The 121,896-nt window shown below is 35.4% G+C and overlaps 1 protein-coding gene and 1 long non-coding RNA gene across 3 annotated transcripts; one reads left to right on the forward strand and one right to left on the reverse strand.

The window, feature by feature from the left end:
* The first annotated feature begins 4,263 nt into the window (after positions 1–4,263).
* LOC122453880 lies at positions 4,264–19,465 on the forward strand. Its single transcript, XR_006273207.1, has 3 exons — positions 4,264–4,290; positions 4,507–4,511; positions 19,360–19,465. It is a non-coding gene; the product is annotated as an uncharacterized LOC122453880 (long non-coding RNA).
* On the reverse strand, positions 5,913–121,435 carry SCN3A (sodium voltage-gated channel alpha subunit 3). Of its 2 annotated transcripts, XM_043488186.1 has the most exons (28): positions 121,238–121,435; positions 101,702–101,896; positions 91,840–92,153; positions 84,516–84,634; positions 82,935–83,024; positions 78,559–78,687; positions 77,799–77,890; positions 76,706–76,978; positions 76,444–76,507; positions 71,136–71,277; positions 69,867–70,073; positions 61,920–62,210; positions 56,889–57,233; positions 55,726–55,858; positions 54,174–54,412; positions 47,420–47,593; positions 46,005–46,361; positions 43,757–44,227; positions 32,795–32,915; positions 31,514–31,668; positions 30,577–30,750; positions 17,621–17,743; positions 15,080–15,352; positions 14,181–14,234; positions 13,022–13,159; positions 11,677–11,781; positions 10,046–10,316; positions 5,913–9,158 (listed from the first exon to the last, which is right to left on the reverse strand). In XM_043488186.1, exons 3-28 carry the CDS (start codon positions 92,101–92,103, stop codon positions 7,963–7,965), a joined length of 6,000 nt encoding a protein of 1,999 aa, XP_043344121.1. In that variant the 5' UTR covers positions 92,104–92,153; positions 101,702–101,896; positions 121,238–121,435; the 3' UTR covers positions 5,913–7,962. The 2 variants fall into 2 exon arrangements, with proteins under 2 accessions (XP_043344121.1, XP_043344122.1); XM_043488187.1 differs by lacking the exon at positions 56,889–57,233.
* Between the last annotated feature and the right edge of the window lie 461 nt (positions 121,436–121,896).

The raw sequence follows: 121,896 nt of genomic DNA on the forward strand, positions 1-121,896 counted from the left end.
AGAGGGGGTCCTGTTTCTTAAAGTGCTCCTGGAACATGGCCGCGGGAGAGACGGAGTTGTGGCTCAAATGCCACACCCCCACATATCTTTCTGATATTTAGTAGATTTTCTGGAAGGAATGTTTCTTCATTTGCTGTGTGCCATGAGGACAGTTTCCAGAGACCTTAAATAATTGGTTTAATAATTTTGACCACTTAAATAGTTGTTTTGCTGGTGAGTTTCTTACTTATGCTAGAAGATTCGCCTATTTTACATTTATAATAGATTGCTAGATTTAGTTTTTATGTGTGTGTGTGTATATATATATTTCACGTATGTGAAGAGTAAAATTGGTCAGTAATTTTTCCTTATGTTACTGTCCTTGTTTAGGTTTGGTATCAAGGTTTAGTTTAGCTTATAGGATGGTTTGGGAATGTTTCTTCTTTTTCTGATCTGTAGAAAAGCTTGTATATGCCTGTCTTTTCCATGAAATTTGCTTGAAATTTGAAACCAAGTGTGTTTAGTCTCTCTTTGTATGGGGATGTGTAATTTTAACCATTGATTATGTTTCTTTTTTTAAAAGCTATTGATTAAACTTCTTAAAGGTTATAATTTTTCAAAAATTTTTATAATTCAAAAATTTTAACAATTTGTAAACATTATTTTATTGTTAGTGTTGGTGTGCTGTTTTTCTCAGAATGTATTCATTCTATTTTTCAAAAATGTTGAAAAAAAGCAGTTTGTTGTATCCTCTATTATTATTTCTATCTTGGCAGTACCTGTAATTTTTTCCATATGTTGTTTACTTTTTTGATCAGTCTTGTGAGAGTCATTAAGTTTAAGACACAAATTTGTCTTTATTCTATCACTTTAAAAATATTTCATTAGGTTTTCTTCTCTATCTTCCTGCTATTTACCTGTCTTCTTACTTCTAGCTTCCTTGGAATTATTCTCTTGTTTTTAAATTACTCCTGAACTCACTAAGTTTTAGCCATTTTATTTTCTAGTAAGAAGATTTCTGGCTGTAAATTTAAATTTATCTGCCTTTGACTACTACTTTAGCTTCATCTCACAGTTTCTAGTGTGGTATTTTTATATTATCAAACTATTTATAATTTCTATTTTTTTTTTAATCCTTAAGCTATGAATAAGTATATTTTTGTATTTGATGATTTTTATTGATCTCCAAGGTTCTTGACATTCTCCTCTATAATTTCTAATGTACTGGATTAGATTTCTATGTTAGATAATTGTATTTTCAATTATCAAGTCTTCTTTTGGTTTATCTTATTGCTTCTAATTTTCTTTCAATATTTCCTATCTGTTCATTCATTATAAGCATATGTTCTTTTTTTAATCAATTAATTTATTTTAATTGGAGATAAGCGTATGTTCTTTTACAGACCCAAATACAACTATATGACTGCTTCAGAATTTTTACCTGTTAAGTCCAACACCTGGGCTTCCATTGTATGCCTTTTATTTTGAGTGTTGTGAAAGATATCTTGCAGATTCTCTGGCTTCTATTCTGTTCCTCTGAAGAGTATACAATGAGTTCAGCTCCAGACTCATCTTCCCTGCAGTGAGCAACAACTGAAAACCCTGAATGTTTAAGACTTAGCATGACTGCTTTAAATCTGTCACACATGGGCAAATTTAAGGGATCAGCCAGATTTATATGGTTCTGTCACTTTCCAGCTGCTGTGGTTGTTTCAAACTCTGTGCTCTCAACTTGGAAGACTGTAAATTTCTCTCTGAAGTTCAGCTCCCTCTTTCACTCTGTAGCTGTGTTTTCTCATTGTTTTGTTATTTCTCTAGTGTGAGTTCATGTTTCTGGGACTTTGTGGGAAATCATTGAGGCCTGACCTGAGGTCAGGTCTTTTTAGAAAAGATTTCAGTTAGTTTCTACGAGGATCTTGGGACACCAGCAACTTGTGTCTGCTTTAAATTGAGTATTTGCCTTGCCTTTTGTACTAGGCACATGGTATAGGTTTGGATCATAAATACAGGTGAATTCTGGGTTTATAACTGTGCATCGTTAGAGAGACTTTTTTTCTGTAAAGCAGAGTTAAGAGCAGACAGAAACATTTGCTTGCTAAGGTTTTCTTTTGATCTGTGTTTACAAGGTTGATTTTTAAAAATGCTTTCATTAAGTGTGTAACTTTTTGTGGGTCTTGAATTTATTCAGGATCTCTAATCCACATTGGATCCAGATCTTTGTTTTCTGTTGCCTGTAACAGGCACTTAAAACCAAACTATAGGTCACCGGGATCAATAGAAGCCCACAGAATAGCCGCTGACTTAAGTGCTAGCTTACCTTTCACTATCACCTGTAAGGAATTTCCCTTGTTTTCTGGTAAAATTTTTATTACCTGTTTCTAGATGTTTTGTGACGGAAGGGTTTTAGGGTAATTGTCCCATTGTGTGCTGGAAGTATACATTCACCAAGCAAAATCCTAGTTATCAGTGTATTATCAGAGTACTTAAGAGTTATTCAAGTGAAGAATATATGCATGCTTAAGGTAGTGAAATAAAACCTGACTACAATTTTATTCATGCAACATATTTCTAACTGAGAACCACTAAAGAAATCTCTTCTTTCACTGACAGAATTAATGGAAATGAAAAATTTTTTTGTTTTAATAGTTTTTGTTAGGCAATTGGCATTACTTGTAAGCTATAGTTAAAAGATATATTTGTATATCTTGTAATTAATTGTGACAGTGGTTTATCTGAATTTAGATGATGATAAATTTGAGAGTCATTCTCAATAAGGACTGAAAGAAAATTTACTGGTGTTACTGTTTGGCACTTAAGTTTTTTTGTATGTTCCTGTAAGAATCAATTCTAGTAATATATGTGAAAACTGATAGTCACATATCTTTTAGTCATTGCTGATAAAGGGTAAAAGGGTGAGAAAATTAATGAAATGTGTCCCATACCTTGGATGTACTGCAGTCTATTAGAAAAGATAAGTGCAAAGGAGGTAATATAGCACAGTATGGTTTCATGCCATCCTAGATGTACATTAGGAAGTCTGAGGAGAAAGGTTTTAGGGCAGTCTGAGGAAACTTCATAAAAGATGATGATATTTGAGCCAGTTTTTGGAAGATGCAGATGACACCACCCTTATGGCAGAAAGTGAAGAGGAACTGAAGAGCCTCTTGATGAAAGTGAAAGAGGAGAGTGAAAAAACTGGCTTAAAATTCAACATTCCAAAAACGATGATCATGGCATCCAGTCCCATCACTTCATGGCAAATAGATGGGGAGACAATGGAAACAGTGACAGACTTTATTTTCTTGGGCTCCAGAATCACTGCAGATGGTGACTGCAGCTATGAAATTAAAAGACTCTTGCTCCTTGGAAGAAAAGTTATGACCAACCTAGATAGCATATTAAAAAGCAGAGACATTACTGTACAGACTAAGGGCCATCTAGTCAAAGTTATGGTTTTTACAGTAATCATGAAAGGATGTGAGAGTTGGACCATAAAGAAAGCTGAGTGCTGAAGAATTGATGCTTTTGAACTGTGGAGTTGGAGAAGACTCTTGAGAGTCCCTTGGACTGCAAGGAGATCCAACCAGTCCATCCTAAAGGAAATCAGTCCTGAATATTCATTGGAATGACTGATGCTGAAGCTGGAGCTCCAATACTTTGACCAATTGATGTGAAGAACTGACTCATTGGAAAAGACCCTGATGCTGGGAAAGATTGAATGCAGGAGGAGAAGGGACAACAGAGAATGAGATGGTTGGATGCCATCACCGACTCAATGGACCTGAGTGTGAGCAAGCTCCGAGAGTTGGTGATGGACAGGGAGGCCTGGCGTGCTGTGATTCATGGGGTCACAAAGAGTCGGACACTACTGAGCGACTGAACTGAACTGAACTGAGGGAATATAAGACATAAGCCCAACTTCTTGAAGTTTTGTGGCAAATAGTAATGACAAAGAAGTAGTTGTCATTATTTGTAGTTCAAGACAGTTTTACGTACAACTAATGATACCTTTGTTTTAATCTCTTATGTTATATATCAGATGTTGTCTTTTAGAAATATGTAACACTATAGGAAAGAAATAATAGTCATGCTTTCAAATTATTTAAAACATTCTTCACCTTTGTCGTATAAAAATCTTTGAGGCCAAGGAGGCTTCTTCATTAATGGGGCTAAAGTCAAGGTGAAATGTTGTGTTTTTATTTATTTTTAAAACATTTTTGGCCATACCCCATGACATGTGATCTTGACCAGGGATCACTCCCTTGCCCCTGTATTGGAAGATAAAGTTTTAACCACTGGACCACCAGGGAAGTCCCTTGTGTTTCTATTTAAAGTTGTATGAGTAATCATTTAAATGGTGTATTGACAATATACATTTTTCATTAAAATTACTCATATAAAGGAAATTACTCATTTTGAGTAGGCAATTTGATTTTGAACATAAAGCTGTAGCATTAAAGTACTACTAGAGACAACATCCCTAATCCAGCATCCCCTTTAAAATATAGGGGGAATCTGAGGGGCCAGAATTGGTTTTCCTAGATTACACTGCTAGTTTTATACAGAACTGATACTAAATGTCAAGTGTCAGAACTTTGGATCCATTTTTTTTTGTTTTACATTTTCCATGTCCACAAAAAATGGTTAGCAAAGACATTCTTTTCTTTTTTTTTTTTAACAAGGACATTCTTTATGATTACTACTAGTAGTTCTGAAATTTACAAGAATGATTTTTGATATTTTATTGTATTCTAGTTATTTGAAAATTAGTAAAATGCATAAGTTTATATAGCCATTATCTTTTAGCTATAGTATTTGAAATGTAGAATGCAGAATACTCATTTTTCTCTCCACACAAATGGTTTTTCTTTACTAAAGGATCACTTATTGGTGATTTAGTGTCATTTATTGGTGATTTAGTATCACTATTGGTGAATTTAAGTTTCTTTAATTTCTTGGTATTGTTATTTCTGTGTCCAACTTGATTAATTCTGTTTTTAACAAAATTATATCATGAAGTTTAATAATAAGAGGATTTTTCTTGTGAAAATAGTTATTTCAGAAATCTGTCAAATTACATTAGCAACCCTAAATTCTGAACGTTTTCAGAATATCCTTTAGCTAGGTATATTTTTTAAAAATATATATTTTTTACAACTGAAGACTCTTCTGACCATAAGATCATTTAGATATAATACATATCAATAGATATACTTGGCCAATAATCATATAATGGGGTACATAAAAAGGTTAAGGACTTTGCATAGTAACACTTGACTTCTCTGTGGTGTTGGCAAAATTTGAAAATTGACTTGAACAGAAAGAAGCCAGTGTATTCCAACTAAGTCACCTTATTCCATCTACATTGGAGAAATTGTAAAATGCATATATGGTTCAATTCATCAAAAATATAAGCGTTACAAATGGAGTTTTCCATTGAGAATAAATATTTCATTTTGGCCTGACATAAATCCAAGGGACCCTGAAAAAAAAAGATTAATATAATTTCTCAGTCACTACATCATTAATATTTTATGTGTAAATAGAAATTCATAAAATGAATTTAAGTGACAAATTATGCACTATAACATTTATTTACTACCAAGAAATTTGGAGATTACATAGTGAGGAGTTGAGATTAAAATGTTTACAACCAAGAGAATTAATTGAAATTGATAACTGTTGTAGATGGCTACCATTATTGCTGTTAAACTTGCAAGTTGGAATAGGTGGGCTTGATCTTTTGCACACAGAAAAGTTCATAAAAACTTCTTTTAATTGACTTTATAGTATTTCTTGGTAAATCGTGCAGTAGGTGGTTATAAAATTCATGTGAACTTTTATGTATACAAATGTCAGATCACGTACAGGTTTCATTAATTATATATAGTTTAAACTTCCAACAATAAAAACAGAAGCCAAAAAATTAAATACAATAAAAAATGAAATATTTATTCATTTGGCTCAATAATGACATAGCTCACCATTCTTTTTAATAATAGCAATTCCCTGCATGCAGTTCATCAATACACTACAAGTAAATAGTTGTGTAAAAGGAATTAACATTACTCTTGGTTTGTGCAAAAACAAAAATTTATATCATGTTAAGTAATTGCACAACTTTGCCACTATGTTCATGGCTAAAAGGGACGTAGCCCAAGTTATATCTCTGATAGCTTTAGTGCAGCAGGAATTAAAAAAATAAGACTAGTCTGCATAAGCAAATACTACAAAAGTTGAGTTAAAAAAAAAACCTTCCATGAATAAAGGGTTATATTGAGGCAACCATAGTTGGTAGAAAATGACCTAGGTTTGAATATTTGACCAATGTATATCCTACTGGAATGATAGAAAATATATTATAATAAAGAAATCCACAAAACCCATTGTCTAACTTTTAGGAAATTATCCATTGAAAAGTCTAATGGATTCAAAAGTTTGGAGTTGTGATTAAAAATAAAAAGCAAAAGCATAAAGTAAAATAAATTGCCATGTCATCAACTTGAAAATAATTATCTTATGTATAAAATGCAGCAAATAAAATTGATCATATTTTTACATTATTTATATTTAAACAAGTTTTGGACATATTTTTAGCAAAATACGAAGTATATGTTTTGACAGTAGGCAGTATGCAGTGTGGTTCCTTGAATCTAGAGAGACACCATATGACACTCGAATTAAAAATGGAAAAGGAAAAGTGCTTTTAAATAACTGCAAGCTATTCTGCTTGACTTACTAGACATAGAGCAGGTTGAAATCACTCTACTACCAGCATGTGACTTCTAACCAAGACTTGTGAAGAATGGATTGTGTAAAATAGAGCAGCATAGGCAATTAACATGCATTAGTGATAGTCTTCAAACTATTTATGTTTAATGAATGGTGCAGGATACATCCCTGTTGGAAGCTTGCAAAAGACACATATACTGTGGTACATATTTGATTTAATAGGAGTTGTTTATCAGGAGAGATATATATGTATATATGTGTGTGTGTGTGTATATATATATATATATCTGCAAATATGCGCCCACAGGATAAAATAACTATTTACATAACAGAGGGTGTGTTTAATTGACATAAAATGTCAGCTTTGCTGAGAGCAGAAGATGGCAAAGCAATACTGCAGCAGAAAGTGGAACAACTATTCTAAAGTGATGCTTTAGATATACTTTTCTAGAACAGATTTATTAGATTACTTTTTTGGGGAAAGCATTTAACCAAAATTAAATATAGTGCTCTGGAACTTAGAATAAAATTTGCACTTGCTGAAACAGAATACTTTGCATAAAAATAATCCTTTAAAAATTAGAGGAGACTTTACAGGCACATAACTGTTTAGATATAAACAAATGTAGACTAAAACACTTTCAAAATTAAAGCCGTCTAGAAAATGGAAGTACCTGATAGTGTTAGAATTTATTTCTGGTTTTGAGCAAGAATTTCATCTCTTGGGCAAAGCTCTTGTCTGATTCGAGAAACTTATGGAGTAGGAACACAGGGCTCTTATATTCTTTTTTCTCAACCTAAAGCTCATTTACAAAAATAGTGACGTAGTATTATGAATAAACTATGAATTAGCGACCAGGGAAATCCACTAGAACAAATTTTGTAAAAATATGGCAGATGTGGAAGTTAAAAATAGAGTAGATGCAAGTACTGTACTAAAAGTGTTTGGTGTGGTTACAATGATCACTTTGCACAACTATCCCTATGGTCTAGGTAGCCATTGAATTTCTCCTCAGCAGTGTCAGCTGGTAAAGATAACAGTAACCTCCTGTCAGTGTTGATACCCTGACTCACAGAGCTGTAGTGATGGAGAGGTCACTGTCTTGTTATAGGCACTGACCATGAGTATTTGTTAAAACAGTCAGTTTGGCATAGACCTCCTCTGGGAGTTCAGTTGACACATAAACTTTACCTTCTTAGGCTGTAAACAATTGATCACAAAGATAATTCTTTGTTTCTTTTTTTTTTTTTTTACTTTTGATTTTCCCTGATCTCTTTCCCTTTGCTTTCTTTTTCTGGTTTGTCTTTCTCAAATTTTTCTTTGTCTGGCTTTGTTACACTATCATAGGAAGGAGGAGAGGTGGTAGAGGAACTCCCATCTGTTTTTTCTGGGGTGGAGTTCCCGTTTAATTTGTCAATAATCATGTCATCTTTTATAGGTAAGTCAATCCTCCCTTTGATCGCCTCTTTGTTATACTCATTCACTACCTTCTTTAACCTTTGCTTTAAAAGATAACACCTGAAATTACGCTGAATGATAGCCGCAGACACCTCCTCTTGTTTGCGTTTCAGAGTGGTTGTGATGGGCTCATAGGAGACTTTGGAGGGGTTTGATGCCATGAACCGATCTTCCATCTGGATTCGAAGGGCATCCATCTCTCCACTCTCACCCAAAACACGCTTTGTAAAGGCAAATAAGATGTCGAGGCAGTGGATCCTGTCCCCACTGACCATGGGCAGGTCCATGGCAATGAGCTGGACTTTGTTTGGTTTTGCTATGAGAAGAGGAGGATCTAGGGCCGCTGCAAAATCAGAGAGCTTGGAGAACTCTATGAACTGGGTGGCGTCAGGATCAAATTTCTCCCAAACCTCGTAGAACATCTCAAAGTCATCTTCACTCAGGGGCTCTGCGCTTTCTTCAGTAGCAACACTGAAGTTCTCCAGGATGACAGCGATGTACATGTTCACCACGACCAGAAATGATATGATGATGTAACTGACGAAAAAGAAAATCCCAACAGACGGGTTTCCACAGTCTCCCTTAACTGAGCTGCCAGGGTGAATTGTGTCAGGGTCACAGTCTGGTGGTGCACTGTTGAGGATAGGTGCTAGCAATCCATCCCAGCCAGCAGAGGTGGTAATCTGGAACAGGCAGATCATGCTGTTGCCAAAGGTCTCAAAGTTGAACATGTCATCAATTCCAGCTTCTTTTTTAACATAGGCGAAGTTGGACATTCCAAAGATGGCATAGATGAACATGACCAGGAACAGCAGGAGGCCAATGTTAAACAGCGCAGGAAGGGACATCATCAAAGCAAAGAGCAGTGTACGGATCCCCTTAGCCCCTTTGATCAGACGCAGGATTCGGCCAATCCTGGCAAGACGGATCACTCGGAACAAGGTAGGGGACACAAAATATTTCTCTATCAGCTCAGCCAGAAACATACCTATGGAAAAATACAGAAAACCGCTAAACAGTGAGTATATATTCATAGGCTTATATGAATGCTTTTTCTTTGTGAGGTTATTGAAAACAACAAATTTGTCATGAGTATAAATCTTTACTATTTGGATCCACTTCCTAACATTACCAATGAAAGAGTATAGAGTTTTATTTAATAATTCTATAATGTCATAAACCGATATGAACCCTTGCAAAATCCTATAAATTAAATAATCTCGTATGGAGATTTCGTATGGAATATTCATATTGGAATATTTTATGGAATATTAAGTATGGAATTTTCGTATGGAATATTCGTACGGAATTTTAAGATTGCTGCTACTGCTAAGTCACTTCAGTCGTGTCCGACTCTGTGTGACCCCATAGAGGGCAGCCCACCAGGCTCCCCCATCCCTGGGATTCTCCAGGCAATACTGGAGTGGGCTGCCATTTCCTTCTCCAATACATGAAAGTGAAAAATGAAAGTGAAGTTGCTTGGTTGTGTCCAACTCTTGGCGACCCCATGGACTGCAGCCTACCAGACGCTTCCATCCATGGGATTTTCCAGTCAAGTGTACTGGAGTGGGGTGCCATTGCCTTCTCTAATTTTAAGATTACATACTCCCAATTACATACTCCCAATTACTAAGAATAGTTATCCTCATATATGAAATGTTTCAACAGCAAACAAAGACTGTTTCTTAAATCTTCAAATATATTGCTTTCTTTTTGAATACTGTCATTTTTCAATTAGTGGAAAATGACCAAGAGTGCTGAACTTTAGATCTGTACGCATGATAATTCTCAGATCTAATTTCCATGTTACACAGGTGGTAGGCTCTGGGGGATTTTTTCAACAACTATACTTCTCGGTAAATAAACCATTCTTACCTACGATGGAAAGTATCACTACCACAAAATCAAAGATGTTCCAACCTATGGTGAAGTAGTAGTATCTGAGAGATATCAATTTCAGCACAAATTCTCCAGTGAACAGGATAATGAACACAAGGTTGATTCGGGACAAAACTAGAGTCATATATTTGCTCTGGTCATCAGTTTCTACCATCATGGTGACCATATTGAGACAGATAAGGATCATGATACTGATATCAAAAACTTGTCTGGTTACAAAATCAAAGACCATTCCTTGGAATTTGTTCTAGAAAGAGAGAGAAAACGAGAAGGTTAATATGCATATTTCATAAATAATGATCCATAAAATTGCAGATGAAGTCTTTCTGTATATGGCCCACCGGATGTGTACCCTTCTCACACTACCTGAAACAAATCTGTTAAAAAAAGAGAAGGAAATGAAAAATGTCGTATGACAAAAGCAAAGCATAATTGTTTTATTTAGATTCTATGGGAAGACAAAGCTGAATGTCATAAATTGGTGGCAACTGGCTGATAATGTGCATGGGCTTTGCTTGATTTTACTAACTGGTAATTTTTACAAAAAATATAACAACTAGCAATGAAGATTTACAAAGTAGGTTAATGTAGACAGACTTTTAAATGGATGAATGCGCCAGTTGATTTATCAACACTTTAGGAATTTTGAATTATGTCTTATTTCTGTCTGTCCATGACCCAAAATATCAGTCATTTTTTTATTTAATTCTACTTCTTCTAACAATAATACTTAAATGACATTCAGTAAAGTAGGTTTATGTCCTTTTGTGTATCCTGCCCTACTTCTTCCCTCCCCTGCCTTCCCTCCTGCCCCACCCCCGCCAACCCTGCCCAGACTGCACCCTCTTAAAAATTATGCAAAGTGAAGTCATTTATAAGATTCATGAGACTTTGTCAAGTCCTAGTTCAGCAATTATAGGTTTTGTGACTTTGGGTACAATATATACCTTCTTTGGGTCTTAGTTTCCTGTTCCTTACCCATCTAAGAGGATAAATAATTTAGAATACAACTCTGTGGACATAACACACCATCTTTATGTCTTTGCACTATAATGAAGCTCTACAGGGTATGCATTCTAGATAAATCATTCGTGTGTGTGTGTGTGTGTGTGTGTGTGTATGCTGAAACCAATACTATTTTGATGACACCCTTTCCTTTCTAAGTAGGTGAAAAATTGTTTTCTGTTCATAACAATGGAGAGAACAAATGGCACAGAGGGAGGCCATGGGTGTTGAATGGGAGGTTTTAAGTTCATCTGCTTAAAAGGACAAGAGGGGGCCCATGTGACAGATCAGAGAAGGAGAGAAGGGTGCACTCTTGGCAGCAGTAGGTGGCAGCAGGAGCATGAGCTTGCTTTGGGAGCAGTTACTGGGAACTCTCACTTGGAACTTTTCAACTGACAAGTAAAGAACACTGCCTCATTTTTAGGAACTTAGTAATTCATGGAGTGTAGTAATTGCAAATTGTGTTATACAATATGTACTTTACAATTAGATCACAGTATATATATTGGTGATATCACCTAATATGTTCTGAACCAGCACTGCCCAGTTTCATCATATGGAAATAGGGCTTTGGAATGTTCAAGGAGATGAGTAATTCTTACTGCAGGCCGAGGTATGGGTTTCTGAGGTTTCTTAGACCCAAGTTTCTTCATTGCGTTGTAGTATTTTTTCTGTTCCTCTGTCATAAAGATGTCTTGACCTCCAAAGTAAAGACATAGTAGAAAACTGGTTACAATCCAGCCTGTATTACAGCAATACTTTTACAAAAATAATTCTGAGTCATCCCTTTAATCCTTCTTTTCAATTTTTAAATGGATCTTACCCTACTTCATATAGATATATCCTGCTTTTTGGTTTTATGTGAAATTCTGAGTACCTTAACATTATGTAAAACCCATAATCACATAAAACTGTGATTAGTACAGGATTCTAATTTGATAATATTATGTTTAGAAGGAGGCTCAGGGGTCTCAAATATGTTTTCATTAAGGAAAAAATTCTTAGTTCATTTCAGTGTTGACAGCTTTATTTTTTTATTCAACACTTTTTGAGCACTTGCTGTGTGTAAGACAATGTACCCAGTATCAGAATTACATAGATTTACATCTACATGTATCTATATGCATCTATATATAAACAGATAAAACAACCCATCACTGCAGAGATAACAATAAACTCCAGGATTCAGAAACAGGCTTTATATAGGGGAGCGGTTCAGATGTTAAACAATCTGCCTGCAATGCAGGAGACCCAGGTTCAATCCCTGGGTTGGGAAGATTCCCCTGGAGAAGAGAATGGCTGCCCACCCCAGCATTCTTGGCTGGGAGATCCCATGGACAGAGGAGCCTGGCGGACTACAGTCCATAGTGTTGCAGAGTTGAACACAACTGAGCTAGTAACACGCTTAAGCTAGACCTTAAGCTAGAGTATGATTAAGGGTTTGTTGGACAAAGCATTTTAGGGGGAAAAAAAATATGCTGTGTAAAGTGACAGGGAAAAGAGCATACCTTGTTCAGAAAAGGGCAGAAAATCCATGTAGCTGTGTGTGTAGCAGTGATAGTGTTAATGGTGGGTGGGTGGTTATTGAGGAGGAGGGAAGTGAATATAGAAAGTGTGTAGGAGAAGATGAAGCTGGAAGACTGGGTGGAGATAATTCCTGAAAGGCTCTGTAAGCAAGGGTAAAGCATTGAGGCCCACTGGATGTTTTGAGGCAATATGGTCATATTTCTAAGTCAGAATGACACTATAGCAGATCTGCAGAGGATGAACCTGGAGAGGAGCCACCAGTTAGAGGCTGGAATCCTCTGCAGTTGAACTGACCACATAGTGAATGAAAAAGAATATAAAAATGACCTAAGTTGGTCATGACTCTGAGTGTCCTGGTTATTGGGATGTAAAAAAACAAAATCTCAGAATGGAGAAAGGTGAGAGCTGAGGAATACTTATCTTCTTTTTCTGTTGGTTGAAGTTATCTATGATGACACCAATGAATAGATTCAGAGTGAAGAATGACCCAAAGATGATAAAGATGACAAAGTATAAGTACATATACAGATTTTCTTCATATACAGGCTGAAGTTTAACCTAAATAATATTGAAAATATTAAATAACATTTAAAAACACAATAAATACTTGGGCTAAACTAAAAATTTGGTGAGTGTTGTTACTTTCTATAGACTTATTTTTTGCCTTGACCTGAGATATTGTTCTGCAAAAGCAGTTCTTTCTTTCAAATTAGCATGACCTAGTATAATCTGCCTGCAATGCAGGAGACCCAGACTCCATCTCTGCATCAGGAGGATTTCCTGAAGAAGGGAATGGCTATCCACTCCATTATTCTTGCCTGGAGAATTCCAAGGAGTGAGGAGTCTGGTGGGCTCTAGTCCATGGGGTCGCAAACAGTCAGACATGACTGAGTGACAAACACTACTAGTATATTGAAAGTTTGTAATTTTTATGATTGTTCTTAAATCTGTTTTTCCATTGGGGCTTACCTGTACATATTCTTTAGAGTGAATAACAGTGGTATAAACAAGGCAAACATTTTGAACCTACTGTTTGTCTTACTATATTTTTTTTTTTTCTGCAGTATTTTCAACTTGGGTTTGGAGTTGAAACCCAAGATAACTCCTTATCTTGGAGATAAGGCTTTAATAACAGAACATCGACTTCTAAGAGGAAAATTCGGCATAAACAGATGTGTGCTGAGGAACTATTTTTATTTCTGTTTTCTAAATTGAGTTTCCCTGAAACTTGCTTACTTTTATCATGATATTTTTGGAAGCCGCTTCACGGACTCTGATTTATCATACTCTCCAGGGATGGGGGAGACTAGTTCCTTCCCGACTGAGCAGTTTTCCCAACCTTAAGAGTCTCATTTACTGGACTGACCTGACTGACCTGTTATTAGATATATAACAGACATATATTAACCAATGTATCATTTACATGGAAGTGAACTGGCTTAAAAAGAGAATCTCTACATGCAGTTGTAAATGTTCTGATGGCTTCTAATATAATATTCTGGGCCTTTCAGTTAAATTATCACAAATGTTCACTATGGAAAAATCTAGTAACTATAAATAGTATTTGAGTGATACTTACATCTCGTGAATCAACAGCTGCATACATAATGTCCATCCAGCCTTTAAATGTGGCCTGTTAAACAACATATATTTGAATTCTGCATAAAAACCTAATCCAACAGTATGCATTTTACCATATGAAAATATGATAGTTATTAAAAATAATTTTTTGTATAATATTTTGAAATACTTTACAAAGAGGCTGGAATCCTCTGCAGTTGAAATTTCAATGAAACTGAAATTGAATAGGATTTTATTTCAAAACTGGAACTCGTTTTGTCTTGGAAGGTATTCTATTTTTTTCTGCGCTAACATTTAACTAGATGAATCTCAGTCTCAAATCACTTTCAGAAGCTAAGCTCTATCATTCAAACCTCTGGTGTGTTTAAGCACTCGACTGTTTTGGTTAATTTCTTGATTAGTTAATATATTGTGAATTAAGTCAAAATCATTAAATATTACACATTTTTGAAATCTATGCCAAAAGATTTGCATTTCCATACCTAATAGATCTAAACCCTGATGATGTTGATACTTAATTATCTGGCTAATAATCTATACATTTAATTAATTACTACTATATATATTACTATTTTAATACACAAAATTGCTTCTTTGGCAATTACTGGTACAGAAAACTAAAAATGGTAATAGCGCTATAACAGTAATAGAATAAGAAAAAACAGGAAGCAGAAATATGAAATCATATTAAAACACTAACAACTGAACACGGGGGGAAATGCATTAAAATCACTGCAAGATATCTTCTTTACAGTCAAGTCAAGCTGATAGTACAGCTATTAGAGTACAGCTGTTATCATCAGCTACTTTTGTGCTGTCAGATATTAATCACTCAGAGAACATCAGAGAAATGATTTACTTGAAATCTTTTTCAAAACTCATACAGTAGGTACTTACCACTTGAAGCAGTGCAAGATAGCCAGCTCCAACATTATCAAAATTTACTTTCACATTTTTCCACCGAGCTTTCTTGCCAAGAGCCTGACAGTCACTCAAATTGTTAACTTCACTAACATCAAACATGTTACCCGTTGTCGTGTTTACACAGTGGTAGAACTTGCCAGCAAACAAATTCACACCCATAATGCTAAAGATCAGCCAGAAGATGAGACAAACCAACAGCACATTCATGATAGAGGGAATTGCTCCAACAAGAGCATTCACAACGACCTAGAAGAGGAGATAAGGATAAGGCAGCTTACAAATTGTTAAAATGGAAACCATTTCTTCGATTACATAGTTAACATAAAATGGGTGTTTAATGAGTTAAATAAAAATCTCGGTGGACAAGTTGTTTCTTCCGATATTTTCTAGAACATATTCAGTAAGGGAAAACAGACAGTGACACAACTAAAAAGCTAAAGGATTTAAGGAAAGCAAAATATTCCAAAGTATGAAAAGAAATAAACAAAAACCTGATAGAGTAAGATGGAGTCAGAAAATGTTTGTATGCTGGGGAAAAAAAGAAAAAAAATGTATTAAATACCAACAGAAGAAGTAATCATCATTCAGCAATTCATTTTAATTTTCAAAGGTATTAATGAGTAATTGGTGGTTTGAAAACATGGTTAAACAAGCCCACTACAAAGAAACAAAGTAATGATAATGCCTTAAATCTATGTCCCCAGATCAAGCTAATTTTTGATGATGATGAAGAATAGTATTAGGAATTTGCAAGGTCATTTTTTCCCCTACTAATTCCTAATTTTTTAAAAAGTAAATTAAGATGGGAAATAAGATGGAATTTATCTCTGGACATAAAAGTACTGAACGTATTCCCGTTATTATTGTTCCAAATCTCTTAAAGGTTTACTTCGGGGCACTCGTTACTTTACCAACCCAGGCCAACCTATTTGATGAAGGAGAAGTTCCATCACCTTTCCTCTAATTAAATTCAGAAGAGATTAATATGTATTTTCAAATCTCTAGCAGTTTGTATGTTTTCTTATCTAATTAACCTGTTTTATCTAATTAATTAAAATTGGGACTATTTTGTTAAGCACTTATAAGTGAAACTATTGTTTTAAAATGCTGAAACATTATTTTAGAAATCAACACCAAAGAATTATAAATTAATATCAAAACTTGAAATCCAAAATTGTAAAAACTTCATATGCTAGTTGAATCTTATTTCTTATAGAAATTGTCATGTATATTATACCAAAACAGTTTTTTTGCTCTAAAATTTGTGTAAAATGACCTCCCATAAATTTTCTTATCAAGTAAGTGCACGGTACCTTTTACCATATTTTATACCTAGAATATTAATTCTGTCATATTATGAGAATTAAAAATGTTAATGTAGAATAGTTTTCAGATTAGAGCAAATTTGGAAGTTTTTAATTTTATTCAGTTGCTGTCTGCCCTCAAAAATGAATTATTGATATGAAGCCATGCAATCAAATGAAGGCTTAAATGTCAGTAATACTAAAAGATTGGTATGGAAAAAGCTTGAAATTATATAATAATTTTTAAAAATTTTATCTTGTGTGTTTATTTCTCAAGTAACAGTGAAGTAAAATTATAATGTAACACTAAGTATTTCCTTGTTTACAGTGCATCTGGAGAGTGGTTTCATTCTTCCTGGTGAGTGAATCTCAAAATCAAGGCTGAAGTGTTTTTACTGCTTCAACAAACCACCTCCTAACATAAAAGCCCTATGGCCTAGAAGAAATTCAATATCCATGTGCATTTGCAAGCTGGATTAAACAAAGCTGGCCTTAGTCCTAACTAGTATTTTGAGGGGTGTGGCAAGTAGATGTTAATATTGTGTACTTTATGTTTAGATGCATTAAATGTACACTAAGGAAGAGAGATGGAGAGGCAACTACAAGTGCTAATGGAAAAAGTGAACCTCATTCAGAATGCTCACTTAAAAGGGAGATCTGTAAAACAAACCCCAGGGGTTGCCTGCAATGCTTAGTTAATTATCCTAACCCCTACTTTGGTTGCTTAAGATATGCAGATTTTGTTAGAGGCTACAATTTAGTGTTGTTTTCTTGCACAACTTTTTATTACCAATATTAATGGAAGAAGTAGAGCACACAAAAATTTCATTACTAGTTATTTTTAAGAAATCAAACTACCTATTGAAAGGAAGAATATCTCCTCCTAGGATGAATGTCAGTAGTAAACAGTCATTATAAAATGTATAAGCAGTGAAAAGAAATAAATGGCAACATAGAGTTTGTAGTTGTGTGGAAACATCCTTGATCTGTTACCAGGAGACCTGGATTCTAGTTTTAGTACTGCCGCAATAATTTTTTTGAGGGCCTGTTTTAGTTTCAGGAGGCTAGGCGTAGTGATTTTTAGGATTTCCGCTTTGAAATTGTATAATTCTATGAAAAAAGTGTCAGAAGAGTGTGGCACCCCTCTGTATCTAAATCATTACCTACATTTAATTTTGATATGAATCATCAGAGCTTTTATTCTTCTTACCCTCATGCCTTCAAACCGGGATAAAGCTCTCAGAGGTCTTAAAGCTCTTAATGTCCGTAGGGATTTGATGGCACCAAGTTCTGAGTAGCCAAGAGCATTGGCTACCAAGCTAACCAAAGAAACCTGAAGAAGAAACAAATATCAGTCAGTCCACCAGGAAAGAAACGATTGACTAAAGGCATGAGATGTAATATCTCTTCTTTAATGCCAATCAAACAAAGCTTTAGACATCCCTTGGCAGCCTTCATTTTCTGCATAGTAGTGTGCTCATTTTACCTTTCCAGTCTCATATTAATTGCTTTTCTCACCAGTGAAACTGGAGTCCTTGCCCATTTATGTAGACATCCATAAGGCCCTCCAGTTAGATATTTTACCCATGGAGCCCTTTTCAGCCCAGACGTGGACCACTGATGATTTGAGATTTAATTCAAAAGTCATATCCTTCATAGACCTGTGTTTAACATCATTGATTAATAATCATACTTCATCTCCAAGTTTTTCAGTATCTTGGTTATGTGTATTGCAGGTGCTGACCATACTTCCAGGTCACATTAACTTTTTATGGACTGAAATGAAACATTCATCTTTTAATGTTTCTAATAATACCTGGTTGAATATGCTTTAGTCAGTATATATTAGATAAATAAGCAAAGAAGAAAATATTACCTGCAAAACATTTTATCAGACTACATAGTTTCATAACAATGAAAAATTTTTTAATCTAAACTATTGGACTTATGATTTAGAATACAACACCTCTCATTCAGAGTGATGATATATCTTTCTGATATTTACATAAATGTTAAGTTTTACTTAAATATATGAAAGATTAAAGAAGACATGTCTTTTTTAGGAGGAAGAAGCACTATTTGCTTTGATTTTCTTTTAATAGGCTGGCTTAGTCGTTTAGTCATGTCTGACTCTTTGCGACCCCATGGACTATAGCCTGCCAGGCTTCTCTGTCCATGGGGATTCTCTAGGCAAGAATACTAGAGTGGATTGCCATGCCCTACTCCAGGGAAGCCAGCATTTATTGAGTGTTGAACATTTACTATATGTTAGGTTCTGTTCTGATGGTCTTACACGTATAAATCTCAAGAAGTAGGTTGTATTACTTTTGCCTTTTCATTGATAAAGAAGTTGAGTTTCTCCCACACCTCTCCTCTTCAAAAAAATAAAAAGATGTACAGGTAGAAAGAGATGAAGTTAGAACCCAAATGATTGGACTTCAAAACCGCAGCTTAACCTTTTCCCTCCATTACCAGAAATTCATTCTTAATCTGAACCACAAAACTCAAGAAATGACTTGAATGATTATCTTCTCATATCTTGTAAGGATTATATAAAGCTAGTCCTTTTCTTGATGCATAGGAGAGAGGATAATTTAGACATCCACTGGATGGCCTCAGGGCCATGGTGTAAAGGTGACACCAAAACCAGAACTGAGACTTTAAGGCAGATGGAGCCACTATCCCCTTATTAGTATTGAACAGAAAAATAAATGACTTGAATGTTAGACTTGACTAGTGGCAGTATAATTTATTGAGCTATTAATTTCTGTCTAGTGTTCACTGCTACAGAAAACTGGGAAGATGGAGAAGGTTATTATTAGAGAACACACAGGCTTCTACATTCTGGACTCATTTGCCTCAGGAAGCATTCACAACTTCTTTAAGTTTCTGCAGCTGCTTCTGAAGACTTATCTTCCCAACCAGGTCCTGAGACCTGGGCATTTAAAGGGAAAGTCAAAGTGTCAGTTGCTTAGTCTTATCCGACTCTTTACGACCCCATGGACTATAGCCTGCTAGGCTCCTGTGTCCATGGAATTCTCCAGGCAAGAATACTACCATTTCCTTCTCTAGGGGATCTTCCTGACCCAGGGATTGAACCCAGGTCTCTTGCATTGGAGGCAGATTCTTTACCATCTTAGCCACCAGGGAAGCCCCATTTAAAGGGAAGTGGCAGGAAATTTCTCAAGACTGTGAAGTAAGGAAGCTCATGCTTTAAAAGGAAAAGAAAGACAATGGCTAGAGCCAGGAGATTCTAGAAGGACAGCAAGTTGTGGCTTCAGAGCTGAGAGGCACCACTTGCGTATAACTACCCCATCACACTGGGGTGGCTCTGTGTATTGCTAGAGAAGCTGAACACTAGTGAACCCCCCTTTTTTATGCACCTTATGTCATTTTGTGTAGAACAAAAACTCGTTTTATTGCATTAATTATTGTGAAAAACTTAATATGGTTTAAACTCAATTTTGAAGTTAATTTTAAAGATTTGAAATATTCTTAAAGTTGGAAGATGATGCCTAATATTGGTGCCTGTGTGCATGCTCAGTCATGTCCAGCTCTCTGCAGCTCCATGGACTGTAGCCCACTGGGCTCCTCAGTTGCTAAGGTGCTGTAAAACTTACAGTGATCTTTTCCATTCTTGAGCTGTGTCTCAGAGTAGTCAAATGATTAGTCCAAGAAAAGGTGGCAAGGGACAAGAACATAACTGGAATTTCTGTTTTCAGGTCCAGTGTGTTTCCCACCTCAGCAACTTCATACCCGACCTTTCAATACAGTGTTTTAGTCTCTTATGCTCAACACAAAAGGCATTCTTACTAAGGTATCCTGAGTGTAACAGAACCTCTTTACCAAAAACTGAATTTTTAATACAAATTTACATGACTCTAGGTACCTTACTGTCCACAAAATATATGAAACTGTCTGTGCTAGAGGCTTCAGGGGGTGGTTTAGTTGTCAGTCACACCTTCCACATTCCAGTGGCAGTTGAGACTGAGAACAAAAGTAATAATGCAGGAAGGAGTTGATGGTTCTGAAGACATTGGAAGTCCTGTGATTGTTTAATGAATCAAGTGATATGACATTATTTCCCTTAAAAATGGCTAAAGATAATTTTTTTAACTTCAGTAAAAGCAGTTAAAAGATTAAAACCATAGGATCACCTCCATACATTGAGATGATACATTTCAGTGCAAAAGCTTGCTTGATTTTTAATTGAGAAATTTAGAAGTGTTTCTATTAAAACCAGAAATGAAAGAAAAAAAATGCCAGCTACAAACATTATTTTTTCCCCAACATTATTATTAAACACTCTGTAAAAAGAAATAAGGGCTAAAACAATTAGAAAAGTAGAAGTCATTATTTACATATATGTTAATGTTGACCTAAAAACTCAGAATAAAATGAAAACTATTATAAACAATAATATAATTATTTTAGGTTATGATTGATATATTTTTATATTAATTTTTTAAAGTTTATATGTGTCTTTTGAAACTGCACAAACTTTAAAATATTATAAAGAAAAAACAGTATAAGAATAATCTAAAATATTATTGTTTTAAGAAGAGCAATCAGAAAGGACAAATTCCACCCAATATTAAAGCTAACTATAGGATCTTCAATAATTAAAGGTGTCATATAAATAAACAAAAAAGTGAATGAAACAAATCTAAATTGGACCCAAGGCATACTGGCATACCAAGTTTTAGCATATAGAAAATGGTAGTATTTTAAGTGAGAGGTGAAATAAACAAGGGGGACATTTTGAAATGTTTTAAAATGTTGAAATCATTTTGAGGACAATAGAATTGGAGCTTTACGTCACACCTTACACCAAAATAAGTTCTAGATTGATCAAAAATTAAAACATAAAAATGAATAAAGAAACAAAACTGAAAAAAATTGAGAGAAAAAGCATGAGAAAATGTTTTAATAATCTTAAAGCAAATGGTCTTTATAAGCATAAGAAAAGCCAAAAAGGGGGGAAAAAAAGGCTGATATATTTGACTAAATCAATATGAAAAATTTTTTACATGACAAAAAAGCTCAAAAGACAAAAGCCCAAGTCGGCAAAATAGTCATACCACATGTGACAAAGTAGTAAACTTCCTTTAAAAGAAGTCCTACTAATCAGTAACAAAAAGGTCATTAACCGTAACATGCAAATTCCCTCTAAACTTTCATTTTAATATATTTGTTTGACCAGCACATGTATTTATTATACTCCTTATTGAAATTCAACTAGAAGAAAAGCAAAAGAATACACAAAGAATGCACAAAGGGATGAAAAGGAAGAAGGTTTTAAAAAGTTCTGGAGTTTAAAAAAAAATTAAGTGCACTGGAATGATCCCTTTCTCCACAGAGCAAAAGCAGCAGCAGAGACACAAGTGCTTGCAGAAGTAAGTCAGATTTTTCTAGTGGGCTCTGAAAAGGTTCTGGACCTGGAGGCACCATGTTCTCCTAAAACAGGGGGTAATGCGTGGCACTGAGAACGGAACTGATTCAAAGTCTCTACATAGGGAAGCTGGGCATTCTTGACTGCCTTCATCCACTTCTCCCCAGCTCTGCTAGAGAGCAGAATGGAGTAATACTCCTTTGTGGCTTACAAAGTAAAATCTGTATTTGCTACAGAGGTCAGAACATAGCAACAATGATCTGCACTGTGGTTGGGTTTCCCTGTTAGACCACAAAAGCCTCTTTAATACATCATACGATGGAGGGTTTTCCATTAATACTGTCATAGGGTTTAAACAGCCTGTGGACTAATTCAGTATTTCTGAGAGCAGGCACCTAAAGTTTCAGATTGCTAGGTGCATATCTCCTCCCTTTCAGCCCAGAACAGTCCTGTTTATTGTCAGATACACAGCTTCTAAAAAGGGCTCAGGTGATGGTGAGGGACAGGTACAAAGTGTCCACGGAAGTGATGGCAGAGGGCTCTTGGTAAAGATGGGAGATTGGGGATAGTGGAGAGGGCGGGATCTTTAGCTGCAATGGGTAATGTCTATAGTAGGAATGGAGTGAAGACCATCCAGTGTCTGAGAAATGAAGAGTAGTTCGTACGCATCATCAGTCAGGAATGAGAGTCCTTACACTTTTATATAAGGGGTGTTTGAAACTCAGGGTTGCTTTTTACTTTTGACATTTTTCTACTTTTATCGTAGGTTTTTGCAGTTTGTTTATTTGTCTATAGCTTTTTACGTGACTCGGAAATTCAGAGGAGGGTATGGCAACCCACTCCAGTATTCTTTTCTGGAGAATCCCCATGGACAGAGGAGCCTGGTGGGCCACAGTCCATGGGATTGCAAAGAGTCAAACATGACTGAGCGACTGCTGCTGCTAAGTCGCTTCAGTCGTGTCCGACTCTGTGCGATCCCATAGACGGCAGCCCACCAGGCTCCCCCGTCCCTGGGATTCTCCAGGCAAGAATACTGGAGTGGGTTGCCATTTCCTTCTCCAATGCATGAAAGTGAAAAGTGAAAGTGAAGTTGCTCAGTCGTGTCCGACTCTTAGCGACCCCATGGACTGCAGCCTACCAGGCTCCTCCGTCCATGGGATTTTCCAGGCAAGAGTACTGGAGTGGGGTGCCATTGCCTTCTCCTGACTGAGCGACTAAGCACAGGAAATTTACAGTGCTCACCAGACATGTAAAGGCATCTCAGTAATTATGGTTTTGTTTATGGCAGAGGGAAACTGGAGATAACCTTAGTGCTCATTCCTGGAGAACGGATGAGTAAATTCTGGTGGCACATCACTGAACTGCACTATGGAATATAGATACCATGGGTTCCATAGGAATTTCATTTAAATATTCCAGGCACCATTTATTTTAATAAAATGAGGATTTTGAGTCAGGTGACTTCTAAGTTTGCTTTCTTGCCTGGAATTCTATGATTCAGTAATTTCAAGATGATTAAAGCAATATAACACAATATGTTATTCATGTTGGAAAGATAAATCACAGTAACTTTACTAATGGATATATCATCTTTAATCAAGTACTCACTCTGCTGGGAAAATACTTGAGTGCTGGTCTGATTGATAGCATGATTACTTATGGGGTATGTATTAATAATTGGGAATCTATCCTTAGGTTTAATTATCATTATTTTCTAGGAAAATAAGAATTGTTTTTGACATTTTACATAACGAACATATGTTATTGGGTTGGCCAAAAAGTTCATTCGGATTTTTCTATACAGAAAAATCCGAATGAACTTTCTGATTGGACTTTTCGGCCAACCCAATATATAATAAGTTAATAGGTAAGGAATTATTCCGTATCTCAATTTCTTCATCTATAAAATCGAGATCACAATGGTGGATGCCTCAGTGGTGGTTGTGATGGCTAAATGAATTAAGGCAAAGATTAGTCATTATTAATATTGTACGTGAGAACCCTTATCTGCCTTCATTTTCATGCTCAGAATCTTAGCAGTGATGAGGTGGTATAATCTCTCACGGGAATGCTTTTAGAAAAAGAAAGAGCCATGTGCATCTTTCTAGGAAGCCATTGCTTGGTCCAACTAGTCATTGTGGTGTTGGTATGGTGTTGAAAAGAAGGGTTCAGACCTCCAATTCATTTTCCAGTTGGTATTCTGGAGTAGAGTTTGCTGACTGACTGTGAAGGGTAAAAGAGAGGGAGAGGCTGAAGATAGGACATTTAGCTTAGCTTCATAAAAACACTACTACCAGAGTAAACAGGACATTCAGGAAGAAATGCATGATTGTAGGGTAAAAGTAATGAATGTACTGTCAGGAGGAGTATCAGTAGGTATTATCTGGGAGGCAATTAGAATTGTGAATGGGGTTTAAGGAAAGACCAGAATTGTGCTAAAACTCAGTCTTTTAAAAAATGGAACACAGAATTTATGCTGTTAATAGGATTATTTCTTTAAACCTAGCCAGCGAAAAATTTTTCTTATTAATACATTGATAATGGTAAATGAATTAGACACTTCCCAAAAAGGAGCAAAGTGAGTAATTCCTACTAGGAGGCATTTGTAGAAAAAGCCAAAGCACATACAAGACTGTTTACATAGAACTATGTCTGAGAGACCAGAAATTGATATGAAATGACAGTAACTTATAGCTATCCAGTTCTTTTATCTCAAAGTTCTTTTAATTTAATCAAATCTTTCCACAAGAGCTGCAGGTAAAATTCATGGTGGGTATGTATTGATAAGACATCTTATTGTTTTCATTCACCATTGCCAAAGGCAGCCATCTTCAGAGTGTAATGTGCAAAATTTTTGACTAGTGCGAACTTTTCGACCTTTAAATTTATCTGGGCGCTGTTGCCAAACACAGAACAAAGAAGGAGCACAGTGCTAGATAGAGGTATCTCTGTTACCTATAGCTGTGTGACATCTCTAAATTTCATTTTATAAACCTCATTTTATTAATAGCAAAGTAGAGGTAATATTAAGAATTATATCACAGGATTGTTGAGGATTAATAATATATTACTAAAAAGAGATACTGACAATGAGATTTGTAATGTAGGGAGTTAGGAGGCAGGGTCATTAGAGCCAGACTCCATGGTTACAAAACCAGCTTAGCCTCTTTCTCAGTAGCGTTAGTCACTTAGTCGTGTCCAACTCTTGTAGCTGTGGCCACGTGGATGTAGCCCGTGGACTGTAACCCACCAGGCTCTTCTGTCCACTTCAGACAAGAATACTGGAGTGGGTAGCCATTCCCTTCTCCAGGGGATCTTCCTGATCCAGGAATCAAACCTGGGTCTCCTGCATTGCAGGCAGTTTCTTTACCATCTGAGCCACTGAGCCTCATTCTTATTTATTGTGTTTACAACAACAACCTTTCTTTGCCTTAGTTTCCTCATCTGCAAAATGAGACTAATTATGGTTTCTAACTTACAGAGTTTTGAAGATTAGGTGAATTAACATATATAAAGTGATTTTAGCAACAGTTGTACACAATAAGCATTAAATCAGAGTTACCAATTTTCTCTATTATTAGGTAAGGCTCTTAATCAGTGCTATTCCCACAGGAATGGCTAGGCATCTTATTGTGGCTACTAACAGCAGTAACAATTCTGGCTTCATTATTGAGGGTGCTGAGATGTCAAGAATAAATGTTAAGAACTAAGGCGAGGGTTACCAGATTCTAGATGTTGATGACAATTGAAAATACACGTTAGAATCAGAAAATGTCCCTGTTCTGTTTTTGTTCACTTCATCAGAGCAGCTGACGAGGATTCTAAGGAGCACTTGAGCAAGCAGGATGTCTGAGTAGCAGATACCAAGCATCCATTTCAGCCACATCAGCAACCTGTGCTGTCTGTAAAGTGGAAATCACTTGTGGGCAATTAATATTTTATGATAGTCGAATCTTTACCTGGAGTGTGTTTTGGACACTTAACAGCTTAGAATAATTTAGAACCAAATTTGAAGTTGTCATGATAGATGCCCAGTATATTTTCTTAGGGATGAAATTTATGCAATAATCTGTAAGGAGTATAAGAATGTGATTTTTTCCCCCATAAACTATGATCAATTTAATACATGTTCAGTTCATTCTGTGGATAATAATAGCATCTAAAATATAGCTTGTATAGTTACAATACAGGATAGTTTGGTTTTCATATGAAGATAGTATCTTTTGGCCTTTGGATAGGAGAAAAAAGTTATACAGAATCAAAAAAAAAAGTTATACAGAATCAGAAAAAGTGGTCTATCGAGTATGGCATTCTGGCAAAGGAAGATATGGTTTAAGTTGTCCGACTTGATTCCAACCAGAATTATCATACTTGCTGTCTCTGTCTCCTCGCCTCCATTCTTTCCTCAAATTTCCCAATGTTTCTAGTACTTTATTCCCATCACTTCCATGAGACATCTCTTAACCATGACACCAATGACGTCCATTCTGCCAAATCTAATGTCATTTCTCAGTACTCATGTCACTTGCCTTCCTCACAGCCTCTGACTAAATTGATCCTCTGGACTTCTATGATACCATGTATATTCTGTTTTCCTTTTTCTTCTAATTGCTACTTCTCAATCTAGTTTACTGGTTCCTTGTTTTTTGTGTGACTTCCAAAAGTTGAAGTGTCCCTAGAGTTTGGTCTGAACTCTTGTGTTTGTCATGTTGCATTCTCTGTCTAGGTGAGCTAATCCAGTTGATTCATAACTTCAAAAACCATCTATTTCCTGATGACTTCTCAATTCATAATCAGGTGTTAACTTCTCTTCAGAACCCAAGACTTGTGTAAACCTCACCATATACTCTTGAATGTCTAATTGGCATCTCAAACTTAGTGCATCCCTCTTCCATCTACCATCTGCTTGCCCTGTCAAGCCTGTTTTCTGATCTTCCTGATTCCAGTTAATGGTTTCATCTTCCACCCATTTGTTAAGATTGAAAAAAATCTTTTTCAAATCTCCTTTTTCTTCATACTAACATCCAGTTCACCAGTAAGTGTTAACCACCTTAGTCTAAGATATAATCTTCTTTCCTAGACCGTTAACACAGTTCCCTCATTGGCCTCCCTGGTTTGACTTTTTCGCAGTTCCCTCTTCATAGCCAGATGTGATCATTTAAGAACAGTAGAACAGATCCATGCTCACCGCCCCTGGCTTGCGTTTCTCATTGTAACTGTAATCAGTATACATTAAATTACATTCTCGGCCTTTTGGCTGTGATGTAGTATTGGAGCTTCACAGGTGGCACAGTGGTAAAGAATCCATCTGCCAGGAAGGAGGCACAAAAGACACAGGTTCGATCCCTGGGTTGGGAAGATCCCCTGGAGTAGGAAAAGGCAACCTACTTCAGTATTCTTGCCTGAAAAATTCCATGAGCAGAGGAGCCAGTGGGCTACAATTCATGGGGCTGCAAAGAGTCGGACACGACTAAGTGACCAAGCACACATTAAATAATAGTAAAGCATGAACTTCTTACCATGACCCTTGGGTACCTTTCTGAATTCAGCATCTATTACTATTGCCTGTGTTTCATCACACACAAGCACAACAGTTTTCTTTCTGTCTCTTGAGTGTCCTTGGCTTATACTTCAGGACCTTGAGATTGCTTTTTTCTGTTCCCTCAGGTATTCAAATGACTGGGCCATTGTTATAGACAATGTCCATGTCCCCCCCAAATGCATATGTTGAAACCTAATTTGGAGAGTCTTTGGAGGGGATTAGGTCATGAAGGCAGAGCCCTCATGGGTGGGATGAGTCCCTTTACTTATAAAAGACACCCCAGAGAGCGTGTTTGCCCCTTCCTCCATGTGAAGACACAGTGAGAAGACTGCTGCCTATGAATCACAAAGTCAGCTCTCACCAGACACCGAATCTGCTGGTGCTTTTTTTCTGGGGCTTTGCAGCCTCCAGAACGGTGAGAAATAATTCTGCTGTTTGTAAGTCACTACATCTATGATATTCTGTTGAGTGTGTATGTATGCTCAGTCATGTCCAACTCTTTGTGACCCCATGAACTGTAACCCATCAGGTTTCTTTGTCCATGGAATTTTCCAAGCAAGAATCCTGGAGTGGGTTGCCATTTCCTATTTTAGGGGATCTTCCCAACCCAGGGATCAAAACTATGTCTCCTGGATTTCAGGCAGATTCTTACTACTGCACCACCAGGGAAGCCATGATACTCTGTTACAGCAGACCAAATGGACTAAGACACTCTTTCTTATTTATCTTCCCAAAAAGACACCTTCCATAGACACTCTGGCTAGTACTCTCCTCCAGCTCCCATTCTGTAATCCTTCTCTATCTCATTACCCTGTTTACTTTTATAGCAGTGATCATCTGCTTTTATCTTATTTTTGGATTTTATGTGTTTACATCTTTACTGTCTATTTCACTTTCTTCTAGAATGTTAAATCCTGTAGATCTAATAGAGCTTGATTTGTCTTATTCATATCTCCTTTATTTAAAATAGCTTGTGGACCAGTGTTCGGAATTTTTATTAGATAAATGAATGAATGTTAATGGAATGTTAATGAATGCATACTACCTTTACTTGGAGGTAGGGAATTGAAGAGATTACATTTGTACATAGATAAATTTCTCAAAGTTTAAAAGCCTGTTTCTTCTAGTTTGAAGTTACTTCACATATACTTCAGTTTTGGGAGTTTTGCTTTGTTTCCTATTGAGCCTTCTATGACTGTTAGAGCATTATACCTGATGGACTGTGAACTGTTCTAAGCATGTTTTACTTGTACTTTCAAAACTATTTTAACTCTACATTTACTTTAGCTTACTGGGTCCAGTGGTCTGAGATTAAGTTATTAGTTGAGGTTACATTAATTCATGCATTTTAGTCCCTTCTTCAGGAAAAAGAAGAAAATAGATTCATTTACTCTAACATAACTTACCCAGAGGTACCCAGTTCCATTCTACTATTAATAATTTAAATGTACTAAAAGGGAAGTAACTTGGGGGGCACCATTCTTTGACATTATTCACTAGATAATTAAGTGTCTGTATTAGGTTTCTAAGGATTCAAATATGATACAAGACTTTGATAGATTTTTGCATTATATTTACTCTTTCCATATGAAGGAAATACGTGGAAATAAAGTACAGTGTAATGAGTATTTCAGTGAATATAAATTTTTCAGTAAATGGAAATATTTCAGGAAATTTGAGTATTTTCTGGAGAAGTTCTGTCACATTTGTAAGTGATCTTCATACATGACAAATTTTTTTTTTGGAACCAGAGAAGATTCTTATATATTTTGTGTTCCATCATTTCAGGGAAAAGCTGGAGATTATAAATGCTGAGTTCCAAAGCCAGTATGAAGATATAAATATAACATTTGTACTAGTTAGATGAGAAATCTACAGGGCAAAGCGCTGAATTGAGAATTAGGAAATTAAGGCACTAATCTCAACTTCGTTACTAAGTAGTTGTGCTGTTTTAGGAGAATTCTTTAAACTGAGGCTTTGATTTACAATAAACTGTTTAGAAAACTATGTAAATAAAGTCTAGATACTCTTTAAGGTCCATTCCAGCTGCAAAATACAAAAATATTAAACTTCCCTGTTTGGAAACTTTTCAGGACAACACTGAGATTCTTCTCTATTATTCATTAAAGACCAGACATGAAAAATTGGAAGTCATTTCTGATTTATTAATAGTGACTTCACTGCAGATTTCTTCTCAACTCAAAGGGTTGAACATGCATTTTGGTTATAGAACTGTGAGTGTATATGTGGGGAGCAAGGGGAGTAGCATTTAGATAGACCCACACTTGCCAAAGATGATAAAAAGAATGAGTAAACAGATACAGCAATCATTGATTCACAGTGACAAGTGTTAGAACTAAAAATAAGGTGCTTTATGATCATTGGGAAACAGCTAGAGATAGTGCTTAAAGCACCTTTTTGGGGGTCAGGAGGGAGACTGAGAAGCCTTGTGCAGTGGAATATCACAGACTACAAAAGACCAGCTGACTGTAATTTTGCCCCAATGCCTCTCCATTGCTACAGTAAGAAAGTAGGCTGTAAGTCAGACAGGTCTCATTATTGATAGAGTTCCCACGACTACTCACTTCATGGTAATCCGATTCAGAACAGGACTTCTACACCTAACTCTTTGCCTGGTAAATATTCCATTAGCTACTGGGATATTTAACTACCTATGTAAGAATGGAAATACATTTTATTGTCTCTGTGGACTTGTGGCTGAATGAATACAGTAAATAGGTTATTTTAACCTACTTATTAAACCTATTTAACTTATTTATTAAACCATTATTCAGCAACATGCATTCTAGTAAGGGATTAAAATGCAATCCTGACAGTTTCCTGGCCCCAAAGCTGTCTTGATTTTACCACCTAGAGAAACTTTTTTTTTTCAATTGAGCTTTTAATGAGCTATACCTCTCAACTAACAGATTGTTATATATTCCTTACCTTGAGACCCTTAACTTTCACAAAAAGAAGAGCTGTCTGCTTGTGGTATAGAACAACTCTGTGTTTTCTCTTACCACTGTCCACATTGTTAGGACCTCTTCTACTGCTTTCCCATAAGACTTTCCTCATTTTTGTATTTATTGTAGTTTTTAAAAGGTAGTTGCATAATTGTGTAGAATTAGTGCAACTAGGTTCTAATTAAAGTCAAGGTTTTAATTATAGAAATAAATGTCAAACTTGCCTTTTTAAAAATAATTTTTAAAAAATCACTTGGGATACTTACATCGACGATCAAGAAATCTAGCCAGCACCAGGCATTAGTGAAATATGTCTGAAATCCATAAGCTACCCATTTGAGAAGCATTTCCAGGATGAATATGTAAGTGAAGACCTTGTCGGCATATTCTAGCATGGTTTTAATAGTCTTTCGCTGTTCAATGTATATGTCTTCAAAAGCCTGTGAATCAAGAATGCTTTTATTTTTCTTTAATGGCTTGCCTGCACCAAATACTTGATAAAATTACAAGTAGTATACTTGGCACAAAGCACTAATTTGGTAAATATTGGCTAATATTAGATTGACATGGAACCAGACAAAATCTAAACACTGAAGCTAATGGAAAATATTGGCAAGGAATTGTCAATATCTTTACTGATTTAGTATATGCTTTCTTCCCTGCCTCTCACCCCATAATCTCTATCTCAATTACTACTACAAAGACATGCTTTTAGAGAAGCAATGTACACTCAGAAAATAACTAGAAGTTCTGTTAATGAGGGATAGACTTGGCCTATTCTAACCTTACTTTTCACTGATGCTGTGAAAAATCTGGCTCATTTTGAGAGAATAAATTAATTAGACATAAAAAAAAAATCCACCATTAGTCCATAAATGTTACTATGACTGTTAGGGAGAACTGGATGGGATTTGAAATGGTAGGTAATGTAGTTACAGAACATCCCTGTAAATGGTTGCCTCAGTGAGGAAAACGTCTGTTAGAAAAACACAGAAAAACACCAGATGAGAAATTCCATCTGGCTGTTCATGGTTCTGATTTGTTCCTTACTAAATTTTGTATAGTTAAACCCTGGCTGCCAAGCTCTGCAGGGTGTAGATGTACCTCTTGTTTTGCTCCTTAAACTAAGGGTATGCTTCTGGTATTTTTTGAGTAAAGCTATTTCACTAGAACCTGATTCTTGCCAATATGTATCATACTCACCAAAGCACCACTACTGAGAAGGATCATGAAGACAATGAAAGTCTCAAACCAGTTGTGTTCAACAATGCTGTAGCAGGTTTTCCGAAGGTTCCACCAGATTTTCCCTTTGCCTTCTTCTATACTTACTTGACAGAATGGAAACTTTTTAATACATCCTAAAAGATAGCATACATTGTAATAAATTAGAAAAATATAATACTGTCTTCTGTAGGAAGAAATTAACTTTGCTGCTCCCCCCCATCCTAGTCTCATATCATCATTTTATATAGTAACTGGCTACTTAATTCCATAGTTATTTTCAGCATCCCTCCTGTGTAGTGAATCATTCTCAGGCTTGCATATCAGCCAGCTACCTAGAATTCAAGGAATTACTTTACCGAGAGTTACTTGAGTATAAACAGTTCCATTCTTGAACACTGCATAGGATCTCTCTTTGCCTCAAGGCCAATCATAGATAAGGACACCGCTGAGGTTTGGGGAAAAACTACATGTTCAAATTGTTTATTCATTTTTTGATGTGATCCTGGATTTTTACTCACTTCTTTTCACGCGGAAAATCCCTCTGTCTTCCTGGGTATCATTCCTCTGTCAGTTTTTCCAAGCTATTTATTTTCAACCTCAGAGCTTTTCTTAGTCACACCTATGACTCATCCTGTCAGTCAGTATCTCTCTTCCTCTGTCCTCCCCCTCTTAGCTTTCATGTTATTTCTAACTTCCATCCACTCTTAGGCTCTAACTGTCTGAGTTACTACTTATGGGATTCAGTCCAATCACATTGAATCAGCAAATCTTTATTGATTTGTGTGCTGGACACTGGTCTCTGTGAGAATGACTTGGTCTCCCTGCCAAGGCTCTGCAGTGTCTCTATCCCCCAACAGCTCTGGTCACAGCACAAATTAACCACATTTGAAACTGTAAGAGATGAGGTATAGTTATTGCAGCATCTATAAATCAAATCACAACATTGCCAGTGAAGTCTGAAGGGATTGCTTTATCAATAATGAGAAGATGTTCCAGAATACCATTTATCTCCTAGGGTTCACTTCTCCACATTCTGGGGAATGAAAAAAAGGACATGTCAAATTACCTTATTGTCCAGGTACAGTAACTGCTATAGTATAATCAGGAAATACAGATAAATGCACTTTTTGGAAGAAAAGAGCAAAACAAAGATAAATATGCCTTCACTATTTCTTTGAAATATTTCGTTCAAGTGAGGTATATTTAGTCTCTGTAAGGAAAGAGGGGAGATAGCATTTAACCATATTAGAGCTTGTTTACCTTCAGTAAAACAAGCTTCTGGTTTAAGGTCCTCCTCGGGTTCAATTTCAGCTTGTTCACCTTCTCGAGGTGGAGCAACATCAACTGTACTTCCTTCAGATGAGCTGGTTGCATTTAATTTCTGGAAACAAAACCCCATTGCAAAGATGTGATTTTTCTTCCCTTTTATTCCATCAGTTTGAAAATGCTCTGACATGGTGTGAAAAAAATGGTGGTAGTGATAGTATTGGCTCTCTTAACAGTACTGATAATTTTGTACTCATAATTTAACATAAAATCCTATTATTCAAAACAATGTAACTACAAACTTGATTCAGACGGAAAATGGTTAGAGAGCATTCAGTGTGGGTGATTTGGAAAGGAGCGATTATATTGATTACTTGTTCATGATCTCTGTTTGTCTATGGATGCCATGTGAAAATAATTTAATACATTAACACTCAGGCCAAATTGAGAATAGTTTGATAAGTTTGGTATATTGACATTCACAACTGATTATATTAATTAAAGTGCTTCAAGTCAAATTGTTATTTCCACTCTTCCAATGGAAATTTTCAGAGGGCAAAGAACATTACCAGTTGTCTATAACTACAGTCCATGTTTCTATAATTTTAGAAAGGAAGAGCGGCAGATTAACATTAGTCACAGTCATTATATTTCAACTTTGTGCTATATTTTTCTCTGGCTTACATAATTTTCTTCTTACTTTACAAGCTGAAAAATGATGGATCTCTCTCTTTTTTTGAACTGCTTAAATGAATTCAGTACTTGCCAAAGAATTCTAAATGAAATGGAAATTTCTTCATGAATGACACTGCTCAGAATCTGTATAGACTTTCACTAGGAGCATATTCTGAATTCAACATGTGATCAGGCTGTGAATTTTTCCTTTAAATAAATCATTGTGACATGCAACATGGCTAGGAAGAGCCACTTTAGTGTTGCAAGAATAAATATCTTATAAGAATTCTAATACCACTTGGAAAGACAATATGGATGTGGAATTCTTTATGAAAAGTGATGCAAAGATGTGACATATAGCACAACCAGGCAATGTAAAGCTTTTAGAATGAAAGAACATGGATATGTTAATGGTTTCAAAGGCCCCATTGACTTTAGTAACTGAGAGGTAGGGTCACTCTGCCCTAGCCCTCTGAAAGAGTTAAACATGTTACTGAAAAATACCAGAATGACTACCTAAACATAGGTTATCTTGGAGTATATCTGACTCAAAATTCTTAGCTGTTTGAAATCACCATGCAAATGTTTGTTTAATACTTTATAATGTAAACACTGAAGAGGAATATCCAGGTGATACTTTCAGTGGTATTACTTGGAGGATGAGGTTAACTATGTCCAGTTAAATATATTATGAAAGTTACCCTAAGTCAAGATATAATTCTATAATAAAATATCTCCATGTCCAAAGTATGCTAAGGAGAGAATAAGCCATCAATTATGGCTGATGGTTCTTAGGATCATTATAGTAAAAAAGTTTTACCATTAAAATCCTCTACTTTTTGTAGAGGTGAAAGGTCAAGATGTATTTTCTTCCCTCAGAATTTTTCTGCTTCTTACAGCCAGTATGTCTTTATTTTTGTAAGAAAATCCCAGGAAAGCTACTGCTGAATAGAATTGCAGTAGCTTCTGGTAAATCCAAGAAAATACTAAATAACTCTTCTCTTTCAGTTTTACTGATTTATAGATTGGACACTATAACCTTTCATGAGTGGCAGCAATAATATCCACTGTATAAGTAAAACCAATAAGAAACCAAATTATTTTGAGGTTAGTTATCAAAAGCTTAAAGTTTCTTCTCCCTCTTGGCCAACCCAAGCTGAAGTATTTATTCTGAGCCCGGTCATGATCCCCTCTCCATGAAGCTTTTCTTTATTATGATTTCTCCATGTTAAATTTTATATAACATTTTGTCCATAATATTGTTTGCTTTGACCAAATATTCTCATAAATATATATGTGTATTTTATATATATACATAAATTGTATAATTATGTACATATATACACATATATATTAGAATATACACACATACACACATATATATATACACCAAAAGATCCAAGCATAGAATAGACACTAAATAGGCTGAATTTATGAAAAATGAATAAATGAATGAGTGAATGCATTTTGTTATTACTCTTATAGAGAGAATTATAGTGTTTAGATAATTTGATCTCTTCATTTTGATACACAACTCAGTTGTGGCCTTTACAGAAGATTTAATTTTATTAGAAAATGCATTTTCTTAATGAATAAAAATTATTTAATTAATGATATTTTAGTGATAAAAGCATGTTTCCAAAATGCTTCTCTAAAATATTGGCAGACATTCAATAAAGAAATCTGAAGGAAGAAAGTAATAAGCATATATGTATATACACAGAAATACACATATACTTTTCCATTTGAAAACTTTAGAAAATATACTCACCCTTCACTTCTTATTTTACCACTGTTAGTACAGTTGTGAAATGTTCAATTTTTTGCATTATAATTCTCTGTCATATATTATACAAGAGTCTTATATTTAAATACAATTTACTTATTTAAAGCAAATCCTTCACAGCACAAGTAATGGTAGCCGTTAATCTGAATGACAGTTCTGCTGTTTACCAAATATTGACCTCTGGCTGTATCTTTGTTGTTGGTATTGTCTTTAGATTGTGAACTTTTGTGAATGTGGTTAATGTATGTTTGAATATAAATAATTTCAATTTTCTAAATGTGTGTGGCGGTTATGTACACGGTAAAGCAGAGAGGGTCAGGGTGTGAGCTAGTTTACTTCTGTCTGCCTGGCATTATGAAGCATAGTATGTCTTTTGGAAACAGACAAGGACTAAACAATAACAACAAATTCTGTTCTCAAATGAGCAAAACCCATTTTACATGAAGAATTGCTTCACTGTTATCCAGGAGTTTGTCTGAGTATAAGTATTAACTCATCAATCTTATGCTCTGGAAAACTCCTTAAGGAATGTTCAGAGACTTGATGCACCAAAGCTTAAAAAATAGTTGGCAGGCTAGTGTACTTGTCCCTAAAAAGTCCTTTGTGGAAGGCTCCTTTTCTGTGGAAATTGACATAAAGCTGATCTTGATAGTTGTAGAGTCAGGCTTTTTCATGGTGTAGTCTCCCTAGGCCCCATTTTTATCATAAGAAAGTACATACACTTTATCCTATGAAGTTATAAAAATACTGTATCAGCTATATAAACATTTTAAAGTTGTGAATTTATCTACATTTATAAATTAAAACTTAGACTGTGTTCTTATTAAGTTGCAACAACTTACCAATTAAGATATACTGCCTGATAAGTGTTAGTCACTGGAAACATACAGAATTTTACTCCTGTATTTTTAAATTTTAAAATTTATATCCTAGAAAACTACTTAAGCATTTAAAATTCTATACATGGATATGATACTATCTTCACAATCTAAACATTTCTAATTAAATTCAACACTTTGGCATTCATACTCTGATAGAGAGTAATTTGTGATACATTTTATCATAGCCATACCAAAATGACTTCCAAATTTACTTAAAAGCATGTAACTAGTTTAAAAGCAGGTGACTAATGATAAATACAAAGTATAACTTACTTTCTTTAAATTGCCATAGCTGTGATACTACAATGATTAAAAAAAAAAACAAAAAAACCAAAGAAACCTGAAATGAAGTTTTCCACATTAAGGAACTTGGTGACTATACTAAATAACTAAAATTAATACTTGTTCTAAAGTAGTCAGAAAAATGTAATGAGGTATATAGGCATAACAGTAGAAAGCTTCCATATAAAGCCACATAGTACAAGCTCATCACTTGTTTTCTTGTACTATTTTCTCCCTACCCGTCCAATATCTTATGACACTTAAGGTAGACTCTTCCATCCCTTGTAGAAACTACTGAGTCTACAGAGGGATGATGGCTTATGCTCTACAAATGCACACTGGGAAGCAGGTTTGAAGATGCAACATTCTCCAGGCCCAATTCAGCCACAGAAAACATGCCTGGCTGGAGCAGAAGCCTGGCGCAATGCTGTGGAAGCTGCACACGGATCCAAGAACCATGTTCTCAGAGACATGGTACCTGAATGTCAAGTTTTCAGGGTTAGCTGCAAATACAACTCAGGAAATGACAGAATCAGCCCCCAGAACGGCCATTTCCCCTCTGATAACATGAACTTATTTAGAAATTCCCCCTTATGGCAAATATGGCTCTCAATTTTTATCCAATTAAATAGTGAAATTTAACTTTCAGAAATAGAAGAGAATGTTAGCAACTGGCCTACTTCCACCGAAATGCGCTCACATTTCATTTATTTTCAATCAGCTATCAAATGTTTGACTCTCACAAATTGCTGTATGATTCAAAAGGCAAAAATAAAAGATTCAGCCGTTACAGATTGCCTTTAAAATCTAGCCATTTCTTTCAAAACTTCTGGGTTTCGTCTTGCAAGTAGAAGCAATCTTTTGGTTATACAATCTCTCAGGGCCTTAGTCTGATCTTTTGGATATGCATATCCATATCTTGACTTGGGATATCTCACTTGAAGAACAGGTAGCCACACAGTGAGGCCATGAGGCTGCTATTCCAAGGCATGAAGAACATGACTAACACCAACAACTCTTTCTTTTTTCACTGAATAGTGAAAAATGTAAACCAACTCTCTTTGGTTTGACCTCAGCATATTTTGTGCAACAACCCTGATGCTCCTTTTATTTTGAAAGAGCCTTGCTAAGAGCACAATATAGGAAATTGAAATTAATTATATGGTGGTTGAAGGGTAAGGCAGAGGGGCATCCAGCAGGCAAAGGAAAAGATGGTTTATCTTAGGGAGATATACAAAAATTTCCATCTAAACTTGCCCTACTTTTTATTTTAGCAGAAATAAACTGAAGCACCAAAATCGTTCCCCGAATGTCGGGATAGGTTTGAAATGTCTCACATTCAATTTCACAAAGAACATTTGGAAGGCACTGAGAACCTAACAGAAATGGGAAGCTAGAGGTTTTCTCCCATCGTGCTCCAGATTCTGAAAACGGAGCACAGGGCCTTTTCCAGACGGGTACGTACGTGCTTGGGACCTTCGGTCAAGCATCACTTTCAAAGTTTCCATAATGGCTTTGGAAAAGAGGGAATCTTTACAAGCATTGTGTAAAAGGTAATTTTCCAATACCATTTAATTCTGCCCTGCTTGTGAAGAAAAATAATCAGATTTTCTTTAATGACTAATAATATATTGTTTTACTCCTAAAACTAAAAAGTTGTTGCTAAATAAAATTACATAAATCACCAGGGACCATATTTTTTTCTATTTTTTATTAATAATTTAATGTCTGAATGTTTTGCATTTTGCAATTAATTCTCAGTTATTCCTAAAGAAGAAGAGAGTACGGAGACAAACCACAAGATCTAGTTAGATTTTTTTTTTTCCCACCAAAAGCCTTGAAAACTGCTAATCCTCATGAACTTTTCACTTTTGCTTTTCAATTTCCTTTCAAGAACACTCACTATGGCTGATATTCCAGTAACAGGAAAAGTTGAGTCAAGAGAATTACCTAAAGATTTATTTCATCCACAAACCTACAGTAATTTCTGGAAATATCCTTTACTCTTTGTAAAACTATAGTTAATAATTAATAATAATCAAAAGTAGTCTCCTTTTTGCCTGCTCAGTTTTGGGTTGAACATATAGGGAGAAATTAATGTAGATCAGGGAAAAAAACATAACGGGTACACTGAACCAATTACTTAATGATCATGATGCGGTGCATTTTTCCTAGCCTGTATCATGTTGCTTTTCATTTTTTAATTACTTTATAATGATTGCTTAGGGTTCTGCAGACACATGACTTAACAACTTTTCCAAACTACATGAAAATACAAGATATGTGGTGCCCAAATGTATACAGACTATGGCCCTTCATATCCAAAAATTCATGATCACCTTATTCATTTTTTTTTTTTAACAGAGCCTTCCCCCAAAACATGAAAGCAAACATTTCCATCTGGAGCACACGAATTGGATGGGTTGAAAATTATATTCACAGATCTGAATATAATGATCTGAAAATGGCAATACTATTTAAAAAAAAAAACCTGCGAGCCTCATTTTGGTAATACAATTTACTTATAAGGGCTGAATCAACAACAGCAAAAAGTTGTGGTCTTATTCTAATGAAACAAAAGCAGAAAAAGAGTGCATGCTCTCAAATTGAACTTTAAACATTTCTATCATTTTAAAATAGATATAAATCCTACAGAGCATGCAATTATTGCTTTTAAAAGCCTAAAAAGACTAAACTGGAGAGTCATTAGCAGAATCAGATGTGGTGTTGGGACTGCCCGTCTCGCCTGACCATGCTGTGATGTGTAACACGATTCAGCAGACAGCAGCTGGGCACGTCTAGCACTTCCTTGCCATGGCAGGGGAAGGAACACAGCTGAGTAGCATGCAGGCCAGTCAAAATTTATTTAGAAAGTGATTGTACATGTACAACTTGCTTGGGTAACCTGGGTAAAAGTGGTGACACGAGCCTCTGGCTGGTTTAAAAACACCAGAGTTTCATTCTTGATGGCTCCAGCTTGATTTTACCCCTGTGAGAAGTAAGAATGGTAAGCAGTGAAGGTCACAGGATGATATTCCTAGATTGTGCTATGGAATTCAACTTCAAATATGATTCTTAAGAGCATTTATTCTATATCCTTCCCCTAGGAAGACAATGAAACCTTTTAAGAACTAAATTGTAAAAATCCATAGTTACATAAACATGTCAAGAAATTATGTTTATGTGAACTGTAAAAATATAAAAGCAAAATTCTATATTAAATCTTGTCACAAGACAGGTATAATTCCAAGTTTGCCAAAATAAAAAGATCACTATTTTGAAATCCATGCCTTCAATTTCCTTAAATTTTTTTCATGCAAAGCTTTATGTTTATTTCTATACCAGTCTGTTTATGCTAGTGGTCCATAGAAAGATACACATATATAAAATTTATATTATGTAATATAATAGCAATTCATATTTTTTATTTTTAAAAATTTCTAGAGATCATTTCCCCTCAATTATGGTATAGCTGCATATACTTTATTATGAAAATGAGTGGAAGTAATAGAGTTTTTAAGTACTATCTAAATTAATGATTAATTTACTGCCTCTTCTTAAAGCACAAATAATGTTGCAAAAATTTTTTTCTTTTCTTTTTTCCTTTCTTTTGAAATACATCATTCTGTTAGGTTTAACTTGTATGATTTTTCACTTTGTCGGCAAAAAGATGTTTTGTGTCCCCCAAAGCACAGCCCAATGTGCTTTTTCTACTTGTGTTCAAAAAACTAATAAGTGTAAACCAAAATGCTATTTTATGGACACATTATTTTTAATTTGTGTGTGTATGTATGAGTGTGTATGTGCTATAGCTATTAAAAAAGAACAACCCAGCCAACATAAATATAAATCTGACTTGTGACCTGTGTTCAATGACAGTAGTTTTCAGAGATTTCAGATCAAAACTGAAATTTGCTGGAATTTATCTAAATTTGTTCTATAATGCTGATTTTTGCTTTTGTTTTTAAAAACAGTGTACAGTTGACCCTTGAACAATGCAGGTTTGACCTACTCAGGTGCACTTACACATAGGGTCTTCAGTTGGCTGAATTTGCTGAAGTGGAATTGCAGTTACAAAACCATGTACATGGAGTGAAAGTCGCTTTGTGTCCTACTCTTGCGACCCCTACAGCCCTTGGAATTGTCCAGGCCAGAGTACTGGAGTGGGTAGCCTTTCGCTTCTCCAGGGAATCTTCCCAACCCTGGGATCGAACTCAGGTCTCCTGCATTGCAGGCGGATCCATTACCAGCTGAGCTACAGGGGAAGCCCAAGAATACCGGTGTGGGTAGCCTATCCCTTCTCCAGTGGATCTTCTCAACTCAGGAATCAAACTGGGGTCTCCTGCATTGCAGCTGGATTCTTTACCAACTGAGCAATCAGGGAAGCCCTTGTATATGGAAGGTTAACTGTAAATTGTACTGAGATTTTCAACTGGGTGTAGGGTTGACACCCCTAACTCTTGTGTTGTTCAGTGGCCAACTGTACTTTTAAACTTTGTGTGAGCATACGTGAGGCTTGCCCTATTATTTTTAAAGGTTTTTCTGGTACTATTTAAAAAATTCATCCACATAAAACTTATGCTTGAATTTAATTTTACTGTGCAAAATAACTTGAAGTTTTATCCTAACTTTATAGAAGTATTTGATTTTATATTAATTTGCAAGTATTTTCCCTCTATTATATCTGTATATTTTAAACAATTTAATTTGGTAACTGGATTCTGTCTACCCAAAGCTAGCTAAGAAGAGGACAGATGATTATTTTAAAAATTCACCCAAAAAAGAAATTTTATTCCGATAATAAAATGTTTTCAATGGCTTGAAAATAAAGATATATTTCCTTGTCCCAAGTTTATGATTTTTTAGCTATTAAAAAGATATGCTAATAAGGTAGTAGTCTTCTAAAGCAGTCATTTGAAATATCTGTGGACATCATAGTTTTTGAAGTATTCTGGAAACCAACTTTTTGGTAGAAAGAAATTAACATATATCATTTCCAAGAGTGCAGTGAGATGAAACCTACAATATTAATGTAGCAAAAGTTTCTCAACCTCTTTGGCTTTTCTATCTCTTCTTGACCCCAAGCTAGTCTTGTCCCTAGTCTTCCCTTGTTTTCTCTTTGCAGTTACTTCTGTGGTGAACTCCTTTGTTTTTAAGGAATCAGATAATGATGAAATCTGTGTTATTATATCTATTTTTAAACCCTGACTGCTCATCCAGGCTGTGGTTCCCACTGTATCCCACTTCTAATTCAGTATATCCCAGTTGAATTCCTTCTTTTCCCATAAACCTGGTAACCTAAAAGATCATTTCAGACAGTTACATTACCATTTTTCCAATTTCTCAGACTCTTTACTAGGTTTGTCAAATTGCCAGTTAGTTCATCTGCCATACTTATTACCATAGTCCATATTTCTATCACCTCATTATTCAGATGATTGTTACCTCATTATTCCTCAAGATAACCCTTGTTCCTCACTCTAAAGTGCTTTACTCATTACTATGGAATAAATTTTCCTAAAACATCAGTTTCCTATTGCTTTTCACCTGCTTCAGAACAGATAGCTCCTTATTGATCATGTAGCCAATTCCAAACTCTGTGACTGATTTTCAAGACTGTATTATCTGAAACTACCTTACTCACTCACTCATATTTTTCCACTTTCTCAACCAATATATTTTTCATACTGATTATTTCACTGCTGCACCTAACTACCAAGCTCACTCTAACTCTGGCTTTTGTTTAGTAGTTTTCTGCCTTGGCTTTCTGTTTATGTATTTGACCCACATTTCAAGGCCTACTTCAATTTTATCTCTTCATTTAGCAATTTGCTATGTTCTTGCTGTTCTCAATACCCATAGTCTTTATAGTCTTATAGTCAGTCCTTTAGGATTAAACTTTTTAATAGGCCTTTAATGATTTTGTGAGTTAGCATTAGCTTCCTTGGAGATTTTGAGAATTCCCTGAAGAGGGTTATATTATGAATCTCTCCTTTATCTCTTCCTTTACTCTTACTGCCCAGCAGAGTGCTGAGTTCACAAAAGTACTCAATAAATGTTTGTTAACTAATTGATGATTTTCTTAAGTAAATCTTTGTCCAGTGATGGAAAATGAAATTAGAATTGAATTCTTATCTTACCAGAAAGAGCAACACATAAATTAGAATTGAACTCATTAAGCAGACGTTGAATGGAATTTCAGAGAAAGGATATTATACCTCATTTTGTATGTATTTTTACCTTTTTTGAAATATTTCCAAATTTACTATTATAATATATCTCAGAAGCTCTGAAATGCCTGAAAAAAAGGCATGTGCATTGTGACACTGTCAGCTACTTATACAAAATCTGTTGCCACTGTTATTAAAAAAAGAAGGTTCCAAACCATGCAAATATGCTCACAGAATCAGACGTCATTTGTCTGATTCCTATGGTGTCACCATTTGTACTTTCAAGTTAAAACCTGTCTTTATAACTCTGTGCTAGACTTAACTTCCTACTAGCATATCAGAACTCTATAAATAAGTAATAGTAAAAAATTTAATCCTGCTCTCCACAACACAGAATTGGAGAATTAATAGCCTTGAACTACTGTCATAGACTCCTGTGAATTCTAATCCTGCAAGATCAACATTGCCTTTCCTTTTTCCTTTTCTTTTAAATAAGTAGTAATATGACAGTAAGAATAGCTTTTCAGTCTACAGTTCAGCTGTAATCCTTAAGTGGAGTTTTTCCAAATAGTTCTTGGTATTTTCTAGGTTAATCTGGAAGACCTTATAAATATGTTCTTCCTTGACTGGGCCAAAATGTAATCATTACTACTCTTATTTTCCTAATATGTATACAATTTTCATAAATGAATAACACTCTTATCAGTAGTCAATAAAAGGTTCAGAGGTGAACTAAACTGCACAAAACAGTCACATTAAAATATCATAGCAAAACTTAATGTATTATAGAAAGTAAAGAGATGACACTTTCACAATGATCAGTAAAATATGGTTTGTTTATTTTTCTAAAGAGCATAATGTAGTGTATAGAAGAATGTGTTAAATAAAATCTCCTTTTTGGAAGGCCATATTTTTTAATCAGACTTAAAAATATCAAGAAGATGAATATACTGACTATTCAGAATGATGATTTCCTATGAAAAGTTGGAATTTCAGTGGAAGGAATTCCCAAAGAAGAATATCTGATAGTATTCCAACATTACTATATATATGGCTTTTAATATACTTTTTAATAATGTCTGTAAACACAATAAAAATTCTTAGTAACTGTGGTACATGGTTTTTATAAGGAATGCAAGAAAAACTTTAAAATCATTCTTACCTCTTTGCTTTCTTCTAGTTCTGACTCACTGCTGAACTCCTCAGTATTTAAATTTTCAAAGTCAGACTCTCCAACAGCAATTGGCACCGTTACAGTGAGGCTGGGATTGTTTATGAATGACATATAATCGTTTTCATCAATTACATATTTTTCAGCACTGCTTCCAGTACCTACACCACTGGTGGTTCCATTCCCATCTTTAAGATAATTAAGCTCTTTGCTTATTTCAATTCCAGTATTATTAGACACACAGCTGTCTATTTTGTTGCCTTCATGGATTTCTATAACTTTTGGCTTTCTGAAAAACGTTTTTTGGAAACACTCCCGTATCTTATTTTTCACATAATCAATTCCCTTTTGCATCCTTCCTACTGCAATCTGGAGATTGTTCATTTCATTATCATCATCAGTAGCAGCAAGATTGTCTGAGCTAAATGAACTCAACAATAAGGCCAGAAAGAGGTTCAGAACCTAAAAGAAAAAAAGAAAATTTTGCTGTATTAATATTGAAATATGTATAAACATAATAGTTTAAGCAGAGGAATCACAGCTCTTTGCTAAAATTAATTCAACAAATGCTTCTTGACTGTTTGCTATATTTCAGACACCTTGTCTTAGTCACACGCTATTTAAAGAATCTGGTATCTTCTACCTGCTCAAAGGGCAAAATGGTAAAACAAACGATTTTCCTTTCAAACAGAGGACAATCAGGAAACTGGAGCTTCTGAGATTTAAATTGTGTCTACTTACGGTTGCTAGTGAAAAGACAAAATCCCATTTTTGTGGTTTTGGCCAAAGAGGAAAAATGGGATATTTTCATTTTAGTCATTTTACCAGTTTGTCTAGGGAATGTCTAGCGTTGTGTGTGTAAATAATGAATTTATTTATTAAATAACCTGATGGATTGTATTAAAATAATATACTTGAAATGTAAATTCCAATGGCCAAAAACTTTTAGAGCAACCTAAAGGCAGATTACATAAGGTTTAACACATTTCCCATCAATATACTTTGAAGTATATGTGTCCAAATAGTTCAACAGATGGAGAAAAGTCTAAAATTATTCCAGGGTTTAGGCTAGACCCATATAATGTAAATTACTTTTCTTTTGCCTTTTTTTTGCAGAAAATGTGGTGAAATCTCAGCATATCATTGGGATACTTGAAGGAAAATATTATTCAATTAATTGGCAAAATATGATTAATGCAGGAATAATTCATTGTAACTGATGCAAAAAAAATTTATAGGAATATTTTTAGCTTGAAATGTAGTTACTGAATTTCAAAAAATGTTACATGGTAGGAAGACACAAACTTAGCCAGAACCCCAGTTTATTTCCTTATTTTTGTATAAGATTTGTTCTGAATCTAGAACTTCCTTATTTACAATTCTGAAAAAAGTTGCATGTCTACATATATCCCACAAACCATTTTTTAAGAAATCTCATTTGATATGTACTTCTCAAAGGAAAGGTTCAGAATGATGACATAAAGAAATACTCTGACAGTGCATAATTGAAAAATGTAAGCATTAAAACACATAAACATACAAATTGTGTTTCTATATTAGTGCTTTTAAGTCAGACCTGAAAGTAAGCCTTTTAAATCTGGTCAATGTTTATATATGTGTATAACTGAAACTACAATAATTTATTTTCCTTTAATAAAATAAATTCTGGAAAAATATATTTAGTCCCCTTCCAATTTTTTTGGATAATTACAATACAGAGCTAAAATTTCATTGAAATTTGTCTTTAAAATTTGGTGATATGCAACATATGCCTCTGAGTAAACAAACAATATGAACTATGTATGTGTAAAGAACAATTTCAACACAGAATAGTCTTTTTTTCAGTGTAGAATTACTGGAGATCATTATCTTCTCAAAATAATAATAGAATAAAAAATAATTCAAGCCATAAAAATAAAATTAGGACAAATTAGCTTCGATGCTAAAAACATTTCTTTGAAGAAGGAAAACTAATATTTTTGTCCCAAGACTCACAGATATGTATACCTCATGTAATCCTCACATAAACCACAAGATTTCAGTTTTGTTATTCCAGTTTCATAGCTGGGAATTTGAGCTTGAGGGAGGTTAAGTAACTTGTCCCTGCTCAGAGTCCTCGTACTGGGATTTGAGTCTACGTTGTTGATAGTAAAACCAGATATGTCTGTTGCATCAGGCCCCCTTCCCACCTACTATCTGATCTTGTTCTTAATTATGAGTGTTTGTAATACATACGTACCACAAGATTTCCAATGACCATGACCAGCATGAAAACAATAAGGCACATAGTTTGACCAGCGACCTCCATGCAGTCCCACATGGTCTCTATCCACTCTCCACACAGCACCCGGAACACAATCAGGAAGGAGTGGAAGAAGTCATTCATGTGCCAGCGCGGGAGTTCACAATCACTAGAAATCTTGCAGACACATTCTTTATAGCTCTTCCCAAAGAGCTGCATGCCGACCACGGCGAAAATAAAGACGATGATGGCCAACACCAAGGTGAGGTTACCCAGAGCTCCCACTGAATTACCGATGATCTTAATTAGCATATTCAGGGTCGGCCAGGATTTTGCCAACTTGAACACTCGAAGCTGTAGTCAAGTGAAAATGTACTCTTAGTACATCACAGTACATCTTAGTAATCACAACACAATTTTAAAAGTTAGACATCATTTTATCAGTATGTTACACTATAGACCCACCTTTGAGGAATATAAAATTTCAAAGCCTACTAATTCAAATCCATAAAAAAAGTTAATTGGAATTGTAAATCAAATCATAATATGATTTAAATGCAAAAATAAGAGAGAAAATATTTCAGAAATGATAAAACATTTCTGATTTATCAGCAGATATGTCCATAAAAACAAATTAATATTTTAATTACAGACATTTGTGAATTTAGCAAACTAATGTCACCTCTGATTATACTTTAGAGAGTAAAAAGAAGTATTAAAAGTATGAGTTATATATTTTAATTATTAATGTATTATTTAATGTATTAATATTTTACATTTAAAATATGAAAGTAAATGAACTAATTTTGGTAAACATAAAAAGTTTAGTTCAGTTGCTCAGTCATGTCCGACTCTTTGCGACCCCATGGGCTGCAGAACAAGACCCAGTTTCCCCCTGTCAGGCTCTCCCATCAGGAAGCTTCCATAAGCCTCTTATCCTTCTCTTATCAGAGGGCAGACAGAATGAAAGCCACAATCATAGAAAACTAACCATAGAAAAGCTTGTATCAATTTTAAAAATACACATTTTACTTAATTTCCTATAAAAGTTTGCATATTTTTAAATAATTTTTTTTGCCAAATTCAGCAATTTATTATACCATTTTCTAAAATGCTAATGGGAACACATTTTCTTCTATGTTCCTTTACTAATATAAGTTGATAAAAAGATTAATTGGGTGTAAGCTTTTTATTTGCATTTCTTTATAGACTTTAAAGCAAAATATTTTTAATGCATTTAAAACATAATTTTAGAAGCACATGTGTATTTTAAAATGTGTTTTACACAGCTAATAATTATGAAGTGTTTCAACCATTTTTCATCATTCTTGAAAAACAATCACACTGATTCATTTTTTAAATAAGTGTTTTGCCAATGAAAGATAGAATGTAAACATAGTCTAAGCAGATACCAGTCTGAATGATCTCAGTACAGACAGTCCTTCCACATTTGCCAGGCCAAGCTCCATCAAACTAAGGCTGACAATAATTCCATCAAAGATATTCCAGCCCTCTTGGAAATAATAATATGGATCCATGGCGATGATCTTGAGGACCATTTCTGCTGTGAAGATCCCAGTGAAGACCTAAAGTAACATAGAGAGCAGTACTTCACAAGCATTGACAAACTTTTAACACTGAGAATTTGTAAAGAATATTAAACTGTTATGAGTAAAAATATCTAAAATTTAAAGTGAAGAAATGTGACAAAAGAATGTACAAGTTTAGCATTTTTTTTCTTCTGGGGAATATTTTAAGTGGGTTTGTGTTATCTAATGAATCGGCTAGATTTCCAAGACGATGCTGAATTTATAACATTTCGTTGTCCATATTTGAAATCTGAGATTAAATAATTAGTACTGATAGTTATTATTAATAGCTACTTATAGCTATTTTGTACCCTATGCTTCTACCATAATCACAACCAATTTTTCAAAAATATGCCAGTAAGAACAAATCTATGTATTATTGGAAATCACTCAAAAATTACTTCAAATCAGGAAAAACCATATTTTGTTCTTGATTTTTATGTTGTTTTATTCATGGGACACCATTCTTATTTCTATAATTTCATAAACATTACTGAAATAAGAATGAGTTTGCCACAAATATTTCTATAATAATTATCTCTGGATTCGTGCCTCAGAATTAAGATTAATTGATAAATAGAGCAAGGAACTGCAGATTTAATTGAAAGCAGTAGGAGAACATTTTCAGTATGCATACACCAACAATTAGGATTAATAAATTATTTGAGAGGCTGGATGAATGTCTATTTGAAAATGGTTTTGTTTTTTAACTCAAAACCACAGGCTAAGACACCCAAGGACATGAAGAGCTATGAAATTACTCTTGGAAAAATTCTTTTAAAGCAATTATCTTAATTAACTATAGATAAAAGCTGCATATTATGACTAAAGCAATCCACTTAGCAAGGTAAATCAGCCTTTACCTTGAATGAACTTTATCAAAATAACAGTATCAAGATTATTTGGTTTCCTAAAATATTAACTTAAGGAAATCTTGATCCACTCTTACAAATGTGTAAATGCAGCTAATATCTCATTTCCCCAATCACAGAAAAACCTAAGGGAAATACCCATCCCAGAAAAAAATAGCTTAACTTCAGTTATCATTCATTCATTCTAATAGAAGTAAAACATAATTCAAGTAAGCTTAGTGCATGAAAATCCAGATATGTGGTATAATGCACATTAAAAGTGTTTTTTTTTTCTCTTTTATTTTATATAAGAACTCCCCCTGGAGTATTTTTTCCCTGGTTAACGTTAAATAAATTCTGAAGTTTTAGGAGCAGCTACTATCTAAATAAACAGCCTAATTATAGAAATATATTAGTTAAATTCAGTTAGAAACAATCCAGGTAAATATCTCTTACTGTAGAAAATCATAAAGGTGAACTTTTTAGTTCTTCTGAAATGACATGAGGATGTCCTGCATTTTAAAAACCCTTAAATTTCAATTCCTTTTAAATTTATAAAAGGAATGTCTTAAATTTATATTCCTATAAGTTTATAATCATGAAGTTTATAGCATGAAACTTCTATTTAAAAACATTTTAATTACAGTTTGCAGTTTAATGTCATAGCCTTTTATCTCTTTAAATGGTTTCAATTTAGGCCCTAAAAGTCATTGATAATTGTTTTTGTTACATTTCAATCTAGTTCAGCATTGTCAGTGGTTAGGAGAAGACTAAGACAGTTAGTAAAATCATCAAATATTTATTGTTTGGACTTAAGCTCATTATATCTTGTCTTCTGTTGAAACTTTGTTTTTCTAAAGTTTGGATTACATGCTTCTGTAGACATTCATTCATTCATAAAAAATTGCTAATTACTTACTAGACATTGTTTTAGGCTTTGAAAATAAATACAGTGCTAATTAGGACATACAAGTTGAAATTGCAAACCCAATTCATCTAGGCTGATAAATTTCTTATGGACAATACATGTATAGGTTTCCTAAGCAGCTTCTTTAATAAGGAGACAATTAATAATAAACAGGACAATTAATAAAAGTGTAAGCACTAAAGATAGGGATGAGGATCAGCCTGAGAGTCTGGACCAAGGGTAAATAAATTGTGAGCATTTTGGGTTGTTTTGAAGGACACTAAGTTTGGATGATCAAATGTTAGGGGTTAAGGCCTCAATTCAGGGATAGGAACATTTCCTTACTGAGTATTTACTTAGGAAAGTTCTGTTGATACATACATTAAAAAGATAGAAATGTTCATTCTAAAGGCTGAAGCTTGAATATTGGTCAGTTTGCTCCACAGGATCTCTACTTGTCCAGACTGACATTCCATTCTTTGTAGTGAATTTGACATACCTGTAGCCTCCTTTCATTCCATTACTATTAGCTTCTTGTTTTAATACTTCTAGTTTTATCATACCCATGCCTTTTGGATTTGTACCTTTAAATATTTGTTGTTCATTCTTTTTTGGAGGATGAAATTGAAATATATTTAAAGGAAAATGATGGGAAATCAGTCAACATTTATGATTTTCTTTTCTCTCATATGTCAAATGAGGATATTGAGATGATTCATCAGGTCTGTGTTTAACATTCTTCTATTTCTATCAGTATATTTTTGCTTAGCAAATTTTATTAGAAATTGTGGTGTACCCATAATTATTGTTACATAACAATTTTATTAGTAGTGGTTAGTAAGGGACAATAATCAATTTTCTCTTATACTAGGAAAGGAATTAGGTAGCCAAATAGCACTTCTTCATTGATGCAAGAGGCTTCATAGGTGATTTCTTGAATTTGGCTTCTAATGATTTTATCTTTCAATAAACAAAGCCATTTATTTTCCTTCAAAGAATTATGTTCCTTTTCTAAGATTTTTGTATTCATTATCCTAAACCACACCATTTAATTAAAATAATTTGCTAATCATGTTTCTTTAGGCTTTTATTTGAAAATAGCCTATAAAATCCTTACAACAGGTATCAGTTTCTAAGTTCCCATCTGGGTCTAGCAGAATAGAGGAATATCATGAATCTTTAATCTCTAGTTGTGAGAGTTGCAGTAAGAAAAACAAATAGAGCAGGAGCTATGGATCTCTATTGATATTCCGTGAAGACAAAGTTACAGGTTAGTTGGAAATGTTTATATGATGAAGGGATTATGTAACCTACTATGTTTGATGGAAGATTTTTTGCTTATAGAATCAGTAAAATGAGTGCATGTGTTTAATAGTCGTTAAAACAAACAAACAAAGAAACACAAAGGCAAAACACAATCTTCGAGAAACTCAATAGAGATTTGAGGTCTCTTGAAACTTACATTTGATCAGTGCAATCAACAGGGAAATGATAGAATTTTTATATGCTTCAGCAGAAGGAGGATACAAAAAAGCACGTTTATCTAAGTAAAGACTAAAAGTGCCACAACTCTTTTATGGCACATTCTTTTGTTATTAATTCAACCAGAAACTCAATTTCCTTATTTATAAGGCAGTATGGAATCATTTGAAGAGTAATAAACTAGTCCAGAGAAATTTTAAATTGACTTTAATAAGAAAACTATAAAGTCTTCACAAAATATGCAATGCAACACCCATCTATGGTATATAACATAGATCTAAAGTCAGCTAAGTACCCATAATATAAGCAATATTTCTCTCTCACACAGAGAGAAAGAGAATATTAATGAGCTTTTAGCTAGTAGTAACAGTCAGTTTACACATTCGCCTGTTCTTATGGTTACAAATAGTTAAGTGTTTCCTGTCACCTGTGCTCTCTATGTTCATGAGTCTTGTTTCCCTAACACTAAACTCAGCTGACCCATGGTTCTGCTACAGTCAACCACTGATCAGTTTTTCACCTCACTTCTCTACCTCATTATCTCCAGTGATACTCAAAGTGACAGCTTTTAGCATGAGGAGAGACTTGAAAAGCCGTCTAGTCCCAATACATTGTACTCATGAGAAAACAATATTTGTGACTTTTTCAAGATCAGATATTTAGCACAGACAACTGGACTTGGACCCAAATTTGGTGTTTTAGTCTAATGCTTTTCCGTCTGATCATCCTATAATCCAACATCTCTTATCCTGTGCTTCCGCACTCCATTGCTTCAACATCAAAATTCTTTAAGACCTCAATTTCCTGCATCACTCTGACAAATTTCCCAAACTGTTCCTAACAGTTCAACTTCCCTAACTGTCCTGGGAAAAATACAGAGCTAGAACAGAACTGTTTTCCATCAGTATTTCAAAGAAAGGTTAATAGAGTACGTAAGAGGAAGGAAGCTGTTTATTGAGCACGTGCTAGATGCCAGGCAAAGTGTTGTGTTTTCACATTATCTCATTATACCTTCACAACAACTCTGGGAGATAAGTATTATTATATCCGTTTCAATAATAGAAAACAAAGACTCAAAATTTTTTATCATACTTGTCCAGATGCTACATTATTTGTAAGGTCAAACCCAGTTCTACCTGATTCCAAAGCCCATGTTCTTTTATGGGTAGGAAACAACCAGTTGGTTATTTATCAAGTTACAACCATATAAACACTCTGAGAGATATAAAAGAAAAGTAGGATGTGATCTCTGTCATGGAGTAACATGTAGTGGAATTGAAAAACAAGAATTATGATGCAACAAGAAAATGTTTAATGTTCAACCATGTTCTATTCACAGAAATGCATTAGGAGTTAAGAACAGTGTGCTCGGTACGGACTGAGAGTCAGATTAGCGGAGAGATGAAGCTGTGGTTGGACCTTAAAGAATATGAAGAACTGAGATGAAGTGATTTGAGTCAGGATACTTTAAATATGAATATTGAGAACGGTGAACTACTTTCCCATATACAAACATATAAACATTTGTGGGTTATAGCGTCAAGGCTGTTCTCAGAAGACTGGTGGTGACTGGTTAGGAAACAGAGGAAAATAAGATGGTGTGGGAAGGATGGGATTAGAGGGGGAGTGTTAAAAACCAGGTAAGATTGTTGAACCACAAATATAGACAATAGACACTTTGGCAAGGTGAAAGCCAAACTGAGTGTAGAGTACTAGAAATACAATTTTAATGGTAGCTATAGAGGTAAAAAAATTGATACCTAGAAAAAGGAAACAATGGGTCTTGATATAAAATTGTATATAAGAAATAAAAGGTTTCTATTTTGAAGCTGGAAGCCTCTTCGAAACTGAAAGGCTACTACTAGAGGTAATACAAAACTAACTTGAAATTTTTAGGGCTTTCAATAAACTGTGAGAAAGATCATCTTTCAGATGTTTAAAGATCCGGGGTCAATAATCTATAATTGCTGGAAATACAGAAATAGAACACAACTTATAAGAGTAGATAATACCTAAAATTGTTGAGTACATACAAATATTGAGTGAAAAACATAGCCTTAATAGGCAAAAGTAGAGAAGTCCAGAAAAGGAAGCAGAAATATAGAGTGACTGGAAAGATGAAGGAGCCAATCAGTCAAAAAAAAAAAAAAATCACAGGTGTCAAAGATGAAGAAAGTCTCAAAAATCTGATGTGTGTTATACTGAGTCAACTAATACATGAAGGTGAGGTCACTTATTGAAGTAGACACTTAGATAGTTGTTTGCCCAGTATACCCTTTCTTCTTTCTGTTGGGAATTAATCCTCCACCTGTGTAATTCCTCAGAACTGTAATTTTCACATGAATCTACCTTCACGAATGTTGGTTAAACCAGAGATGAGCATCTGATCCAAGCTATGCTAAACAGAGTCCTATCACGAGAGTCTTTAAACTGGAACTGGAAAAGAGATTCAGTGTTTTTCCATTGCAGAGGTTACAAGATTTAGAACCAACAAGGTATGGGTGATCATATTTCCTGACCTACAGACAAAAGATGCAATGAATGCCTGGGCTGCATCCAATCCCTTGGTTAAAGCATTTCCTGAAGCCCAGTTGCAAAATTATCCTCATATGGTTTGGTAATTCATCTTTTTCTTTCCATTTCATGAGACAGTCTTTTTATCTTCCTCTTAAGCTATTGAACTCTGTTTCTATCTTGTGCCGGAAATAGAGGTCTTGGTTAATAAACTATGTAAATTCTTTTTTTACTTGTTCATCCATTTCAGTTTCTTCATGTAGAAGGAGGAAATGTAAATGTCGGCATACACACATACAGTTGTCTACCCAAGTAACATGAACCAGAGTGTGGCTAAATTAACAAATGCATTTTTATCAACTATTTCTTCTCTGTGTGAATTCTACTGAAGCATTTTATTAGGTAGTTCAATTTGAAACAACTATGCCCTCGTTTGCACAGAAATCAATCTTTATGTATTCCCTTCAAAGAACTCTTTTTTCATAAGCTGTGTGTGTTAAAACTGCATGCTTATGGAGCCAGAATTAGACCTCATGATTTCTGTTTTTTCCCAGCAAGATTGACAGTAAAGATTTTAACAAGTTTACAAAGGGTAAAACACCATGATCAATCAGCACAGATGTTGGTCTCAATAGTCAGTATTCATACCAGTTGAATTCTAGACCTTATCCCTGAGAATCCCTTCAATATTCCTCTAGATATTTCTTCCTGTGAGGAAAGAGGGTATAGTTTGGGGGGGTCTGCATAGCACAAATGGATTTCTTCTTTGGTCTATCTGCTCTATTTCTGACAAAATAAATAAGTAAACTTCAAATGAACTCACCAGGTTTCCTACAGTCAACACACTGCTGAATTGACCAGTCATTGGGTAGTGCTCCATGGCCATGAAGAGGGTATTTAAGACAATGCAAATAGTGATGGCAAGATCAACAAATGGATCCATAACAATTAAATTCACAAGATGCTTTACTTTTAACCATGCATCACAGCAGTCCCAGATCAAGAACATATTGGCAAATCTATACCAGCATGGTGGACATTTCTGCCTAGATTCTTCAAGTTCTGGGGGAACAATAAAGAATGAGATAGTAAATAACAATGTAAACAAATTACTGTTGTAGATTATACATTATTTGATAAAATTGACACTTTTACTTGGGGACGGAAGTTCATATTAGTTTAACAGACTTGAGAAGACAATTCCATTAAATATTTTCACAAAATATTTATGAAAAATGTCTTTAAGCAGAAAAAAATACTTCAATATTTTGCCTCAATTTAAATAAATTACCTATTAATTAGGTAATGGGTTATTAAATTGCTATATTTTCTTTATCAAAACAGGATTTTAAAGTAAGTTTTAGAGAACTATTAAATGTATCAATTACTGTTTCTTTTGAAAGAGCTTTTTCAGAATACTTTCTAAAGCTGTGATCCTTATTAATATGTGTGACCCTTTCTTCTCTCTGTCTCCACATTAGCACTGATCTTTACACATCGACATGTGGTATGTTTTTCTTTTTAATATAGATTCAGCCCCAAATCTAGTTCTGTTATTCATATTTACTCATTTTTTTCAGAATTCTAGCCTATTAAAAAGGTACTAGTAATTTAATGGGTACTAGTAATTTAATGGGTGAAATATATATGAAATATATGCCCATTTGCATATCAAATATACCAATAGACTAAGGTACAAAATGTAACTGAAGTTTTCTAAAGAATTTATGTTATATATGAATTCTGATTGATTTATAAAATTACAGTACTGATGTAATATTCCTCCAAACTTGAAGAAATGGGGACTTATTTAATGAATGAACAAGGAAGTAATAGTTCTTGTCCATTCCTGTGTGTCAAAATCAACAAATATCTTCATTAAAGGAATGTAATTGTTTCTGTGTATTTGGAAGATGGAGGAAAGATCTTTTCTTAGGGTCCTGTGGAAATGGAACACAGGTTTTGATTTCTCCAATTCAACCCATATGCCTCCTAAACCCATCACCACTTCTGTGCCTGGAGAACAGACTGAAGTTTTACAGATGTTTCTTTGTGCTTCTGCATACAAAACTTAAAAAGAGAAGTTTTTGCTCTAATTGCTTAAGGATAATGTAACATAAGGATAAATCCTCTCTGATGAGCTATCAAGTGGTGAAATAATCACTCGGCAGATGAGAATTGGAATCAAAAAGAAATAGAGACAATATTAGTTTTGTAATCAATGTGATAATAGTATATTCCATGTATTGTCTAATTAGGCCTATTATACAGTTCTGATCTTGGGTAATTGACTTTTGTAATTCCATGGGAATAAGTAATAGTTCTCCAAACTATATAATCATAGAAAGCTGACTATCCCATGGCTGCCTTCTTACCCTCCATCGTGTTAGTCAGGATGCTGGCTATGCTCATGGCTCTTTGCCTTCCGGAGGAATCTTCTAGCATCTCCATTGAAATCTGGTAAGAACTTAGCCTTCTCTTTCTGACTTCCGTTTCAGTGGTGGTACCCTGCAAACCAAATACTGATGGCTCAAACCACCCTTTTCAGTGAGTAATACAACACAACATTAGCATTTCTTTGGAAAGTCATGCTACATGCAGTTTTCCCAAGTAACAATTTTCAAGTAATAATAAAATACTAATTTATTATTAAGTTATAAATATTTAAAAAAAATCACAGGTGATACCCTACAGGGTTAAAACATGAATTTACCAGTTGGGTGCAATTGTATAAGGCAATTATGTTGCAGAAATATTTTAGTTTACCTGTTGGAATTTCCAGAGAAATTTTTCATAAATCACATATTATTTCATTTAATTCAAATGAAGAGTATTTTAGCTTTCTCATTGATTAAAAATCAGATTAATCTTCCCCCAAAACAAATAATAGTATTATGTAATATTAATATTAAGGCTGAATTATTTTCTTTGAGGCTATATTGAAAATATTGACATATATGGGCCGATTTTTTTCTATGCACAAACACAGATGTACAATGAAATGTGTGTGCTTTCCTGAGATTTTTAAAATTATTTCCACGTGCCATCCTATAAGAAATCAAAACATTTTAAAGTCATTTAATAGACACCAGAACATTTTAGAATCACTGTAAAATATTGGCAGTTGTACCAAAACTGCCTGTTATCAATAAATTATTGATCATTAAATTATTTAATTCTAAGTATATGAAATTTCCAGAATATGAATAGATTATTATACAATTCTGGGTGAACAGACATCTGTAATAGGTTGTCACAGTGCCCATTATTCTGTGTTGAATTTGCAGATAGGAGTTTTCACCCCAAACTCTAAAAACCAGGCTCTTTCAACCTAAAGCATTTGACAGTTCATGGTCCCATACAGTTGAGTTGGTTCTCAAGATTCTATTGTCTTTTTCATTCAGTAAAATCATATGTTATTTTTAAGGACTTTCATTTTGGGGAAGTAGGATAGTATGACAGGCTAAACCACCCAGGCCTTGATCATGTCCAATTGGTGTATAATGTCAGTAGTAGCTGATTTATCATCTGTTATCACCTCTGGCGGATGTCCAGTAGGTGAGGTTAGAGCCGATGGTCCACCCACCAAGGAAACCACACCATTGCAATCCACAGTGCTGTGCATCTTCCCATTGGCCGGAAGCCCTGGCACCATCCTGGATGACATACTGGCCTGACTAACGTTACTGTTGCGTCGCTCTCCGTGTCTGTGCGGCACAAACAGTGAGTCTCTCCTGCTCTCGCTGTCTTCAAATGTACTGTGTTCATCGTCAGCAAAGTCATTTTCAGAACCGATATCCTTTGCCCGACCTCTGAAGCTGAAAATACTTGTTTTGCTATTGCGTCGTGGGGAAAACAGGGAACCACGGATACTTAAGAGAGACTGGGGAGAGAGCAAGGAAGGAAAGAATGGGGACAGGGGACACAGCTATTTAATGAAAGTCTTAATATTGCAAAATCTATTTGCTTTTGGGTAAGAATAGTCTTGCTCTTAAACACGGTTTATCAAATTTATAGAGAACACATATGTTTTGATATTTTTATTAAAGACCACAATACAAATTTAAGTAATTTTTCTGATTAGGAGTTCTAATATGCAGTTTCCTAAGCGCATGACCACTTCATTTAATCTTCACTGTAGTCCTGTGAGGTGGATTTTGTTATCGTAATGTTCTAGGTGGGGAAGCTGATGCTGGAGAGGACCAATGATTCTTTCTGATAGGTGGCTTTCACTCCTAAATGCTATATTCTGAAAGGGCATACAACTTGGAAAATAAGTTACAGTTCAAGTGAGACTGTTGGCTTGAATTTAAAATGTTTGGACCAACTATGTTACTTCTGGATAATGATTTAAAAACAATGGTATTTTCTCTCCAGTCTCTTTTTTTGAGTTCTAAAAGGAAATTATTGTTATTTTCTGGACCTTCTTGTCTTTTGCACATGAGCATAAAAGCCACAAAATTTATCTATGATGCTGTCTTCTAAATTTGCTAAGTTTTCCAAATGGCTACTAATGATTCACCTTGTTTGAGAGAATATATGCCATAGCAAACACAACAGAGAGAATTCCTAGATTGCTGTATAAGTTACTATTCTTACTTAAAATTTAACACTAGTTTTAAAAATACTTATACATGTCTTCACCAATAAGGGTGATGTAGAGGACAACTTATCCTTCTAATATCAACTTAATTTTATTAAAAGGAGCTGGATGATTAAAAACTTTAAAACTTACATATATTTATGAATAAATCAAGTAGACAGTTTCTGATACTGGAAAATGAGAATTTAGCATGAAGTCCCTTCTTTCATTTTTTGAATGGCTTTTAAATCGCTAGCACCAAATAACTCTTTGTTTTAGCCTTGATGATAGTTTTCAAAAACATCTCTAGTCTCCTGCAGAATCTTCATTTACTCCCTTCCTCATTGACAATGGCATTTCCCATATTCTGTCCCCTCCCCTGCCCCAGTGACCTCTCATGACCTGTTCTAAGTCTCTGTATAGCTAGGTAACATATGTAAATATATACACATACATATGCATACATATCCACATGCAGCTGGAAATACACCTAGACCTTTCCTTTCTTCCACAAAGCTTCAATGTAAAACCAAAATTAGTCATTTTAGCAGGAAAAAAACCATAAAGAAGGCAAACTCCCTCAAACTTAGTTTTGGTCCCTCTGCCTAATTAGGTCATGCTGATTTTATTATGCCCCATTTTATTATGCCCTTTATCTTATGACTTTTCCCTGACTGCAAAGCACTAGAATAATCTTTTTGGCCTTCTGTCTCAGTGATATTCTGGAAAGATACTATTCATTGAGAAATGTGCTGTTCCTTTGGATTTGGTTAGAAATATTCACAGGAATTAATGGCTGCTCAGCTTATCCAGGCTGAGACTGTGTCTATGTGACACTCAGTTCATGTAGCAGGTTTGTCTACCCAGTGTCAGACAGTAGCTAGACTGATTTTCCAGTCATCAAAATGAACGAGAAATTAGACATTGTGAAGACATTCATTCAGCCCTCAATAATAAGGGATGATGATGTTTTTAATCTCCTCACATTCAATTTAATTTTATCAATATAATACTTTTATGTCCACACTCATGTTTTGAAACCTTGGTGTGTATTTTTAGGTCCCAGCTTTTTGGAATTGGGATTCAGTAAGCAAGGGTAGGACACTGGTGGTGGTGGTGGTGGTGATGTCTGATTCTTGTGACCCCGTGGACCATAGCCTGCCAGGCTCCTCTGTCTATGGGATTCTCCAGGCAAGAATGCTGGAGTGGGTTGCCATTTCCTTCTCCAGGGGATCTTCCCAGTCCAGGAATTGAACCCAGGTCTTCTGCATGGCAGGCAGGTTCTTTACCATTGAGCCACCATGGAAGCCCTATTACCAGCTTTGTCTTACACTACTTCCTAAGATGGTTCAATTCAATCATCTTCATATACCTGTGTTAGAATAATGTCTTTGGAAACTTAAAGTCTTTTTACACAATACTGGGTGGGAGTGTGTGGTATGTGTGTATATCTAAAATGTATCTGGCACATGACTTTAGTTTGAATGTTTTTATGTTGACATGTTTTCAGAGGCGTTTCAAATCCTTGGGTTTATTTGAAATTTCTGTTCACTCTTTGGAAAGTATAATAATGGGTGTGAGCACAGCTTTCAAGACAACAGAGACTGAAAAAAGAAGATAGCAAAAATAGTATTCAGAGAAAATAAACCAAAAATAACACACTAGAAGATGCAGCGGAATGCAGGGAATACCCACAGCTGTGGCAGCCCTTTCTCTAGGGAAAACAAGCTTTTATGCATTAAGAACCAAAAGGCCATCTTTCTTTGCCTCAGGCATGCCAAAATATAAATTCTGGGTATCTTTTTTTTTTTTTTTTTGTCTTGTTCCAAGAAGGTAAATCTGAATTCTTTTTCTTATTTTTCAATAGCAAAAGGGAAAATTGAAGCATTTAGGTGTAAGGACACAATTCTGCATGCAAGAACTGAACTTGAAATGAATTGGGAAGTCAGAATGGAAGACACAGAGAATTTGAAGATGTTCTAATAGAAGCATGGCATTTCAAGTTAAATGTATGTAGCTTATCAATGTTTTCAGTAAGTCAACAACTACACTTGGTTCTAGCTATGAAGCTTCTGTTTTAAAATAATTGCTTCCTTGTGTTCAAACAACATAGATAAAATCTTGGCAGGAGGATTCACTTTCCATTGTTTGCCTTTAAGTACTTTTTCATGTTGTACTATGAACATGTACTATGTATTTAAGAATAAAATAATATAATAAATGTAAACTAACATCTAAAATTTATGTTAGTAGAGGACAGGGTACTCATAATTTATGGCTAATTGGCCTTAACGATTTTAAAGATATACTTGTTTTGAACATTATTCCATGTCCACTTTATGCTTCCTATTCCCACTATCTCCACTGATTCTCTTTCCTTTTAGAAAGGAGTTTGTTTACACAACCAGATACTGTAAAATGCTTCTGGTATATTTTTGCTTGCCTTAATGCTTTTTGCATATTTGTACTGGGGTATGTAACTATCAGTGCTAATAGGCTATTTCTTTTACTTTGCAACATCTATTGTCTATTGTATCTATTTATCTATCAGTCTACCTGCCTATCATCATACCATCTCTCTCTCTTCCTATCTCCTTAACTATCTGTCTCACTATCTCCAAATATGAAATGAACTACATATAATGTATGTATATACTAATTCTGTTTTTAGTATTTAAACTCTTGACTTTCAGTTAACTTCCTATTGCTGTTGCTTCTCTTGGTTCACTCAACAGGGGCTTCTCAGCTGCTTCTTGAACATTCTAGGCATATTACCACATCAGGGCCTTCCACTTGCTCTTCACTGAGCCCAAAGTGCACTTCCGTAGAGAGCCTGTTCTCTTGCCTCCTCAAAATCTTTGCTGCAAGGTCTCCTTTACCGTCAAGGCTTTCCAAACCATCCTATTTCATTTTTTTTAACCACCAGTTAGTGCTCTTAATTTTCTTTTCTTGCCTTTCCCCTCCAATTGTGCTTATCACTTTCTGACATAGTCTACGACTTACTTATCTTGTTTATTGTCTGTCTCCTCCTTCTGTATAAAAATCTGTGAGGTCAGTGAATTACACTGTTTTGTTCATTGAGTGTTTTTTTTTTTTTTCCTAGAACTGTTTCTTTCCTCTTGTGAACCATAGTAGGTGAGCAATAAATATTTGTTGGTTGGCTGACCCAGGTTAAAATAATTATAAGAGTTAATAATTCATAGCACATGAAATTCTAATGGAACCAAATAGGGTTCAAAGCTATAACTGTACTTATCACAGACTTCATAACTATTTACTCTTCATTATGCAACTGATAAAACTTATAAACAGAGTCGATACTATTTACCCTATTTGCCTTGAAAATATGCTGACGAATTGGGTACTTGGCATTAAATCAGAGCAAAAATAGACCGTTTTTTATTTAATTCTCTTTGAGAGAATTTGGGTCATAATTTCATCCTAATGTATCATATGGCATGACACCATATCAGCATAATGGAAGATCACGACAGTACAGTTCTCACATCAACAGATAGAAACAAAATCCAGAGACATTTCTTTCCAAAATTCATACATATCTTGCAGTAATGTATCTAATACATTAGATATTAGTAATATCTAATACTCAGATATTAAAGGCAGAAAACCATGTGCAAAAAAGGTAGGTTCATTTGAGGTCTCAAAATGGAAAAGGGAAACAAGAGATTACAAAACTGCCTCACTGAAGAAAAAAGTTTGATTAGATAGGTTTCACTGCTCCTACCTCCCAACAAAGCAGGTTGAGAAAATGGTCTCAAAATACTATAGTGCTTAAAACTGATTACTGTAAAATAAAAGTTATTAATGATTTAATAAAACTATCTTTTAAAGACAATTTGTGATATACATTTAAATAATCATATTAAAATGTTAGTTCCCTGTCCCTCATTTACATCAGATACTACAAAAATATACGAAGATACAGAAATGACAAAGCAAACTGGAATCCTTAGTAGAAAGCTGTACCTGATGAGGGGAGTAGAATTTCTTGTCACTAGTTAGTCGATTTCCATCCATGGAGAAAAGGAAACTTCTTCTTTTGACACTGTCCTCAGATTCAGACTTGGGAAACCTGTTTCCCTCTCCTTTGTTGCTTCCTTCAAGATTCTCCCTCTGTCTTCTTTTCTTTCTTCGGTTCCTCCACTCCTTAGCACTTTTGGAGCTTAATTTTGATGCTTCTGACGAACTTTCCAAGAGCTCTCCTAACCCACCTATTCCACTGAAATCCCTTGAGGCGGCTGATGCCGCTGCAACTGCCTGTGTAAATAAAACCAGGCACTATTTAGAACATGCGGCTTTGGAAAACAGTTGACTACGGTACATATGTTGCCATTTAATACAATGAACTATATTTGAAAATTTATGTCTTTCTGGTCATTTTTATATTTTACTACAAGAGTTTACTTAATAATGATACATTTTTACATAGTATAAAGCAATATGTTAGCTTATGAATTAGAAAAGTCTGGTTTGGCACATCTTCTGAAGTCTTTTTTTAAAAACTCTGTTGAGATTAGCTTTATTTCAGGGAACAACTGCTCTCTTAAAAATATCTTCTACACTTTAAAAGCAAATGTTCTCTTAGTGGTGGTGTCTGGTCTGATTACTATTCCAATTCCATCCATAGGTTTGTTCCTCCCACTTGTGATTGTGAACAACTGAGTGGTATTTTTTTCTTCTAAATCTAGGACAAAAGACTTTTCTTTTTTTGTGAACTCAAAGCATTTAAAGTATCTACTTTTTACCTCTAGGGGGAAGTAGTGGGAATGTATTGACTAATTTATCCTCTTCCTTCATTTGAATCACATTCAGTACTATTATTCGCATTTCTGAGTTTGTGCATACTCACCTGCTCAGTCTTGTCCAGCTCTTTGCAACCCCATGGACTGTATAGCCTGCCGGGCTTCTTTGTCCATGGGATTTTTCAGGCAAGAATACTGGAGTGGGTTGCCATTTCCTCCTCCAGGGGATCCTCCTGACCAAAAGATTGAACCTGCGTCTCCTTTATTGGCAGGCAGATCCTTTACCACTGAGCCACATGGCAAGCCCTCCCATCCCTGAGGTCATATTAATCCCAGAGTCTACATGATTAATTTATTGCATAGCACTTTTAGCTTAAAAATTTTAAATGTTTATTTATTATTATTATTACAAATAATAATGAAAATTAACATATCAGTCAATAAATACCTGAAATAATCGTTCAAAATATGACTACTTCAAATATTTTCTTTCCATATTTCAACACTGAGTATACTTAAGCATTTTAGTGTATGTTCTGCTGAAGCAAGCACTGCTTAAGCATTTTAAATTTCTGCACCTACTAAAGAAAGACAGCTGCTTTGAGGTGAAACATGGCATGCCAAATCTTTTGTATTTTTATTTACGTGAATGGTATTTTTAGATGGGAAATGATCTAACCACTAACCGGAGAGGATATGAATTTCAAAGCTGAGAAGTATATTCCTGTTGATAAACATAATCATCAAAATGGAGATGATTAAAATATTAGACTAGTGGTTCAACTCTTTACATATGTCATTACTGAATACAAACTACTCTAAAACAGCTACTATTTGTTCTATCTTCTCCTCTTCGCCATTAGACATATTCTTGTCTATTCCTATAGATAGGAATTCTGTCATTTGTGTGTGTGTGTATGTGTGTTTGTGTCTGTCTGTCTGTGTGCACATGTCTATTATGTCACTTGACATAAAAAAAGACCCAGATAATGTTTGGTGAATAAGGGTAAAAAAAGGCATTATGCTGTCAGTTGTCTCAGATCCTGAATGGGGGTATGGGAAGAATAAGACAGACTTGACTTTTCAAGATCTCATAAAAGCTAGGTTTTAGAATAGACTATATAATAGAAATATGTTTTAGAAAAGAATATAAAACTCATATTGAATGCTTTGACAACATTTTCTGCTTTGTTTTCTCCTTCTTGAGAAGCAGACCCTTTCTAAGTAGCTCCCATTTCTGAACCTCATCTCAACTAAAATTTTTTTAAAAGGTTTAAAACTAAAGGTACTATGATACACATTCCATGGGATTAACATGACCCCAGGGAACCACAGTATTACATATAGTACAAAATATATGTGTTGGGCCAAGGAACATGTGAAATGTTTATATTGATTGCTATATTCATTATAGAAACCCAGATCAAAAGTTTGATAAAATACAATCCTAACATTTAAATGAAACATTAATTCAGAATTTATATATTTATAGAATGAATATAATCAGATATCCAGATTTTTTTAGATTGAATTTTTCTTTTTTTTCCGCTGAGCCATGTGGTCTGCAGCATCTTAGTTTTTAGTTCCCCGACCAAGGATCAGTCAAATTCATGCCCTCTGCAGTGGAATCTTTGAGTCTTAAACATTCAACCACCATAGAAGTTCCAATTAAATTCTTGATTATGGATATCACTTTTAGTATCAGTAATGAAAGATGATAAATATTAAGGGCCCTTTATAAATATGAATAAATTTAATATAAAAGTATAAAATAAAGTGGATAAATGAAGGACTAATTTGAGCAAGTTAAATATAGTTGCATAGTGCTTGATACATAGGAGAGACATAATATACAGCATTCCTTGAGAGAATGAATGTATACATATTTCTTTTTATCCAAATAAAGTCCTTAATTTTCCTTTCCACTTTGTATAGAGAAAAACATACAATGCATAGTGCCAAATCATTTATTCACTTGTTTGTTGTCAGGAAAAAAGGAAGTGGAAGTGGTGGTAATAGTCTTTTGACATAAGTCTGAAACTCAGGTTCATTTAAATCACTTCCAGAATTTGTTTTGCATAAGACATGATTTCCCTACCTAGACTGGGTAAACAGTTGAAATAACTCAAAACCAAAACAGATTTTTGTAAGGCAACAATGGTAACCTCCCGACACAACACATTTTCTGTCTCACTCGTCAACTCGAATCTGTCACTTATTCCACTTCCAGGGATTTGCCAATTCCCTCAGAGGCAGATGTTTCCTGTCACCTCCCATGTCTGTGTACCTGTTTATACGCAGCTCTGTGACATGGCCAACGTCCTGCTTACTTAGGCTAATAGTGTTACTTTCACAGTGGGTTTGCTGAATTCTTATTGTAACAGATAACAAATATGTGCTTAATATTTCCACAGGGAATAACATTTTGTTTTTCTTATCTCTGTGTGAAACAAAAGAGGCTCTATAATTTACTGTATCTGTGTGTCCTTAAAAAATAAAATAAAAAATGTATCTGTGATTATACTTCAGTGCTAACATAAGATCCAGTTTTAAAATCTCATTTTAAAACCTCAAGACATTAACTATACTTATTACAATTCTACTCCAAATTATATTGGGCCTCTTAAATGTCACTATTTCTAATTTTGTCCCAAAGTTTACTGCTAAATTTTTCCTATCAGGCCAATATATACTGCTGTGGAATATGCTACGCTGAGCACTTAGACATTTAAAGATCACAAATTAAATGCCAAACACAATTATGATGACATAGGACAAAACATTTCTTTCTTTGTCAGTTTGTCTTTGTCTTTTAAAGTTGTACTTGGTAAAAAAAAAAATACAGTTCTACTTGTTTTGTGAGCTGAATATGACTTTTTTTCATGTCTAAACAGTGACTAGCACTTAGAGGTCTTTGAATATATATTAAGTAAAAATGGAAATGATGCTAGACTTCATGAAGTCATTAGCTAGATAGCAGCTTTTGAAGAGTCACAGATGATAACCAGACTCATTTTACACTGGAGCCCCAGTGATCTCATGGGTGTACTAAGTCTCCCTCTCTTTCTGTCCCCACCTCCCACCTCTCCGTCAGCAAGGGCTATTTACTGGTCACTGTTACCTGCATTGTCAATAAGGAAGTAAAATTACCTTAGCACTCGTGCCATCCCCGTCAATATTAAAACACTGGGATAAGTTACCCTGCGATCAGTTTAAACTTTTGTGTATATGAACTTAAAGCTGAATCAAATCATGATTTGATCTCTGGACTCCAATAACTGACTTTCAAGTGAAAAGAACTGATATTTTGGCTAACCTAATTAGGATATAATTAGATTCTTTAAACTTCTGCTAGACAATAGTGTACTTTTACTGCTAAATTTTTTTTTAATTTTTATTTATTTATTTTTTTGTCATACATTGATATTTTACTGCTAAATTTTAAAGATTATACTCTTTTAACTGATGTAATATTTTACCCTAAAATGCCTGCATTTCAGAATACATTCTTACTCCTGTACTGTAGGTCGGTTTATTCTCATGCACATTGCTTTGTCTGTTTTTGTAAATGACGATAGAATAACCCAATGCTTTAAAATACAACTAGTATGTAGTATCTGTCTATATGTGTATACACATATATATTACTTCCTATACCTTTTATTTTTAGCTTTGAAATGAAAAAATTCTTTGCCCTGTAAATAGCTATCATTTCATCATCTTACAAATGTGGAATTTGTAACAATCTGGAATAAACTCTTGAATACTTGAAATATAGGAGAAATTCGTGGCAAGCATGAGGTATACTTTACAAGTTACACTCAAGTTATCACCAAATTTGTTTATGACTTTTTTTATAGATCAATAAACTGTAACCATGATACTACTCTGTACCCAGCGTTAACAGAAAAATAGAGTCAGCACGTTCAGCAACTATTAAGTATATGGTTGGTCTGAGTAACCAGATAAGCAATTCACTGTCAAATCTGTCTCACCAAAAAAAAAGCCTCAGTAAAAAATACCTATTGCTGTATGTCGTGCATCTTCAGAGTAACTCAGAATTATTAAAAATTTAAATTTTCAACACACAAATTCCAAGGATATTCTGACATTCAAATAATGCCTCTAATGTTTGGGAACATCCATTTAAAAAAATCACTATGCACAAAAATTATTTGGATTTCTGCTTCTGGTCGAGATATAGTAACAGATCTGATTCACTCTTCCTCCTAAAGCAACCACTAAGCGGCCTAGATACATGTAACAATGATTTTGAAGAAATTATGAATGGGGGCATTGAATTGCGTTTTCAGAAGGGTTTTCATATAGCAGTAGGGAATAATTAGCCTTAGACTAAGTTATACCTAACACATCTTCAAAGATTTGAAGATGGAAAAAAGATCAAACTGTTTATAAGTAATTTAACTATGTTCCCAAACTAAGATCAAGAATTTTTATAGGAATACAAAAATATCCAGAACCCCAAAAGATCAAGTTTCAAGTGTCCGGAATTTAATCAAAGTGTGCCATAAATGTAAAAAAATCAGGAATATATAATCAATAATGAACAGAAATGATTAAAATTGATCAAGATCTGACACAGATGTTAGAATTAGCAGACAAGGACTTTAGGACTCTATAAACATTTATTATAACTGTATGTGTGTGTTCAGTATGTTACCTATGTGGGAGAAGTAAAAGAAATTCTGATCAAGCTTTTCAAGATGAAAGCTATAATGTCTGAGATGAAAATACCCTGGGTGGGACAAAGACAAATCTGATGATGCAGAAGAAAAGATGATAAACTTGGAGACATAACAGTAGAAACCATGTGAACTGAAATTAACAAGCTAATTCTAAAACTCATATGCAGCTACACATTTTAAAAATATATTTGACTAAGAATAGTCAATACAGTCTTGAGAGAAAAATAAAGTTGGGGAGTTACCACTATCTGATTTCAAAACTCATTCAATAGCTACAGTGATTAAGAGAGTGTGGTTTTGGTGTGAAGAGAAATCAATTGAATAAAGTAGAATCCAGAAATAGATTTACTCACATATGGACAATTGATTTTGCCAAAGTTTCAAAGGCTGTTTAGTGGAGAAAAAATATTTTGTTCAACGAGTGATGCTGGAATAATTAGGTATTCATATGCAAAAAAAGGGCTTCCTTGGTGGTTCAGATGGTTAAGAATCTGCCTGCAGTGCAGGAGACCTGGGTTCAATCCCTGGCTTGGGAAGAACCCCTGGAGACTGGACTAACTATCCACTCCAATACTGTTGCCTGAAGAATTACATTGACAGAGGAGCATGGTGGGCTACAGTTCATGGGGTCACAAAGAGTCAGATATAAGTGAGCGACTAACACAACAAGCAACAAGAAATTTTTTAAAAGGCTCAGCTCATAAATCACACCACCTTACAGAAAAATTAGCTTAAAATGGGTCTTTGACCTAAATATAAAACATAAAACTTGCAGAAGAAAAATTAGGAGAAAATATTTGTAATGAAGACTTGGCAAAAATATCTTAGATGCTACGCCAAAAGCATGAGCAGAGAAACAGAAAAAAAAATCTTGATAAACTGCACTTCATCAAAATTTAAAACTTTTGCCTAAAAAGTACAGTTAGGAGGATGAAAGAATAATTAAAGATTGGGAGGAAATATATGAAAGGAATAGTTACATGAAGGACTTATTTTTTTTTATACATAAAAATTATTCAATCTCAACAATAAGAAAACAACTTAGCTAAAAATATGGGGAAGGTAGTTTTGAATATCCACTTTACAAAAGAATCCATACAGATAGAAAATAATAACATAGAAAGATGCTCAGCTTCACTAATTGTTAAGAAAATGCAAAATAAGACAGAAATGAAATACTGCTTAGTAGAATGGTCACCTGGCTTCCCAAGTAGCTCAGATAGTAAAGAATCTGCCTGCAGTGCAGGAGACCTGATTTGATTCCTGGGTCAGAAAGATCCCTTGAAGAAGAGAATGGCAGCCCCCTCCAGTATTCTTGCCTGGAGAATTCCATTGACAGAGGAGCCTAGCAGGCTTCAGTCTGTGGGTCGCAAAGAGTCTGACATGACTGAGCAACTAACACACACAGAGAATGGTCAATAAGACTGACCATACCAAAGTTGGTGATGTAAAGGATATAATTCTCACTGACATGAATTGAATTTTGATTTGTCTTTCCATGACTTTCATCTTTCAATTTATGTTTTTCCTTGTAATCAAATATTGTTCTTCTCTCTTTATTCTTCAGGACATGAATGCCCCATTCTCTATGCCCCTAGCCCAAACAGCCTTTAATATTAATGAAAATTTAAAGTTGGCCTCTAATAGCAGATGCCTTCCAAATATCCTGATACCCTATTGTGCTATAGAAATCCTGAAGAATGATTAAGCGTAGGTAGACATGAAGTGTTGAGTTCAAAATTTGAGATCAATCAATATAGAATAAAACTTCAAGTGTAATTAGGGGTGAAATAGGAATATTTGGAAATACCAGTTGTGTATCTTTTTTTGTATTAAACTGAAAATAAAGTTCTTCCCTGATATTTCATAAGATAATTGCATAGTTAACCTCATCCTGAATATGTTTTCTACCCTGAGCTAATTTCCTCATGAAAGTGAACGTGAAAGTCACTCAGTCTTGCATGACTCTTTGTGACCCCATCTATAGTTCATGGAATTCTCCAGGCCAGGATACTGGAGTGGGTAGCCTTTCCCTTCTCCAAGGGATCTTCCCGACCCAGGAATCGAACCCAGGTCTCCCACATTGCAGGTGGATTCTTTACCAGCTGAACACAAGGGAAGCCCAAGAATACTGGAGTGGGTATCTATCCCTTCTCTAGCAGATCTTCCCGACCCAGGGATAGAACTGGGGTCTCCTGCATTGCAGGCAGATTCTTTACCAACTGAGCTATAAGGGAAGCCCTCAGTTTCCTCATATATAATATCTAAAAAGTTACTTTGACTCTAACTTAGGAAACAATTTCAAGTTTCAATAGCTTTCTCTTTTCTAATGACAATGCCGGCGTGCTATGTGAAAAGCCAGTACCAATTTTACCTCTGTGGTACAATATGCCTACTTTAAACTAAATAACAATAACAATGATGATAATAATAATCAAGCAGCTTTGCTTATTGTCACTTAGTACCTGAGCTTCTTCCTGTTGCTTTTTAATCTGTTCAAGCATCTGCTGAAATTCAGCTTCTTTCTGTTCAGCCTCTTCCAGCGTTGCCTGATTCTGTTCTTCATAGGCCATGGCCACCACAGCCAGGATCAAATTCACCAGATAAAACGAGCCCAAGAAAATCACCAGCACAAAAAATATCATGTATGTTTTTCCAGCAGCACGTAATGTCTAGGGGGAAGAAAAAGATCAATCTCAACAATATTTTATAAAATGTTCCCAAATAAAGATCTGCTTACTAACATTAGATAGTCAGAAGATGAATGCTTATTAGCATTCAATGTATTTGACCAAGATTATTTTTTATTTTAAAATGCACACACACACACAAGTAAAATTATTTGAGAGTTGATTGTAGTGTCATTTGATGTAAGCATACACATTTTAAATTTGTACATATTGGATATACATTTGAGGACTACTAAAATGCTTTTTCTTAGAGTCTATAATGCAGGGAAATATTACAAGTAAGAACACTTTTAATTCCTTTCAGTGAAGTTACTACTCAGTCCACACTGTCTTTCCACATCATCTAGAGATAACATCTTTCTTGCCTCCTAGTGCCAATTAACCTTAAGTTAAATTTGAAATTTTTATATAATTGAATTTTAAAATCTTTTACATGTTCTTGTTACATCCACAACTATATTATAAGCTCAAGTCATGAACATTCTCTGCATCCTCCATAGCCCCTAGCAGAATGCTTCTCAACAAAGAATCTCAAAATACGTGTACTGACTCAATGAACAGTTGGGATCTTAGGCACACTCACTTTATGATGGATCCTTCTCAGTATTTTAGAGTATTATAGACAAATGCCTATACTTGTGATTTCATAAATGCTCATAAATTTAAATTCTATGCATGTTATTTTGAACCTTACTGCTGTGCTCTGGATGTGAGTGTCCTACCAAATCATGTGTTAAAATCCTAGTGCACAATGGGATGGTATTAGGAGGTATGACTTCTGAGAGGTGCTTAGGTCATGAGAGTGGGACCCTCATGAGTGGGATTAGTGCCTAATAGAAAGAGCCTCCAGAGAGATCCCTAGTCCCTTCCTCCAGGTGATGACACAGCAAAAAGGTGTCAGCTTATGAGCCAGGAAGAGGGCTCTTGCCAGAATGCACTCATGCTGGTATATTGATCTTGGACTCCCCAGCCTCCATAACTGTGAGAAATATATTTCTGTTATGGCATTTTGTTATTGCAACCCAAAAGGACAAAGACATTTACCAGTTGATAAAGGTTCTCCCAGTAGTCTTGAGTCATGAGTCGAAATAGAGACAAGAAAGCCCAGCTAAAAGTGTCAAAGCTTGTGTAGCCATAGTTGGGGTTTCGACCAGCCTTCACACAGATGTATCCTTCTGGACATTGGCTGCAAGAGAGAGGAATGGAGCTGGGTTCAGCAGAGCAGTTATAGCTATTTGAATCCATATTGATTTATAGGAATTGTCAAAACCCAGAGTTGCTGTCTGTGATGAATTTTCTTGCTTTCATATCCAGAACGCTTTAGGTAATTGCTCACAGTGAAACTGTTATCAGATAAAATTTATCAGGAAAACCAATAGAAAACTTAGGTGCACTGGAGTCCTATTTATAGACGTTTACCATGGCAGAGCAGAAATCACACATTTTTGCCTCTGACACCTCTCTTTTCAAAGTGGCAGCAATCAATGATTAAAAATGAAAACCCAGAAAACAGCCAAAAGGTAGGGAACTGCTTAATGAATTACTTCATTAGCCACTTTGAATAATTTTAGATGTGCAGAAAAATTACAGAGTACAGAAACTTCCCATGTGCCCTATGCCTGGTTTCTGGTATTACTAACATCTTACGTTGGTATGTTTTAATCAATATTGATACATTATTATTAACCAAAGTCCATCATTCATTCTCATTTTCTCAGTTTTTCCTTAATATCCTTTTTGCATTCCAAGATCCCACCCAGGAGGCCACATTTCGTTTAGTCAACATGTCGCTCTAAGGCTCCTCTTGGCTGTGACAGCTTATCAGATTTGCCCTTGTTTTTGATTACCTTGACATTTTTGAGGAATACTGGTCAGGTATTTTGAAGAATTTCCTTCAATTGGGATTTGTCTGATGTTTTTCTCATGATAGATATTGAGGTTATGGATTTTTGGGGAGGAAGACCACAGGTGTAAATTATCATTATCCTTATATCATATCAAGAGTACATGCTATCAATATGACATCACTGTTGATAATAAGTTTCATCACCTGACTTGAGATAGTGTTTGTCCGGTTTCTCCATTGTAAATTTACTCTTTTTTTCCTTCTTTTTCTATCCTGTTCTCTTTAAAATAGTCATTATGTGTTGCCTACACATACGGAGCAGGGAGTTATGATCTACCTTCTTAAGAGTAGAGTTGTGTGCAGAAATTTATTTGGAATTCTAAATGAGATTTATCTATTATCTCATTTATTTATCTATTATTCAATCTGTTTTATGAGTATATACTTATGAATATTCATTTTACACTTTGAATTATAATGCAATTATATGTATAATATCATTGTATAGTTTTGCTTACATTGTTCCACTTTTGGCCATTGGGAGATTCTCAGGTGACTCCTGTATCTCTTTGCCATAACCCATGGTGGTATGTATTTTGTTTTTGTTTGTTTTTCCACACTTTCTTACATTCTGGCACTATGATATGGTCCAGGCTCATCTTTTGTATTTCCTGCCCCAGTCCTAGAATCAACCATTTCTCCAAGGAGCCTTTGCTCTTTTATTGAAGAGTGGTAAATCATGGTAAATGTGTGTCTGTGTTTGTGTATACACATTTGTCTCCTCGCCCTGCCAACTGAGGGCCCAGAAGCAATGACACTGCCTTGGCAATAAACATGGCACCCAGATCTTGGTTTCTAATATTATGCAAATAGCCACCTGTGCCTAGGTTAAGCTAAACATGAGGTCATAGTCGTTTCTCCAACTTTATATCATTATTACTGGATCATTCCAGACTCCTCCCTTTTCTTATCTGTAACCCCTCACTCCGAAAGTGAGAAACCTGAGTTCTGTCATCTACTATCTATATACTTAATTATTCAGTGCCAGTGTACATGCATAATTGTTTCTGGATTGTTAATCCATACTATGATGGGAAACAACTTTATCAAGAAGAGTATAGTTCTTGATAAAGAATATAGTTCCTTTTGCCTTTAGTTTTATAGGCTCCATTCATTTCCAAAGTTACTTAGATTAGTACCTATTCCCTTCCTTCAGTTTATTATTTAAATGTATTTAGATACTTTGTCACATTCTGTGTTTCAACTTGAGATCTCTCCTCCTCACACAATTAAAAAAAATTTTGCATATAGTATTAAGTCTTTGTGCTGTAAAGTTTTGTAAATTTGACAAATACTTAATATTTACCATTTCCGAATCATACAGAAAAATTTCTCCACCCTAAAAAATCCCCTATACATCACCCAGTCAAGCCCCTACCCAGAACCCCTAGAAAACATTAATCTTTTTATCATCTCTATTATGTATCTTTTCCAGAATATCATGCAATTGGAATTATACAGAATGTAGCTTTTTCAGATTGCCTTTTTTTTTTTTTACTTATTAAGATGCATTTAAGGTTCATCAATATTATTATGGCTTGATAGCTTATTTCTTTTTTATTACTCAATGACATTTCATTGTATGAATATACCACAGTTTAGCTTTTCAGCTCTTTAGGGACAACTTGATTGCTTCTGGTTTCTTGTGATTGTGAATATAGATGGTATAAATAGATATTTACATCAGGCTTTTGTGTGGATATAAATGTTCAAATTAGTTAGCTAAATAATTGGAGTAATTACTGAGTTATATGGTAAGACTGTGTTTATTTTGTAAGAAACTGCCAAATTGTCTTTTAAGTGACTGTACTATGTTGCATTCTAGCCAGCAGTGAATGAATGAGAATTCCTGTTGTTTGGCATCTTCACCAGCAGTTGGTATTGTCAGACTTTTTGTTGTTGTTGTAATTTTAGTCATTCTAATGGATATATAAGAATAACTCATTATTGTTTTACCTTTCAACTCCCTAATGACAAATGATGTTGAGCATCCTTATATATCCATATTAGCCATCTGTGTATATTCTTTTGTAGGTGTCTGTTCAGTTTGCCCATTTTAAAATTGGGTTATTTTTTATTTTAAGGGTGCTTTGTGTATTGGGGGTACACATCATTTATCAGATTTGTATTTTGCGAATATTTTCCCTACTCCGTGCCTTGTCTTTTCACTTCCTTTACAGTGTCTTTGCAGAGCAGAAGCTTTTAAATCCAACTTATAAATTATTTCTTTCAGGTATTTGCTATGGGGGTTATATTTCAAAGCTCATCACGAAATCAGAAGTCATGTAGCTTTTATTCTATGTCTTCTTAAAGAATTTTTATAGTTTTCTGTGTTTTACATTTAGGTTTATGATTGGTTTTAAGTTACTTTTTGTGTATGGTATAAAGCTGTATTTAAGTTCACTTCATTGCACATGAGTCTCCAATTCTTTTAGCATTCTTTCTTGAAAGCACTTCCCTGTCTGTATTGAATTGCATTTTCTTTGTCAAAAATTAGTTGACTACGTTTTTGTAGTCTGTTTTTTTGAATCTCTGTTCTCTTTCATTGATCTATATCTAGTATTTCCCAATACCATATTGTCTTCATTACTATAGACTTATAGGGAGTCTTAAAATGGAGTAGATTTCTTTAGAATTTTATTTGATGTTTAACAATAGAGTGACCATCAATTTTACCGTGTAAATTACCTAACCTATACAGACACTCAGTAAAGGGAAGTGATTACTATGGTTTAATAGAGATAAAGTATATATTAACCAACCTTATCCAAAATTTTATCTAGGCTTTTACATTAACTATAATAATAAAAACAATAGCTAATGTGCAATAAATGTTTATGATGGACCAGGTGTTAGTCCAAGTGCTTTATATGTATTAAGTAACTGATCCCCATAACAACCTGAAGGGAGAGATGATATTACTCTTCAGTTTAGAAATAAATAGACTTAAATACAGAGAGCTTCACTCTTTTCCAAGGTCAAGAGTTTGTAAATGGTGGAGTTAGGATTTGAACCCAGATATATATATATAAACCCAGGTACATATGAACAGTTGGAGAAGGGAATGCCTACCCACTCTAGTATTCTTGCCTGGAAAATCCCATGAACAGAGGAACCTGGCAAGTTATAGTCCATTGGTCACAAAGAATTGGACATGATTGAAGCGACTTAGCACACACACTCATGTATATGAAGTATAGAACTTATGCTCATGTTCTCCACCCTCTCCTACCAAAGTTTGGGAAAACTATCAGGAAAAAAAAAATTCCCCCAAATTCTATCTTTGCTACTGGTATATGGTTTTAATAATCCTCTTAGATCTTCATGACCACATCAGTTTCCCATCTTCTGTTGCTGCTACTGCTAAGTCACTTCAGTCATGTCCACCTCTGTGCGACCCCATAGACGGCAGCCCACCATATTGCTCCATCCCTGGGATTCTCCAGGAAAGAACACTGGGTGGGTTGCCATTTCCTTCCCCAATCTTCTGGGATGACTCAAAATATGTTCTCTGTAAGTTGTGTGATCTAAGAGTCACTATTGCTATCCCTTGGCTTTAAAAAATTTCACTCTCTATCCTGAGTTATGGACTTCAGTAAAGAATCCACCTGCAATGTGGGAAACCTTGGTTTGATCCTTGGATTGGGAAGATCCCCTGGAGGAGGGCATGGCCACCCACTCCAGTATTCATGCCTGGAGAATCCCCATGGACAGAGGAGCCTGGTGGGCTACAGTCCATGGGGTCACAAAGAGTCAGACCTGACCAAGCGACTAAGCACAGTAGAGCACCCTGACATAGTTAATTTGCAGTACTCTTGGCAAAATATGTTAAGTATGAGAGACTAGCAGGATAACTAAGACATTACAGCATCTCTTATTGTGTAATGTGACAGAAAAGAACTATAAAATGTGCAGATGCAGACCAGAACATGCCTTTGACATGCATCTGTCACGTGGATCCCTTGTATACAGGGTTTCATCCAATTTCAAGAGTATCTGAGTTTCTCAAAGCAGTTTTCCAACTGGGTTTGCACCCTGATGACCATGTTATAGCCTGGATCTTTTCCAACAAGGGCAAAACCTGTCCCATCAACACATCCTAACACCAGTCAAAATGTGCCCATCTTGTTTTTCCTTCCCTGTAATTCTTAACTGGCTCTGATGGGTTTACAGATAAGACAGACACTGGACCTTCATTTTTGAAAGAAAAATTCATGTACATCTTATCTGTGAAATTCTGGATAAAAGGTCTTCACCCAAAGGGATGATTTTAATGACTGTGAGTTTAGCATAAATACCAATCCCAAAAGATGGAGAAAGTACTTCCTAGGTAGGCAGCACCACTCTTTATTATACACATGCAAGGCTACCCATGTATATTTTCTTCCTATTTGCTTTTGCTTTTTCCCAAAGTGTTCTACATCTTAAAAAAAAAGTTTTCCTTACCCTGCATCTGATCCATTTCCACACAGCAAAGGGTCACTTTGTCCATCCAGAACATAAAAGTGACCTGTTAATATAAAGAATAAACTATTTCATATCAATCCTGTTGACATTAGGGATAAATAGAATTTGTTTATCTGTTATTTCCAAAGTGGTCACCAAAAAAGTAATTTACAAAGATGGCTTCAAGCCCACAGCCTCAACTATTTATAGTTGAAAACTCATTCAGCAACACTAAGATTAACAATGGAGCAATATTTCTTACTGTCATCGTCAATGTAATCCTTCCAGTTAAATGTGCTCATTGTTACATTAACAAATGTCCCATTTGAATTCATTGTGCCATTAAAGAAAGAGGTGGTGTTGGTTTCAAAAGCAGAATCGCTTGGGGGCCATTGTAAGCATTTATTCCGCAGGTTGCCCATGAACAGCTGCAGACCAATTAGAGCAAACACGCTCAGACAGAACACAGTCAAGATCATGACGTCAGAAAGCTTCTTCACAGACTGGATCAGGGCCCCCACAATGGTCTTTAAACCTGTGGAGAGAGAATGAGGTCAGCTGAGGAAGAGTGTCACAAGCCATCGAGTCTTCTTAATAGTCACATACATTCTCTTTCCCCACAAACAGTTGCCTGTCTGTTTAGACACCAAAGCTTTATGGGCAGCCAGATGGTTTGGGAAATGGATGAAGAGCAGATTTTATTTATGAGCAGTGTGCTTTTTGGAGGTTTAAAACAAAGGGGTAAATATCTAGGCAGGAAGTTTTTTTTTTAAATGTGTAGTTTTATGTGCTGCTATGAACATGTAAAGACAAGTTTGCAGTTATTTTTCACTTCACATTTTGCAGTTTTTCACTTCACATTTTGTGTTTCAGGAGGCTGTTTCTCTCCAACCATTTTTTAATACTAGCTTTCCAAGTTTCAGTGGTTTAGAGGAGAAAAGAATTTTAAGATAATTAACATCCCATGCCATTCAGTAATAATCTTTTCTCCTTTATAAGAGGAGATCCACTTTCAAAATATATCTGCAGTAAACAGTAAAATCTAAATCAGTTAGTAAAGCCATGATAGCAAAACTTTTATAGGATGTAAAAAAGAAACCATTACATCATAAATGCACAAAAAAGTGGGTGAGAAAGAGAGCAAAACTAGTATTTTGTATGGACACCTCATGCAATTCTCTGTTAAACTCAAAGGCTGACTTTATAAATAAACATGTAATTTCATTTGGCATTCTTGAAGATAAAAAAAAAAACAAACATGATAAGCAACAAGGCTAATATTACATGTGTAATTTCAACCTCAGTATTATTACAGTGTATTTAAAGTCAACCTCGGTGTTTAACCTAGCTCTCACCTGGAATGACTGAAATTGTTTTCAGTGCTCGGAGAACTCTGAATGTTCTCAACGCTGAGACATTGCCCAGGTCCACAAACTCTGTCACATATCTGTAATAGGGAGTTCACACACAAACACAATAACAGAAAAGTTGGAGATATAAGGGGCCTACCATCTTACACCAGTTTCTTCTTACCTGGAATTACAGAAATAGTTTTCAGAGCTCTCAAGACTCTGAAAGTTCGAAGAGCTGAAACATTGCCTAGGTTTACAAATTCTGTTACATACCTGTAGAATTAAATCAGAGTTACTGATAGTTTTGGCAAAGTTTATACTAAATAAAGAATGAAAAGTGGGTTGGTTTGGCATATAGAGCCCCTTGAATTTTACAGAAATGCTAGACTTCAGGGTGTCATGTGCTAAAAGCTGCCTTTAAAGATTAAAATTTTGTTGCTTTATTTCAGTACAGTTTTCACTAATATGAACGTTTGTTTGAAAAACTAATTAAAGTACAGTTGGTGGTATTAAATTTATAGTCAATGAATAACTTCATTTTGATGAAGTAGAAGACTATGACATGAAAGTAATTCCATTTATTGCTCATTTATCAGATACATTTACCTTGCAATATATATTCTAATATGTATTCTCAAAATATATGAGGCATATAGTTAATTTGGCTAACAAGCAAAGTCTACATTTAAAATATGTCACAACAACCTGTTGTGCTACAACTGTTTCATGCCTTTGAGCTTAACATGTTTTTAAAAATACTCACGCCATGACTATGACACTGAAATCCAGCCAGTTCCATGGATCACGAAGGAATGTAAAATCTTCTAAGCAAAACCCTCTTGCCAAGATTTTTATAAGTGACTCAAAGGTATAGATTCCAGTGAATGTGTACCTAGGAAAAGCATCCAAACAAAAATTAACAATTTCATTTGAACTGTTAAAATACAGCAAATCTGATTCTTTTGTGGTTTTTCAGTTCACTAAGATGGAATTCCTTGTTCCCACCTACAAAAAAAATGTACTAGTTTAGGCTTATGAGTAAAGGGTTAAACTGAAGAGATAATACTTTCTACTAAGAATCTGATCTTGTTTAAATATTTAGGTTTGATAGTAATAGTTTCATGTGTTTTATGGATAATCATCAGGCTTGATCCTCTAGAGTAACACTGTCCAACTGAAATTTAATACAAAGTACATATATAGTTTTCAAATTTCTAGTAACCAAATAAAAAGAAGAAATGAGTAAACTTAATTTGCATGTTATATTTTATTTAAACCAATATGTCTAAAATGCTATCTCTTCAACAATTAAAAGTAGCCACATTTCGAGTTTCAAATTTTAAGCTGCATGTGCCTACCTTCTCCCTCACTAGACAGTATAGCTCTAGAGATAACATTTCTTGGATTTGTTTATTTATAATAAAACATTTCATTCAGACTTCTTAATGAGTAGAATAATTTGGAAGATATTTTATGTATCTAATATCAAAAATGAACTTCCCCTTTATATCCTTAAGATTCAGGCATAACGCTGTAAATCTGCTTCTCTCATATGTTCACCAAAAATTTTCAGTTCATTAGTATTCTATGGGGATGTGTCTATACAACTACCAAAATTCAGGGATAACAAAATTCCTGAATCTAACCTCACATCAGTTACTATCTCTATGCACTTGGGCCAAATCATTTCAGTTCAGTTCAGTCACTCAGTCGTGTCCTACTCTTTGCGACCCCACGGAGTGCAGCACGCCAGGCCTCCCTGTCCATCACCAACTCCCGGAGTTTACTCAAACTCATGTTATTGAGTTGGTGATGCCATCCAATCATCTCATCCTCTGTCGTCCCCTTCTCCTCCCGCCTTCAGTCTTTCCCAGCATCAGGGTCTTTTCAAATGAGTCATTTCTTCATATCAGGCGGCCAAAGTATTGGAGTTTCAGCTTCAACATCAGTCCTTCTAATGAATATTCAGGACTGATTTCCTTTAGGATGGACTGGTTGGATCTCCTTGCAGTCCAAGGGACTCTTATTTAAACATGCTCAAATTAAAATTTCAGTCCCCCAAATAGTGAAATACTTTTCTATTTGCTGTTTGGTAGAGCATTACCAGCCCTCTCCTTTGAATGTTGACAATATAAGTTATTTCTGTTTCTTCCAAAAATAGTTGGGAGAGAGTATTTGTTTTTCAACATTGTATTCTTTTTAAAAAGTATAATCTAAATTTGTTCTTCAGATTACTTCACTCAAGCCACAAAGATTGAATTTACTTTTATTAAAATTCACTATATTTTCCAGTCTACTAGTGTTTTTTTTTAAATTTTTTTATTTTTTTATTTTTTTTACTAGTGTTTTTTACATGAAAAAAAAAGGGAAATTATTTTTGCTTTTTTTTTCTGTAGAAATTTCTCTCTTCTGAGGGAGCAAAGAAATCACAGGAAAATGTATGTGAGAATCTTCATGTCTAATTTTTCCTAGGAATGTTCTTTCTCCTTTTTAAACAATGCAATTGATTTCATGAAGAGTAAGAATAATTGCTGTCTTTACTTATTATGAAGTAGCTGATTTTATTAGCAAGAGAGAGAACTTCCAATGCCAAGCTTATGGTTACTTGTGTTTTGGTTTGAATCTTTGTATATTTACATATAATCGCCATGATATTTCTGTTTGGAGAGATTCCTAGCATTGCAAAAGACCATAAGAGACAGCTCCCATGTATGTTGTTTATCATATTAATAGATAGTGCCCTATGGTTTATGCTTAGGCAATTCTAAGTTATTTACAGGGTTGTTAGGAGCAAGATTACAGTCCCTACTCCTATTTCTGTTTTTGGGAAAGGAAGAAAATTTGTGGGGACATTTGGAATATATGGTGAGGGTTGATAGCCATCCAATGAAGAGGGTCTTAGAGCTTAACATTTAAGACAGAACAGGTGTTCAGATACACCTGTTAGAAAACTTGATTGAATGGGTCAGTGAGAATCAAGGGGGACCTTGATTTTTCCTGGCTCTGACACCTCTAGGTCCTTAATCATGTTATTGATTCTGTTACAAGGTGTTTTCCCCCTGTAATTTTGATATCTATAGAAATGATTTGCCTTACATAATATGACTCTCACTATATAATATGGTCCTCGGTATGCCATCTCTTTGGATAGGGAAGATTTCTGCTATCAGTGACTTGTATTTTCCTGTCAAAACTGACTTCTCTTTTCACTGGACTCTGTTTTTTTAAGGTTTTTGTTGTTTGTTTCTTTTACTGTAATCACTAATATTTTGCTTGTTTTCCTGCTGCCTTGCTGTCAGATGACTAGAGATAATTGATTAGGAAACCTGTGCAAAGTTTTCCAACTAAACAGTGTAAGTCAAAAGCTTTTGTAAAGTTGACTTTTCATAATGGATATAGGCATCTCTAAAAATAAAAGGAAACTGCATATTCAAATAATAATATTTGTGTCCCCTTTACCTGCCTTTTAATAACGTTATATAAATAAATTCATACATGTTTTAGTATGTCAATAATTTCTGCAGGGAAAAATACATACAGAATAGTTTTATACAGGTATATCCACTTGTTAAGTCCCAAATTGTAAATGGTAAGTGAGAATTCTGTTAAATGGCTTGCCTCAACATAAGAACTGGATTCTCTACTAAAATGATTTTTAGGGAGCTTTTTCAATCTACTGTCAAAAAAGTCTTTAATTTGTTAAATCACTGATGAATGATGGCTTAGAATGATTCTATAAATTCTCATGGAAATCTATAAAAAACAGAAATGAAAGTGTCAGTATTTGTTATAATAGCTTATCTCCTATTGGACATTACTTTAAAAATATAACAGTAAGAACATACAATTTTCTTTTTCACTAAAATAAATACCTGGTCATTGTATTAGTGTATTACATAAATAGACTGTTTAAGCTAAATACCTTCTGTTTCACTAAAAAAAAAAAAAGGCATGTTTCTTTCACGAATAATCTTATATGTGATTGACAAATTGGGGAATAATGCTGTTAAAATGCAAAGATTTTTAGTTAAAGCACAGTTTTCCTCAGCGTATTAATGTTTTAAAATAATCAGGGGCAGCTTTTCCTTCACACACAGTTTTCCTCAGCATATTAGTGTTTTGAAATAATAAGGGGCACCGTTTCATTCACACTTATATAAAACATCCTAAGCAATAAAAGACCTTAATACTATTGCAGAAAAATTGATAGAAGTTCCTTCTTTGGTGCAAGCAGGGTATAGTTTAACACGCCCAAAATACAGTGCTTAGATCTTTCCCTCTGTATTAAAATATTGAATCAAATGTTTTACTTTGATGATATCACTGCCAGAGTCTCCATTTCAAGGGAGGAAGGACAAGGCTCAGGTGTAAGACTGCAGAGAGGTTGCTGGCTAAGACTTTAGGTACAAATGTCCACAGAGATTTAACTGGGCCAGTATCTTTTTATTGGGATTGTTATGTTTTTCTATTAGTATTCTAATGACAAAGTTTTAAAAGTTATGAGAGATCTGTCCATAATCACATTTTCCCCTTAAGCCTTGTTATTATTTGAATATGGTTTTGCAAAGACATTTTGTTTCCTTTACAGATTTGTGATGTTTCTAGCACACATGCTGTGTCTAAATAATCTATGTATCTAAATATAACTAAACATCAAAATAACTTAAACACCTAAGTGTTTTTTTTAATATACTGATATAGTGTATAACTGAATTGCCTAGTGATATAAAGCTAAACACCTAAATCAATTTTATCAGAATATAACAATAATATACTAGAATCAAATAATTTTATTTATGCTCAAATGATCATTGTATTTTATCTAAAATGCATAATTGTGATTCAGTCTTAACTTCTATGATAAATGATTATTTAGCTTACCAGCTAGTATATATAATTTAATAACCTTTCTTAATCAAATGCTATCACTTGTTGGAAGAAATATCTATCTCATAGGAGAAATACGTCTCCCCCTTAAAAAAAAACTTCCCTTGTTTTTTCCATATTACGCAAATAATCATTTCTTAGAAGTGTTTAGTTTGATTTCAAAAAGTGGAAACCATAAGTCAGACCATAATTAAGAGATTGCTAGAGAATCTGAGTGTGCATTTCTCATTCCAAGAAATCATTTTTACTTACTCTACATTCTTTGTCCAGTCTGGAGGGTTACTCAAGGTCATAAATACACAGTTGGTCAAGATAGTGCACATGATAAGCATGCTGAATAAAGTAGATTATAGTTAAGGAATAAATGCTAGTACAATATTGTGGCCATTTACAAATAATCCAATACAAAGTAACCAAGTTAACCTGTAAAATTAATCTTACTTATTTGTTTTAATTCAATGACAAAGAAAAAAACGAAACTCCGAAGTCTGTCATATATTCTTTGTATTCTTGGTTCATTGTTTTTTTTATTTTGCATCATTCCCTCACAAAACTGAACTCAATAGAAAGAGATCTCTGTTTGAAGTAAATGGGAATTTTCTAGTGTAAGTCTAAAAGTTATACTTCAGATACCCTTTAAAATTTCCACTGATGGACAAAAGGTTAATGAATGGAATATGAATGGAATATAATAAGCCTGAGAATGCATAGCCCTGTGTATTTAAGGATTACATTGATTGATTCTACTGTAATCAGGAACTCTAGTAGCCTTACAGTGATGGAAATTGTTCCTTTAGCATTCACCACATAAGAATAGAAGGAGAGATAAATTTTGCTAATGAGCTAGTTTTATTTTCTAACTTTTGATTTTCACTTGGGAGTACAGGAACTTATCAGGACATTTAATTATCTTTCTGTATCTTGTCCATACCATACCTAAATACACACTGTTTTTAAACCCTTTCTAAGAATTAGCTGTAGTCATTTCTCTTAGAATTTCAACCCAGTCTTCACTCTAAGAAAACTTATGATTACGTTTTTTGAAGTAAATCTTTCTGTTTTAAAATGTAAATACTTTCCAATATCAAACCATCCAATGGGAGAATTCAAAAGCACTTCAAAAGGCTATCAGTCCTCTTTTCCCTGTCTCTAGGTTAGCCCTGTCTCTTTTGTCTCTCTTTTAGTTTTTATGTTAACCTGTTTTGAATCAGTTTGTATAAGGTGCCTATTTTGGCATCTCTGAAGATCACCTTTCTAGTTTATTATCACTTCTTGAGAGTTTTCTTGAAATCCACACCTATTATATCATTTTACATAGTTTTTGACTGTCATTGTAAGTAGTTTTAAGTTCAATGATTTTTAAATAGATATTATCAATCAGATGCATAGATACATAGCAGTTTAATAAATACTTACTGAAGGAAGAAAAGAAGGAAGGAAGGGAAGTCCAGCTGATGAAGATACAGAACCAATTAAGACACAAAAATTTGAACATTTGGAATACAGATACTAATACTAAGCACAGTAGGCTATGCTTCTTTAATGGTGGTTATATATGGTCTAATTGAGGTTAATAAAAGTTTGAAGGAGATTTGTTGCTGTTCCTGTGACACAGTGTGTTTCATTTACCATCATAGTTGTATTTTTACTCCTAGAATCATAATTGTCATTCTGCATAACCTTGTTATAAATAGCAGAAAATCAATGAGTACAATAGGTTAAACAAAGTTACCAATTAATCAGAAAGAATCATATATATTATAAAAAGAATGACATTCTTTATAAAATCAGCTACTAGAAACAACATTTAGACAATTCACATAAAAAGGATATGAATGTACCAAAATCTTAATAGCAATTTTCCTAATAGGATTTAGTGGAGTTAAAATATACAAGGCAGAGGTGGCACTGAATCGGAAAATTGCCTTCCCTTTATTCAATACTATAAAAGTCTGAAAAAGAACACATGAAAAAAAATTACTAGGTTAGACATGTGGCTTATATGAAGAGTTTACACACATAAGAACTTTTTACCTAATTTGTTTGAACTTGTTTAAGCCAGTTTGTATAAGTATAAACATATTAGATATCACTTTTTCTCCCCTAAATTAACATTTAACTAAAAATAAAGATACAATGTACTATTATCTAATCTGTCTCTCAGGTATCAACTTCCCAATACACACTGATGATCCTACACAAAATTTGTATCAAGTTGTAAATTAACTTTGTGGACTCTAATTCTATTTAAGGCTTACCATCTGTCCCCAGTTTTGGTAACTTTTCAGGTTATGCTGTACATACTGCTATTAAAATGATCTTTTATAAATATTTTAATTATATCAAATCTTTTAACTCCAAAGTTCATGAAGCTATTTTCCCTGTGGTAGTTGTCCTACTTTAAAATGTTCAAACAGGCTGAATAAACTGGTTTTGCTTGTCCTATAGATCTGTTGTAATACTGAGAAGGACCAGCCACATTAAGAATTAGGCTGAAATGCATCATTTCACGGAGAAGGCAATGGCAACCCACTCCAGTACTCTTGCCTGGAAAATCCCATGGACGGAGGAGCCTGGTAGGCTGCAGTCCATGGGATCGCTACAAGTCAGACACGACTGAACGACTTCACTTTAACTTTTCACTTTCATGCATTGGAGAAGGAAATGGCAACCAACGCCAGTGTTCTTGCCTGGAGAATCCCAGGGACGGGGGAGCCTGGTGGGCTGCCGTCTCTGGGGTTGCACAGAGTCGGACACGACTAAAGCGACTTAGCAGCAGCAGCAACATCATCTCAAAGGGCATTGTGTCGCTAAATTCCTATGACCTGAAACCTATAGTCATCAATTTAGCATTTAAGCTGGGCTTCCCTGGTGGCTCAGATGGTAAAGAATCTGCCTATAATGCGGGGTCAATCCCTGGGTTGGGAGGATCCCCTGGAGAAGGGAATGGCTACCCACTTCCGTATCCTCGGGACTTCCCTGGTGGCTCAGGAATGGTGATTACCTACTAGGTCTCTCTGGAATCATCTTTTATTTCTTTTCGCACCAAAGCACCTTTGTTCCAGCCAATTCAATTCACTTGTCAATCCCACTTACTATCAACTTCTCACTCTGATTCTCAAGATGAGTGTCATAGAATCCTAGAGGAAGGAGGCACCTGAGAGGTCATGTAATGCAAACTTACTTTTGTTCAGGTCCATAACAGACCTGACAGTAAGGTATCACCGACAATGACCCACTCTTACATCAAATGTTCTTAGTCCTGTCCACATGTTAGAATCTCCTGGGGTGATCTTAAAATTGCTATTATATGGGATCCACCAGAGAACAACAGAATTAATTTCTGGAGGATGGGCATAGACAATGGTATGTTAAACATTTTCGCCTGGTCATTCTGTATGCAGCCACGGGTTGAAAATCCCTATTCTCCAGGAATGTCCTCAGCTGTCAAAATCATCTCCATCATTATGTCTTTCCAGATAAATCACACTGCCTTTTGATCACTCCCCAATTGTTTCCCTTTTCCAGTAAGCCTTAGTATATTAATATACACACATTGGCATGCTGCTTGTAATTATAGTCAAGCAGCAATTATTTGTAGAGTTCATTCCACTGAGGACTAGCTTAGAAGTTGTTATAAATCATTGAACATAAAGAACCAGTTAGCTACTTTTTTTCTTCCATTTTGTTTTTATATAGCATTTAATAGCCTGGTTTGCAAATAAACTCTTGTTTCAATTAAATGTGAGTTTACCTTTAAGATGCTATTTACTTTTAAGATACCTATTCTATATAACCATTTAGTTATGAATATGTTCTCACTATTCTCAAGTTTTACACCATCAATTTGAATGCAATTAAAATGCATTGTGATGTTGCTTGTGTGATTAAATTAACTAAGGACTGTATCCTAGACATTCATGTTCACTGACAACATGCTCTGTTTGAATAGAATATTGTGAGTATAATATTTACATTTAATGAATAGAAAATATTTATATGTAAGTATAAAGTGTAGAGAAAGCGACTTCTCTGCATGTTGCCTTTTTGTATTCAAGACCATAGACCTAACCAACTATTTTCTATGAACTGTAATCTATAGATTGGAAAAATGCTATGATGAGGGCAAATAAGCTGTTCTTTACTAGCACTGAGATTATTCACAAGGGAGAGTGGGCACTGGGATGCCTGCTCTTGAAACATAGATGCATTAAAGGATTTTTTGAATTCATAGGATTAAATCATTTATTATTATAGTCAAGCAATCTGGGTCTGTTTAGACATTCAGTGACAGAAGTGACATGTAAAGTTTACCACAGTTTAAGGTGCATATACTCATTTTTTAAAAAACAATATCCCTGAAAAAGCCAAATGTAACAATTGAGAGGATTTTATTTTGAAAAATCTCGAAGATCAGAGTGAACAGAAATGAACTGTTTCTTTAAACGTGAACACCTTGCCTCTTCCCATAAGATTAGCCTTTGCAGTACTAATGGGATTAAAAATGACATGCCGAGGGCATCTTCAGTGAATTTACTGATTCTGGAATAAAGCAGACCTTAAGAACACAATCCCAGTTTATTTCTGGAGAACAACCCCTAACAGAAAGAAAACCTTGAGTTCTGAGAAGTGAAGAACAAAAGGTTGTTGTCCTCTATGGGGAACAAATGTCAAGATAGGCATTTGAAATTTGGGGCTCTTTTGTTGAGAGATATATCGAAACTGAAAATTATTTGAGAGAATGACTGATAGAGAAGAGATCAATAGTGCCAATTCCAAAATCTGTTCTCTAAGAAGTGATAAGTAATGATGTGACTTGGGAAAATAGTACTATATATTGCTACTAAGGTAATGAATGTTATATGTGGAAGTATGTTAAACTGGATATTATCTACTCTGGAATGGTGCTTGCTTCTTTTTTCCAGGTAAATGCCCATTTTACAGGTTCACTAAAATTTTTACTACTTAAGGCAAGAATAAGTTCTCTGAGTAGAACCATATCTATCAGAGAATTCAAAATTATATAACTAATTTTTAAAAACATTTTCTTTCATTATATAATAAACACAGTATATGGTTTTGCTTAGTGATTAAGAGCTCTGGAGTCTGACTGCCTAGGTTCACATCCTAATTCATCACTTATGGAGTGTAACTTTGGACAAGTTACTTAACCTCCCTGTGCTTCACTTCCCCGTCTATAAAATGAGGTAAATCTAGTACCTGCCTTGTCTTTCATTGAATATTACATAAAGTATACGAGTTATAGCCCTCAAACAATACCTGACGAAGTATGAGCATAGCAAATTTTAGCTGTTACTACAATCACTGTCACTATTCTCAAGTTTTATCTGGTCAATTTGAATGCCATTAAAATACATTGTGATTTTGCTTATGTGACTCAATTAGGTATGTAAAATTGTAACATTAATTGATGGAACCAAAGTTTCATAATGCTTTATAATTTTAAAACACCTTTCACCTGCATTATTCCATATAATTAACAAGCTCTATATCATATTTTAAACTCCAGAGCTTCTCCATTAGCTTCTTACATCAGCTCCTTCTGTCCCAAGAGCTATTTTCTTCAATAGCCCCTCAGTCTTCATCCTTATAGACTCTTCATAACGGAAAGCAGGGCAGACAACAGTATACATACACTCTAGATGTCTCTTAAGATGAATCATGGCCATTATGAATAAATATGGGTTCTACTCTTGTTGTCAGACAGGGAGGCAATAAAAACTGACTTTGTTAGCAGATAGAGAGCAATTCTGTTTCCTAGCGGCAGACTCACGTTAACCAAGCTTGAAAGCCTGATATAAAATTAAAATGCCAATCTATTTATATACAACCAGATAGATCACTGTCACACGGGTTGGAATAATTGCTGTAGCATAGCCAGCACATTCTTTCCTTTAAGCAGATCAATGGGAAGATGAATTATAATAAGATACTCTTTGTTGAGCATGGAGTCCAAATAAACTGAATTAATTAATATGGATGTTTGATGACGTCTCGATTAGGTAGCACAGTGTAGGCCCTCACCAATGAAGTGACTTTCTGAGAGGAAAGTACTTTCAGGACTACTACTAACTGAAAATCTGTCTCCCTGAGAAAATATAATATTTTTCTTCATTATTCTCTTTTGCCCATCCTTAATTTTACCAATTCCCTATCTTAAGGATACTTCCTTTCTTTAAGTAGCAAATACTTTTAATCATGTTAGAGTATAAGTCACACCGCCATCTCTTGAAGGCATCTTTGCAAATACATAGTTTGAATCAATAATTTCCAGAGGAGAATTTTCTTCTAGTTTCTTGGGGAATATCTCACTTTCATCATCATGTGTAATAGTACAGTTACTAAATTTCAAAATTGTCTTTACCAATTCTATAGTAAAGTACTGGAATAAATTACTTTTAGAACTATATGAATATATATTATATGCCACCTTTCATGAAGCTAGTTTAAAAGGAAACAGAAAGGACCTGTTTATTTTAATTGGCTGTGTAACGTTAAATAATGCATTTTAATGCTGACTACTCCCAGTGGGCCCATGTACCAGCAGCAGTAGTCTCACTCACAAGCTTGCTAGAAATGCTGGCTCCATGGCCGCACCCCATATCTATGGAATCATAATCTGTATTTTAACATTATCCTCTATATGTACATAGTTTCAGAAGCACTCCTTCAGAGCCATAGGGCTAGTTCCAGGTCTGAATGGTTGTCAGTTCCTTTAGCCATCATTGATCTTATAAGTTGTACGCTGCTTAAAGAATAGTTTCTTTAGCCATTCCTTTTAAAAGGGCTGACTTTGACTAATAAAAGTGCTCAATTTTTCCTTTAATCTGTAAGCCAATAACTCTTAGTGATATTAATGTTTCTTTAGTTTCTACATGGGCCAGTTTTTGTGTCTGTGAATGTGAAATACAAATCATGGTTGTAAGCTGCCAAAATAGCTAATTAGAGAGCACAGGATCTATCATCTATTTTTTTTTTTAATTTTTTTATTAGTTGGAGGCTAATTACTTCACAACATTTCAGTGGGTTTTGTCATACATTGATATGAATCAGCCATAGATTTACACTTATTCCCCATCCCGATCCCCCCTCCCACCTCCCTCTCCACCCGATTCCTCTGGGTCTTCCCAGTGTACCAGGCCCGAGCACTTGTCTCATGCATCCCACCTGGGCTGGTGATCTGTTTCACCATAGATAGTATACATGCTGTTCTTTTGAAACATCCCACCCTCACCTTCTCCCACAGAGTTCAAAAGTCTGTTCTGTATTTCTGTGTCTCTTTTTCTGTTTTGCATATAGGGTTATCGTTACCATCTTTCTAAATTCCATATATATGTGTTAGTATGCTGTAATGTTCTTTATCTTTCTGGCTTACTTCACTCTGTATAATGGGCTCCAGTTTCATCCATCTCATTAGGACTGATTCAAATGAATTCTTTTTAATGGCTGAGTAATATTCCATGGTGTATATGTACCACAGCTTCCTTATCCATTCATCTGCTGATGGGCATCTAGGTTGCTTCCATGTCCTGGCTATTATAAACAGTGCTGCGATGAACATTGGGGTGCACGTGTCTCTTTCAGATCTGGTTTCCTCAGTGTGTATGCCCAGAAGTGGTATTGCTGGGTCATATGGCAGTTCTATTTCCAGTTTTTTAAGGAATCTCCACACTGTTTTCCATAGTGGCTGTACTAGTTTGCATTCCCACCAACAGTGTAAGAGGGTTCCCTTTTCTCCACACCCTCTCCAGCATTTATTGCTTGTAGACTTTTGGATAGCAGCCATCCTGACTGGTGTGTAATGGTACCTCATTGTGGTTTTGATTTGCATTTCTCTAATAATGAGTGATGTTGAGCACCTTTTCATGTGTTTGTTAGCCATCTGTATGTCTTCTTTGGAGAAATGTCTGTTTAGTTCTCTGGCCCATTTTTTGATTGGGTCATTTATTTTTCTGGAATTGAGCTTCAGGAAAAGACAACCTCTTTAACAAGTGGTGCTGGGAAAACTGGTCAACCACTTGTAAAAGAATGAAACTAGAACACTTTCTAACACCATACACAAAAATAAACTCAAAATGGATTAAAGATCTAAATGTCAGACCAGAAACTATAAAACTCCTCGAGGAGAACATAGGCAAAACACTCTCCGACATCAATCACAGCAAGATCCTCTATGACCCACCTCCCAGAATATTGGAAATAAAAGCAAAACTAAACAAATGGGATCTAATGAAACTTAAAAGCTTTTGCACTACAAAGGAAACTATAAGTAAGGTGAAAAGACAGCCGTCAGATTGGGAGAAAAGAATAGCAAATGAAGAAACAGACAAAGGATTAATCTCAAAAATATCATCTATTTTTTATACTTCCTATAAAATACTGCACAGTTGGTTTAACATCAAAAACTAGCTGATTCTGACAGACTTATATGGTTATTATAGTATTAGAAAGACATAGTCATAATTGGTGATTTAAATCATATATAGATGGAAAAACTTGAGTTTCTGTTTTTTTGTCTTCTGTTCTTGATATTTTTTTCTCAGAGTGGTGTTTTAACAATATGTAGGTGTTCTGGAATCTAACGTGTCACAGATTAAGTTTAAGAGAAACCCCCAATCAGGTTACTGGACCCAAAAAATGTATCTTTGGGTGAACATTTTTTCTGTCTTCCTATAGGAGGATGCTAAATAAAAGATTATTTATTACCCCCTACAATACAAATCTATCATGAAGAAACCTCAAGTCAAAGAACTAAAAAATAAGGATATGTACCCTGTAACTCTTATTTCACATAGCTTGTAACTCTTATTTCACATAGCTATTATTCTGTTGTCTACTACGTGTTTAAATATGTCACCAATAACATGTTTTGCTTTGTCGGTGTCAATTTTAATTTTGTCAATATCAGTGACTATGAAATTGTAGAAATGGTTCATCTCTGTATCACTTCACTTTGGCCAGATCTTGACTTCATTTATGTTTCTGCTGATTATATGGTACTTAAAAATAAGCGGAAATAAGTATTATAAAATCTTAAACAGTAGAAAACTTATGGTGCAGTGTATCCATGAGCCCCAGAAAAGTATATTAAAGTTCCAAGGTAAAGACTTATGGGAAGGATAAAATCAACACTCACTTTCTTGTTGATATAGTAGGGGTCCAAGTCCTCCAGCGGCTCTGACACCATCCCTGGAGGGATGTCTCCGTAAATGAATGGAAGATTCTTTCCAGCCTCCAAGTCACTGTTTGGCTTTGGTTCGTTCTCTTCATCATTGTCTTGTTCTCTCTTGGGTTTCTTGGCTTTCTCTTCTGCAGCACGTTGTTCGATAGCAGCAAGAGATTCTCTAGTAAAAAGGCGGAAGCTTTCAGGTCCTGGGGGTACCAACAGTGCCTGTGCCATCTTTTCATCCTGCACATTTAATTACGTTTAGCTTCTTGCATAAGAATAGCCTGCAATTAAAAAAAAATGCATGAGGGTTAGGAAAGCAAGAGGATGAGAGAGATTAAGAAAATCAATCAAGGTGTTAATATTTCTTGTATTAATTATTTTAATATAAACACTAAGTAGTGCTTTTCATGCTGCACTACAAATTTTAACTTAGAAATATCATCCAATCTAATTTTCAATAAGACAACTTTATATGTCTATCAAATGTCTGTTCTGATACCTTTACACCAAAGCAGAGTAAACATTTGGTAAAGATTAGTGCCAAGAATGCTTGTTGATAAAATTACTTAGGGACCCATTATTTCTCTCCCTCCTCCTTTTATCATATCTTACTAACACTCCAAAGAAAAATATCCTGGTGACAATACAGTGGTATACCACCAACTCATAAAATCTCAGGGTAGGAAAAGAATTTTGTGTAACCCAATCGCTGTTCTAATTACCAGCATCATTGAACATTGGTTCTAAGGCAAGATCTGACTGTCAGCATCGACAGAGAAGTCAAAGCTGTTTCCTTTTAGCTTTTCAGTTAGTTTCCTCCTGAGGTATCTTCTGAAGCAGTGCAGAATGTATTTACTTTTCCTGTCTGCTCCTCTTTAAGTATTCCAGGACAGTTTTCATCTTCTTCCTGAATCTTTCATTTGATGTAGGGTAGTAAAGGTAATGGACTGTGGAGCCAGATTCCTTCTGTTCTAAACCCTGGCTCCGTCACTGTTGAGCGGCATGACTTTACAAATGTAACCCCTCAGTGCTCCAGTCTTCATCTATAAAATGGGGATAATATGAGAACTGATCCCCCAGGTTAGTAAGGGATTAATAAATTAATTTGCATTAAATATTTAGACTAGTTTCCAGAATTAGCAAGCACTGTGTTAGTGTCAGTGATCGTAATCTAATTATCTTTAGTTCCTTCAACCCTTTCCTCTGGTGTGGTTTCAAGCATCTTTGCAATTCAAGCCACTGTCCTTTAAATAAGGTCCTAACTTGCTGGAACTCCAGCTGACTGTGGAGCTTCAGGAAGGGACTGGGATGTGCAGAGTACAGGGACGCATTCACACACGCCTACCCCATGGCTGGAAGAGGAATGGAGGACAGACAGACACGTGGAGTGGACCTGCTCAATTTCCCAGGGGAGGGAAGAAATTCTATCTGCTGGAAATGTGACAGAACTGTCAGAAATACAGGAAATTAGCTACATAAAATTTGAAACATGAGTTGGCAGTTATTTTATTTTGCCTTGTGCCAAGAATCTCATTTTAAAAATCCATATAGAAAACAGAAACAATAACAATGAAATGCAAAGAGTACATCAGTCATCTTGTAGAATGATCTACAACCATGGCATCAGAATAATCATGGAAGTCAGCTGTGACATTTCCCTCTCCCCAGATACCCACCTTCCTCTGCCCCCACACTTATTCCAGTCACCATAGTAGTTTATCCCTAAATGGCATTCTAATTCTTGGCAGTTCATTGCATGGAGATAGTGAGTTTCCAGAGAAGGAGAAATTTTAGATCTTATAGTAACATAAGAAAAATGATACAGAATACTGTGTGTTTTTTGTGTATATCTGAATTACTGGTTCCCAGGTCTGTCCCAGTGACAAAAAATATTTTAATACCTATGTATTTCCATTGAATTCATATTCATAGTCTGATACCATCATTATGTTTCCTGCTATTATGAAGGTATATTCCAGATAAGTTATAAATTATCAGACTTGTCAAAAAACTGTGCCATATCCCCTACTAGTTCTGAAAAAAGAACTTCTGATTTGTTATGGGACAAGGCTCTTTCTTATGCTCCATCAAGTGGTATATGGATCAGAAGGTTTGGGAACAGTTATTCTGTTTTACTTAAAAATCAATCAACTATCTATTTTGTGCCCTCTAAATTCATGGTAGATGGCACAAAGTAGAGTTAATGGTTTCAGCCATTTTATGTTAAATTCAACGGCGACATAGTCATTTCAACTCTAGGCAGCTGTGGAATAATCACAGCTTTTGTACTTTTCAGTGGGGAAGGAGTCTGCCTTTAACTGAAAACCTTAAATAACCAGGGATGTGTAATCCACCTGTCTCTTATCACCTGTCCTGAATTGAATGAATAAGGGTTCTTCCCAAGTGCTAAATGAAAATGACAAAGCATGAGAAAAATATCTTTAAAAATTTCTGTGGAACTTGGCTGCTCTCTTAAGGGACAAGAAAGGTTACTTTTGTAGTTAAACATTTACTTGAACTGATTTTGGTTTCTTTATTGACATTGGAATGAAAACCTTGCAGCAGTTGGTTTCAGAGATCTAGATTAGTAATGAGTCTGTGAGTACTGGGTTTGTGGTATTGAGTTTGTCATTTAATCTTCCTCAACCTCTTTAAAGAACCTGCCTGCCAATGCAGGAGACATAAGAGACGCGGGTTTGATCCCTGTGTTGGGAAGCTCCCCTGGAGTAGGAAATGGTAACCCACTCCAGTATTCTTTCCTGGAGAATTTCATGGACAGAGGAGCCTGCTAGGGCCCCCAGTCCATGGGGTTGCAAAGAGTTGGACACAACTGAGCACATACAAGCAAGCAACCTCATTGTCATCGAAACACCTTATCATATATGTGGCAACACTTTTCCATAAAGAAATAACTAATTTTACTCATTTAATTGGAGTCTCCTGGCTCCTAAGTTTTAAAATGAAATGATTTTAAACATATCTAATGTAGAAATCTTCCAGTAATCTTTATAAATGACTTCGATTTCTCTGAGATGACACAAAACAAGGTACCATCACAAAATCATGAACATTTATTTTAAAAAATAAATAATTCTTTACCTTCGTTCACTTATCAGGGGCCAGAATAAAGACCTCGAGTCTTGACCAAAAGGAAGTAAAGATGTCTTTTGAAATTGCCATGCTGGTGTTTCTAAATCCTGAGAAGACAGTCCAATTCTAGACTCTCAGCTTTTTGTCTGCTAGGAGACCTAGGGTTTGCTCAGTATTTGGATAGGCCGAGACATTAAAGATTATAGTGAACAGAGTTTCTTGGGGCTTCATGTACAGTGTTGCTGTTTAGAAACCTCTCATAGTTCTCTAGTTGTTCTATTTTAATTTTTTTCTATTCTTTCTTGTTCTTTGTGAGCTTATTATACTGAGCTCTTACATAATTTTATATTCCTATTAGGACAGACTTTAAAAAATTAATTCCTGCTGATGCCTTGGTGTGGAATATATATTATTAATGAATATATGTGCATTATAATTTATTAAAACACATCAAATTTAACATACCAAATTTTCTTCAGAACTGTCCTTGCAAGGACAAAAAAGCAGAAAAAATCTGAGGAGATGATCTCTTTGATTAAAAACTCAAGTGTCTATGTTTGTTAATGTGTGTCAATAAAACAAATGCATCCTTCTGTTAATCAAGAAAGACTGTGGTTCAAAATATCTTATTACAGGGATGGATGACAGAATTTCAAACCTGGAAGGAAACTTAGGGTCATTTATTTAGGAAATATTTATTGAGGGACCACTCTGTATCAACACTGTGTCTCTGCCCTTAAGGAACTGACTGTCCATTGGGAGAGACAGATTTTTATACTAATAATTATAATATAATCTTATATAACTGGTTATTATCTGAGCTGCATTAAAGGGAGCAGTTTATTCTACCCAGGGAAGGGCATGGTTAAGACAAGTCTTCCTAAGGAAGTGATATTAGGGTAAGTTTTGTAGACTGGTTGGAATTTGACCAGCTAGTTGTAGTGGTGGTGGTAGATGGGGGAAGGTTGGGAAGAAGCCATATCAATAGAGACCTATTAGGCAGGGGGAAGCACGTATATGGACCCAGAAATAACAGAGCATGGATTGTTTGGGAAGGACTATAAGAAGTTCATTATGGGTGGAAGTCAACCTGCCTAAAAGGGAGTGGAAAAATGAAGGAATGGGATTTAGGCAGGATACAGATCACCAAAGGCCTCATTCAGCATGCTAAGGAAGGCTGTAGGTGGGACATGCATGATCACTTTAAGACTGGAAGGATGGTGGCAGTATGAAGGGTGGACAGATAGGGAGCGATCCTAGAGCCATGGTTTTTAAACATTTTGGTCTCAGGATCCCTTAATGCTCTTAAAATTATAGATGACTTCAAAGAGCTTTCGTTTAAGAAGAGACTTACCTATCCATATTTACTGTACTAAAAATCAGAATAGAAAATTTTAAAACGTCTTGATTAACTTTAATATGTTTATATATCAAACAGATTTTTAATGAAAACAACTTAATATACCAATCATGTTTCAAAATGAAAAGAACTGAGTGAGAAGAATGAACTTGTTTTACATTTGGGCAAATCTCTTTACTGTCTGACTTAATGGAGTATAGCTAGATTCCCCTATCTGTTTAAGAATTCAGTCTGTTGAGATATGTTGTTTTGATTAAAGTACAAGAAGAAAATCCCCTCACAAATATGTAGCTGGAAAATAGGGAGTATTTCAATTTCTTTATGAAGCAATTGTGAATATTCGTCTTTGATAAACATTAAAACTCTACAAATGGTAGTTTCTTAAATTAGTTTCAGTGTGGAATCTGAAACTGTCTGTCAGTGAACTTTTGATTGATCTTGCCCTTTGGATGGATTTTGTACCATCATGCATAGATCATTTGGAAAATATCAGCATATTGCTATGCAGATTTTCCAAATTTTAACAAATTTTATTATGTTACATTCAAAAATAGCATTTGTTAATATCACCATTGATCTCTAGAGAAGATCATAATGTATTGGGAGACTGTCAAGCTCCCAGTTCAGTTCAGTTCAGTCGCTCAGTCGTGTTTGACTCTTTGCGACCCCATGAACTGCAGCACGCCAGGCCTCCCTGTCCATAACCAACTCCCAGAGTCTACTCAAACTCATGTCCATCGAGTCGGTGATGCCATCCAACCATCTCATCCTCTGTCGTCCTGTTCTCTTTCCCAGCTTCAGGGTCTTTTCAGATAAGTCAGTTCTCCCAGCTTCAGGTAAAAGTTTTCCAGAATTTCAATTTCCCCTTGAAAGCTCCAATTTTAACATCGACAACAAATGCTATCATTTGCTTTCCCTGAAATGACAGGTTTTTCCTTTATTCATTTTTGAGAAAATATCTGCCAAATACCCGAGTCTGAATAACCATAGCTTGTCAGTTCTTTCTTTCAAGTGGAAATGGTGTTCCATGAAAAAGCACTGTGCATTCGGCTCCTGACTGACGCAGTCACACAACTCTTTTCCTTGAGACAGCTGTAGCGCTCAGTCCACAGTGGAAATGCTTTCTGTATTCTTTCCCTATCATCATACAGAATATTAAAAATATGTGTTCTTTAGGGTCAAGATTTAATAAAACTAATAATTTTTACTGCTTCATCAAAGATGTTCTTATGTGAACTGGCATTTTTTTTTTTCTTACCAAAAATGGTGGTGAAGAAAACAAGGACTCTTCCTGTGATTTGGTGCCACTGCCTTGATTCCTGCTCAGGCGTTAGCAGTTCTGCTTCCCTGACTTTAGCACTATAGGTGCAAATGTCAGAGCAGTGAAAAAAGGCAAATGACAATTTGGTATTTTTTTAAGAAAATAGTTTAGACCTCACAGACACTCTGCAGTGGACTCAGGAACACTCCCGTGTCTGAAAACCACCCTTTGAGAACAGCCTCCCTAAAAGGAAGCAGATGGACACCAGTGGTTTAAAGCAAAGGGCAAGAGAATTTTATTGTAGCTTTACTACTTAAGGGTGTGGACTTGGCGGTCAGGACGGCATTCAAGCCCTGGGTCCACTATGTTCTAGCAATGTGATAAAAAAAAATTTTTTTTTAATTTCTCATACTCTCCAGGTTCCCTATGAAGATAATGATAGCAATGAGAACACATACTTCATAGAGTTGATGTTAACCTTTAAATGAGAAAATGCACTGAAAGGTGAGCAGCTGCCTGGAAGATAGAAGGTCTTCAATAAGTTAGACAGAAAACAAACCGTGGCTGGAGGTTTGTCCTGAAGGCACAATTAGGAAGAGAAAACCAATGAGATTTTATGATGATTTGATACAAAGGGTAAAGAAGAGTTACAAGGTTAAGTTCATCTTCAGATTTCTGGTTTAGGCCTCAAGTTTAACCCAACCAAGAAGTAGAGGTTTGTAGGAATAAATTCTGCTTGAGTTTTATTTACTTTGAGATGCCTGTGAGACAACTGGGTGTATATGTATCTGAGACTCAAGAAAGCTGTCTGGGCTGGGTAAATGTTGATTAAGGAGTCACCAGTTAAAGCTGAAGAATACACAGTACATTATTTAGGAAAAAAATTGGAAACATGAAGAGGCAGGACTCGCGAATACCATTTTTTAAGGAGAGGGAACACAGAGGTATTAGTGAAATTAGAACAGTTATTTAGATGCCAAAAGAGGAATTTCTAAGAAGCTAATTAAAAGGCATTCATTGGATTTGACAAAAAGTCCAGCTCCCTGCCTTTAAAATAAATGAGGGACAGGCACAGAGAAGGAAAGTAATCTTCACTGAAGTGCCTGTCTATTGACAAACACAGATTGTTGCCCTAAGGTGACACATTTTCCATACATTCTGTTCTTGACTGATTTTTCCTAGTATTGTTGACATTTTTTTATCTTGAATCTTACTATTGTGTGATTTTATATTAAAGATCTAAGCTGTATATAAATCCAGAAAAATAGATTCATGTAACCCAGTTCAATTTTCCAGGTTCACATATCTGTATGCTGTGATACTAACATAAGCTGCTGAAAATATGTAAAACCAACAAATACAAAATTAATAATTGTTAATTAATCAGAATCTGAGAAAAATGGCACAGTAAATATTTGGGATATGCTGTAGCACTACTGCAGCAGAAACAAAAGTATTTTTTCCATTAGTCATTTAGCCCGTGAATTCTCATCTTGCCTAATTTTCCAGAACAGAAGACAGTTTGGTGAATTGTATTGGTCTATAGCCTGTTAGTATCAATAGTCTCTCTCTGTAGGGATTTTTATAATTATGTTACAGACAAAATCAATTAGTTCTGGTCTATTCCCATGGAGACTGAATTATGTCAGAGGCTGTAAATTTGCCATCTTCAAGGAAGGAAAGTTGTTCTGTGTCATACAACTTGAGAGATCAGGGAAGAAAAAAACATCTGAATATATTTTCATGTTCTTGATGACAAGAGAGAGAGTTGTCAGGGAAAGACTGGTTTCATTACTGAGAATCGGATGCTGTCTGTGTTTTCTTGGTATCAACAAAAGAAATAGGAAGGGAATAATCTAAAAGATAGAATGGACCAATTAACTATTTTCCTACTAAAGAAATTATTATTTTTTCCAAAGGAATTTTCATTTAGGGCTTGTGATTGTCTAACATTTGCATGTATCCTCAGGTGGCATGTATGACCAAGAGTATATTTTATCAAAGGCATAATCACAGCATTCAGCACATGATAATAATAACCACTGGGCACTCGCCAGGCTGAATAAAATATTATTGTCTGTGTTTTAAAAGTTTTGAAATTATTGCTTTGTTGATGTGCATACCTAACCAAGTGACTTTGAGGATAAAATAATAATAATAGATAAAACTCAATTGAATGATCACTATGTCTCAGATACTCTGTCATGTAATTTATGTACACGAACTTATTTAATTGTTATTTTAACCCTATGAGGGTATTACTATTACTATTTCCCCCATTTTATAGATCGGAAAACCTAGGTGTAGGTAGGTTGGATAACTTGTCCAAGTTACAAAAGTAATAAGGAGTCAGGATTTAAATACAGATAGTTTGGGATTAAGCCTGGGCCCCAAGCCTGCAAAATGAGAATTTTAGTTCATGTCTTCAGAATTGGAATTAAGATGAGTCAGCTACCTTATTAGGAGGTTATTATGTGTAGAGGTTGTTATGTATGTATTATGTTAGGAGTAGGGTGGTACCACCTAAGAAGCACGGCAACAGAGTCCTCAACTTTGCTTTAAAATACAAAACAAACAGGAATGAATTAATAAACATAAAACCCACATCTAATAGATACCTGTTCATGTGTATGTTAAATATTTTGGAGCTATTTTTTTTTTTTTTGGAGCTATTTAAAGGTAAATTAGAAGTCTGAGCTTGCTACTTCATCTCTGTAACATATTTCTTGTTCTTAGCGTGATGTCAAGCAATTCAGTATTACTAATGGCTTGGACAAACCTACTGAGAAAGTAACTCTGTAGTGTGGATATCACCGTGCTATGGCCAAATACAAATTAAATCTAGACTTTCTCTACTATTGTTCCTTTCTTGTCAGATAAACACATGATTGTCCATACATAAATATTATTATTATTTACTAAATGGAAGAACTATTTTTGTCTTTTTCTACCTGGACTTAATGTCAGGCATCTGAAAAAAATAGCTGAATGTGAAAGCAAAGTTCATCTCTGGCTTCAGAACAGTTTTTGTCTTGGAAATAGTTATTATCTTTTAGGAGATGATGTTGCCTGTGACTTTGTCATTATTAGATAGATACACGCTCAGAGAGACAACTGCTAACTAATAATGACAGTTAAGCCAACATTGTAATAAAAAAATCAGCATCATTGGTTTTATCAGCTCCTCAGTTTGTCTACTGTGTGTTTTCAGACTGAAGCAAATTTTGTGTTTGTCTCCCCAACAACCATTCCACTTCAGTACCGCCTTCAAACCCCTTGCCTGTCATTGGTTAAGGATTAGGCATTTGGTCCAGTTCTGGCCAATACAAGATGAGGGCAAGTCTGCCAGCCTGGCATCTGTAAAAGGTTTCTTAACTCAAAAAAGACTGAGGGGGAGAGAGAATTCTCTGTCCCATGGACATTGTTGCATCACGGTATGATAGATGGTCCTACTGCTGTCACTTAAAACCAGAAGGGATGCCACTGTGAGGGCACAGCTGACACAGTGAGGGTGGCGGATCACAGAGACAGATCTACCTTTGGGCTCTTGATGGATCCCTCACCTCCTGGACCCAAACAGCCTCTGCACTGCTTGTTAGGTTCAATAAACATCCTTCTTGACTTAGATAATTTTAGACAGCTTTTCTCATTAGTTGCAGCTGATACACCAAACAAATAAACACTCCTCACTAGGTTCAAAAACTTGGCCAGTCCAGGGGCCAGCTTACAATCCAATTCTGATTACATATTTGGATGTCCTTTATCCTATACAAATAGATGACCTACAGAACCAATTACCAAATAAATAAAGTTCAACTAAATACAATCCTGGGTAATTTGCTGAATACACGAGATGAATGTATCTCTTGAGAGAAAAAGAAAATGCTGGTTTAGTTTCTCTTTACTTACATCAATAGCCTTTGTCATCTTTCCACTCCCTGAGGTCATCTCTGCCATGTCTCTTGAGTGTTTTTCTCTTTAGGAGGAACAAACTAGCAAGGAGGCAGGAAATCCCTCTTCTGCCTCCTCTTTGTCCTGAAACTGTTGCCATTGTTAGTTTACTAGATTTTAGTTTACTTTGCACAAACACGATTTAGACCCACTAGAAGTTTAGGTACCTTAGATAGTCACAGCACCTTTTTCCGGAAAGACTCCAGGCCAATTCTGGGAATTATCTCATTTGTTCTCATACGACCCTTATAAGAGATTCTGTGTTTTTATTCCAGTATGCCACTCTGCCACAAATCCTTGACAGGTATCTCATCCCTGATGAACTCTGATGTGGCTTGACATTACCTTCCTTGCTCCATAATCTGTGAAGAAAGAGAACACAGGTGAAGTGAATCCAGCACCTTTGGCATTTGGATTGATATGGGTACTCTGTTTCTGGATCTGGATTTTGTATGCACTTTATTTACTTATAGTTCAAGATCAAGAAATCAGGATTGACACAAACGTGTTGTTTGAGCCTTGTGAGCAGCGTGCCCTTGTGTGCTTGAGGAATGATGGGACCAGGAACCATTGTCAGGATCCTGCAGTGGGCATGGGACTCACCTCCATCAGTGGCAACCTTGATTCCAGTCCTTCTGAAGACAGACTGGAGCTCCAGGGCATCTCCCTGCTCTTCACCTCCTACTTCCTTCCCTCCTCTCCTCTCTTTACTGCCCCTTTGCTTCTTTTCTTCAAATACCAGAAAGATCAAAGAGGTAGACCCTTGGAGTTTATGGTACACATGGAGGTTATGGGTTATTATCCTAGTTCCTTTTCCTCTCCACCTAAAATCCCATTTTATTTGCTAAGATAAGACCAATAAACTTTATTCAATGGCTTCTAAGAATAAATTTTAGATAAGCAGAGGTGAAAAAACCAGCATGTTAAACCAAGGCATAATATATATCAATCTGATGTCATATTCCTTCCGGCTATAACCATTAGCAATGACTAAGCCTAGTTAAACCAATGATTATTTAAAAGGACGATATATGAAAGTGAAAGTGTTAGTCGCTCAGTTGTGTCCGACTCTTTGCGACCCCATGGACTGTAGCCAACCAGGCTCTTCTGTCCATGGGATCTTCCAGGCAAGAATACTGGAGTGGGTTGCCATTTCCTTCTCCAGGGGAATCTTCCCAACACAGGGATTGAACCCAGGTCTCCCACATTGCAGGCAGATTATTTACCATCTGAGCCACCAGGGATACCCAATCAGTATCCCTGATTTAAATCAGCAATTAGTATTTTAAGAAATATTTCATTTCACATATACAAATCTTATATGGCAAACCAGTCTGGATCCTCATGAATTAATCTCTTTTTACAATTTACTGTAAAAAAAAAAAAGTCCCATTAAATGTCTCCTTTTTATTTAATACATAGTTGGTTTTTTTTTTTAATCTTCATCTCCAGAGGAGAACTCACTCCTAAGCAACCAATCTCTTCTTTAATCTGTCATCAGAGTGATCTTTTTAAAATATGTATCTTATCCTTATTAAAATTTGTCAGTGCTTCTCAGTGAGTTATAGTCACTTAGGAAAGTATGCAGGTGCCTTTATGAGCTGGCCTTTGTGTCTCCTTTCTTTCACTGGGTAGCAACACAGACCTGGCCCTGCCATTTGTTAGCTGTTTGACATTGAACATGTTACCTGACCAGTCCAATTTTTAGTTTCCTCTCTGTTAATGGAAACTGTAGTACCCTTGGAAAGAGGGTTGTTGTTAGAATTAAGTGATCTTCTTCACACACACACACACTGGTGATTTTCACAAGAGTCACTTGTACAATAGCTGGTATAAAGTAGGCTTTCCATAAAAGCTGGAGGTTTTAGTAGTAATAGAAGTAGCAATAGTAGGAATAACAGTATTATAGTTATTATTACTTTAATAATACCCATCATCAGAGCTTGAAGCATTAAATTGCATTCAAGCATTAAATTGTTAAATTTATAGTCCTTAAATAAATGCTAGTTCCTTCTACTATAGTCACAGGCTAATAAACACTACTTCGCGCCTTCACAGCACATAAATAACTGAATTTTCAATACCTTGATTTCCATCCTGACTTATAGTGAGCATGGTATTAAATAACTAAAATATCAAATTTAGATATTCTAAATTATTTGCAGCCTTTTCTCTGGGGACATTTTCAGCCTTTTCTCTGGTGCGGGGGTGAAGTTGGGAGGACTAAATATCAAAGAGGAACTAAGAACTTAAGGAGGAACAGAAGAGTAGAGTTTGAAAAAGCATGCCAGCGAGTTCTGATTTGCTCGAGTTCTCCTTCTTCACCCTCCCCTTGTGAAAATCACTGATTCATAGTTTAGACAAAATATATCTCATGGCCTGGGCTCCAAAGGGGAGAGATTTTTTTCAGTCTCAAGGACATATGGGAAATAGTGATTTCCACATCTGGTTTCATACTCCAATTTACGTCCAATACTTTGAGTTGTATTATGTCTTCATAAGATCTCTATCTCACTCATCATTGGAAGTAGACCATGGTTTATAGATTAATTGTAAGATAAAATAGGACTACTTGAGTTAAGAAGAGAATGAGGATTCTTTAAATCAGGTCTGAACTTTAGTGAGCATAAGAATCACTTGGACCACTTATTAAATCTGTAGACTTCTGGGTTCAATCTCTGGAGATTCTGAAAAAGCTGGTCTTGGGCAAGACCCAGGGATCTGCATTTTAAACCAGTTCCTTAGATTAATTTGATGGAAATGGCACATAGATATCCTGAAAGAAAAGAGTAGAGATTACTATGAATATGAGATGGTCACTTTATACAATCAAGGCTGGAATTTAGCCCTGATGTTCCCCATAGGTAAGAAAAAGTGGAAGTATACAGAGTCACATGTATCTGATTTTTATTTTAAGAAACAAAACAAACAAACAAAAATTCTTAAACACTATGTATAAAAAGACAAACTTTCTCCAAGAACCAAACTGAGGGAAGAAGTTTTGCTATCAAGGGACACTACATAACATGCTTAGCAGATGTCTTAAATTTAATTTCACAGAAAACCCATATAAGATTTAATCTAATAAGACTTATACTAATGGTTAAAATAGTTGAACTCAGTGAATTCCATTAAGATGGTGATGAGATAAGATGATTTAGAAACTATACTTTCAGATTATTTAATATTAGACCTGCAGATCCCCCCAAAATGGATAGCCTCCCTTTGAAATTATCTTAAAAGAATTTTAGCAGTTCAGAAATTAAGGGGAATAATTATCTTAAAAGAATTTTAGCAGTTCAGAAATTAAGGGGCATTTCTTTATACCGTGAATGAGGAAGTTTTTGTTCAAAGAGTGTGACAGAAGCTTTACTCTAAAAAGGGTAGGTGTCACCAGCTGGGGAACTTTGAACAAATTTGCTTTAATTTTATTTTTCTTAGCTCATTTCTATTTTTACTGTCAATATTATTAATTGTAGTATTAATACCAACAGTTGAATTTTCTAGAGATGAGTTTGTTTATATTTCCTTTTGTGTTAGTTTATCCTAACAATTGATTTATCCTTTAATTTTTTCTAGTCCAGTGTTTAATTTTTGTCTTATTCCAGCTCCATTGTTTTTAACCTTTATTTTGCTTCTTTAGTTTATCCTTTAGCTATTCTGGGGGCTTTCCTGGTGACTCATGCGACAGTAAAGAATCTGCCTGGCAAGCAGGAGACCCAAGTTCAATCCCTCACTCAAGAAGATCCCCTGGAGAAGGAAATATCAACCACTCCAGTATTCTGGCCTGGAGAATTCCTTGCACAGAGGAGCCTGGCGGCTACAGTCCATGGGGTGGCAAAGAGTCAGACATGACTGACTTTGGTTTTCACTTCACTTAGCTATTTTTAGCCATTTATGCAGGTTTCTTTCCTTTCAATCCATTTTATCCTCCTTTATGTTGACATAATGTACCTGCTTCAGAATTTTCCAGATCAAAACCATCTCTGGCTGGCATTCGACTGTAAAACTCTGGGGACTCAGTTAGCTCTTTGTGCAGGGGCTGAAGTAAATCCAAAGCCACTCACTGAGGAGTTCACAACTATTGTCCTCAGGTGCCTGGCAGCGTTTCCCCATGGGGAGGGAGCAGCTTTCCATCTGGATGGGGTTGTTGGTTGGCACTTCAGTGTCTGTAACAGCCCTATCCTACCAGCTGCTCCTTTGGTTTTAGGACTTGAAACTGTTATCAGGTAAATAACTTCAAATGGTCAAATCACCAAGATGTTATGAAGTAATATACTGGGAATTTTGTCTAGGAAGGAAAACCATACATCTACTTCTCTGGGTACTTCAGATTCTCCTGGATCAAATTTGACCATTAGAAGACTAAATGAAGGTCTCAGTTAACTTAAAATCTGGAATTTCTTTCTTTGGGTTGTATTAAGTTCATTTCTGCCTTACTCTAAAAATGTTGAGTCTGAGACTCAGGAGCTAAATGTACATTCTAAAACAGTGACTTCATTAACGCGCAATCTTGAACAGGTTTAATCATCCTACATTTTCTCCACTTTCATCGTCTTCAACTGCCGGTTGCTCATGGATTTTGAAAAAATAATGTACCATTTTACTTCATTTTTTTAAATAAAAGATAGAATATAATAAAAACAAAAAGTTATTGTTTTTCAGTCGCCAAGTTGTGTCCGACTCTTTTGTGACCATATGGACTGTAGCCCACCAGGCTCCTCTGTCCGTAGGATTCCCAGGCAAGAATACTGGAATGGGTTGCCATTTCCTTCTCCATAAATAAAAGTTAAATTTCTCTAAATACATGATTTAAAAGATTTATTGGAGCTTGGAAGTCCAGTGTTCTAAAACTAAAAAGGCTCCTTCTCCTGTCTAGTTTCACTATTAGAGTTTTTGTCAGTGGTCCTGAAAATTTAGCATCAGGATCACCTGTAGGACTTTTAGTAAAACACAGCTTGCCAGGTTCCACCCCAGAGTTGCTTGTAGATACAGGTGTAGCCCCAAATTTTGTGTTTCTAATAAGCACACAGAGGATGCTGATGATGTTAGCCCAGGAATCACATTTTGACAATGACTGGCTTATAGAATCCAGAAATTTTTTGTTTTTTTTTTGTTTGTTCTGCTTTTTGTTGTTGTTGAACTTAGAAGCATATGTACCAGTCACACTGCTCTCATTTTTATGATTTCTCAAAGATAATAGTCATAGCTTCTTCAGTCTCATTGTTCATTTGTTAAATGTCCTGTGGTGTAATTCTTCTGAACCTGGAAGCTTAAAATGATTTATGGCAGTATTTCATAGAAGCCTGCAATAGCTTTGTAAGCATCTCCCTGATTCCGGCCTGACTCCCATGGAGCCTATTTTCACCCAGCAGTCAGAGTGATTTGGGGAAAAGAGAAAACAAATCGAGTTATTTCTCTGTGCAGGAGCTTGCAGGAGCTACCCAGAGAAAAGGCCAAACTCTTTATAATTGCCTCTAAGACCTTATGAATGGCTTTCCAGTTACCTTGCTGAGCTCATCCTGAACTCATTGCTCTCCTTTTTTCTCACTCCCCTCTAGTCACACTGGCTACTGGCTGTCCTCTGCACCTGCTCACTCTCCTAGGAGTGTTCTCTCCTCTAGATAACCTAACTTTCTCATCTGCAAGTCTTGGTCAAAAGTTTAGCTTTTCAAAGAGACCTTCTGTGCTTCCCTCTCCATCTCCTTACCCCACTTTATTGTTTCCAAAGCACTTATCACCTTATTATGTACTATATAATTAACTGATTTATAATGTCTATTATTCACTTTCTATTTTTCCTGGGTAGAACATAAGATTTATAGGGGCTGGAATATTCCTTTCTTGGTCCTTTTTGTTCACCAGTGAATCCCAAGTGCTTAGAACAGTGCATGGCACATGGTGGGTGTTCAACAGACATTTTTTGAATAAATGAGTTATTTAATGTTAGTTTCTTATAAAGATTTAAACTTTTTACTTAGATTTGCTATTTCAAATTCAGCCTACAACTACTGTTTAGAAAGTCTTGTATTCTATTTAACGCAGCATATTTTATAATAGCAAAGTCTAGAAAACGGAAATATCCACTCATATGGGATTGGTTAGGTAAATAAAGTAACGTAGTTTTGTGTCATACAGCCATGAAGATGATAAAACATAGAAAAGCAACAAAAGCCAAATTCTCTATAGGCACAATGTTTTCTAATTATGTAGTCATATTTCTTCTAGATCACATACATATATTCAGAACCTGTTTACCTCAAAGATTATTGACTAAGTATGCTGAGTTTGGGCTTGCAATGGCACCCCACTCCAGTACTTTTGCCTGGAAAATCCCATGGACGGAGGAGCCTGGTAGGCTGCAGTCCATGGGGTCGCTAAGAGTTGGACATGACTGAGCGACTTCACTTTCACTTTTCACTTTCATGCACTGGAGAAGGAAATGGCAACCCACTCCAGTGTTCTTGCCTGGAAAACCCCAGGGACGGGGGAGCCCGACGGGCTGCCATCTATGGGGTCACACAGAGTCGGACACGACTGAAATGGCTTAGCAGGTGGCTCGGGGTAAAGAATCTGCTGCCAGTGCAGGAGACCTGAGTTCAATCCATCCCTGGGTCAGGAAGATTCCCTGGAGAAGGAAATGGCAACACTCCAGTATTCTTGCCTGTGAACTCCCATGGACAGAGGAGCCTGGGCTCCAGTCGATGGGGTCTCAAAGAGTTGGACACGACTCAGCGACTAAACAACAACACGCTGAGTTTATCAGACCCTCTTTAATACAAAGCAAAGTGAGGAATGAATATTTTACTCAAAGAATTCCACACTTCAAAATATCTTGGAGAAGAAATAGTAATGATAATAGAGGACACTGACTTGCTCTGTGCTGGGCACTGTTTAGCTCATTTTTATCTTGACAGTAACTCTATGAGATAAAGGTGATTATTGTCCTCATTTTGCAGATAAGGAAACAATAGGATTCAGAGAGGATAAGTAACACATCCAAAGTCACATGGCTAGTAATCATGCCACCAAATCCAGTGTCTTTTCTTTCTTAGAAAAAGGAAAAATCAGAGGCTCTCCCTAAAATATAATTTATTAATTTGTTTCTCCAGCTTCATCTTACATACTCTCCTACATGTGTGCTCCTCCCTAGTCAAACATTTCTGTTTGCCATTCCCCGAAAGTCCCCAGTCTCTGGCCTCTGACTTTCAGAAACCTTCCCTCTGCCTGAAATATCACTCACCACCAATTACTGCCTGTTAAAATTCTAACTATACTGCAAGGCTCATCATACCTAAATTCTGAGTCAGAAGTTGTTTTGCCTTCCACCGAACTCCAATAGCTTACACATATTGTCTTTAAAATTCTTATAATAATTATAATACTCTGGCTTCTGCTTTTATTAAGGATGTGCCTTATTGCTTCTACATTTTAAATTTCTTGAAGATAATGATTTTATTGCTTATCTACCACAGTCAGCAGGATATTATTAGATATCTTCTGAATATAATTACCTAAAACAAATTCTGCTAATGCCGTATCCAGTGTGTTAGCTCTGGTCACATGTAGGAATTGAACACTTAAAATATAGCTAGTGCCAAATGTGAAATGATAATATTATGGGGGTATTGGCTTAAATTTTAAAAAAGTCAAAAAAATAAAAATTAAAAAAAATGAAAAAAAATCAGCATTAGTAACATTAATTTCACTTGTTTCTTTTGTCTTTTTTTAACGTTAGCATCTAGAAATTTTCAAAGTACATATGTTCATTTCATATCTGTAGTGGTGAGTGCTGGTTCAGTATATACCTTTCCCCTATTCCTTTTCCCTCCACCAAGTGATCAAACCTACTAACAAATGAATTAAGAAAGCGGGCAATCCCCTGTTCTGAGATGCTCTAAAAGGGAGAGGCACACTCTCTCTGTATCATTTTTCTGTTTTACTTGGTTAGATTGTTGTTTTTGTCTTTAATTCCTAGGATTTTGGACCAAGAAACAAAAGTGAACGTTGTGTGTGCATGTGTGTGTGTGTAAGAGAGAGAGAAACATGGAAAATGACATTTAAACACATTTAAACATCTAAATCAGAATATAACCAGAATTATAGGAAGCTTTCTATTTTGAAGTAGATTAGTATCAAGGAAAACAGAAAGCAAATAAAGTTCTCAGCCCAGTAAACAGCCCTTGATCCTCTCCTACCGAAACGTCAGTTTTGCTTCAGCCATAATAGAGAGCCCTACAAGTTACCCCCAGCTACGTCTCTCCTGCTGCTTGCTGGTGCCTTGTGCTTTAGGCTGTTTCTTTCCAGGCAACCACAGACTGTTTACTGACTGTAATCAAAATGACAGCACACTGTTTTCACAACCCAGCGTTAAGAGTCGATTGCCTTTTTCACTTGGCAACCTAAGGGGACTTGAGGTACAGCTTGCATCACTTCAAGATGGTGGTGCTTACTTCATATGTAACCTGCATCCTTTGAGGCTTAACCTACAGAGGAATCGAGAGTTACCTAGCATGGAGCAGGGAGGCTGTCAAATCTGCCTTCAGATTAGTGCTCGTGGTAAACTCCACTGCGCACACTTATTTAGGTGTGGCTGCGGTTCTGCTGTGGTTCTTCCCCAGCCAGAACCCAGCCACCTGAGCAGCTTTTCTTTTAAGCATCCCCACCCTACCCCCACTCCATCCCAGCTAGATGGTTATAATGTTGTGGAGTCTGATCACCTTGAAGATGGAGAGGAGATGCAGAGGAGAGTGTAATACAATAGAAGACATGCCCTGCCCCTAAGAGAGACAGAAGAAAACAGAATGAGGGGGATGTAACCTGTGATTCAGGTGATCTGTAAGTTCCAGGCTTGTCTGTGACGTCACTTGCTGTGACATGTTGAATGCTCAGGGTTTTGATGTTGAGTGTCCGCATCTGTGATGCAGAAGGAAGGGGGGAAAGTGACTAGTTGATATGTAGTGCCTCTTTTATCTCTAAAGCACTAGAACTCTGTGCTTGGTGTATTCCAACATTCATCCCTTCTGAGAGACAGTGATCTGAGGGTGCAACAGTTACCGTATACTCTGAACTCAAAGGGTCACTGACTAATGATGTAACTGGGGTTGGCTGTGTTATACCTTTGAGAGTCTGTCTTGATATTCAGAATGCTTTATGGGCTATGTGCTTGTTAAAGTTTGAGCTGTGTTTTTTTGATGAATCAATTTTATGAATACCTTGAGAAGAGTAAAGCTGGAGGGTTGGTTGCTGAAAAGAATTGTCCCTCACATCCTGTCTATTTAGATACTCAATTCTGTACACATAATTTCTTCCTAAATTGGTGATATCAAAAATCTTCTATACAAATAACAATTAAAAAAAAAAAAACAAAAAACTAACAGAACCTCGAGTCTAGGTTTCAGTGAAATACGATCAGTCATTGAAGAAAACATGAAAACACAGAGAGTCTATGTTTTTCCTTCAGCCACTTAGCACATCATTGGTACCAAAATAGAGCAAAGACCTGCGTGCGCTGCCCGAGTTAGGTGTAGATGTTACCACTTATTTGGGTTTCCCTGTTGGTCAGTGGTAAAGAATCCCCCTGTAAAGCACAGCAACCTCCTTCAGTGCTCTTGCCTGGAGAATCCCATGGACTGAGGAGCCTGGCAGGCTACAGTCCATACAGTTGCAGAGTCAGACATGACTGAAGTGACTGAGCATGCACCCACATTACCACTTAATTGCAGCAGGATCACACAGTGGAAGGTCTCTGCATGTAAACACAGGAGGGATACTGTTCAGAGCTCAATTCTCTGGGGGCTAAAGGAAACCAGAATGCCACAGGCAAGAGAAAATTACATTTGTTGCAAAATTTTCTTTAGAGATTGCAGCAACCAATATGCTAATTAGAGTCAAGACAGGCATAGCCTGCCTGGCCCCTCCCAGGATGCAGGATCTAGCAAGACTCTGGCTAGAGAGGGCAGCAATCATAAGGAGAAAAAAAAAAGTGTTGAACAGAGGAGATGCTAGGAAGGACAGAACTGGAATTTGTGGCATTTCTACAGTGTTCCATGTATAGAACTTGAACTAACTATTCAAGGGCATGGATAATTTAGGATTCTGATAAAATTGTCTGTGCAAAGTTGGGCACTGAATTCATTTATTCTTCAAATGTCTTTCCCCTTTTAAAAAAATAATAGATTTTATTTTTTTAGGGAGGTTCTAGGTTACCAAAAACTTGAATAGAAAGTTCACAGACACAGAAAACACACTTATGTTTACCAAAAGGGAAAAGGGAGGGGAGGGATAAATTTAGGAGTTTGCAGATACAAACTACTATATATAAAATAAACAACAAAGGCCTACTGTATAGCATAGGGAACTATATTCAGTATCTTATAATAATCTATAATGAAAAAGAAAAATTGCATATACATATATATGAATTACTTTACTATACACCAGAAACTAACACAACATTGTATGTCAACTATACTTCAATTTAAAAAAAATCCAAGAAAACATAAAATATCTATCAAATGTTGGGGAAAAAAAAGTTCAAAGAGTTTTCAAATCAAGTGTGCCTTTTTATGTCTTAAATATTTAGTTTTCAAATTTTTTATTCAGGAAGAAATTGAGAATAAATAGAAAGTATTTTGTTATGCATAAAGTTTCCCAAATTCAGCTTTCCTGAGGGGTCTGGATTATTGGAGAAAGTGAGTATTATTTTATGGTTACATCTGTCTCACAGAGTGTTGTTTAAAACGTAATACAGTTATAGTACATTTAATGAGTATTTAAAAGAAATGTGTCTTAACGATGACTCAGGATAATTTTGAGACACAGAGTAAACAAGTCTAACAAATGTATGAGAGAGCTTACTACTGCAGTTTCCAGGGTGTATTTTAACTCGTGCTAATTTGCATAGAGATCTACATCATGATTTGGATGTGCTCTGCCACTTTTCATTTACTCCTAAGTATTACCCTTCCCCTTTTCAAAATATACTTAATGCTTTTGAATAACAAATTAGAATTCTTTTCCCCAAAGAATCAAGTTATTTCTCACAGTTGTCACTGTGTTGGTGGAGGAAATGGACACATCAACCGTAAATTTTTTGCTCTCTACGCTGACTAATTTAAGGTGTCCTTACCCTTCATTAAAAAACATTTCTTTTTGGTTCGGGCTTTCATTCTTATTAATATTTTACTGGTGTGTTATTTATATTTTTATTGTAGACTATCTAAGTACTTTGAATATAAAGGTAGGATGTCATTTTTTTAAAAAAATCAGTGATCTAATCCCAGTTTGAGAACCCAAGCACCATTTCATTGGCGTCTACCATAAACTGAGTCTCAGATATAATATAGTGTTGCTTCTGTTCACCATGCAATCACTAGCCTCCTGTTTCAAAATACACGTATTCTCATCCTGAGATTTAACAGATCTTTCATATAGGATGATAATTTTCGTGACCTGATTGACAAAATGGTAGAAGTCATGAAGAAAGCATAGTTAAGTAGTAATATTAAAGGATGTTTCTCCAGAGGAAAGACTTTAGGATATAATCTGCTCTGAAGGGTGGAGAGGATTTCTTTTATAGAGGCTACCACAGACTCTCCCTAGTTGTGGAAAGGATTGTGGGAACTCAACATGGAAAGGCCATTGTGATGTTAACCCAGAAAATGTTGAAAAGGCTGACTCACCTACATAATAGAATTTGTTTTAGGAAAATCAGTTCATTATTAATTCCACTTAACTATTAGGTTAAGTCACTTCTTCCTCAGAAATGCCACTTTCTGACAATACATTTTTAAGTGAATTTTGGCTTTAAATAATTTGTTAGTTTACAGATCTGCTTTACCTCTAAATCTGCCACAATTGAAGTTTCAATAATTCGAAATCAATGTTTTGTTTCCAGCTGAATGAACTGGCCATTCGAAGAATATCTTTCAATGACCACTCTGATTTGATTTTAAGATTTAATTTTCAAAGGAACATTTTACAGGGTACAGAATAAAAAGAGGGCAAATCTCTGGTTGTACAAATTGAACTTCATGGATGCTTATGTCAAAGTGTGCACAATTGTTTGTATTGTTAGTTTGAAAAATATATCATAACCAGCAGCTGGGTCAACTTTCTAATAGAGGTAAGGGTAGGAAATTACCAATTTGAAATATAAAACTGCTTAAACATATAGAATAAATACCAGCCTTTTCAACCGAAGGGGAAATGGACACGAATGTACTTTTTTGTTACTTTAAGTATTTGCATAGTCTTTTTACTTAACACGTACCCACTTGTTAGAATTTTGAAATTATTCTAAAAGTCATTTCTCAGTTGTCTTTCACTTCTCTAGCCAAACTTTCATTAGCTTTTCTTGTTTTTCTCCATCTTCCTTTAGTCAATTGCTTTTCAAACCTGACTGCATATTTGAACTATGCTTGCAGGACTTTTAAACACTGATGCCCAGCTCAGCCCAGCACATCTAATTGAATTGACCTAAGGTGGAGAAGGCAATGGCACCCCACTCCAGTAGTCTTGCCTGGAAAATCCCATGGACGGAGGAGCCTGGTAGGCTGCAGTCCATGGGGTCGCTAAGAGTCAGTCAAGACTGAACGACTTCACTTTCACTTTTCACTTTCATGCATTGGAGAAGGAAATGGCAACCCACTCCAGTGTTCTTGCCTGGAGAATCCCAGGGACGGGGGAGCCTAGTGGGCTGCCGTCTATGGCGTCGCACAGAGTCAGACACGACTGAAGTGACTTGGCAGCAGCAGCAAGGTGGAGCAAGCTTTACTCTTTTTTAAAAATTTTTTTAAGCTTTGCTCTTTTTGAAGCTTCCCAGGTGATTCCAGTGTGTAGCCAGAGCTGTGCCCCACTCTCTGAATAAGCTCATCATATTTTATCTGTTTCCATTTTCTCTCAGATGTTTGCATATCTATTTCCTTTAAACTGTTTTTTCCCCCCTCCTGTTATTATTATTACTGAGGTTTAAAAAATCTGACTTCTTTTGTTTTCAGTTTTCATTTTGCTTTTTCTTTCGAATTTTCCATGTACTGGTGAAGAAGTTCTCATTCCAGACATACGTATTTGATTTTTATTCTTATCTAATACCACCAAGTTTTACTTCAGTGAAAAAGAATGCAATATATTTGTGTATTATACTTTTGTCTGTTCTTCCAATGCTAATACAATAATGTACTTTAATTTTTGGAATTGATATATTAAAATTGATAGTAGAGCCCAATAAAATTGTTGAAAACTAATATGAAGTTTACTTGAGTTGTAATCATTAATGGCTATGATTAAAGATACTTTAATAAGATATTTTAGAACTTTGAGACCATGTTGACTCAAGGACATGTAAATATTCTATTAATGATATCTTTTATCTTTTCTCAGCTAAAGGACATGTTTTTCCTACAAATTTCAGTAATTTCAGAACAGTGTAGAAGTGAGGATATTACATACTTCATCAACTAGCATAGCCGTAACAAGATATCCATAGCAAGAGAAGTATTAATAGCAAATCAAAAAAAGGGGAGTAAAAGGATCTAAGTAGATAAAATTCAGTGATGCAAGTAGCAGCAGTAAAAACAGAATTATGGGAGGGAATATGTAGAACATCCAAGGATTTGAAATGAAAGAGAAAAACGGTGGGCAGTTAGTTAAGCCTGGAGGCGCAGCCAGGAAATACGAGTGCCTGTGTGACACTTCCTCCAAATACAGTCAAGCTGTTTCTTCTCCATGAAGTTTATTTACCCTTATTGGTAAAAATACTGGTTGGATTGGCAAAAGGAAAAAATACCTGGCCAAAAATCCCTTGGCCATATCCTGTATGTAGGCTTGGCCTGTAGGTATGCTTTGTGGAATCTATCCAATATTGTAAATAATTTGAAATAGATTTAACAATAGATTTAACAACATTTAACAAGAGGGACATTTCTCAAAAAAGAAATCTAGATTTTAAGCTTCTTTGGAAAAAATCATCAGATTCAGTAGTCTCCTGGCCCTTAGGAGCATCCGCTCTTTTTAGAAAGCACGTTGGCTGTGGAGTTTTTTAGTCCCAACCTGACTTGCTTTATTCATTTCTCTCACCTGCTTCATGTATGTAGGAATTTGGGCTTATTTCTTGGAGAATTCATTCTTAAGTTTATGTCCATCCATGGTGTAAGTTCCATGAAAAGAAATTTCTCAGAATACTTTGTCTACGGCCCTACCATGCTGAATGTACTCAGTCTCGTCAGAATACTTTGGATATAGCAAAAGCAACTTGCATAAAGAAAAGTAAATGATACAAGCAAAACAGCAAGGACACAGAGGAGCTAACAAACAGGTGATTGGTTCTCAAATAGAGGCTTGAGCCCATAAAATGTGTCCTATTAATAAGCTCTGCATGAATATTTGGGGTTTGGTTCAGAAGTGCAATGTCACTTAATAACAGGAGCTGGGATTTAGTGAATTATTCCAGTTCAAGCTCTTGGAAAAAGAAAAGGACAAAATGTTCTGTATGACCCAAGTAAGAATAGAGTATCTTCTGAATATTAGGAGATTAAATTTCCCAAAAGTGAGCTTCTTGGCAGAAAATGGCCAAGGTTATTTAAGGAGTGACTTCCCATCTTTGAAATCACCCATTGAATAAAACAATATTAAACTACTGTTTAAAAATTTAAGGACCATCATTTCTTTCTCTTTCCTCCAGCTCAGAGCTTAATCACATGCAGGGCTCCCTATATGCACTCTGCAAAAGCATGAAAACCTAATTCAACTATTACAGAAATAACTCCAGACTTCTAAAAGGTTTTCTGAACTAAAACAACCCCTGAGAATTCCCTAATACAGCTACCACCTAGCATATGTTTATATGCACTGTATTTGTGTTTAATAGGTAGATTTAATTTGTAAGCATGCTTATAAGTTACTTTGCAGTTACTCTGTATTCATTTATCTTTAGCAGAAATTTCTTTAAAGTTCTCTCTATAAAGTCCTTTTTTACTTCAAAGCTTGGAAAAAAGAGGTGGAGTATTATAAGAATCACTCAATAAATAGGAGGCATATTAAAACTTCTGTTATGCAGTTGAGTAGGTATTCATATAAAATTTAAAGAAATCTTCTATTGTGGCTAATTAGATGTCTGAACATAGATTCAGATTTCAGATATCCACAGAGCTGGTGCCTATCAGACAGGTCAGCAAGCACATCTTTGCTTAGCAAAAAAGTAAGATTTTCTTTATTAACTTACTTTCAGGTAAAATTAACAGAAAATTAACACTATTCATTAACTCTACTACTTAACACTACTCTTAACTCTACACATAAACCCATTAAAATGCATGCAAAGAATATGTTAACTTCACCCCAATGTGAAAAATATTATCAAATAAAGCTGAACTAAAGTGGTAGCTTTCTAATCAAAGATAAATATATGAACTTGCAACCCAAGAGGCAATACAATTGGCTTTTATCCTTCCCAGCCTTTATAACTACCTCAAAGAACAATCTACCTCAAGAACTTGTAGTTTGGATACCAGGTTCTACACTGGATTGCCATTAAAGGTGTTTATGGTGTAAAATACAAGTGGAAGTAAAGATAATTTAGGATTAAAGTTAATAAAAATTTAAAATAGATCCCTAGTACAGAAGTGTACTGTTAATATCCTAAATTATATTTCAGGAGTTATGTGTATGTGTTAGTCGCTCAGTCATGTCTGACTCTGTGACCCCACAGACTGTAACTCACCAGGCTTCTCTGTCCATGGGATTCTCCAGGCAAAAACACTGGAGTGTATTGCCATTCCCTTCTCCAGAGGATCTTCCCCACCCAGGGATTGAACCCTGGTCTCCTGCCTTGCAGGCAGATTCTTTATCATTTGAGCTATAGGGAAGTCCTTATTTCAGGAGTAGGTGGATAAATTAATCCTCAAGTTTTAGAAAACTGGTAAAACAATCAACAATATTAAGGTAAAATGAATAATATATTTTAGATGACAAGGTAAACATTCCCAACCTTCAGTGAGTTCACAGTGTTCCTGTACATGAATGATAATGAGAAAGAAAGCAATCTGCACAGCCACTCAATCAAAGACATTTTACCATCTAGTCACATTTCACTCCTCAGTGAAAAAAAAGTGTTTGTTTTTATATGCTTACATTTATGGGTGCTTTTATTTAACCCCTAAAAATAAGGAATCAGAAGAGCTGGGAATGAGCTGGAATCAGGAAGATGGACTAAAGCAGGGCACTGTCTAATTGAGAAGCTTTCCCCTTGTGTCTTGAAGACTCTCAAACTCAAGGCCATCTCAGATCTGTCTAATCATGAGCCCATCAAGTCATCTTGGCTGCCATGAAGATGAAACTGACATCACAGTTATTTGAGTCAGTTTAAAGAGGCCTAGGGTGGTTGAAGGGAAGGATTGGGAGGCCTGGGGTGCTGAAAAGACCTCCCAGCTCTAGCTCCCTAAGATCCCAGTAGCACACAGCTGTCAAGAGCATGAAGCTGTTTGTAGACAAAAATCCTATGTAGGGAAGCAGAGATTTTGCTGTATATCAACAGTTTCATCAGGCACAGTTTGACTTTCCACCTTTTATTGCACCATCAATTCTATTTAAGCAGTAGATAGTTTGAGTTGATCACATAGCCCACACATGCAGTCATTTCTGGGATTTAGGTTCTTTAACTTGATGGTCATAGTGGAAATTAATTCTTGGTGAAACATAGGTTTTTTTTGTGACTCTTCACAGAGGCCTTCTGTCTAATAGTTGTATTGATTAAAGCACAAATGAAATAAAGCCTTTTGCCCCTATTTTGTTAAAAAGAAAAAAGCCTTAGAAGTGGGGTCCATGATAATGTATTATTGGCAAAAGAGTGGTCTTCTAGAAGGTGTGAGAGTTCTATGAGCAAATCAGGAAATGGCCAGGATGTTAACACTAATTGATATTATTATAGAGAACACATTTTGTTGTTTCAGCAAGGGCATGCTTCCAGGATAAGAACTATTCCCTTCTCAACTACGGAATTTCTTGGCAGTTTCGCTGTATTCTTCCTGTTGTGGTAGAAGATGCACTACCATCGCCAGCATTAAAAAATAATACCTGCTCCTTTTGGCAAGCATTGGTGAACAGGGGAGGAAGGATGGGTTGGCACTTAATTGTGCCCCAGGATATGTAATAAACACTGTACAGACAATATTTATTTACACAATCCTGCAATGTCGGCATCATCGTTCCACTGAACCACCTGTGAAGTCCCAAATGAATCCTAGGACCACTATTAACTAACAAAGATTGAAACCCTCTGAGCCTCTATTATATCTTTGTTAATTAATAGTGAACCTAGGATTCATTTGGGACTTCCCAGGTAGCTCAGAGGTAGAGAATCCACCTGTCAATACAGGAGACGCAAGAGACACAAGTTCGATCCTTGGGTCAGGAAGATCCCTGAAGTAGGAAATGGCAACCCATTCCAGTATTCTTGCCTGAAAAATTCCATGGACAGAGGAGCCTGGCGGGCTGCAGTCCATGGGACTGCAGAGAGCTGGACACGACTGAAGCAACTAAGGACACACAATCACGTATATGACTCAAGTGCGTACACACACACACACACACACAAGATTCATTCTGCTAGCCATTGCTTTTAACCACTTCTCCATGTTGCTTTCTGGTTGTTCCCACCACAGAAGGAACTGGCTAAGCACCTTTAAACATCTCTATTTCTCTATCCTCATGTTTAGCACAAGATTAATGGTAATATAAAACTCAGTGAAAATCAGAGATATATCAGATTGCAGTTAAGCTGAGAAATCAATTGGTGAAAATCCAGATAAATTAGAACAATGAATGAAAACTGTCCTTATATATCCTTGATTTCCATTTCCATCTTTTACAAGTGTCCCTTCTGAGGCAACCAAACTCATTAGTACCAGAATTTGAATCAGAAGTCCAGACTTCCAGCTCAGTGCCCAACCTATTTTTCTCTACCACACCAGTACATTACAGTATTATTTTTGACCTATCAATCAAATGAAGTCACTACTAGTTCTTTTTAAGAATAAGATACCAAATGTATTTGATATATCATTTAATCAAAACATGTTTGATTTCTAACAATTTTCAAAGAGCACATTTGGTGAATAACTCTGTATGCATTTGCTCTTCGCGTGGTTACTACATATATAGAAAGAATTAAGAGATTCCTGCAACTATACTAATAAAAATATTGCTAATAGTCAGGAACAAAATATAAGCATCCATTCATAAATGTAAAACAGTTCAGAAAGACTAGCTCTGGTGTTTACACAGAACAAAGTTACATTCAGTCACCTGTAGTGAAGCTTGGAGTATACAATATGCTCAAGCCAATTAGTATCCATTTCTGGGAACCCTTTTCAAAGAAACAGTTTTCTTTATAGCCAATGGTAGGAGCTCAAAAATATACAAGACCTAGGGACTTTCTCTGAGGCAACCACTATTTTGTAATTTTTTAGGGGGAGTATTATTGCTAGCCAAGGTAAAATCTTGGATGAGAAATCAGTATTTTTCCGTATCATTAGAGATTATAGTTGTTTTTAAAGCAGAGGCCACAAGTTCTATTTTTAGGCTGGTTTGACCAGCACTGACTAGAAACCCATGTTGAAACCAGAGGTCTTTATTCCATACAGGGCACTCACTGCTTGGACTGATTGTGATGAAATGTTTTCATGCATAATCCTCTAAGCATATACACTTTTATCTTTATCTCCATATGCTACATTACACCACCTGTTGTATTTTTTGAAAACCTCTATGATTTTTAAAACTCTTCATTAAATGCATACCTATAGATTTTCTGCCAATAATTTTCTGTTCTATGTGATTGCTAATTGAACATAATCTTTATGATTATTCTATAAAATATTTTAAAGAAACTGCAGGAAATATAGATTGTAAAATAAATAATTGTTTTTTGTCCAAGTAGCCCTCCTTGATAATTAGTGACAATAATGATAATAATAACCAGTTATTAAAATATACACAGAAAAAATACAGAAATATATGAAGCTTATAACTCATCAAGAGGGTACAATACCCTTTAAATCAATAAATAAAGTGGTAAATAATGTAAAATGTATATGTTAAAGAAATAAAACATAGTGGAGTATTTAGGGATAGTTTTATTACTAGAAGGTTAAATCTCATCTTAATGGGTTAGTATTGGTGAGAATAGATTATTTTACAGACAAATGATAATGTTTTTCAAACAGCTGTATACCTCTATATTGTTATTATTCCCTATACGCATGGCCTCCCAAAGCTGTTACAAAAAGACTAAAGCACGAGAATGATAGTTCCAATGTCACTATACATTTATGTTCAAAAAATACTAGGCACACACTAGACATTTAAATAGATAAAGTATAGCCACAAAATCAATTAGGTTAGCTTTGTGTAATAAAAAATATTTTCTCTTGACTACAATGAATCATAAGCATCTACATGTTTCAAAAATACAAGCTCAGTAATGCCTAGTCTGTACCATAAGTCACCATTTCTAGACAGAGGCTCTTCCTTTGAGATAAAGGAATAGTAAGCAGTTTACACATCAAACGATGCCTTTGGTCCTTGTAATTGACATTAAAACAACATTAGGTTAAAAATAGCAGCATGAAGATGATTTAAAATAAGAGCAATGATCTGGCTGTTAAATTCTATGTTTCAGATAATTGAATGTTTTGCCAGCTTACCTGATGAAACAGAGCCTTATGGATCACAGCATAACAAAGCCCGCATCCAAGATGGTTAGAGTGTAAAGAGCCTTCCCCTGCAGTTGTTCAGATTTTTGGCCACAGAGGTTTACATATTAACTACAATTTTTTTTTTCTTTTCCCCTTTGCTTTCTCTCTGAACAAGAAAACAAAGAAACCTTTCCAGAATCCTCTCTGCTTATGCCTCCGCTTCCTGTTCTGAGATTCACTCTATGGTACCCAACATATATCAGAAAACAGCTTTGAGGGGAAAAAAAAAAGAAAAAAAAAAAAGCTGACAGCACTCGACATGGTACCGCCATCTACTGGCAGACACACAAAATTGAACAAAAGGAAAAACATCCCCATTATTCTTTATCATACTTATGCCCTACACATGAATATGTAAAAAATATTCTTTTGCATACTAAATTGTTGGAGTATGCACAGTTTTCTGATATTGTATACTTTTCTAAATTTTATAAGTTTACAATATTGATTCAACCATAAATGAATACAATTAAAAACCCTCCAAATTTCTGTTTGAAAATCAGGTTTATGGACTACATGTAGAGTTTTGCAAAATCTCTCTTGTGGCCTGCTCTAGTCTTCTGAAAACTTTATCTTCCCCCTGGATGAGTTCTTTCTGAGTGAATAAT

The sequence above is a fragment of the Cervus canadensis genome, chromosome 15 (genome assembly GCF_019320065.1).
Source record: "Cervus canadensis isolate Bull #8, Minnesota chromosome 15, ASM1932006v1, whole genome shotgun sequence".
NCBI lineage: Eukaryota > Metazoa > Chordata > Mammalia > Artiodactyla > Cervidae > Cervus > Cervus canadensis.

Coding starts and splice junctions, on each gene's coding strand:
- SCN3A (XM_043488186.1), bottom strand. CDS start 92,103: ATGGCACAGGCACTGTTGGTACCCCCAGGACCTGAAAGCTTCCGCCTT. Junction 54,413..55,725: donor CCTGACTAACACGATGGAGG/GTAAGAAGGCAG, acceptor TTGTTCCCCCAG/AACTTGAAGAATCTAGGCAG. Junction 15,353..17,620: donor CCCGGTTTGAAGGCATGAGG/GTAAGAAGAATA, acceptor CTCCTCTTCTAG/GTCGTTGTGAATGCTCTTGT.